A 141,633-nucleotide genomic window follows, 5' to 3' on the forward strand; every position below is an offset into this window, starting at 1 on the left:
CTTGTATAACAGCAGGAGTCCCGGCAATAATCCCTGTGGAACACCACTGGTAACAAATCTATAGAATCACAGAAGCCCTACAGTGTGAATGCAGGCCATTCAACTCAGCGAGTCCCTCCAAACAGCATCCAACCCAGTCCCAGTACCCCTACCCTATCTCTGTAACCATGCACATATCCCATGGCTAATCCACCTAGCCTACACATCCCTGGACAACATGGGTAATTTAGCAATCTACTGGCCAATCTACTTAACCTGAATATTTTTGGACTGTGGGAGGAAACCCACGCAGGCACAAGTAGAACGTGCAAACTCCACACAAACGGTCACCCAAGGGTGGTCAGAAAAACACTCTTCCATCACTACTTTCTGTCTTCTACGGTTAATCCAGTTCTGTGTCCCTCTTACCATGGATCTCATGTGACTTCACCTTTTGCATCCACCTGTCATGAGAGATCTGGTTAAAGGCCTTGCCAAAAGTCCATTGTCGACATAATCTTCTGTCCTGCCCTCAGTCACCTTTGTCACTTCCTCAAAATAATCAGATTTGAGAGTCATGATCTTCCCCAAAAAAAGCCATGCTGCGACTGCTGAGAAGTCCATATTTTTCCAAATGTGAGTAAATCCTGTCCCTAAGAATCTTCTCTAATAAATTGCCTACCACTGACATAATTATCACTGGCCTGTAATTTCCTGGATTATCCCTATTGTTTTTCTGCTTAAGAAGATCAATGTTGGCTGTTCGCCAGCCCTCTGGGACCTCTCCTGTGACTAAATAACAGAAACTGTTCCCCAGTCCTACCTATGTCATTGATATCTACAACTGGATCCTTACCTTCCCACTGCAAGTTGCTCTGCAGCCCAGTGAAGAAGTCTTGAACTCTGGCACCAGGCTTCTGGCACAATCTTCTGAATACTTGCTTTTGGATGAAGAGCTGTGTATATATTTGACTATATTGTCCCTGACTACTGATGCATTTGAATTAATTCTCTCATTTAAATGCCTTCTGTACCATTGTGCCGCAGTAAGTTCATTCATCCACCCTGCTTCTGTTTGTAAAAGCTGCATGAACTTCAAACCCAATGGACAATTGCAAGGCCTGAGGCTCTGCCACTTTTATCTTCTCACTCCCTTTATCTGCTTTGGTCTCAGTCTCAACTCCCTCTCTGACTGTGTGTAGAGTCATCTGATTTGACCCAAAGTTGTGCAACTAACTCCTAGGACAAACTGCCCAGAAACTTTCTCCTTCCATGGCGTGATACACTTTCTGCAAAATGATCTTTAGCTCAATGACTCATGGCCGGGGCCTCCAACCACAGAAAAATTACTGTCGAAATGTTTGCATTGGATCACATAGATATTCATAAGCTCCCACGTTCATATATTACTTGCTCTTTCATTTTTAATTAATAAAAGTAACATTTAATCAGTTAAAATACAATTTGTCTCATCCTCCTATGCTTATATTCTTAAGTTGTTAAAAGTTTCTACTTAGCCTCACTCAAATTCCCAGTTAAGATAAACAGGAAACACCTTCCCACTAATCTGATCAGCTGACTATTAGTAAATCTTACTACTGGAAAAAAAAGGGGGCAGCACACTGGCTCAGTGGTTAGCACTGCAGCCTCACAGCGCCAGGGACCCGGGTTCAATTCCAGCCTTGGGCAACTGTTTGTGTGGAGTTTGCATATTCTCCCCATGTCTGTGTGGGTTTCCTCCGTGTGCCCTGGTTTCCTTCCAGTCCAAAAAGATGTGCAGGCTAGGTGGATTGGCCATGCTAAATTGCCCATAGTGTTCAGAGGTGTGTGGGTTATTAGGGGGATGGGTCTGGGTGGGATACTCCAAGGAGTGGTGTGGACTTGTTGGGCTGAAGGGCCTGTTTCCACACTGTAGGGAATCTAATCTAATAGTAAAACCTTACATTTACTAACATACCTAAATTTTGAAAAGGTAAATGAGAAAAATATCACCAACCAATTGCCAAGTTTAGTGACTTTGCATTTGATTTTCCCAGAATTCCATAAATTCACTTTAAAGCAATGGCTTGAACTCTTTCATGATGTCTCCTCACGTGAGTTTCACGGTCTTTCACTAATTATCTTTAGAAGATAGCTACTTAAATGGTCAGCACCTTCTCCCTGACAGTATCAAATTCCCTCACTCACCAACTTCAAGTTCACACACTGTGCGTAGCCACAGGGAATGATGAGGTGCTCTCAGCATGCCTGGTTACTTTGTGTGCTTGGCAAAACTGCCTGTATTTAGGAGTTGAAATACTATAAAGATGATTGAGCACAGTTGGCAAGATAAAGTACTTCAACGTAGCTTCCTAGTTAACTAAGCCTTACCTGCCTCTCCAGCTTCTTTATATCTGATAAAGAATGAAAGATACTTAACGTTAACAAGAAATTTGAGCAGTGGACTGACAACACACATTCACTAAAGTCTGCCCACAGAAACGTGGGTGGACAGGTTGAGAGCCAGAGTGTTTCTTATGGAGACAACTGAAGGAAGGAAATTAGAAGCAAAATTGATGAAAATTTCTATTTTGCTTAAGAGCTAGAAGTGATACCAAAATAGTTATAAATGTGCTTACAGAGTGAACCCACAGGAGTGGACTGGACTGAACTGAATATTTCACTTATCTCATGAAAAAGCAAATGTAACTAGGACATGTATAGGTTCTCAATTGGAAACAAAACAAGTCAAAGGAGTAAGAACCAAAAGAACTGCGGATGCTGTAAATCAGGAACAAAAACAAAGTTGCTGGAAAAGCTCCACGGGTCTGGCAGCATCTGTGGAGGAAAAAACAGAGTTAATGTTTCGGGTCCGCCTTCTTCAGAACGGATGGTGGTTGGGAAAATGTCAGTTTATATGCAGAAAATAGGGAGGTGGGTGGGGTAGGGAGTAAACGATAGGATAGAGCCCAAAGAGACAGAAAAAGATGGTTGGACAGACAAAGGAGTTGATAACCATCAGGCTGGGAGGGTGAATAGTTGTTAAATGGGGACTGTTAGTAACTAACAACAGGGAGTGTGTATTGGCAGGATATGTGGTAACAAGGCCTGGTGTGTGGGGTGGCAGACTGGGGTATGGGGGAGTTTAGGCCCTAAAGTTATTGAACTCAATATTGAGTCTGGAGGGCTGTAGTCAAAGAAGTAGATCAATAGAAGCACAGGTTCAGTTAGGTAAAGTTGTGTGGTGGTGGATGGAATCTGGCTGGGCAACCAAACAAGGAAGATGTGAAAGTCGTGTGGGCCATCTTGAGCGACGATAACAGTGTAGACAATCTGGATGTCCATCATGGAAATGTATGTAATTAACTTTGCAGCCAGAGAAATTTAGTTAATATAATGAATTCTCTATGGTCATTTATCAGCCATTTCCCATCAATGGAGGTAGCAATAGAACCAAACAGGCAAGAGGGCGCCATGAGGAGCATTCTGCCTGTGTTAAGTCTGACAGAGCCTTGCAAATGATGCATTTCCGCAGCTCTCACCCATCATGTGTATCATTTCCCTTTTGAAACCAACAACTGCAGCTGCTTCTACTGCCCATTCAATAGGGACAATTTTATTACACTTAGGCAGAAGACATTTTTAGCTGACATTTTAATTTGTTCTTTAACTTTGTCTCTGAATCACAGAGCGTGAAAACTATTTTGAGTAAAAAGAAAATTGCCAGCTATTTTAATACAGTTTCAGGACAGGCTGTGAAAGTCTCTTTTCTTCTCACGCTCACTCTCAACAAATATAGTGATAGTGGCCTATTTTGCCTGTTAAGAATATTAAAAACAGCACATACTTTGACAGTGCTTTAAAACCTAGTCATTTGACTAAGAGCAACAAATCTGTTCCAGTATATCAACATTCTAATGTAGGCAAGAAAAGAAAAAATAATCAAAGAACTATGGGTGCTGAAAATCAGAAACAAAAACAGAGATTGCTGGAAAAACTCAGCAGGTCTGACAGTATCTGTGGAGAGAAACCAGAGTTAACTTTTTGGATTCAGTGACCCTTCTTCACGATTTGTTCAGTCACTGGACCTGCAATGTTAACTCGGTTTTCTGTCCACAGTACCTGCCAGACCTCGTGAGTTTTTCGAGCAATTTCTGTTCTTAATTCTCGGTTAGCTTCTTGATGTCAACTGTCCCTGACCTTCACCAGTCTTGGGAGCAGGTTAGTTCCTTTCTTCATCTGCCATTGTCACTCTCAGATTATGAGAGTCATGGGAGTCTGTACAGCAGTCTATAGTGCCAGCTTCCTTGTTTGTGGGAATTGCTATCTGCTGCTCAGTGTCTTCGCGACAGCGTAAAGCCTCACAGATGCAACTTGACGAGAGCTTTTTTTTTCATACATGGATAATTGCCCAACTTGTGCTCACAATAGGTAAAATACAACAAAAATGTATGACACTTAGAAAATGTAAACAGCAAATTAGTAAATAAACACAGCTGCCTAACTGCTTGCAGTATCTCTGCATTGGTCCCTGTGGAACATATTGTATTGAGCGCATTACAATCAGTGTCATTTTCATCGAGTCCATTTGCAGTCTATATGCACAAAGCTCACTCAAGCAGCACGTAATTGGGTCTCATTCCTTTTTTCACAGCTGTGATCCCACTCCAACTCTGACCTTAGCCCCGTAACAATGTTCAAATAAAACTCAACAGAAACTCAAAGAATAGAACCTCATCTTTCAAAAAGGCATTATACAGCCTTCAAGCTTCAATATTGATTTTGATCATTCCAGATTATCCTCATGCTCCAAATTTTTTTCCAGACAGCAGGTACTGGTTATGACCTTGCTGTTGCGATTTAAAAGGTCCACTGGATTTTATTTCATATATACCGGTCCCATTACCACTTCCTTTTGCCTTGTACCATCATACCTTTTACAATTTAACAACTCCTGTCCTCCACTAATCTCTTCCACTTTTGTTCTTTGTCTCATTTTCCCTGGAACTGCACTTCTCAATGTTAAATGTCTTCTTTCTGCTCAATCCAACTGGCAACTACCTGAAATTGTAGTGTTGCTTCGCAGTTTACACATATTCTGTTTTTATTTGAACCTGTTAAATGACTTCATCATTCAGTGATCTACGCAGAGTGTGTACTGCCTGATTCTCACAATGCAGCACTAAAGGACCGTGACACCATTGTGATGCTATCTTGCAGACTGAGACATTAAACCAAGGCCCTGTCTACCATTTCAGGTGGACACCAAAGATTCTGTGGCACAATTTTGAAGACGAGTGCAAGTTTGTTTCCTGGTGATAGTCTATTAGGACCTAGGCTCCACTCGTCTCATCTTAGTAGCTCTCAGACTTCATCCTTCCTCAAGACACTCCATAAAACTTCACTCGTTGACTGAGATTTTAACCACCTCATCCAATTTCTCCATACATGCCTCAAAATGCTCTAATGAAGCATCTTGAGATATGTAATCACATCAAGCGTTCTCTATAAATCGCTGAGTTGGACAAAAGAAAAGTAACAATCTTTTCTCCTGCTCAATTGGTATGGTTCCTTTTACACAGTTGAGCAGACTATCTTCTTCCTCTTCTCTTGCCTGCCGAAATGAGCGTCCATACTCTTTCATTCTTATTTATCCAATCGTATTCACAATGACAATTGCAATGGCTTCTCTTCCCAAACTCTCACCATTACCTCTGGCGTTCCCAAGGGCCTACGCTGGTCCCCTCCTATTTCTCATCGAAATGTTATTTCCTCTGGGACATCATTCAAAACAAACAATATTGCATGTCACATCTACACTAACAGTACCCAGCTCTACTTCACCAGGCCCCTCTTCAATATTCTCTCATCACAACATTATCAGACTGCCTGTCTGGCATCCAGCACTGGAGGAGCAGAAAGTTTCTCAAATTAAACAATGGGGAGAAACTGATGCTGCTGATCTCAGACTCTGCTACAAACTCACTTGCCTAGCTCCTGATCTCATCCTTCTCCCCGGCAAATGTCTGTAACTAAGCCAGACCATTCGCAAACTTGTTGCTATTTGACCTTGAGACAGGCTTGCCAGCCAGATTATCACTAAGAGTGGCTATTGCTTACTCCATAACATTGTCCAACTCTATTCCTGTCTCAGCTTAGCTGCTGCTGAAACCATCATCTTGCCTTCCTTACAGATAGTTATCATTTTCACTGTCTACCTGCATCATGTGTCTCTCGCCAAAAACCCTGCCATTCGAAATAACAGTGTGGAGCTGGAGGAACACAGCAGGCCAGGGAGCATAAGAGGAGCAGGAAAGTTGATGTTTCGGGTCGGGACCCTTCTTCAGAAATGGAGGAGGGGAAGCGAGCTCAGAAAAACAAAAAGAGAGAAAGGAGTGGGGCTGGAAAAGATAGGTGGGTCGTTTTATTCTTGTATTTAAATAGCTCCATGGTCTTGACTTCATCTATCATCACCTCCAGCCCCTGCACCTTTTAAGATATTGGCTCTCCTCTTATTCTGGCCTCTTCACCATCCCCTATTTTATTTGCTGCACCATCACTGTGCCTTCGCAGTCAAACACCTGTGGACATGACACTCGCCACAGAGAAAGCCATCAGAGGAGCCAAATGAGAGCTCCTCCTGATGCCATTGTAGGTAAGTGTAGCCCTAGGGATGACCGGATTGAGAAAATGGGAATTCAAGATTCAGGAAAGTATACTCCAATTTCACAGCATGCACTTTCACTGATCTTTGTGTTTTCTTCAGGCACAGCGTTGTCCCCAGTTATGCCTTCTGTAAAATTCTCAACACATATACTGAGTCAGCGTGGATCAGCAGTAAATTTGTCCATGAGGTTACACATGCATGCATCATGCATAACATACACACAGGAGCATCTGCACGCATATATTGATTGAGTGTTTGACCCATTTATCCCAGAGGCAAATAAATACTTATCTATTATTTCTGAAATATCAAAAACAAAATTTTATCTCAGATGCCAATTTAATTAAAAATGGCTATTATTTGCTCAAATGTGTTTCAGTAAGGGTTTACAAAATTTAAAACTGCAGCTCTTTTCGTAAAATCAGAAGATTTCTTCAATTATCAGACATCAGGCGTCCAAACGAAACAACATTTCCCACAGATTTTGGTATGTTCATTCGAAGAGTCACATCCTTCACTTGCGAGGCTGGTGAATGGAATGATTGATCTGGTGTGAAATCGGCAGCTTTTCCACTGATGGGCACGGCTTCTGGTGGGCAACCTGGGCAGCAGCTGGGGGAAAGTCCTTATCCCCCTATGGATGGGTGAAAACAGCACAATTAGTCTGTATTGAACGACATAAGACAAACAACAGAAGTAAAGATAACAAAGTGTGAAGCTGGATGAACACAGCAGGCCAAGCATCAGAGGAGCACAAAAGCTGACGTTTTGGGCCTAGGCCCTTCATCAGAGAGGGGGGGATGGGGAGAGGGTTCGGAAATAAATAGGGAGAGAGGGGGAGGTGGACCGAAGATGGATAGAGGAGAAGATAGGTGGAGAGGAGAGTATAGGTGGGGAGTGCTACACTTGCCCCCACACCACCTCCCTCACCCCCATCCCAGGCCCCAAGATGACTTTCCATATTAAGCAGAGGTTCCCCTGCACATTGCCAACGTAGTATACTGCAACCACCCTCCCTGGTGTGGCTTCCTCTACATTGGGGAAACCAAGTGGAGGCTTGGGGAATGCTTTGCAGAACACCTCCACTCGGTTCGCAATAAACAACTGCACCTCCCAGCCGCGAACCATTTTAACTCCCCTTCCCATTCTTTAGATGATATGTCCATCATGGGCCTCCTGCAGTGCCACAATGATGCCACCCGAAGGTTGCAGGAACAGCAACTCATATTCTGCTTGGGAACCCTGCAGCCCAATGGTATCAATGTGGACTTCACAAGCTTCAAAATCCCCCCCTCCCCCACTGCATCACAAAACCAGCCCAGCTCGTCCCCACCTCCCTAACCTGTTCTTCCTCTCACCTATCCCCTCCTCCCACCTCAAGCCGCACCTCCATTTTCCACCTATTAACCACATCCCGCCTCCTTGACCTGTCCGTCCTCCCCGGACTGACTTATCCCCTCCCCACCTATACTCTCCTCTCCACCTATCTTCTCCTCTATCCATCTTTGGCCCGCCTCCCCCTCTCTCCCTATTTATTTCAGAACCCTCTCTGAAGAAGGGTCTAGGCCCAAAACATCAGCTTTTGTGCTCCTGAGATGCTGCTTTGCCTGCTGTGTTCATCCAGCATCACACTTTGTTATCTTGGATTCTCCAGCATCTGCAGTTCCCATTATCTCGGAAAACAACAGAAGTAATCCTGGAGAAGCACAGCAAGTCTGGTAGCACCTGTGGAGTGAGTTAACGTTTTGAACCCAATATCCCAAATGAGAAGATGTGCAGGACTCCAAACATCAACTCTGTTTCTCTTTGCACAGACACTGCCAGACATATTCTGTTTCTCTAGCACTTTGTTTATATTTCAGATTTCCATCGCCTGCAATAATTTGCTTTCTTAAAAAGAAATTTATCTAATTTGGGGAAAAAGATGAACTTCATAAAGCATCTTTCATAACCTTCAGTGATTCCAAAGAATTTTACAGAAAATGAAACATGTTTTTGAAATGTAGTCACTGCTGTAATGAGAACTGGCAGCCAACCTGTTTTCAGAACTGCTGTAATGACCATATGATTCTTTTTCTTCAAGTGATATTAGTTCAGGGACAAATGTTGGTCAGGGCAGTAGGGAAAGCTCATTTGAAATAGTTCATGGGACTTGTTGACTTCTACAGATATTTTCCAATTAACTTATTCAGAGATGTAACCATACATTTCTGGAGTACGTGGGATTTGAAAATGGGCTTCCTAGCCTAGAGATAGGGGCAGTAATATTGCATCATAAGAGCTCTTTCTTTTGACTTCTATGTGAGAAGGTTAATTGGTTCTCGGTTTCACAACATAAGCTAAAGGTATGAATGTCCGTTTTCAGGAATGAAGCCTGTTTTGTCTTTCAGTTAGATCACGGTTACTCTGATTCTTAACTCAATCTGCACATCTTTGGTCAACAACCCTTAATATCCAATCTCAAACGAAAAGCCATCAACCTCAGTTTTGAAATTTCCAATCAGGGTTATCTTTAGTGCCTATTCAGGCTGGAAGGAGCTTTAGATTTCCACTATGCCCTGTGCAAAGAATTGCTTTCTGATGTCATCACTTAACAGTTCAGTGTAGGTTATCCCCTTTGTTTTAGATTCTTCCACCAAAGGGAGCAGTTTATCTCCATTAACCCCATCAAAAACGTCAACCTCCATCAATGCATCACTTCACTGGCCCTGCACTGGACTGCCTGTTTGAATTATACACTGAATTCTGGTTGAGGACTTGAATCTACAACCTTCTGAATCAGAAGAGGCAAAAGATCAACCAACTTAACCATGGTTAAATTAATTTCTCCACACAAGAGGAGAGCTTACTGGGTGCTGCTTTGTAGAAGGCATGGATGTCTCGGTTCAGCAAAAGTTCTCTGTTTATATTACAATAGTGACAACATTTCAAAACTTTAATTCACTGGCTGAAATGCATCTAATGAAACATCACAAAAAATGCAAGTTCCCCTTTTTAAAAAAAATCTTTCCATTATGTGACAGTTAAGCCCCCCCATCTTCCTTTAGCTAAATTAATTCATTTTTACAATAGGTAATTTCCCAAAAATGAGTGCGACAGCAACCATGCAATGCGGATACTCAAAGTGGTCCATAAATCCATTTGCAAGGGTTAATGGAGAAGAGAACTGCCTGAAGCGGTTTCCTGTTGTAAGTTGTTTCTGACAGATTTTCCCTAGCCTTCCCATCAACGTCAAAATGACAGATGCAAAAATCCCCATTCAGAATGAATGGGGCAAACAATTCCAGGCTGCTATTTTCAAATAAGTGACAGATAAATAACACAATCCGAACAGTAGATATATAATAATTTCAGTGACATATTTGACAGGTAACATCTCGTGGCAAAAATTAGTACTGCTGTATGAAAACAGGCACAAGCTTGGAAAATGCCCACTCGACCCTTAAATATTTTAAACCCTGAAACTATTGGTTCAGAATGCCCATCTACCTACATCCTTCTGACCAGTAGAGACAAATCGCTCAAATGGAAGCTGGTGAGAATGTTCAAACTGGAATGCCACACAGCCACTTTTTAGCCCAGAGGTCCAACCTCCCCAAGTCTTTCCCCGATTCTCATTTCTTTCAGAGTTTGTCTCGTATATGAAACCCACCTGCCCCTCCTCTGATCCTATACTCAACAAATTGTTGACCAAACTTACCATCCTCACCTCTGTTATCCATTCCCTCTCTTGAGGGGGCGTAGCCCCTGGTCTTGTGGTATTTTGTTTGAGAGGGCTGATTCAAACATGTCCTTTCAGTTTTATACATGGAACTCCTCTTCCTTGCAAACTGTAACCCAGCTCCAAACTCTGACCTCTCCAAAGTCCCTGAACTCAGTTTGTGCCCTGCTACTACACTAAAATAGCCTTATTTAAAGACACAGCTTATATATTCTGCAACTATAACATGATAAAATCTCTTCATTGGCCTTGGTCTGTCTGGCACCTTAAGCATAAGTGACCACATGCTTCTCTTCTTCAAATATCTCTCCATCACTGGCCAGCTGCATGGATCACTCATCTGATTCCATATATCCAGTGGTGGTCAAAGAATTACCTGCAATGGCTCTCTTCCCACTCTTCCAATGTTATCATCCAAGCATTTACCCGTAACACTTCCAATTTCTCATCTGGATGCTGTCCTTGGCAACGTCATCTGAAAATCCATCAGGTTCTATAGGTATACTTCCAGCTCTACCTTACCACAAATTTCCCACTGTTTACCAATTTGATATTCCTAATCCTAGCCCTATGGCATGTCAGTTGTCCAGTATCGGATGAGCAGAAATTCCTTTCAGATATTTAGAAATCAGTCCCCATCATAAACTCCGTTCACTAACCACCTAGTCACACCTTCTCCACAGAAAAGGCCTGAGGCTAAAACTGGGCATTTTTCAGCCTTGGCTTTCTAATTGACTGAGATGGCCTTCTATCTACGTATCCATAGTCAGTAACAGTGCCCTGTGCCTGCCTCAGCTCACCTGCTGTGTTGTTTTTATTACACCTAAACTGGGCCATTATATTACTCTCCTGCCTGGCCTCCCACTTCCCACCTGACAAAAACTTAAGCTCATTCAAAGTTTGCAATCAAATCCTGTTCATTCATCATCCATAAACTGGAAATAGGTTCCTGTGGGGTCTTCCGTAAGCAGAAAAGAAAATTACAGTACTTTAAATGAGTAACGTCCTACACCGGCAAATTAAAATAAAAATACTTATACATACATTTTGAAACCTATTTTAAAAGAAGGATGTAATATTGTACTCACCTACAACAGATGCACCAGCTGAGGAACTGGAAGCTTGCAGGGGAGAGGGTGGTTCTGTGGCAGGGTGGGGCTGCTGCTCATTGGATAACGGGCTCCCAGCTGCCACCTAGGGTCATCACTTACTTCTGGCTCAAAAACAAAGTTGCTGGAAAAGCTCAGAGGGTCTGGCAGCATCTGTGGAGGAGAAAACAGAGTTAACATTTCGGGTCCGGTGACCCTTCCTCAGAACTCAGTCACCGGACCCGAAATGTTAACTCTGTTTTCTCCTTCACAGATGCTGCCAGGCCTGCTGAGCTTTTCCAGCAACTTTGTTTTTGTTCCTGATTTACAGATCCACAGTTCTTTTGGTTTTTACTTACTTTTGGCTGTTTTGCGGCTGCTGCGTGGTGTTGTCTTTCACATGTATTTATAGCAGCCCTCTTGTTGGCTACCACTGCCTCCAGCATCTGCTGGGCCATAGCTTGGTGAGCCTACTCAGCTTGACCATCTGGCTCCCTCTATTGTGGCCATCATCTTGGGTGAAGATCAGGGGCTATTACAGCTAAGTTCAGTTCTGCCAGCAGCCCACAGGCCAGGGTTGAGGGGGTGGTATTGGCAGGCGAGGGAGAGAAGGGGGTCATGGTTGTTAGTAGGAGTTCCTGAGCTCCAGGAACAGCTGGTACAGACAGGTCTGTCATGTACTGGGATTGGTGGCAGCATTTCAGATTACTTTGTTGGGCAGTCTGAGGTCCCTGCTGTAGATATTGAACAGTGAGTATGGTACCTAGAGAGACTGCAAGTCAGAAGAGGAATGGTTGCATCAAAGTGGCATTAACTGTGCCAGGCACTGGAATGTACTGCATAATGAATGCCATTACAAATCTTGTGGCACTCAATAAAAATATAACAAGATTAAAGTCAAATGGGTCAGCTATAAACACTAGGCTCCTGCAGGTAAAGATTGGAATTTTTCAAATACACAAAACCACTGGAAATACAGAGAATCAGCCTGCAGGTGGAGGAGAAAAAGTATTGAAATGTTTTGGACGCGTTGAAGTGTCCACACCTGAAGCATTAACCATTCACTTTTACTCCATGTGCTAACAGCTCAGCTATACATTTAGCAACCTCAAACTTTTAAAACTGCTCTCTCTAAATATAAATCGATGTCTCACAGAAATTGAGAAAAATGGAGAAGTAAATTCTGTCTTACCCTTGCTAAAGCACCAGAGATGATGATTGGTACAGTTGGCTTAGGGCTGAAAAAGAAAAAAGGAGATTAACATGGCTTTACCAGTTGGAATTGTTATGCTTTGCTATTCAATAGAGACAAACAGAAAATTAACTTAACTTCATAATTCTGCTCAGCCTAAGGTAGCAGAAAAATCCATAAACAGCAACATTGAGAGAAAAGCATAAGACAAAACAATAATTAACATTACTGACAACTGTATCAATTTTTATTCACTATCATTTGTAAAAGCAATTTACAATTAGACTTTCTTCATTTGTTTGACCACATTCTTTGTATCACATCTTTCGAGTTCAAGTGTTTCTATATATTTTGTATTTTAACGTCAGCCCATCACTTAACAGCTCACAGGATGATCATAACTGCCTCACCTCCAGAAATGGGCAGGTTGGAGGCATATGTTGAAAAATATGTTGAGGCAAATATGTTGAAAAACTTTCTCACTTGCCCTGAAAACATCCATGCCTCGCAATTAAAATTCTGCCCACCAAGTCATTAATAAAGCGGAGTGGTTTGTTTTCATTTCAGTAGTATACTTTATCCATAAAAATATCTTTTATATACACACACATCATCACTGATGCAGTTCAGGTCTGTACAGTAGTATGAAAAGAAACAAACAAACATTGGAGTTTGAGTATCCAACAAACAAACTAAAGGCATTTCTTACTTGTACAAGATAATATTTACATATGGAGGGACAGGGGGAAGAGTAGTGGGTGGTGTCTAATAACCGAATAGACCCCCATTTAACTTCAGCAGAAATCTCTTAAATGGTGGTCTCTCCCCACTGTGCCTTGATGGTAGCTGCCCCAAGCTTCAGTGCATCCCTCAGAATGTGGTCCTGGACCTCGGAATGTGCCAGTCTGCAACACTCAAGGTCAAGGTCAACTCCTTGTTTTGGAAGGCCAACAAATTTCGGGTATACCAAAAAGCATCTTTCACCGAGTTAATGGAATCCCTACCAGACGCAGTCAATGTTTGTCTGTGCGCGACCCGGGCAACAGACTGTAGAACGCTCGCATCATAGTGTCATTTGGGATGAAACTCAACAAAAGTCACTCCATCTCTATCCAGGCTTTCTTAGCAAAGACACATTCCAGAAGGAGATGTGTGACAGTCTCTACTCCCCTGCAGCCACTTCGAAGGCAGTGTGCAGTAGCGCAGAGAGCCCGGCATACACGAAGGGTCTAACAAGTAGTGCCCTTCTCATCACCAGCCAAGCAAAGTCTTGGTGCCAGTGATCACCGGGAGTGGAATTAATTCTTGCACAGCATCTTTGCCTAGTTTATTATAAAGCTCATGTTCTCGACACAGACCACGATCAACTAGTGACCATTTTGGTGATAATCAACTAAATGGCCAGGAAATCAGAAGAACTCCCTGCAATTTGAACAGTTCCATGCAATTTTCAATATCCATCTCACCCACTGAAATTGGTTTAACCTGAGTTTAACATCCCACCCACAAGACAACAATCTCTTGATAAAGTGCTAGGTGTGACCACGTAGATGATACTCTTAAGACCACAAGAAGTTTAGGGCAAGAATTTCAGAACGCAGAGGACTGGAAACTGGATGCTCAGCCACAGCTAGTACAGTCATTAAAATTGGGGATACTCAAGAGCAATGTTGAAATTGTAGGGGATTGTAGGACTGGAAGAGACTGTGCCGTTCGGACGGACAAGGCATTATTGTCTTCAAATCTGGAGGTAACAAAGACACAGATGAGTGTTTCAGACAGCAGATAAGCAGTGGCATGGGTCAAGTTGGGTGAGGTCACTGAAGTGAAAATGGCTTACCTCAAGGCTAGCATAGATGTGTGGCTGCAAAGTCTAAGATCAAATACATCAAGGTGGTGGCAAAAAGTCTGGTTCTGCCTTATGCAATCACCAATGAGAAGGATGAACTTCATTGCTAGAAAATAGGGTTTGAAGCAGGGACCTAGGCTATGGGTTTAGTGCAGAAGAGTGGAGTTAGTCTAGGTACTAGCACAGTTATAGCAGTACAGACTCGATGAGCCAAACAGCATCTTCCATACTGTACAATTCTACAACCAAAGACATTGACCCATTTTTTGGGATCAAAGCCAAAGGGAGGGAGCTCGTTGTTGATGTCACTTGCTGCAGTTCACGAACTAGTTAATGGGATGTTCTGGCATGTTGAGGCTATAATGTCAGCAAGCACTGCACATGTGGAAGCTGAAATATTTACAATCCTTTCCTTTTAGTTTAAAAGTTGTCAAGTAATGGAAGTATAGGATTAGGGGCTTAGATTAGTTCACAGGTCGGCGCAACATCGAGGACTGAAGGGCCTGTTCGGTGCTGTATTGTTCCATGTTCTATGTTCTATTATTAAGATGAAAGGACTGCATACGTTATAAAAAGAATCATTTGGACTCCAGGGCCAGTACAAGTATCATGCAGTAATTCTCGAGTTATAGTGTAACACCATAAAACTACCTACAACTAATTCGACACCTAGTTTCAGCAAGACCTTTTTTTAAAAAAAAAAGAAAGGCCAAATCTTGGAATTATAGTTCCCATCAAATCATGATTCTAAGGGTCAAAAAACAATTTTCTGTAAAAGCACAGCAGGTCTGGCAGCATCTGTGAAGAAAAAAATTCAGAGTTAAATGTTTCAGGTCCGGTGACCCTTCCTCAGAACCGGACCCGAAACGTTAACTCTGATTTTTTCCCTTCAGAGATGCTGCCAGACCTGCTGAGCTTTTCCAGCAACTTTTAGTTCCTGATTTATAGCTTCCACAGTTCTTTTGGTTTTTATGATTCTAAGGGTACCTGGGAAAGCTCCACCCTGTGTAGAATTGAGCATTCAGTGACAGCAAAATTTTGATTTCCATGTTATTCTTTTCTCTTCATTCATAGGATGAGGGTGTTGCTGAATAGGCAGCATTTACCACCCAGCCCTAATTACCTAGAGGACAGCTTAGTGCCAACCACATTGCTTTGGGTGTGGAGGTACATGTAGGCCAGACCAGGTAAGAATGGCAGTTCCCTTTCCTAAAGGACATTTGTGAGCCAGATGGGTGTTTCTGACAATTGACAATGGATTCATGGTCATCATTAGGCTCTTAATTCCAGATACTTATTTAATTCAAATTCCACCATCTGCCGCGGCAGGATTTGAACCCAGGTTGACAGAACATTATGTTGGGGGTCTCTGTGTTAACAGTCCAGTGATGATACCACTAGGCCATTGCCTCCTCATTCTGCATATATTCCAACTGCAAAAGTTGCTGTGAATTTCAGCAATCACAGAGATTGTTGATAGTTCTGCCATCATCACACAATAAAACTGAAACCTTTCAGGTTTTTTCTCCCCCAATGTTTAGCTGGAGAAAATTGTTGTCCATGCATAACTAGATGTTGTACAGTCAATCTGAGGCAATGAAGGGGTTGTGAGGGGTGTTGCAGGGGTACAGCTTGGTGTCATCGGCATAGATGTAGAATTGTATATTTGTTTTTGGGTGATGCCATCAATGGACAGCATGTGGAGGAAAAGGAGGAGAGGGTACAAGTATAGATCCATAAGGGATGTTAGGGTTAACTCTACAGGAGGAAGAGGAGAAACTAATGGACGCTATTCTCTAGCTACAATTAGATTGGTAAGAATGGATCCAGGTGTTCCACTCCGAGCCTGGTGGACGAGAGGATCATTTACACAGCAATAAGAAAACAGGAGAGTGTGAATGGCAGTTTGACTCTCATCAGTCACATATGCTGTTACTTGTGCTTTTGATGATAGTAGTTATTTTGGTATTGCGACCAAAGTGGATAATTGATGAAAGATGCAAACACGGTGTTCTGAGAAAGGCACAAATTTGAGAAATAACAAAATGTTCATGGACTTGTAATGGCAGTTTTGAAATGGAGCAGTAAATTGCAAAGATGCAGGGATCAAGGCCAATTTTTGGGGTCTCATGAAGTCTGCATTGTTGTCTCACTTTGAAAGATGGAGGAGATAGGAAAAAAGACAGATATAGCATCATTTGCAGTGGATACTGCAGGATCCCAATAAAAGGCAATAAAATTATCATTTCTGAAACTCCTAAGGCACAGCAACATTTTTAGAATGATGGCAACTAAGGTTTGTTCTTCGTTAATGCAACATGCCTTAAATTTACTTGATGCTTAAAAATGTTAGTTATTGGGATCACTAGTAAGGCCAGTATTTATTATGCATTCTTAGTTTTCCTGACATAACAACGGTTTGCTAGGCCACTTCAGAGTGCAGTTAACATTTAATCCTTTTGATGTGTGACTGGAATCATCTCTAGGCTACACTAGGCAAGGACAGTAGGTTTCTACGTCTAAAGGATCTTAGCTGGAGGTTTGTGATAATCCAATAGCTTCACTATCACTTTAATGGCTATCAATTTCAATTCAAACTCTTACCAACTTGTGATTTGAGGATGTGAACTCATATTTAATGGATTATTAGTCCAGGACCTCCATACTACTTGTATGTACTATACTTCACTAGTACACACCTCAGCGTATTTTACACGTAATTCAACTATTCTAACTGGAAATTGGAGGGGAAAAGAAACAAGGAAGTAGCGAGATTTTTTCATCCTAGGTGGCTAATTTATCAATTATTTGGATGGACTTTTGTTTGTCATTGTTTAAAAAGCTCAGCAGACTCTTTACGAAACTAAAGAAAAATTGAGGGCATCAGGTTATACACTCTGTCGTCTATTGTAGAATTTCATGTCCTTTAGCAAATTTTGGCACTAACAGAAAACAATGAGTTGGGAGAGAAACAAAAAAAAAATCAACCATTTCCCATTTCTGTGGAACCACAAATAGTCCAGTTGAGTTAATGAGAAGAGAAAGGCAAGATGCCAATCTTGCTCGACTGAGGAAGGATTCAATAAATCTCTTTCAAAAATGAACTTTCCATCGCTTTTCCAGCTACTGCTCCCACCAGGTCCACAGCAATTGAAGCAGAACAAATGGGAAAGAATTGTCAACATCTCTTATCAGTGAAATCATTCTGAATACAAAACAAACCGACATTGAGCCCACAGGTATTTCTCTCTCTGAATCTCAACTGTCATTTATCATGTCCTCTCTTGTGACCAACTGTTCTTAGAAAGTCAATGCTCCAAGCAGCCCAGATAATTTGGTCAGGAAAACTTCAGATAATTCTAAACTAATTTTACACAGAATTTACAGCCAACAGATATGCCATAATTTGTTTAGACCAAAAAATGCAATACTCCACATGAGCCCCATCTCGTGCTGCTTCGTTTAAGCCTGTCTACATATCCTTTAATTCTCTTCCATCTGTTAACCTTGATTTCCCTTAAAGACTTCTCTGCTGTTCACCTAGTGACTCCTTATGTAACAAAAAAAACCAAAAGAACTGCGGATGCCGGAAATCTAAAACAAAAATAGAAATAGCTGGAAAATCTCAGCAGGTCTGGCAGCATCTGCGGAGAGAAATCAGAGTTAATGTTTTGGGTCCAGTGGCCCTTCTTCAGAGTCTGAAGAAGCTTCACTGAGCCTGAAATCTTAACTCTGATTTCTCTCCACCGATGCTGCCAGTGTCTATACATTAAATAAGGGCATTAGGCAGAAATGTATAGAGGGAGACAGGTCAACTGGCAGACTCAGGGAAAGAGTGTCCTACAGGCATAGCACATCACGGAGAGGCTAAATTGGTGAATAGTGGGGCTGTGCCCCTCCACATAGAAACCCAGAAACATAGAAGATAGGAGCAGGAGGAGACCATTCTGCCCTTCAGACCTGCTCTTCCATTCATCACGACCATGTCTGATCGTCCAACCAGACAGCTTAATCCTGCTTCCTCTCCATAACCTTTGACCCTATTCACCCCAAGTGCTATATCTAGCTGCCTCTTGAATACATTCAATGTTTTGGCATCAACTACTTCCTCAGGTAATGAAATACACAGAGTCACCACTCTTTGGGTGAACAAATGTCTCATCATCGCCGTCCTACATGGTCTATCCTGAATCCTCACACCGTGATCCCTGGTTCTGGACAACACCCACTATCGGGAACATCCTCCGTGTCCAGTCCTGTTAGGATTTTATAAATCTCTATGAGATTCCAAGCACCCCCCCCCCAAATTTGTCTGAACTCCAGCGAAAACAATCCTAACATAGTCACTCTGTCCTCATACATCAGATCCACCATCTTCCAAATCAGTCTAGTAAACATTCATTGCACTCCCTCGAGAGCAATAGCATGCTTCCTCAGAAAAGGAGGCCAAATCTGCACACAATATTCCAAGTGTGGCCTCACCAAGGCCAAAGTACAACTGCAACAACACAACCCTGCTCCTGTACTTGAAACCTCTTGCAATGAAGGCTGAAGGCCATTTGCCTTCTTTACCGCCTACTGCACCTGCATGCTGACCTTCAGTGACTGGTGCACAAGGACACCCAGGTCTCACTGCACACTCCCCTCTCCCAATTTCCCAATTCAGTAGTAGTAATTTGCCTTCTTCTTATTTTTGCTCCCAAAGTGAATAACCCTCTTCATTTATCCAAATTATAGTGCATCTGCCCGCTCACCCACTCGGTCCTGATCAAGCAGAAGGATCTCTGCATCCTCGTCACAGGTCACCCTCCCACCCAAGTTGACATCACCTACAAACTTTTAAATGTTCCATTTTGTTCCCATATCCAAATCATTAATATATGTTGTGAATAGCTGGGGTCTCAGCACTAAGCTCAGCACCTAGGCAGCACAGTGGTTAGCACTGCTGCCTCACAGCCCCAGGGACCTGGGTTTGAAAACAGCCTCAGGCGACTGTCTGTGTGGAGTTTGCACATTCTCCCTGTGTCAGCGTGGATTTCCTCCGGGTGCTCCAGTTTCCTTCCACAGTCCAAAGATGTTCAGGTTAGGCAGATTAGCCATGCTAAATTGCTCACAGTGGTCAGGGAGGTGTAGATTAGGTGGGTTATGGGGGATGGGTCTAGGTGGAATGCTCTAGGGTTCAGTGTGGACCTGTTGGGCCAAGGGGCCTGTTCCCATACCGTAGGGATTCTATTCTATATCTAATCCCTGTGGCACCCCACTAGTTAATATCTGCCAATTTGAAGAGGACCCATTAATTCCTTTTCTTTGTTTCCTCTCTGTCAACCAGTTTCCTATCGATTACAATACACTTTCCCCAATCCCATAAATTTTAATCTTGCACAATAATCTCTTATGTGGGACCTGTCAAACGCTTTCTGAAAGTCCAAATACACCACATCGACTGGCTCCCATTTTCAACTCTACTACTAGTTGCATCTTCAAAAGAATTCCACAAGATTTTTCAAGGATGATTTCGCTTTCATTAATCCCTGCTGATTCTGCCTGATCCTGCCACTATTTTCTAAATGCTTTGTCATAAAATCCTTGAAAATGGATTTTCTCTCTGTTTTATCTCTATCTCACTTTTTGAATATTGTAGTGACACTAGCCACCCTCCAATCTGCAGGGACTGTTCCAGAGTCTACAGAATCCTGGAAGGTGACCACCAAATTATCTACTATTTCTACAGTCAGTTTTTTTTTTAAGTACTCCAGGATGTAGCTTATCAGGCCCTAGGGTTTTATTCGCCTTGAGGCCTGTCAATTTTCCCAGCATCATTTCTCTACCAATATTGATGTCCCTCAATTCTTCCCTCGCACTAAATCTTGCATTCTCCAACATTTCTATTGTCTGATTTGTGACAGAACCAAAACATGCGTTCAGTTCCCCAGCCATTTCTTTGTCCCCTCATACACATTCCCCTGTTTCCGTCTATAGGGGACCTACACTCGTCTTTACCAATCTCTTTCTCTTCACATACCTACAGAAGCTCTTTGAGTCAGCCTTTATGGTCCCTGCAAGCTTACTTTCACACTGTATTTTCCCCTTCTTAATCAATCCCTTCGTCCTTCTTTGCTGAATTCTAAACTGTTCCCAATCCTCCGACGTATTATTTTTCTTGGCCAATCTGTATGCTTCTTCCTTGGATTGGATACTACTCTAATTTCCTTTGTAAACCATGGATTGGCCCTCTTACCCATTTTGTTTTTGTGCCAGACAGGAATAAACAATTGTTGGAGTTGTCCCAAGCGTTCCTTGAATGGTTGCTAGTGCCTATCCACTGTCATCCCTTTAAGTAACTGTCCCCAGTCTGTTAAGACCAACTCATGCCTCATATCTTCATATTTCCTTCATTACGTTTCAGCACCCTAGTCTCTGAATCAACTACCTCTTTCTCCAACTTGATAAGAAGTTCTATCATGTTATGGTCACTCATCTCCAAGGGGTCTGGCACAGCTAGATTTGCAATGATTCCCTTCTCATTATACATTACCCAGTCTAAGATGGCATGATCTCCAGTGGGTTCCTCCACGTATTGGCCAAGGAAACCATCCCGTATACATTCCAGGAATATCTCCTCCACAGCATTGGGGCTAATTTGATTTGCCCACATTGGGTGGATCCACCCTCTGGTGCTGCTGACCAATCATACTGTACTGGGGGAAGATTAGTATCAGTGTTAGATGAATTCCTATCGAGTTCAAGCAACCCTTATTTATTCACTTCTGGTCAGTGGGCTATCAATTTTGGCACCACCCACCCTCCGTAATATCAGGGTGGGTTTTGGTGGGGGAGGTTTGTGGTACAGTGGCAGTGTCCCTACTTCTGGATAAGGACACCTGGGTTCAAGTTTCACCTATTCCAAAGGAATGTCATAACATCACCTAACAGGTTGATTAAAACCATCCAACATCTCTGAACAGGTTGACTGGAAGAAATCTAAGGGTGAGCTTGGGATCAAGTAGGAAGGTAATGGGGAGAGGGAGCCTGCCTTATTTTAGCTGCTCCCCCATCAAAATAAAATACACCCAGAGTGTTCATATAAAATCCAGGATACTACTTCTGAATCCCTGGCCTGGCTTAAATCGGATACAACCTTATATCTCTGGACCCTAGATTCGGACTTCATCATAAGAAACAACATCTCTGCACTCTATCAAAATTCCTCAGTTTTAAATGAAATTGAAATGTTTTGTGTATACATTTTACTTTATTTAATTTTGAAAAAGACTGACTCTTCTCTCCCCAGCACCATGTTGCCTGGCAGTTTCCTCTTGCACTCCATCCTGGCTCAGACCATGGTGAGGGCCTGGGCAATAGCACCAGTTGGTCCCTCTGCCACCAATTTTGTTCCTCTTTGACACTTAAGTTTCCCTCCTTCCTGATCATTTAATATGTGTTGTCTAACTCATCGCAGAGTTTCAGTAAAACCCTCTGCTTTTCTGCTAAGCTTCAGCTTATTAGTCTTCCTAATGTTTTCAGGAATTACTCTACCAAAATAACATGGCTATTACAAAAAGTAGTCAATTTGCAAAACCTTCGCTTATCAGTTATTATAAAAGCCTCTGTCCCCTCCAAAAGATGTTGGCTTCCTCTCAGCACGTGAGCCATCTGCGCCACCTAGAGGTTGTTGCTGAGCGCTCACAGTCAATTTCCTATGTAGCCCACACTGCTAGGAATCAGGGTCTGTACAATTGTATGGTAAAAGCCTCACTGTGGTCATGGATATTCCCTCACTGGTTCAGTCATGTGCTCGCGTCTATATATGAGCACTGCTCCTAAATTTCCTACTAGACTTTATCTGATGTGTTCTTTTTTCTGTTGCCCCTAGTTTTGGACTTGCTTGGAAGAAATAGTAACTGTGTACCCAATTAAACTCCTTCACCACTTTAAAATAAATTAATATATTTTATAGCCAATACAATGTGGAGCTGGAAAAGCACGGACTTTCCTGCCCCTCAGCTGTTATCTGATCTGCTGTGCACCTCCAGTTCCACACTTTATCGACATATAGCCTGCATTCCTTCATTTTTATATGAATGTGGCTTCTTTAGCTATATTCACATTAGCTTCTTCCAATCTACTGGTATCATCCTAGTGTTTACAGACTCCCTTATGATAGTCAGCATCCAACACGGAGGAAGAAATGGGTAAAACTTACTCAGTTACCCCATCGGAAGATTGTAAATTTCAAAAGCAGTGGCAACAGCCTTTCAACCTTTCTTAGGCTTAAGGGTGGTGCCGGGGATCTGGAGAATTACAAATGTAACAACACCCTTGTCCAAACAAGGTTATTTTTTCTTCAAAATTCATTCACAGAATGAGGGAGTTGCTGGACATTTATTGCCCATTCCTAATTGCCCAGAGGGCAGTTCAGAGTCAACCACATTACTGTGGTCTGGAGTTACGTGTAGGCCAGACTAGGGAAGGATGGCAGATTTCCTTCCCTAAAGGACATTAGTGAACCAGACGGGTTTCTCCAACAATCGACAATGGTCATCTTTAGATTCTTAATTCCAGATATTTTACTGAATTCAAATTCCACCATCTGCCATGGTGGGATTTGAACCCGGGTCCCCAGGACATTATCTGGGTCTCTCGATTAACAGTCCAGCAATAATACCACTAGGCCATCACTTTCCCTTTGTGTGGTCAAATCCAGCAATTACAGACCAGGCAGTTTAGCTTCAGTGATGGGGAAACTTCTTGAAACAATTATTCAAGACAGAATTAACAGTCCAAGAGAGAGAAAAAAAGTAGGAAGTGCTGGCATGGATTTCTTGAGGGAAAATTTAATATTTCCTTGGAATGATTGTAGAGGTAACAGAGTGGATCGACGGTAGTGGACATGGACTGAGAAAAGTTGTTTGATGCCACTTAAACTTGTGCTAAAAGTTACAGCTTGTGTAATAAAGAGGACAGTACCAACACGGATACAAAATTGGCAGAGGACCGGAAACAAAGAGTAATAGTTAAAGGATATTTTCTGGGCTGGAGCGAGGTTTGATGTAGAATTCCTCAAGGGTTGGTTTTGGGACACCCGCCGCTTCCGATATACAATAATGATCTAACGGGCAGCACGGTGGCTCAGTGGTTAGCACTGCAGCCTCACAGCGCCAGGGACCCGGGTTCGACTCCACCCTCAGGCAACTTTCTCCCCGTGTCTGTGGGGGTTTCTTCTGCGTGCTCTGCTGTCCTCCCACAGTCCAGAGATGTGGATGTTGCATGAATTGGCCATGCTAAATTGCCCACAGGGATGTGCAGATTCAGTGGTTTATAAGGGGATGGGACTGGGTGGGATGCTCTGAGGTTTTGTGTGGACTTGTTGGGCCGAAGGGCCTGTTTCTACACTGTAGGGATTCTATGATTCTAAATCATTGTGTGCAGGAGGCAATTTCCAACTTTATGGATGGTACAAAAAAAACTTAGGGCCATTGAGGAGGACTGGGTGAAACTACAAAAAAAAGGACATTGACAAGTTGGTGAAGTGAGCTCAAAAGATGGTAGAAGATCAGTGTTCCCTCTAAAGCTGCATAACTGTGTGCACGTGCAGTTGCTCCAATATTCCTTGCATAATGATTGGTGCTTCCAAATATTACTGCCACACAGAGACCATGGAGGCACGTGTGGAAGAAAATAAACTAGAGAGAAGACTGCAGATGATATTCAATGCAGACAACTGACAGCTGACTCATTTTTAAAGAATGAATATAAAAGATTCAGTATAAAATAAAAGGCGCAACCCTGAATGATGTACAGGAGCACTAAAACCTGGGTAGATTTGTGAATGTCACCAAAAGGTGGCAGGATGAGTAGAGTGAGGAGTTACAAAGCATCCTAGGCTTTATAAACAGGGGCATAAACAACAGCAGCAAGTACATATGCTCATTAGACTTCAGCTATGCACAGTTTAAGACGGATGTAAACAAACTGCAGACAGTGCAGAACAGGTTTATGAGAATAATCCCAGAGATGAGAAACTCCAGTTATAAAAATAGATTGTCAACCTTGGGACTGTTTTCCCTGGTGAGGGCAAAGCTGACAGGAGATCTGATTGTTAAAACTATCATGAGATGGCTGGATAGAGTAGATAGAAAGAAACAGTTCCCTCTCATAAAAAGGATTGAGAACAAGAGGGTACAGATATATGGTAATGTTCAAAAAAAGCAAATGTGATCTAAGAGAAAAAAGATGGTTTTCACACAGGGAGTAGTTTGGGGCTTGAACACGGGGCTCGAACACACTGCTGAGAAGTGTGGTCCAGACAGGTTCAATTCAGAAATTTAAAAGAGCAATAGGTGACCATTTAAAAAGTAACAATACTCAGGTTCATGGGAAAAAAGACAGGAAACTGACACTACATTACAATGTTCGTTGCGAGACGCAGTACAGACACAATGTGACCAATGGTCTCCTTCTGTACCAGAGCAGTTACAGTCAGAACTTTCAAAGGTAGTATGAGGCACTGCAGAATGTTCAAAAACATCAGCTGTATATCTGTGCTGTATTTATCGGTTTCAAGTCTTTTTAAGAAAGAATTTGCATTTATAAAGTATCTTTTACCTCAGCATATGCATACTTCTTTACAGCCAATGAAGCATTTTTGAAGCCTTGTTACTGGTGTAAAGTGAATGTTGTTTATGCTGCTCATGTTATTAATTTTTACTCTTTGAATGACTGAAGGATGTAACTGTTCAAATGTTGCACGTATCAAATGTCTTCCTAGCAACCCATGATTCTCACGTCTTTTACAACTCTACATGACTGAGAAAATTTCTTAGTTATGTTTACTATGTCTGCAGTTATGCACTGTAATTTCAAAGGTTTGATGATTTTGTCAACTGGCAGACAGAAGCTGGAGAAGTTCACAACTATCTGCTGAATCCACAAAGTGATATGATTACATGCTCACCACATCCTTGGATCATTTCTCTCAATTATGCTCTGCAGTAAGTGAATCCATTTATGCTTTCTTACTTTCTCTTGGTTGGAGTGAAAACATTTCTGTGTCAAGTGTGAAATTAGAAGAAGTGCTTTGTTCTAAACTTTACATTAATTGAGATGTGACTACAGCAATAATCCAATTAATTGGCTTCAAGCATCACTGCAAATAGTACAAGATTGTATCTGCCAGCCATTAATAAATGGGTGTCTGGATTCTCGTCTGCTCAAAGTCTGCAGAGAAAAATAAGAACAAATGTGGTTTCGGTATAGCTTTGTTTTAAGGGCAACTGAAAAAGGTTAATTGAAAAATCTTTCCAAGTTAAGCAGGTGCAGTGTAGGTGTTAAGCAGAAATTTTCATTTATTCTTTGTACTTTTAAACAATATCATTATTTGTATATAGAAATGAAACTCTCAAAACCAGCAGGCAGATTACATCTTGCATTTAGGCATTATGTTTCTGTTGACATTTTTACCAAATGCAATTCAACCATTTAGTCAAAAGAAATGTGATCACTAACGTAAATTTGTTTTAAAAAAGAGACACTATTGACTGCCTCATATATTCCAAGTGCAGCATTTCATTGCAGGCAAAATTTTACACCATGTCACAAGTTTGTTGAAGTTAATGAACATTAACTGTTTGTTCTAAAATGTAGATTCCAGATGCAAGTTATGTTGAACACTTCTCATTCAATCTGTTTTTGTATATCTAGTGTGAAAGGAATTAGTTTTGTCTAGTATAGTTATGCTTCATAATGTAGCTCCTTCTACCACCTATTAAAATGTAACCGAACACCATGTAAACCTTTGCACATAAACTTTATTGTTGTCTGAGTATATTTCTGTTAATCCGGTTAGTTGATGTAGCCAGAATTCAAGAGCAAGAAACAGCTGAAGAAAATGAAGGCTGCCGTTATCTGCTAAAAGGCTAATGGAAAGAAGTATCGCAGATAATTGTGGAAGTAATGGGAAAAATTTTTTCCGTTATGTGAACAGTCAGAGCTATCAGATTACATTGGGCCAGTGAAGGCTGCTCAAGGGCAGGTTACGAAGGATTCCCTGGGTATGGTTAAAAAGTACTCTTCACTTTTGAAGATAATCCTCCACCTGGAATTTATTCACTTTAATAATTCAAAATTAAGGAGGTTGTATGTGAGTTATACAGCACAACAGAGATAACACCTCAAGTACTGTGTAGAGTATTAGTCACAGAGCTGTAGAGCATGGAAACAGATCCTTTAGTCCAACTCGTCCATGCCGACCAGATATCCCAGATTAATCTGGTCCCACTTGCCAACGTTTGGCCCATAGCTCTTTAAGCCATTCCTATTCATGTACCTACCAAATGCTTTTTAAATGTTGTTATTTTACCAGCCTCCACCAACTATTTAGCCTGTCAAAAAAAAAATAAGACGACTAACGTGAATTTGTTTTAAAAAAAAGAGAGGCCATTGACTGTCTCATATGCTCCAAGTGCAGCATTTCATTGCAGGCCTCTGGCAGTGCCTTCCATACAGGCACCACCCTCTGAGAAAAAGTTGCCGCTCTAGGTCCCTTCAAAATCGTTCCCCTCTACCCTTGAACCTATGCCCTCAAGTTCTGGACTCCCCTATCAAGGAGAGAAGACCCTGACTGTTCACTGTATCCATGTACCTTGTGATTTTATAAATTTCTATAAGGTCCCAGTCTCCAACACTCTAGGGGCAAGACCCTAACCTATTCAGCCTCTCCTCATAGCTTAAACCCTCCAATCCTGGGAACATCCTTGTAAATCTTTTCTGAACCCTTTCAAGTTTCAATACCTTTCCCATTGAAGGGAGACAAAAATTGAATACAGTATTCCAAATGCGGCCCAGGTCTCCAGAAGGTGATCCGGGTGTCTGGATTAACAGTCCAGCAATAATACCACAAGGCCATCGTCTCCCCCAGAGTTGAGTGTCTTTGGAACTGCCTTCCTCAAAAAAGGTGAAGGAAGCAGAATCTTTGAATATTTTTAAGGTTGTGTGTTAGAATCATAGATTCCCTTAAGTGTGGGAACAGGCTCTTCGGCCCAACAAGTCCACGCCGAATCTCAGCACATCCCACCCAGACCCATCCCTCCAAAGTCCACCTAATCTACACATCCCTGGGCACTATGGGCAATTTAGCATGGCCAATCCACCTAGCCTGCATATCTTTGGACCGTGGGAGGAAACCCACACAGACACAGGGACAATGTGCAAACTCTGCACAGACAGCCGTTCGAGGCTGGAATCGAACCCAGGTCCCTGGTCCCAGATAGAGAGATTCTTATTAAGCAAAGTGGTGAAGGGATACTGGGGTAGGTGCTATTCAATGTGGAACCAATGTGTTCTGGGTGATACTTAATAGGACAGGCAGAGTTTTGGATGACCGAGTTTACAAAGGGTAGAAAGTGATGCACATCAGAATAGTAAGGTCCAGAGGTATCAGATGTATGACTGAGGGTTTCAACAGCTGACTCAGAGAAGGGGTCTGGCAACATTACAGAGGTAGAAATAGGCAGTTTTAGTAATGGTTTGATCAGATGTGTGATCAAATGTTCATTTTGGGATCAAATATGATATGAGCGTTGAGAACAATCTGTTTCAGCCTCAGTTATTTGGCAAGGAGATTCCTTTAAATGCCCTTTACTGGGAAAAGCCAGTCTCTTTAACACACACACACACACACACACACACACACACACAGACACAGTTTTAAAAGGTCATGAATTGTTTGTTCTATCCACAGTAACTTCCAGACCTCTCCACAGTCATGTGGCTGAGAGGAAACCCTGGAAGGCTGAGTATAGCGATTGTGATAGGGGCCAAAAACCATGGTTGCAGTCTACCTTTATGATTTTAGATAGAATTATTGAATATATTGTTGTATAAAGGAAACAATGCTCCCTTAAAGCACCAGGGACTTGGATTCAATTCCAGCCTTGGGTGACTGTCAATGTGGAGTTTGTGCATTCTCCCAGTCTCTGTGTGGGTTTCCTCCAGGTGTTCCAGTTTCCTCCGACAATCCAGGAGTGTGCTGGCTAGTTGGATTGGCCATGCCAAATTGCCCTCAGTGTCCAGGGATGTGTAGACTAAATTGGTTAGCCATGATAAAATGCAGGATTACGGGGATAGGGTAAGTCTGGGAGGGATGTTCTTGGTGGGCCGAATGGCTGCTTTTCACAATGTAGGGATCTATGACTGAAGCAACTCCCACCTTTATATTTTGACATCACTGACCCAGATAACTTCAGGCTCACTAATTTGACTTCAGTATTGGGAAAGATGGTTGACGGCATTGGCAAGGTTACAATATATCATTGATTGGAGACAGAAGAACATATTTGTGGTACACAACATGGCTTCATGAAAAGATTATAGAACATAGAACATTACAGCACAGTACAGGCCCTTCGGCCCTCGATGTTGCGCCAACCTGTCATACCGATCTCAAGCCCATCTAACCTACACTATTCCATGTACGTCCATATGCTTGTCCAATGATGACTTAAATGTACCTAAAGTATGTTGTTCAAGTGGCCACCAGTATGGTAGATAACTAAAGCTTGCCAAATTTTTGTTTTACTGAGGCTACCAAAAAAGCATAAGAGGCTTCTCTACAAAATAAAACAAACCCGATGCTTTGACCATTAGTGTACATGCAACAAAGTACCTTGCTTTTAAATTACAATTATTCAATTAGCCACCTGGGGGCAGTCTAGGACCATCACACCAACAAAGTCGCATCATAATGCAGAGACGGATGACAGCTTCAACAGGGACTGATCCTCTCCTCGTCAGCATAACTCCAGCAGATTTCAAATTGCAAGATTGCTACTAATGAAGAGTGTATTGCAAATTGTACTTTATCTCTTTTGTATGTCACAGAACCTTCCCATCACATACTGTGGAATTTTTGTAGACAACGTACACCAAAGTGCAGCCTACTAAATTAGGCATTTTCCAACAGACAGCCAGCCCAGTGACTGCAGGCAGTGCTTCTGTATTTCCAACATTATCTGTTCTGTTCAACAACACCAGGATTGCTGTTTTAAGTCTCCACTTGTTATTCTTAGCTCATCGTCAACCAGCATTGAGCACTATGAACATCCCCAACAGGCTTACAATATTAGTCATGTCAGTGGCATTAGCAGTAACAAGGAATATGTTGAATGCCATGGCTAAGATAACCTTAGTTTACCCACAACACAATAAGTCTTTTGAGGCTTTCAGTAAAAATCAGAGGTTAAGTAGAAGTCAGTAGTAGTCAGTACGCTCGGCCCTACTTGATTTTGAGCTGGTGAGTTTTCTGCTCCAGAATACTTCAATGAAGGGAGGTCTTAGCTTAGTGCGAACGACAATGATTTCAACGAGAAATTTCATGGTATAGTCAAATCTGCTAAATAACCTTGATTAGTTATGTCAACATCCTGCACATTAAACATCAATGAAAATATGACAAAAAGCAAAATCATACATATTGTCTCCAATGTGAATTTAGTTTGGCTTGTTTGCCTTGCTTGTCTGGATTGCTTTCTGATCACTTTCTTGTGTTTAATCAGGTCCATGCCAAAGCTTGCTCTCACAGCCACACCTCCAAATCCTGCAAACATCTCCAGATCAAAACCCAATTCCAGATATTAGCATTATTTTCAGCATTTCTCAAATCATAGCTCTCACTACATCTGGAGATCCACGTTCAAGGCCACATTCTGCTCTATGAGTGCTCTTGCACACTCTAAACAGCAGAGTTGCCCAGGTCACCAGCATTTCATCCTTTGTTTCTTCCACCACTTTGACAAAAATACCTTTTCTTTTCAGGTGTCAAGGTCAAGGACCTTGCATCAGCAGACTGAAAGCCCAGACCCTTTTTCCCATCTTACTGTCCCTTCAAAACTCGTTCAGTACCACATTTTATCTCTTCTCTCTGACTCCAAAGGGATTCAGAGTAAAAACATGTTCAACCATCCTGCATTCTACTAACACTGCCTAATTGGGCTCATCTTATTTGCCTGTTACTGTTTAACAGAACATATTCCTTCCTATGCTTAGGCTATATTTTCCACTTGGTCCAGCCTCTTCCAACCTGAATCCAATGTTCTCTGATGTTATTCAGGTTGTCTCTCCTTACCCAAATATCAGCTGTGCTGACAAAGTCGGTACAGTTTCTGCTCTCACTGCGAGCTGCAAAAAACTGTGTCTCAAATCTACAGCCCAAATCTCTTCTTCAAATGGTCTTTGCTCCAACTCTTCCTGCCTTTTCCCAGCATCTCTATCTTCAAATCACCATGCTCAAAGACGCTGGCACTGAGAGGTATTCTGATTACACATCCTTCACACCATATTATTTGCAAGGATTCTAGTCCCTCAGTCTCACTTGTTGTGATGCTGTAACCTCGCACTCAAGTGCTTCCAATATACCACTCGTTTTCCTCAACTGAAGATTCCTCCAGAAACAAAGTTGAGACAACTCTCAAGTGACTTTCCCATTGCTGTTGCTTCTTTCTCTTTCCTCCCAGATTTACTATGGGGTTCCTGGAGTCCTCTATGTCCATCCCACTAACCTCTGCATGTAACAGATTACGTGCCACCTGCACAATGACGCTACCTCATCCTTTCAATATTTTCAAGCAGGACATCACAAACTGTGGGTCACAACCCCAGCAGCGGCTGCCCAGTTGTAATTTTGGGGTTGCAAGCTCAGAGGTAGCACTAGCTGAGCTCCGAATGAGTGTTGAAAGCTGTGTGGACCATTTTCATCATCAGGGTATGGTCTAGCTGGCTGAAACACGAGGCTCAACTGCACCGTTGTAAAACCCTGTGGAGAATGAGGTTTTTTTTAAATAAACCCTGTGGAGAACACACAGGCTCCCTGCCCGACCTTAGTCTCGCAGGTCCCTGACCCTGCACCTGCTCTTCACCCCCTGTCACAAGTCTCTTCCCAGCACCCCGCCAACCCCCACCTCTACTTTCACAGGTATCTCACCACCAGCCCACGTCCCATTCCATTCCCACAGATCTAGGATCACAACTATTGCAATGAACCAAAGAGGAGTTAAGGCTCACAATGGGATAAAGGTTGTGAAGGATGGTACTGTAAAGATTATTTCCTCAACGACACCCGTTCCACTCTTCCATTACCTCGACAACTTGCTCTCTTTCCCATGACAGTATAGAAGACAGAAGACTCATTCATTCACCTCTGCCCTTACCATGGTCTACGATCAGGCAAAATAATGATTTGTTTATATTTATTTGATTTGTACACAGTATTCCCTTCACACTTCTCAGCCTCATTTGCACTGGGGAGGCCAAATGCAGATTTGGTAGCTGCTTTGTGGAATACCTGCCTTCAGTCCACTATTACCACCCAAATTTTTGGATTGCTTGCATTCTCTTTAATGCTCAGCTCCCACTTTTGCCTTGTTTTCCACCACCAACACTATTCTATTGATAAAAGATCAAAATAATGTCAATACCAGAAACCTAACTAAAATCAAAATGGTGGAAATTTTCAGTGGGTGCAACATCATCTGTGGAATGGAACAAGACATTTCAGGTTGTAAGGTCTGTTTATTTATCTTTCTCCATTAGATCTCAAGCCATTGAAAAGCCTTTCTCTCCCCAGATGCTGCCAGACCTAAAAGAGTATTGCCAGCATTTACTGTTTAGCATGGGCACAAAGAACAGAAACTTATATTTCAATTAGGTACCTTACACATTCCAGACTCAACATGAAGTTTAGTAACTTCAGATCAACCACAGCTCCCATTGTTTTAGATTGGGGAACAAGTCTGCTCCTCTGATGCTGCCTGGCTGCTGTGCTCATCCAGCTCCACACGTTGTTATCTCAGACTCCAGCATCAGTAGTTCCTACTATCTGATATTTTTCTGTTGCCATTTTCGGTTCCTCTACACAACTTATTTCTTCACTTGTGCCACTACCATCTATGTTTACCTTGCACTGCCATCTCTTTTGTAATTTAAATCAGGCTATCCTTTCATCCATCGCAGAACTTGCTTAGGTCTTTCCACGGCACTGCACTTGCCTTAAAACAAATTACATTCGTAATGTTGAAAAGATCGAAACGTTAATTCTGGATGGAATGTTATGCCGCTCCTGGGAGCTGGAAGCAAGTTGGAGAGGGAGGCTTAACTTGGGTGGAGTTCCCACAGTTGGAATTCAGCTCAGCAGCTGCACTGGAGTTTGAGATGAAGGGCATAGCCATTGTCCAAAGCGAGGATAGTGGAAAAGCTGAAACTAAAATCATTGAATCCGTTTGCCCAGCATGGCATCAGCATGGTTTCCTAGCCTCGAGGTGATTCAAAGCCCAACACAGACTGGAGGCAAAGTACCAGCGTAGACTGGATTGGAAGGGCTGTTACTCTAAACTTCTTATTTTTCTATTTTTTAAAAAAATTTACCCCTACGATCTGTAATGCTGGACTTCAGTTCCTCATTTTTCTAATTTTTTTCATAAGAACTTGAACTGAAAAATCTGGACGTAGGTACCTTTTAGATAAGTTGGCATCGTTAAGTGGTGATTTGTAAACTTTTCACCATACTCACTTGAGCACATGTGTAATGAAGCTAATTCAAACAGATCAATCCATGTCATTTGATCATATTCATTACATTAAGCATATGATAGATTGGGACAAGTGAATGCTGGACTTTGACTGGCTACAGTGCAGCAGAGAACCATGTGGCCATTTCCTGTTAAGCCCCTGTAAGAAAGTAATAGGCATGGGTTGGAGATGGGGGAGGCAGTGGCAATACGAGGTTGACTGCTTTTCCCAATGTGTAGGGTATGAATACTTGTCTGGGTGACCTTGACACATGCGATAGGGTTAGGGTTAGAGTTAGGGTGTCAGAATCTCCAACCCTGAGAAGTAACAATGGGGGCGAAGATCTCCCTGATCACCTCCACCACAGGATTAACCACATTCTTCACCCATGTACATAACGATCTCAGAACTGTGTAGTTGCATGAGAAAAGCTATCCAATATCACATCCACCTCCAAGAAAATATGTTACTTACTTCCATACCCAGCACCCACCTTAACTTACATTACAGATTAAAACCCCACACCCTGCCTCTTTATACTTACTGTTTGACCTGGTGAGTACTTCCAGCATTTACATTATGCAAAGCTCTAACAGGCCAATAAGGCAAAAAAAATTGAAGCAATGCAATGGATGATACTGAATTAACAACACAAGCTCAAAACAGACCCAAGAATAACAACACAGAAAGATCAACTTGACTGTTCTGACAGTGTAGCAAGAAAGCAGATAAACCTAGCGAAATGGAATGATTTTAAACCAGATTAGAATAGACTTATTACAAGTCTTTCCTTCTACAGAAGCTGCCTTTCACACTGTAATGGTCTGAATTGACAGTCAAAACTAAAAGGTCTCAATAAAACCACAGTAGCAGCTGATTTCTCTAACTTTCAATGAGAACCTCATTAATCAGCAGATGTCAGATCCAGAAGCATCCTCATGATTTGTGTTCCCAGCTACTTTTATCTTCCGAAAGTTTTTAGAACTAAAACAGGGTCAGAATGGATATCATTTTCTGTAAGCTTGCTTCACAAGTTAAGTCAGCTACTGAGGTGTTGAAATACCCACTGTTTGTCATCGTCATTTTGCCTCCCAAGATAATGCAGTCAACATAATCTGATACAAACCATACCCTTGATTGAATGAAATAAGAATGAATTACAAAGACAGAGGGTGGAGGAACATCAATGCACAGAAAGTTGGGTGAAAACTAAAATATGTTGTTCAATGCAGATTTCCAGAAAATGCCGCACAAAAACATATCTTACGCTCCTCAGTGCCAATACTAGAGATTGGAGTGGCTTTCAATTTTATGAGAAATGGAAATTATTTGACTTAAAAAAAACACTTAGAAGCCCAACTAGATGGACGCTATCATCCCCTTAGTCATATTTCACAACAATAATGAAGCTGCTGACTAATCATGGCATTCAGCCTCTTACCAGTCTGCCTCCAGCAGACCCAGGGAGGAGGTAAGGAAAATGCCACTGACGGAAAAGTTTAGATAATGCAGTTTCTTCTAGCCATCTAGGCACTTATAATAATGTCACATCTTAAATTACTCATAGGTCAGTGTACCAAACTATAATTTTCTAAACAAATTCCAATAACGGTTTGATATCAAACCTCAAAAGCATACCGCTACCATGTCGCATAACCTTGTTCTACAAATTTACATGTGCATTATACATGTGACTCATCTACAGATATTCATGGGCATGCATCACAAGACTCAGGTGGTGCCTGACTTAACCAGATAGCAAGCTTTGCAGTTGGTGAAAAAGTACCTTGAAGTATGATTTAAATTTAACATCTGAACTGAATTAATTCGGTGCCCTTGTAATTCACTCTCAGTAAATTAGGGTTTAACGTAAAAGTCTGGCTTTTTAAACACCTTATCACAGCTAAATAATGGAAAACACTTGAGTGAATTATCTTGGAAATTATGCAGCAAACCGAATTTTAACTAAAGTTAAATTTCCATACATTATACCATAATAAATTTCATCAATTTTGAGGAATAAGTTAGAGATACATAGTATCTAGTGTTGGTTTTGAGAGTTGCACACATCCAGAAGGGTACACTCACATTTTTCAACTGTGGTGAATAGCAACAGGATAGCAGCCTTGCATTTCATTGAATCATAGAATCTCTACAATGTGGAAAACAGGCCATTTGGCCCAAAAAGTTCACACCACCTTCCAAACAGCATCTCACCCAGAACCATTCCCGTATCCCTGAATTTCCCATGTCTAAGCCACCTCACCTAAATATCCCTGGGCACTATAGACAATTTAGCATGGCCAATCCACCTACCCTGCACATATTTAGACTATGAGGAAACCAGAGCATCCAGAGGAAACCCATGCAAACAGGTGGAGAATGCGCCAACTCCACACAGACAGTGGCCAGAGGCTGGAATTGAACCCAGGTCCCTGGTGCTGTGAGGCAGCAGTGCTAACCACTGAGCCACTGTGCTGCCCTGTAAGTACCGTGTGCTGACCAACTGCACCACTAGAGCAGCATTTTGCTGAAGCAGAACTGCATTAACTTTGTTCTATGAATGACTGATACGAAATGTGGACTTCTGCAGAGACTGAAATAGGAATTGGAGGATTAGACAGCATCCAGTGTCACCTCTGCTTCCAGCAGCATGACAATTTGCAAACCGATATCCAAAAGTATAAAAACACAGGATCAGCAATGAAGTCTTGGAATGCATGGTCTGCCCACTTATGTCTTTATATTCACTGTCAACGTGGCCCAGTGGGATGCGTTGTCTCTTTTGAATCAGTAAGTTATAGGTAATATTTCATAAGACTTCAGCACAAATGTGAAGACCAGCATTCCAGGGCACTGTTGCACTGGTTGGTAGTGTCATCTTTTGAAAGTAACATTAAACCAAGAGCACCTCTATTTTCTCAGGGTTAGGTAAAGTTTTTTGGCATTCATCTGAGGACAAGTAGGACAGGGAGTTACTACTTGCGTCTAACCAATATTTATCCCATAAAATCTCAAAAACAGAATATTTTGTCATCATTACATTGTTAGCTGTGGAAGTTTGCTGTATAAAAAATTGGCTGCTTCATTTCTTAAGCAACAGTGTTTCATGCTAGTCTGCTTTTGGCTATTCATATCAGGAGGCGATATGCTGTAATGGTATGTGATGCTCCAAATTGACAACACTTTAAAAACTACTTAAATTGCTGTAAAGCTCTTCGTGCCATCACTGGTGATAAAGGACACCATCTAAGTGCAAGGTTATTTTTCACTTTATGCCTAGGCCTCTGCTTGGAAATGAGATCAATAAGGCCCAATCTAACCACTTATCTAGGCTGAGGATCAAATTAAATTTACAGGAATATGGAAGCTCTCGAAAAAAATAACTGAGCACTGGAACAGCTCTGACACACAAAGCATATGTTGACATACATGTAGGAAAGGTAAAGGACTGGTATCTTAATTCCTGTCATCCTACAAGTGGCAACCATGCCTTCAAGTACTAGGCCCCAAACTACTGAAATTGCCACCTAAAAAAAATCCTTCCTCTCCACTGCTTCATTGTAATCTGCTGCTTTGATCGAGCTTAGATCCCTCCTTCGTTGACTTGTCATCCTTTTCTGTTTAGACTACACTTCCAAAAAAGCGGCTTGAGAGATCCTTAGATTTAAGGAGCTGCCATACAAGTGCAAATTATTATTGTAATTTCCTGCTGGGTCAACAAAAGGGTGTAGACTAAATTTTTGATACTTCTGCTGCCAATTTTTTCCTGAGATGTTTGTTTTTGCTTCTGGATCTTTTACCTCTACACCGACAGCCAATGTCAACAGCTGTCATGCTGTATGATGTTAACCATAGGCAATATACTTATTTGACTGAGACATTAAACCAAGATTAAGCCTGTGCTCACAGGTACGCTTAAAAGATCCAATGGTTCTCCTTTGAAGAACAGTAGGATTCTCAGACTCTTCGCCTTGATCATACAGTATTTTCTCTTCAAATAACATCTCTAAAATGGGTTATCTAGTCGCCTGATTAGATACAGGGCTTGGTTTGACATTTGACGCAAATGACAGCACCTCTGACAACACTGCAATCACATGGGATTGTCAGTTTAGTCTTTATGCACAGAACAGGACATTTACAGGTTGCAGGAGCCAGCTCCTATTGGTTAAGATTATTTTACCATCAGTTGAAACAATTGCTACATCACTCAATTGCTCCCTAGACCCACACGCTGATCATTAATAAAGCTAGAAGACCAAAGGTCCCTATTTCTACATTGGAGACAGTTTTCCTTTGCCTGTTTTATATTGACACAGGTGTTCATTTGCATTGAGTTAAAAACTTTAACTGAAACAATCCAAATCCTTTCTGACAGATAGGTACAAGACTTGCATACAAAATATTACAGAGACAAACTCAGGATGTTTTCCCTCCAATGCGTACCCATTATGTAATGGTTGATCAGCAACAACTTGCATTTGTAAAATACCTAAAAAGGAGTAAACATCCTAAGACAAAGTGTAGAATCACAGCAAGTTTGAAAGGAACAAAAAAAAAATCACTTTGGCTACAATCTTTTACATGTACGTGAGAAATAAAATTTCATGCAATTGTTTATTCTGCCAGCAGTGTTCTGTTAATAGTTTTGTTTCCAGGGAACAACAGAGGACTGGGCATGAGATGGGGAGCTGGCTAATTAGCCAAAATATCTCAGGTGAGGACTGCTTAGGTGGAAACAACAACTGAGCAGACATTTGTAACCAGCAGATGCAGCTAAAGACCCAATGAACAAAATCGGTAACAAAATAAAAGAGACTGGTTGGAACTGGAATTACACCTTTCCATGATGGAAGCATGGATCAGATGAATGGACAAATTGTTGAGATGATTATCAATCACAGCAATTTTCCATGTTTCCAATGTTTGATATACTGTGTCTGAAATGCTACAATGCAGTCAACTCAGTTTCCAGTCGGTACCGTCTGCAATGTTTGAATGCGACTGGTGGAAAGCCCTATTAACACTTTGTCTTTTATTAAGAGTGAACCAACCACTCATAGCGAGAGATTGAGAAAAGTTCCAACATAACCAACTATTCCAAATAATTAGACTCAGGGGATGCAGAAGACATGACAAGAAAAAAAACAGCAATGTTCCCCACTTCACCTTTTGACATCATGGCCAATGAACATCATATCAAACAAGCCATCAAGAAACAACATGATATTGATCTTACTTCTCTCTCCCTCTCTAAAAAACGCCCTTAAAATCTATCACATTGACCAAGCTTCTACGTTCTTGCTTTTTTTTAAAATCATCTTCTTGGGTAGCTCAGTGTCAAATTTTGTTTAATAAAAGTTCCTATGAAGCAACGTGGGATATTAAAAGATGTACATAAATACAAGCCATTTTCGCCATCTCTTAAATTAATACCCTTATCAAACTGAATGGTGGAAAAAGACTAAATGTCTATGTTGCAGAGATAGTAGGAACTGCTGATCCTGGAGAATCTGAGATAACAAGGTGTACAGCTGGATTAACACAGCAGGCCAAGCAGCATCAGGGGAGCAGGAAAGCTGATGTTTCAGACCAGAAACATCAGCTTTCCTGCTCAGCCTGCTGTGTTCATCTAGCTCGATGACAACAAAATGTGAGGCTGGATGAACACAGCAGGCCAAGCAGCATCTCAGGAGCACAAAAGCTGATGTTTGGGGCCTAGACCCTTCATCAGAGACCCTTCATCTAGCTCTATGCCTTGTTATCTCTAATGTCTATGTTACTCTTGGGTACTGACCATCCCCAATGATGCAACCTGTATCAAGAGAAACATATTGCAGCAACATGTTAAAACACAATAAAAATCATGTGGATGATAGGACCAAATGATTCAAAATGCAACAGTTGACAACTTGCCTGCGTGGGGCATCTTGCAGTGTGCCAAGTTGGAATATATTCATAAATCAGCTTGAAAAGTATTTATGCTATACATTCCTGGACGTAGGAGTGAATGAAGATAGGCCGAGAATGAGGAGGTATCCGAAACCTTGGTGAACAATTGAACCAACACTCTATTTCCTTAGCTAATGAAATTTAAGAATGGTGACAGAATCAGTGGAAAACAGGAAAAAAAGAACTGGGGTGAATTGAAGTATAATGAGGTACTGGGAGAGCAAGAAATGTGCTCAAGGGAAAAAAAAAATCAAAATGAACACTCTAAGAAAACAACCCTAGGAACAATTTACTGGGTGCAGAAGTGAGACTGCACAGTTTTTAAATATTCCCTTCAATGGCCGAGTGACATTACAGGAACATTAATCTAGTCATTTGAATGGTCAGTAGCCTTCTGCTGTGACTGTTTTATTAACAGCGCAAAAGCATCAATATCTTGAAAGTGACCAGGATGTAGAGAGTAGGCGTTTGTATTTCAGACTCTCAACTTGATAAAAACAAATTGTTAAAAAGTGGAGGTTGACCTCCCGCAGATAACTAAAACTGAACACCCAGAAAGGCTCGCCTTGCCCTATAATAATGTTAAAAGTGTAAAAAGTGGCATAACCCACCTCTCACCCCGAATCTGTTATAAAGAAGTTTTAAATGAAGTGCACTCCTAACATTCACTCTATAATCAACAAATAACGATTTACTTATCTAAACCTAACAGTGAACAAATTAACTGAACTATTAACAAATCAAACAATTCCCCTCTAACTACTAAACATTCCCAAATAAAACAAAATTGTAATGGTGTGCTGTTCCAATAAATGTATGTCCCAATTTATATGAACCAAAACAAAAATAGAAAACTGGAACTTATTCCCTTGAAAATTATATCAGGGTACATCTTCCAGAATGTTCCATGTCTTCTCTGTTGATCTTCCATCAAGAACAGTTCTCCTCCAAATTCGTGTGCCAGGGAGATTTAGCTAAGAGTGTCGTGGTACCTTTATTTAGATGATGTTTTCTCTAAAAGCTGAGAGAAAGCTGATCCCTTGTCAAACAGCAGTCAGTTCTCTGCCAATTTTGCAAATGTCTTTTTTTTTTAAAATACCCTTAATGACATATCAATTCCTTAGAATAGGATTGATCTTATGTTATCGAAACCTTCAAATTTAAATTTAATTGGGTTTTAGTCTAAGTGTCTGGTTTAAATTAATTGGCTAAATTCAAATTAGTATTGTTATTAAGACAACAAATCAAAACTGTTGCCTAGATTGCTAACCACAGTCTTTTGATACAAATGTTTCAATTCGGGGCTGTATGTGCAGCTGCAAGCTGTTGCCTGCAGATGTTTTTTTTTAAAATCTCTATGCCTAGAGAAAGCACATCATCTTTTAAAAGGGACCATGCACTCTTCCTCCCTATCATTCTGCAAGCATCAAATCACAAGTACTCAAACCAACTTCACAGCAAAATCACTGAAGAAACTGGTGGGAATTCAGAACTCAGCACTGCAAATAAATAATTGTATTCACATTGAATTGAATCAGAGACATTAGTCCAGAACTTAGTAGGAAATTCAAAGCACCGAAAAAAAACTCCTTCTAAATAGAAGGCCAAAGTAATTAACATGATAAATTCCTGGAGCAAGAGGGTAGGGAAATTAAATTGTCAGAATACGTAGCTTCACTTTGCAGACTGTGGCAAAGTTAAACGCAGCTCAAATTCTAGATTTTAACATTTATCTCATGACAATCATTGCACTAAGATAAAATGTTTTGTCAACTTATGCAACATTTGCTTCTTCTTCCTGTTATCCCATGATATCAGGTCCATTTGAGTCTTTGTCCACAGATTTTACATCTGAATTCCAAGGAGTCTTCTCAATGATTGCCTGTTTCAATGTTCATCTGTTGAAGTTACCCGCCTATAGCTGGACCTAGAGTGGCTTTCTTATTCTCGTGTAACTAACCATGTAAAATCAGAATATTTGGCAGTTTGCACCATTGTAAAATAAAAATGATCAATTCCCCAAATTGTCTGAAATGGCTACAACTTCAAATTATTTATATTAAAAAAAGCTGTTTTATTCATTTGTGGGACGTGGGCATTGCTGGCTGGTCAGTATTTATTACACGTCCCTAGTTGCCCTTGAGAAGGTGGTGGTCTGCCTTCTTGAACTGCTGCAGTCCCCCTGCCAAGGGTTGGCCCACAATGCCATTGGACAGGGAATTCCAGGATTTTGACCCTGTGACAGTGAAGGAACGGTGATATACTTCCAAGTCAAGTGGTGACTAGGTTGGAGGGAAACTTGAAGGTGGTGGTGTTCCCATATATCAGCTGCCCTTGACCTTCTAGGTAGAAGTGGTCATGGGTTTGGAAGGTACTGTCTCAGGATCTTTGGTGAAATATTGCAGTGTACCTTGAAGATATACACACTGCTGCTACTGAGCGTTGGTGGTGGAAGGAGTGGATGCTTGTGGATGTAGTGCCAATCTAGCAGGCTGCTTTGTCCTTGACTTGCTGGGGCCATATTCATCCAGGGAGTATTCTATCAACTCTTGACTTGTGCCTGGTAAATGGTTGACAGGCTTTGGGATGTCAGGAGCTGAGTTATTTGCTGTAGCATTCCGAGCTTCTGGCTGCTCTTGTAGCCACTGTGTGTATATGCTAAGTCCAGTAAGGTTTCTGTTCAATGATAACTGCTGGAATGTGGATAGTGGGGGATTCAGTGAATAGTAGCACCTTTGAAAGAGGCATTGGTTAGATTGTCCCTTATTGGGGATGCTCATAGCCTGGCATTTACGTGGTGTGAATGTTACTTGCCACTTGTCATCTCAAGCCTGGATATTGCCCATGCCATGTAGCACTTGGATATGGACTGCTTCATTATCTGAACAGCACTGAACACTTGTGACCTTATTTTAGCTTTGTCTCAAATAGGCAAAGCACAAAGCAGAATTACGACATAACAAAACAGGGCCAATTTTCTCCAACAATCAAAAGCATTTTCATTTGTATGATTTGCTAACCATCGACACCAGAAATTATGAAAATCAGAACTGCTGGCTGGAAAATAGTACTCTCATTTTTCAAGTCAACCAGCAGCAAAGAAAACCCTTTAGAGATAAAGCAGTCTGCATATGTAGGATTTCAGTAAAACTGCAAGGACAGTGGAATGGGAGAAAGGGACAGAAGGGTCTAATGGACCTAATTTTCTTTTATTCATTTGTGATATATGGGCATTGCTGGCTGGTCAGCACTTATTGCCTGTCTCCAGTTGCTCATATTGGAGATGGTCATTGCTGGCATTTGTGGGGCATGAATATTAATTGCTATGTGTAAGCCCATCCTGGATATTGTCCAGATCTTGTTGCATTTTAAACATGAACTGCTTCAGTTTCCGAGGAACTGAGTATGGTGCTGAACATTGTGCAATCATCAGCAAACATACCCATTTCTGACCTTATGATGGAAGGTAGGTCATGGATGGAACAGCTGAAGGTTGCGGGACCTAGACACTGCCCTGAGGAATACCTGCACAAATGTCCTGGAGCTGAGATGATTTGTCTGCAATAACCACAACCATTTTCCTATATGCGCCAGGTCTGACTCCATCCAGTGGAGTGTTTCCTCTGGTTGGAGTCAACATCAGTGCCAGGTCTAAGTTTGCCAGGCTTCCTCCAAGTCACACTCAGTTGAATGTGGTGGTGACATCATGGGCTGCCACTGCCAACCCACCTCTGGAATTCAGCTGTTTTGTCAGAGTTTGAACCAACGCTGTAATGAGGACGGGAGCCAAGTGGCCCTTGCGGAACACAGACTGGGCGTCACCGAACAGATTGTTGTTCAGCAGGTGCTGCTTCATTGCACTGTTGATGACATCCTCCATTACTTTACTAATAGTCAAAAGCAGGCTGATGTAGTAATTGGCCAGGGTGGACTTGTCCTTTGTATGCACAGGAAACACCTGGTTATTTTCCATATGGTTGAGTAGATATCAATGTAACAGCTTGGCTAGGGGAGCATAAACTTCTGGGGCATTGTATTCAGAACTACTGTTGGAATGCTGTCAGGGCACATAGCCTTTGTAGTATCCAGTGTCTCCAACTACTTCTTGATATCACGTGGAGTGAAATAAATTGGCTGAAGGCTGGTATCTGTGATACTGGGGACCACTGGAGGAGGCAGAAATCATCCACTCAGCATTTCTGGCTGAAGATTGCTCCGATTGGTACAGCCATATCTTTTGCACTGTTGTGCTGGGCTCTCCCATAATTGAGGAAGGGATAGCTGTGGATCTCCTCCTTCAGTTAGTTGTTTAATTGACCACCACAATGACTGCATGTGGCAGGACTGCAGAACTTGGATCTGAACCACTGGTTGTGGGAACACTTAGCTCTCACCGTTATTTGCTACTTATGCTGTTTGGCGTGCAAGTAGTCCCGTTTGGTAGCTTTACTAGGTTAACACTTTTTTTTTTAGGTATGCCTGGTGCTGCTCCTAGCTTGCCTTCCTGTGCTCTCTACTGAACCAAGGTTGGCCCCCAGCTTGATGGTAATGGCTAACTGGGAAACATGCAGGGCCATGAGGTTGCAGATTGTATTGGATATGATTCACCTGCTGTTGATGGTCCATAGCACCTCACGGATACCCGGTCTTAAACTGCTCAAATCTGTTTGACCCTGGCTTGACCCTGCATTTAGCACAGTGACAGTGCCTTACAACATGATGGAGGGTATTCTCAATGTGAAGGCAGGACTTCGTCTCCATGAGGACTGCATAGTGGTCACCCTTATTGCTGCTGTCCATGGACAGATGCATCTGCAGCCGGCAGATTAATAAGCATCAGGTCAAGTATGTTTCACTGTTTTGGTGGTTCCCTCACATCCTGCCACAGACCCAGTCTAACAGCAATGGCCTTTAGGACTTGACCAGCTCGATCAGCAGTGCTGCTGCTGAGCCACTCTTGGTGGTAGGCATTGCAATCCCCCACCCAGGGCTCATTTGCACCCTTGCCACTCTCAGTGCTTCCTCCAAGTGTTGTTCAATATGGAGGACCACTGATTCGTCAGTCGAGGGTGGGTTATATTGTTAATCAGCAAGAGGCTTCCTTGCCCAGGTTTAACCTGAAGCCACGAGACTTCATGGGGCTCCAAGTCACTGTTGAAGATTCTCAGGGCAACTCCCTCCGAACTGTATACCACAGTGCCGCCACTTCTGCTGGGTCTGTCCTGCCGGTGGGCCAGGACGTATCTTGGAATGATGATGGCAGCATCTCAGTTATAGTCTGTCAGGTATGATACCATAAATATAACTGTCACACTGTTGTTTGACGAGCCTGAGAGTTCTACAGCTCTCCCAATTTTGACACTAGGCCCCAGCTGTCAGTAAGCAGGTCTTTTGCAGGGTCAAGAAGGCAGTTTCTGCTGATGTCTTTTTGAGTGCGTAGGTCAATGCTAGGTTGTTCATCTGGTTTAATTTTTTTGTGGTTGTGGGTCAGGAGCACATACACACCAGACCAGGTGAGGATGGCAGGTTTCCTTCCCTGACCCTGATGTAAAAAGTGAGTTTTTTGCTTTAGTTTTAAGAAGTCACAAGAATTTGGAAAGAAAGATTTTCAACATTTTTTTTGAGACAATTCAGGGATAAGTGCAACAGCTTTTTTTTCCTAATGACGTAAAGTTTAAACATAAAATGAGCCCATGGTAGCAACTTGAATTTGGAAGGCAAAGATTGCTGATGAACCAAGAATGAATACAGATCTCTCAAGGGCTTAAGTTAGAAAACCACGGATACAGCAACTTGATTTCCATATGATCAGTGTATATTTTCATATTGAGCTGTCATATATGCAGACTTGAAACAGGAAGATGGTAGCAGATGCATGGAGAGATAAATAATACATTAGCTACTAAAGCAAGGTTTAGGAATGCAATTTGACCTTTCTCTGGGGGAAACTTTAAAGGACTGAACATAAATGAATCTCATGCTGCAATTTTCTAAATGAAGGTGGTTAAATGCCCAATCATGCCATCAATCCATGCTAGATTTACATCTGAACACTACTAATCCATCTCTGCACCTAAAGCAGTGCAGTTTAATCTAAACCTTGTACTACCTTGGTAGTAGCCTGCAGTAACACATGTTACAGTCAAATGAAAAACTTGAAATCAGTGGTTTGGACAAGTTCAAAGACGACCCATTTCTATTCTGGTGCTGTTGCGTTATCAGCAAAGTGTACTTGTAGGCATAGTCGTGAAATTAAAGACATGTTTGAACTGTAGTCTTACTTTCCAGATAGATTAGGGTACAAGTAATTGCTCCTTGTGCCACTGTAGTCACCAGCCTGCTGTATAGACAGTGTACAATAGGCTGCAGTTAGTCCCAACAATTAGCTGTGCAGGACATTAAGGAAAATGAGGATTAGGTTAAAAAAAAAAAGGTGCAAGAAAAGTGAAAGACAAAGACATAGCGAGCAAGAGGCAGCACCAACAGCAGAGGCAGTTGTAAAAAAAAATGCATTTGTATAGTGCCTTCATGAACTCAGAACATTTCAAAGTGCTTTGCAGCTATCAAAGATTTTTGAAACATAGTGGTTTAATCTAGTAAATCTGTGTAACTAAAGTTCAACAACAATAATGAGCTTATCTGTTCTATCACTGTTGGCTGAGTGGGAAACAACCTACATTTCTGAAAAATAGTGCAACAGAGCATTTTACACTAACCAAGATGACAGACAGAGCTTTGGTTTAAATATCCAATACAAAAAGTTAACACTGTCAGCAACACAACATTTGCTCAGTATTGCACTGGTCCAAATATGTTCTAATATAGACCAGCACTTAAACCCACAATATTCTGGCTCAATGTGCATCACTGGTTATTTATTCTAAGCAAATAGCAGAGTAAGATCCATCCTTTGGCTGTGTGTTGTACGATGTCAGGCAGAAGGTATGTGATATACCTTTAAGAAACATGCTCGCATCATCATTACCATATCATCGCATCTGACCTACTGGTATAAAAGGTCTCTGATTCCATCTTTCAGGGCCCTCTTGAAACATGACATGCTGAGGGAAACCTGCTACAATACATCTGAATTGATTAACTCAAGCTCAGACACACAATTGCCTCTGATTGCAATATACATATGTAGACACTCATGCTGTAATAAAAGATCATTGAATTCTTTAACATGATGTGACCCACATTTCATTTGTATGTTCCACATATATCAAACCATGATAGTTGAAGATCATTATCTATCACATGATATCACATCACTGTTAATTTGCCTGCATTTCTGAGGTTATGTACCATAAGCTTTGCATGAATAAAACAACGCTGCTGTTAAAAATCCAGAACATTACTCATTCAAGTAATTGAAATAAATGCTAAAAATCTCAAGAGCTGTAACAACACACTAAGATAAAATTGCTGCAGAGATACGTCCCTAAAAGCCCAGCATTTCTATGCCCAACTCACTTTAGAGCATTTCAGTGTCAAGATGATATACCTCAGGAAAGTAGTGCCGAGAGTTGGAGTATTATATTTGCATCGAGTGAAGTGCCTACAGTGTTTCAGTAATGGATCAAAAAAAGACTAATTAATGTATTTGGTATTATTTACATTGAGGTCTCTTTGCCAGAATTACAAGTATGCACTGGAGCCAAGTGATCTACATCAAATAGGAACATAACAACTGGTATTTATTTAGCACCTGTAAGCCACCTGAAGTGCTTCACAGGAGCCTAAATTAGGCAGTAACTAACATGATGACAAAACAGGATATATTAGGACAAATAGCCAAATGGTAGCACTGAAGAAGCATCTTAAAAGGTCACGAAGTGCAGAGACGATGGGAGTACATGGAGAGCTGAAGGCGTGGTGGCCAGTGGTGGAAAGGTGGCATGTGCATGTGTGTATGAGAGATACAGTGTGTGCGTGACACAGAGAGACAGAGAGACAGAGAGACAGAGAGACAGAGAGACAGAGAGACAGAGAGACAGAGAGACAGAGAGACAGAGAGACAGAGAGACAGAGAGACAGAGAGACAGAGAGACAGAGAGACAGAGAGACAGAGAGACAGAGAGACAGAGAGACAGAGAGACAGAGAGACAAGATTACAGAATGAAAGCACTAGGTATGTGACAGAACACTTACGAAAGAATTTTGGATTAGTTCAGATCACTTAGGGTTGAAAATGGGAGGTCAGTTAAGAAGCAAAGGCAACAATCAATTCCAATTGTAGGTCTTCAAGCATGGACCAAATTAGTTGCATTTATTTGGACAATAAAAATTCTACAGCAGAATAATTACATTGAATTATTTATTCAATAAGTAATAAAGATTTTATAGAAAGATGCTGGGGTAACTGAAGGTCTGCTTCATCGTTCACCGTTTCTCCTTTACATACTTGCCTCTATCGAAACCAAATGACGTTTGAGTCAATTGTTAAGACCACTACACTGCAAAAAAAAATCAATTATGTAACCAGTTGGGTGTTCATAGTTTCACAGCCTTGCATAAATAGCACCTAGTCAGCACTGAATACTTACTGTGACTTGCATTTTAACATCATTTGGTTTGATGCCATCTGCCTAAGAACAGCTGCACAATGTCTCAATTTAAAACATCTAATTAGCTTTTTATGATTATTTTCTTCTGGTTTAAGAAGGTTTAATTTTGACTGCAAATTATCTATTTACTCAATGGCCTTCTCTTTTAGCCTCAGCGCACAACTCCTGCGTTTAAAATATGTAAAATAAAAACGATTTAAGATCCTTTACTTGATCAATTTAAGAAATAAGACAATTAAAGTGATTATGATAATGCTGAACCATATTCTGAGAGCCATCTATTTTTTATGCAAACATCTATTTGAAGCTTTATTTAAAAAAAATCAGTCATATGCTAAAGCAATTTTTTCCAGATTCACAACTATTGAATAAATCACTAAATTGGCTGTTAAATAAAATAGATGTATTGGATTTTTTAAAACATTGTTTAACGAGCCAGGATTTCATAAGTGAAGCTTTTTTTCTAAAAATGCATATGTAAATACCAATTTATAATTATCACTGCTGCAGTGAGACCTCCAGCCTAAGTCAGAATGCTCATACGTCTATAATAATTATCATAGTCATGGTTGTAACTGTTAATCAAAAATATTTTGATTTAAAGACAATAGCTGACATCCTTATTTACCTTCCAGTTTGTTAAAGGATGCATGCAAATACTGTATGAGCAGAATGAAGTTGTGTGGATTATTTGCCTTTCTAGGTGCATGACTAGAAAGAGGAAGGCAGGTAACATTTACTTGCTATTGATATAAGGAGGGCTCATATACTCAATCTATAATTTGATTAAATTCCTATTTTCTTATAAAATATTATTCCTTTCATGTTATGAATTAATGACTTACATTTATATAGCACCTTTAAGTAAAAAGACTTACATTTATATTTCTGTTCTCATAATCACTAGATATCTTAAAGCACTTTACAACCTATGAAAAAAATCCCTTTGAAGTACAGTCACTGTTGTAATGTAGGAAGCATGACAGCCAAGTTACACAAAGCAATTTCCAGAGCCAGCAATATGAAAATGACCAGATAATTGTAACTTTGATTAAACAGCTGGAATAACTTCTCAACTCTTTTTAAAAACAAAAGCATTGTGGGATATTTTATTAAGTCCTCAGTGGCTAGATGGGGCCTCAGTTTAGCTTCTCATACAAAAGATGTCGAATTATATTCCTGTGAAATGTTTAGGGACCTAATAAGAGAAAGAGTAACATCCCAAAAGGAGAAGAAATTAGGACAAAGTCCAAAAGATGTGTCAAAATCTCACACATTTTCATTTCAAATTACAGTAATAGGGTGCTGGGGGTGCAAAGCAACATCGTGCCTAGTGTCCATTTATTTTCATCCATTTGCTCAGTGGAGATCTGGAATTCACATCTGATAACAGGGGCACAGCCTACAACAGCAGATTTCTTGTCTTGTCATGCAGCACACAAACTTATAATCAAATTTTAATTTGTTTATTTTAATTTTTTTTAAAAGAGAACTCAAATTTCAGGACAGGATTGCACAGCTTCAAGGATAAACAGAACATGGGAAAAAAATTGGGTCGTCTGTTGCAGTTAGGTCTCACTTATTCTGCTTATCCAGTAAATCAGGTTAAAAACATATCCCAGGACAATGCAGACCTGAAGACTCCCTTGGTTCAGTGAAAGCCAAAAATCAAACCCGTGATCACGAACAGATAGAATTAGAGGGCTGCGTGGGACCAGCAAAATGATAAAGCTACATTTTGCTGTTATTTTTGTTACATATACTTAGCAATCATTAACTTTCTACAGAAGAGAATAAAAGGGAGAAGAATGATAGCAAGGACACTAAAGCAAGTTGAATTTAACAATATGTGTAAAAACGAAAATCACAATTTCACCGAGGGCTCTTATCAGCTGCACCAAGTCACCTCTACATATGCAAGAATGAATTACACCAGTTTTGAGCTCCTTGTGATCAGCACAAGTTTTTTTTAATTAAATGAATTTTGATGACTGGAAAATTGAGAGCTATGTTGGGGCACACTGACCTTGTGTCCAATTGTTTAATCTGGCATTTAGGAAAGCAAGGTTCTCTGCCCATGCCAGTAACTCATGAGGTTTGCTCTTTAATTTTAGTATGTCAGACATGTTTAGTGTCAAATGCTAACAGAAAATGAGTTGGAAATTTTCTGCAATGGAAATCAAGAAAATAAAATGTTGCATTGGAAATAGAGAAGACTTGACTTTAAAAACCAAAGATAACGGGTCAGAATCTGCTCATGTTGTAACAAAATTAAATAAGAACCAGAGATATGGGACGGGAACAAGTGTGTTCTCTTGGGATCCTTCATGTTGGGAAACAGGGCTCTTGTAGTGGCACTGCTGATCATCACAGAATCCCTATAGTGTGGAAGCAGGCCATTCAGCCCATCGAGCCCGCACCAACCCTCCGAACAGCTTCCCACCCATACCCATTCCCCTACCCTATCCCTGCACCCCTACATTTCCCATGGCTAACCCACCCAGTCTACACATCCCTGGACACTATGGGCAATTTACCAAGGCCAAGTGTGTGTGCGCATGCACCCGGCAGATATGCACAATGACACAGGAAGAATGTGCAAACTGAACACAGACAGACAGACAGACAGACAGACAATCACGTGAGGTTGCAATTGAACTTGTGGCCCTGGTGCTGCAAGGCAGCAGTGCTACCCACTGAGCCAAGAAACTTGAGTTCGCGTCTCATCTGCAAAACAGGTATGTGATGACATCACCGGAAAGGCTATTGCAAAATGCATTTTTTAAAAAAACAATCTATAAATACTCGCTCATTTAAAATTAGCATTGCAGAAAAAGAACAGTGCAGTGAAGACTGGAAATCCAAGTGTTCCATGCCCAAGTTTATTTGATGCAAAGTGATGTGGCAAACATGGAACCTGATGGGAAGACCAAATGAAAAACATGGTTTGTTTTCAGTGCCTCTAACAATCATGCTTTAAATCCAGAAAGTCAGGTCCCATTTGGTTTTGGAGAAACATAGAGATTACCTTTTTTAAGATTCTCATGTGCACCTGCTACACTATCAATCTAAAAATGCCCATGGCAACCATTCATCATACAACAACGTAGTGACAGTGTCTATTAATGATGCCCAGAAGCAAAGAACAGAACTGTGCACAGAACAGTGATGATGACTTTAAAGCACAAAAGTAGCCCAACTGGATGAAAGGGGTACAAATTGCAATTAGAAGGATATTTCACAACAAAATAGTCTATTTACCTTAAAACATGTAATCACTTTTTCGCTTGGCTCCTGGAATATTCTGTAAAGGTGGCAGTTAAGCATCTTACTTTTTGTTACTACCATTATTACTTTAACCTTCTCACTGGGAAGCACCCCAGAAACAGAGATACCAATAGATGTCACTGATATTCTGCTTTCCTCAGCTTCAGATTAGGAATTTATGGTGTTGTGGAAATATCATGTCAATTCCTCAAAAAGCAAAATATCATGGATGTTAGAAATCTGAAACAAAAAAGGGAAGACACTGGGGAATCTCTGGTGTCTATAAATAAACTGGAGAAATAAACAGCTCTGAAAAAAAAGTTACACGAGTTATATTGGACTCAAAATGTTATCTGTTCCTTCCCCCACAGAAGCTGCCAGACCCGTGAAGTTTCCCCAGCATTTTCTATGTATGATGCCAATTTTTCACTGTTCTAACCACAGCGCATATCGTCAATTTACTTCTAACATTCTTGATGCAAACACAAAATAAAATCTATGTACATACTCCCTTCATTCTGCTTCTTCCATTTTACATGGGGTTGCAACAATGCTGGTTTATTGTCCCTCCCCCCTTCCTGGTGTTAGTCACTTATTCTTCTATTAATCCTGCTGTATTTAAGGTCTTACCACCATTTCTTTCTCTATCTTCAGCTCTCCTCTTCCTTCCTGGCAGTCTTAAGTCACTTATTCAGCTCACCACATCCCTCTCTCTTTCCTCCATTCCAATCTCCTCTTGACTACTTTCTTCAATGCTCCCATAATCTTCACTGACCTCTTGATGGGTGTCTCCTGATTTTGTCCTTTCTTATAAGTCTATTTTTCATCTCAGCATCCACAAATCATTAGTATGCAGTCATTGTTCCTCTTTTCTTGATACTGCCCAAGTTCTTGCACTATATAACAAAGCTTGATTCAACTTACTTTTGATTTCAGTGATGAGGAGGTGCAGCGGTGTCATGGTAAAATAATTGGACTAATAATCCAGAAACTCAGACTAATGTTCTCGGGCTATGACTTTGAATCCCACCAGGGCAGGCTAGTAGCAACCACGTAATCATTGTTGACAGTCATAAAAAAATCTGATTCACTAATATCCTTTTGGAAGAAAAGGACTGTTATTCTAAACTCTTTATTTCTTCATTTTTATGATTTATTCCTATGATCAGTAATGTGGACCTTTTATTTCTTTATCTTTCAATTCTTTTTTCCCTTAAAAAGTCATACATAAGAATATGTACCAAGGTATCTTTGTACCTATGACAGTGCTGTAACTGACAACTTATAAACTTTTCACTGTACTCATTTGAGTACGTGACAATAAGCATACTTCCAATTCTAATTCTTTAACCTCATGGCTACCCAATATCCCACACACTTTCACTGCCATCAAGCCAAGAGATCAATCCTAGTTCAATGAATAGTGTAGGAGTATGTGCCAGGAGCAGTACCAGGCATTCCAAAAAAATGAAGTGTCAATTAGTGAAGTTATAACACAGGGCTACTTGCAAGCAAAACCGCAAAAAGCATGTAATAGATGGGGCTACATTAGTGGATCAAATCTATGATTTGTGCTCCTGTTGCATCAGGCATCAAACCTGGTGGACAATAAAGCAACTTACTAGAGATGGAAGTTCCACAAATCTCTCACCTCACTGATGGGCAAGTCCAGTACATTAGTGTAGTGTAAAAAATTAAGGCTGAAGTAGTTGCATCTATCTTCAGCCACAGCATCAAGTGAATGATCAATGTCAACCTTCTCCTCAGGTTCCCAGCATCTCACATACTAGTAAGAACCAAAAAGAACTATGGATGCTGTAAATCAGGAACAAAAGCACAAAGTTGCTGAAAAAGCTCAGCAGTTCTGGCAGCATCTGTGGAGGAGAAAACTGAGTTAACGTTTTCAGGTCTGGTGACCGTTCCTAAGAACGCAGAACCCAGTTCTGAGGAAGGGTCACCGGACCCTAAACATTAACTCTGTTTTCTCCTCCACAGATACTGCTAGACCTGCTGAGTTTTTCCAGTAATTTTGTTTTTGTCACACATTACTAGTCTTCAGCTAATTCAAATCTGGTATGATCCCAGCTGATGTTACCACCAAGCAAGTCAAAACTCAAACAGGAACTGGGTGACAGATCATACTGTAATTTATTTTGGTTTTAAGAAAAAGAGGTCTCTCACTGAAATATTAGCATGTAGTATGACAAATTTTGCTGCTTCTATTATAAAACTGAAGCTTATTAACAAAAGAAATGAAGATAAAGTAGAACAACCACATAAATGTGACAGTCAAGGCGGCACAACAATGCCTTTTCTTCCTCAGGTGGCTCAGGAAATTTGCCATGTCTGTAAGATCCCTCACCAACTTCTATAAATGCACCATTGAAAACATACTGTCCAGGTGCATAACAGTCTGGTAAGGCAAATGCTCTGCCCAGGACTATAAGAAACTACAGAAGGTGGTGTGCACAGCCCAGACCATCACAGAAGCCAACTTTCCATGGACTCTATTTATATGGCTCACTGCCATGGAAAGGTGGCCAACATCATCAAAAGACCCAACTCACCCCTGTAATGATCTCCTACAATCTCTTCCGTCAGGCAGAAGATACAGAAGGCTGAACACACACACCAGCAGGTTCTGGAACAGCTTCTTCCCAGCCATTGTCAGACTGTGGAATGGACTGTAGCTTCAAATAATCTAACCTCAATGTTACCTATATGCCTCTAAGTCTTTTTGATCTGTACATCCCTTGCTTGCTGTGATCTGCCTGTACCACTCATAAACAAAGCTTTTCACTGTGTTTCGGTACACGTGACAAATCAAAATCAAGCCAAACCATCTACTTATAATACCAACACAAAGATGTTTAAACAAACAATGAAAATATAATCCCTTTAATCCCAAAGCATTGTCTTAAATTGAAAAGAAACAGAATAGCTTTTATATTGTACCTAGTATAGTATCCAAAACACTAGTCTCACAGTACTCACACCAGAATCCTTGTATCGAGCATTGCAGTAGGTGTAAGTCATTTGTGACTTCAAATTTTAGAATAGAACTGCAGAACATGCCCTCCTGCAGTCATCACACACCTGCTTAAATGAATTCGGCTTTAGGTAACATCTTCAGAGTTATACCTCAACATGCCTGGTCTAGGACTAAATCTAACTTTTCATTCTCAAATATCCTAGATCACTATATATCTTTCCCTTCTCCAGGTTACTTGCCCATACAGCCACTAATTCCAAGGACTTCACAGGGCCACCCCACTCAAAAATAAAAACTGAAACCCAAAAGTCTCCTTTTCTAAGCTGTGGGTGTTGTTATGGACTAGATCAAATCCCATCAAAATATATCTAAACCCTCACTTTTTATCTTATTTACAGGCAAGAGTAAGGTGTTGCATTCCAGATGTGACTCGATTGGTCACACTGCTAGGGTTTAAGCAAAACACACTTTATTCTTACATTGTATTTTAAATACAAATCAAAAGGAAGAAAGAATTCTGTTGGAAAACCTAATGGAATAATAGATCATTATATTATAGTTATTATAACAACTATTAAACAGTAATTTTTCCAATATGGTAACATCTCATAAACACACCCCTGACAAAATGCAAATGCAGTAAAATAGATTGTCTCAAATGCAATATTTCTCCAGTCTAGTAGAAAAGAACAGCGAGATAAAATTCTGGTGGAGAGAAGGGTATGGCAGCTTCCACAACCAACTTCAAAAGCCCAACAATTGATGAAAGCTAAACTAAAACCCTGGATCTGTGGGAACCACCCATGATTGCCATGTCTGTAAGATCCCTCACCAACTTCTATAAATGCACCATTGAAAACATACTGTCCAGGTGCATAACAGTCTGGTAAGGCAAATGCTCTGCCCAGGACTATAAGAAACTACAGAAGGTGGTGTGCACAGCTGCTCTTATTGTTCCACATTGAAAAGAGAATCCAGGGCATCACAAACTGTTTACCTTATTGGCTTGGAGGATGCAGCTTGTCACCCATGGTTCAAAACCTCTTTTTAAAAAAAATACAGAGCAAAATACACCTCCTAAAGCCATAGTATTGTCACAATGTTTCCCTTAAGCTTCAAAAAAGTTCCAGAAGTGCCTAATAAAGACTGCAACCCCATAATTTACCTTGCTGGGTCATAAAACAACATAAAAACAAACACAAGTCCATTGGGGGGGTACACAATCCCATTCACTCGAAATTCAGGCCTCAGAAACTGTTTTAAAAGACATGAACCGGGCTACGGAAAGGCTTACAAGTTAATTATTAACTTCAGACACAAAGTAAACTCACTAATTACTAATTCAAAAACTAGAAACCTAAAAACTTACAATAAATAATATTAGAAAAAATATAAATCCTGCAGTATACAATACAATTGACTCAATGTGATATCCAGAAACAGCTGAAGACACTGGATTCTGTAAAATCTATGAACCCTGACAAGATATTAGTTTTAATACGATGACTTGTGCTTCAAAAATAGCAACGCCTCTAACTAAGTGTTTCAAGTCCAGCTACAACTTTGGAATCTACCCAATAATTTGGAAAATTGCCTTTTGGGTCTTGTCTTCAAAATGCTGAAGAACTCAAACATGGCTAATTAACATCCTATCAGTCTACTGACAGGTCTCACTGCATTAGCATATTGGAAATCAAACCTGACCTATTCCCAAAGTTGTCACAACAGTTTAAAGATTTTATTAAAGCATGCAATGCCCTCAACTTCATTGTTTCTCTAGACCAGGCTTAAAGAAAGCACAGACCATGCTTCTGTACTTAGCAAATATTACTAAGTATCACAAGTAAATTGATTCCAGCTGCAAGTCAACAACAATGAACAGATTTCATGTAACTCGAACCCGTTATAAAACTCCCCACATATACACAGATCGAGAATAAAAATATTGGTGTTATAGACAAAGGGAAAACCTAGAAAGACACTTCAGCCTCTCTTAAGCCAGATGCTCTTTGCTTCCTAGTACTTGTCTACTTCAACCTCTCTTCTCCAAGTATTTATCATTTCCTTGCAGCAGTCACAGATGACTATTGCTTTTAACTGGTAACTAAGAAATTTTGCAATTTGCAATTTATCTCTTAGTTATCAGTTAAAAGCAATAGCAACAATAACTGGTGATGAAATTAAACTAGCTTTCTTCAGGTTTTAAGTATTCCTTTTACTGCAGAGAGACAGAGGGAGAGCCAGATACACTTCGCTGTCCAGGGGAGCAAAAGCTTCTGACAATATCGCTTACACCCACAAGCTGTTCAGCTCCTGAGAAGCAAATCACATAGTTGTTGGCAGGCTGATGTCTTTGGTCATTGACAACTGGTCACCACTCGACAAATCAGCTACTTGTTGGCCATCAAATTTCACTTTGTATACATTTCCTAGTGCTAGCATCTACAACTAACCACAGCAACTGGTTGAACACTGCAGCAGTGTAAACACAACTTACAATGCATTTTGGCTAAGTTTCTTTTACAAAGTCCTAGTTTTTAAAATAATTCAAAAATTCTTTCCCTATTTCAATCCACAAAAGTACAAAAGTAAAAAGACAGTCTTTATATTATGTTTGATCAAAGTGATGGAATGTGTTCTTCTGAGTGTTATCAAGCAGCAAGGGTTTGACAATGATTTGCTCACTGGCATTCAGTTTGCATTTCATTCGGGTCACTCATCTCCTGATCGCATTGTAGCCTTCATCTAAACATAGACAAAACAGCTGAACTTGAGAGGAGAGACGAGAGTCCTTGACATTGAGGCAACATTTGACTAAGAATTGCATCAAGGAACCTGAGCAAAATTGAACTTTCTGCTGATTGAAGTCACGCATGAAACAAATGAAGATGGTTGTGGTCATTGGGGGTCAGTCATCTCAGTCCCAATACATGACTGCAGAATTGCTTGGGGTAATATCCTAGGTCCAATCATCTTCAACTGCTACATCAATGATTTTCCTCTAATCTAAATCATCAGCCCTTGACATTTAATGTCGTTGCTATTGCTGAATCCTCCATCATCAATATCCTAGGGGTTATGGCTTATCAGAAACTGACTGGACCAGCCACATAAGTATTGGGCTACAACAACAACTCAGGAAGTAGGAACTCTGCAGCAAATAACTCACCTCCTGTCTTCTCAAAGCATATCCACCAAGCAAACACACAAGTAGGGGTATTATGGAATACTCCGTACATGCCTGAATGAATGCTGCTCCAACAGCACTGAAGAAGATAGGCACTATCTGAAATGAAGCATGCCTTCACCATCAACATAATGGTAGCACGACGTACCATATACAAGACACACTGCGATAACCCATTGAGTCTCGTATGACATCTTCCAAACACACAACTCCAACCATCTCGAAAAATAAGTGCTGAGATGCACAGAAACAATAGCAACTGCAAGTTCCCCTCCAAAGCCACACACCATCCTGTCTCGAAGCTATACTTGCTGTTCTGTTCTCCTTGTTGGCACCATATCCTTGTACGCCCTTCCTCCCATCACTTGTGGGTGGTTCCTGAGCCCAAAGGACAGCAGCGATTCAAGAAGGCAGGCCACCACTACCTTCTCAAGACAATTCATTATGGGAGATAAATGCTGGCCTAACCAGCGATACCCACATCTTATGAAATAATGAAAACAAACTTTTCCATCACATAGCACCTCACTGCACTTCCAATTTTGCCAGACCTAGCCAATTCATTGGCTGATATAACAAGGTGTACAGCTGGAGGAAGACAGCAGGCCAAGCAGCATCAGAGGAGCAGGAAAGCTGACGTTTCGGGTCTAGGCCCTTCTTCAGAAATGAAAGGTCTAGACCTGAAACGTCAGCCTTCCTGCTTCTCTGATGCTGCTTGGCCTGCTGTGTTCATCCAGCTCTACACCTTGTTATATCAGATTCTCTAGCAATTGGCAGTTCCTACTATCTGTAACAATTAACTGGCTTACTTAGTTTTCAAACTTCCGTCTTCTACATCTACTGACCACAGGTACATGAGACTACTCACTTTCCCCAAGTCTACATCAACAATCTTCTCCCTTCTCCCCATCCACTTGCCAGGGTTCAAATGGTCTTTGGGACTACCATTAGCATTTGCTTCTTTGACAGCTTTTCTCTAGTTCTCAGAATAGGGTTCGGTACTGATTACTGGTACAATCCAACTTTGAAGCTCTCATTGTTCCACACTGCTTCTTACCATTGTCTGGTACCTATTGTAAATGCCCAGTTATAGTCACAGTCATACTTATTTCTCAGGGCTCCATGAATTCTAGTACCTCTTCAGGTACTTGGTCATAAACCTTCTCTTGATGATAATCTACATGAGAAAACATTGTGAGGGCATTTTTAGCATCATTTCTCCAGCGCTGCTTCTTCCAGATGTGAACTGAGCCAACATTCAAAGATTTCTAATTTTCCTCAGTCCTGGACCTATGACATTGCCCCATATTCTGAAGATGCACGGTAGGATCTTAATTATTTAGTAGCTTTTACAAACCACTGTTTTACTTTGTATTGGATACTCATGAAAATGCTTTGTCTCCATGCCCTGAGGATTTTATCTTGTAATCATTAAACAATTGAGGAGCCTGTTCAGGACCCAGGTCCCACATTAACCAAGACAGAGCCATACTTCTGCAGGAATTTCATCTGGTCCTGTTGCTTGGCCATTTTAATTCTTGTCAGTGTTGTTCTGGTTTATTCCAGATCAACGTTCGTTTATTTTCTTGGTATGTAGCTATCTCTTTTGCCTTTGTTCTAGGGTGTTGTTCATTCACTGAAGTATTGGCCCTACTCTTTGCTTTCATCCACTTTCATGAAGGTTATCCCATTCTTGATTCTACGCACATTCTAAAATATACATTTGGCTATAGACTTCCTCATACTATTAAAAATACAATTTAACTGGCGAGGAAAAGACTAATATTTTTATTACCATTTAATCCTTAAATCACAGGTGGTATTAACTAAGGCCAAAACACTGCCTATATGATAATTTACCTGTATGAAAGGGAATTCTCAAACTGTGGTCTGAGCAATTGCAATCATGAGCTCTGGGGTAGTTGCAAAGCAAAGATTTACATGGGGCAGTCTTCTGTTCAGATGCAATCCCTTTTAAGTGTGTGAGATTTTTATTTTGAAGTCTTTGAGCCTGGCCAAATCCCATGAGTTCTGAGCACGATCACTGGCACCAACAGACTAAACAGTATAAAGGTGCCTCAGTTATTTGGCATGCCGCTATCCCACTATCAGAACTGCCACTATACTCAAAAGCTCTTACACCAGCATCTACCAAGTGTGCAGCAATGAAACAGGGTCACAGCAGAAAAAAAAAGTTTGAGAAGCATTGCTTTAAGAGCCTGATTCCTGTGTGATATTTTGCTCAAGATGAATTGGCTTTCTGTCTGTGGTTTTTACAAAATCAAACATATCTCTCAACATATCAAAACATCGTTTCCTGTTTCAATTAGTCACGATTTTGAAAAGAAAACTCTCCATAATCCCTGAAGATTCTGCACAGGTAGCTGGTGTTCCAACAATAACTGCATGTAAATCTCTCAAGAAGAAAACACAAATGGAAGTCTTAAAGTTGTAACAGTATGAAATTTAAGTATCCTTCTGAGAAGACATTAAAGATGACAAACACAGAGCAGCAGTTTGGAGAATTACGTGGTGATCAGCAATGTAAATTGTGAAGTCACACGGCAGTTCTTCTTAGAATCTGTGCTCACTTGAGACTGCATTTGTCACACGAAAGCACCCCCTCCTCCAAATATGGTGAAGCATTAGTAAACAAAAATGTAATGGGCAGTACCTCAGTCAGATTGCTGAGAGTTGAAGTGCTGTACCAGAAACATGACTAAAAAAAAAATTGAGGCTGCCACTCTGGTGCACTGACAGCTGCCCACTTTCCAGGAGAGACTAAATCAACCGTTTGTCTGTCCTTCCAAGTGGATGCAAAAGATCCCCTTGGGACAATGACAAAGAAAAAACACAGGGACTTCTCCTCAGTATGGTGGACACTATTAATTCCTCAACCAAAAGTCACCAAAACAAATGAGATGGTTGTTATCACTTTGCTCTCTGCAGCATCTAGCTGTGCTGATTTTACAAAATGGGAATGAGAGCAAGCCCTGACATGTATGGCAAATTCAGGGTGTGTGCGCATTCAGTTGCTGTTAACAGGCAAACCTCACTTTTTACAAAAATCCTACCCAAAATACGGTGTACGAAACTAAATTACCACACCGTGTTATCAACATACCTGACTTCACTGGTTTTTGCGATTAGTAGTGCACCAAATTGTAATATTTTTCGGTGAGGTTTTTTGGAGAGTTCTACACCATGAGGTCTAGCAAGATTTCTCATTGTAGCTTACCAAACTTGCTTCAACAACTAATGCTCTGCCCTTACACCATCCCTCACATCTCCTTCTAGCCCCATCATACTACATGTCGCTCCCAGATAGCTTGCCACTCTGTTTATATTGGCTGAAAACCCAGCATTCCCCTGGTATCCATGCCACAGTTAAAAAGCTGCATAGCACCTAGAGGAGTATTGGGATGCTGAAGCTGCCCTACTCATATTCACTCAGAAAATGTCAAAGATGCAGATGATGATGCCACAATTCCGAGACAAAGTCCTGGAGATTTTGGTGGAGACAGTAGTGCAAAGGAGAGGTCTCAGAGGACCAGCAATAGAGGCCACAACACTAGATCCTGGCAACATGAGCCAAAGTCACCACCAAGGTCAGGGTGGTCTCCACAGTGCAGAGGAAAGATTATAACTCGCTCGCTTCTTTTGGTCCATTCTCCCCAACAATATCCAACACCACCAACCCTGCATGGCCTTTGTGCTGCCTCCTCACTCTCACAGAACTCACTACATTTTGACTAGCTACACCAATACATATCACCCACTTTCACCTCACTCAATCACACCCTTTCTCACACTCCTGGAGAAGGCAGCCCACAATAGGGCAGATACAGCCCATATGGGCGGAAGGGTGCCTGATATTTCTGTTCCAGCACCACCCTGAGGAACTCCTGCAGAGTGTGTTCTGGGCCCAACCATCTTCAGCTACTTTATCACTAACCTTCCCTCCATCATAAGTGGGATGTTCACTGATGAACAAAATGCTCAATAGCAATTGCAACTCCTCAGACACTGAAGCAGTCCATGCTCAAATGCAACAAGATTTGGACGATATCCAGGCTTAGGCTGACAAGTGGCAAGTAACATTCGTACAACACAAATGCCAAGCAATGACCATCTCCAGAAAAGGGAAAAATCTAACCACCTGCCCTTGAGGTTCAATGGTGTTTCCTTCACTGAATCCCCCACTATCAACATCCTGGGGGTATCACTGACCAGAAACTCAACTGGACTTGCTACGTAATCACCGTGGTTACAGAGCAGGTCAGAGGCTACAAATACTGCAAGTAACTCTGCTCATGACTCTCCAAAGTCTGCCCATCAACTAAAAGACACAAATCTGGGTGTGATAGAATTCACCTCATTTTGCCTGGTTGGCTGCAATTCCAAAAACACTCAAGAAGCTTGACACCATACAAGACAAAGCAGCCAGCATGATTGGCACCACATCTACAAACACCCACTCCCTCCACAGGTAGACTGAAGCAGCATTGTGTACTATCTACAAAGGTGCACTACAGAAATTCAAAGATCCTTAGGTAGCACCTTTCCATGACCACCTCCATCAAGAAAGACAAGGCCAGCAGAAACATCGAAACACCACTAAGGCCCCTCCAAACCATTCATTAACCTTATTTGGAAGTGTATTGCTGTTCCTTCACTGTCGCTGAGTCGAAATCCTAGAACGCTCTCCCTAAGGGCATTGTGGGTCAAGCCACGGCACGTGGACTGCAGTGGTCCAAGGAGGCATCTCACCACCACCTTCTCAAGGACAACTAGGAATAGGCAATAAATGCTGGCCAGCCAGCGATGCGCGTGTTCCACAAATGAATAAAAAAAATTTAACTCCTGAGCGCATATGAGAAGAGAATCCTGACCTTTGGTAGTGTTGCCAAGGCATCTACGACCCCAAACCAACAAAGTACCATTGTTCATTCCATCAAACTCTCACGTAACCTTATTATCAGTGCCATTTATTGCATACCACTTGTAACCAATGGCCACAGTAAGGACCGAGTGATGGCGTCAGAGACTTTATGCACATGCACAGGGAGGAACAGGAGCTTGTGGAACGCAATGGTCTTTGTAGTCTGCAGGAAGCTGCAAGGGTCATCAGGCTGCATCCATGGACACATTGGCAACTGCCTGGGCAACCTGGTCCAGCACCGTCCATTGCCTCAGCCAATGACTGTCAGGGCCAAAGGCATGCAGACAGGATATCTTGGGTGCACTCCACGGACCCCTTCTCACACACAGACAGGGTAGTGCCAAGAGGCACCCAGTTGAAGGAGGAATTAGACACCAGCTCCTCAGAAGCATTTTTCAGGACACTCCAGAGGTGCCTGAAACTTCCATGTGTTTACTCCCACGACCCTTGCAAGTTGAAGCTGAAGAAAATCCACTTGTCTCAGGCACAAAAGCTCCTCAGCATGCCTGGGTCATCCAACCATCTCCGAACTTGGGACATCACTAGTGAGTGGGGAAAAAAAACTGTAATGACCAATTGAGGGCACTTTGGTGGCACAAGTGACAGTGCTCTGCGTAAAGAAGTATTACATTTGTATAGATAAAATTGGTTAAGTCTCTAAATAGCCCCAAATGGCACTGTGATGCATCACGATGCCAAAGTTTATGTCACGCAGTATCATAGTTGGTGGTCCCTTGCAAATGAGGATGACTCTCTTCCACTCTCAGGGTGAGTCCATAGGTGGCTGTACTGTCGGATGCAGTTCCACAGGCTGCTACATTTAGGGCAGAAGGTGGTTACCAGAAGGGATGGATAGGGCATTGGTTTTGCAGAACGCTTCTTACACTGTTTACGCCTGGCTCCCACATTTCCTCCCAACAGCAAATCTCGAGATGCTCAATGCCTTCCCAGATACCCCTCCGCTGCTTTGGATTGTCTTGGACTAGTGATTCCCAGGTGTCTGTGTGAATGCCGAACTTTACCAGCGAGGCCTTGAGGGTATCCCTGCCTCTGTCTGCTTGGGGCTTGCCTGCTGTTTTGGAGCTGGGAGGAGAGGATCTATCTGGGGAGTCTCGCGTCTGTCATGTGAACAACATGCCCAGCCCATTGTAGCCAAAGAAGGGTGATCTGAGACTCAGTACTGGGCATGTTGGCCTGGTCAAGGAGGCAAGGACTCCCTTAACAAGAACGCCTTGACTGGACAACTGAGCACGACCAATCACGACAGATATCAGGGACCACTCTTGATTTATTGATCCAGAGTCTCCTGATCGAAAGATGCCTCCACGTTCATCAATGGTGACTGTTGCCCTAAGACTTTGAGACATGGCTGCTTGCTTGCTGCACATCATGTGTTTGCCGCACGTGCTACGGGTATGATACTGACATTATACACGGTCACACGTTATGATGTAAAGTTCCCACCGCCCCCCCACTGCCTTATCTGATGAGCAAGACACACTGATTAGTCATGTGACTATTGACACAGCAAGGCAAGACAAGGCACAGTGGGTGTGAGCATGCAGGTAAATGCTAAGTGAAGACCAAATAAGTAGATCTTAGGTGCAACAAAAACAGAAATTGCTGGAGAACATCAGCAGACCTGGCAAGATCTGTGGACAGAAAGCAAGCCTCTGAAGTAGGGTCACTGGGCTGGAAATGTTAACTCTGTTTTCTGCCCACTGATGCTGCCAGGACTGCTGAGCTTCTTCAGCAAATTTTTTTTCATACCTTCAGCATCCACCATTGTTTGTTTTAGCTGTGAGTTACAGCTTTGTTCAATTAGTGAGTTCGGTGGCTGTCTATGTGCACAAGGTGCCCTTGCAGCAGCCTTTCAATGCTAGATGCTGACACATCCTGCAATGCAAATCTGTGCTTCCCAGGTATCCTGCATGTGGATCCAAGGGACATTAAGAAACTCCTCTGTTGAAGTGTACAGACTCTGTGCTCGTACTTGTTGACTGTTTTGGACGTTATCCACCCCCTGTGGTTGTTTCACTGGTGAACCTAACATGTTTACTTCTTCAGTCATGCTATTTCAGGACTGCTGCTTACTTAGCATGATTACTGTCACTGGTACTGAATATTCTTCCTTTAAAAATGAAGAATTGAAGTGTTCCTCTTGAACTTGTGTTGATTCATCATCTGATTCAAAATCTGCCAGAACAATTTGTCTGACAGGCTGTGTCTAAATAAATTCAATTAAAGATTCAATGAATTCATAGAGTATGCTGCTCATTATTCTTCTCATCATTCGCATTATCTCAAAATTTACTGATTTTTGACATTTGAATTTCTTCAGCTTTGACAAGATTTCTAGCAAACTTGCAGTTTTGGATTCCACAATAAGTTGTGAGATCTTCAAAATCTTTGGAGATTCCACCTCTCCTCAGGCTATTACAGCACTGACTGGGTTCTACTCCTGGTTGTACCAATGTGCCTTGATGCAAAGGAATCTGGAATTAAATCAATCTATAATCACTACGTCATTAACAAGTGTGAAATGATATCAGTGCTCAAAGTATTCATTCCCAGGCAACTCACTGCAGGCTGGGTTGGCCATCCTTTTATACAATGCCAAGGAATGGTGATGCATATTTTGTGTCTTTTGTTTCTGGCATTTTTGCCTCGCTGGCCACTGTCTCTTCTCAATTCCATGAAAAAAAATTATTTCATCATTAGAGTTAATCTCTAATAGATTCTGCCTTCTTTCTGGGCTTTACCATGAGTCTAGGATTGCTCATTAACAAGGGACAGATATTTGTTGAACAAATATTTCCTTAGCCTGTGGTGCTACAAGTGGGTGGCCCTTGACCAGATGTTGCATGACTTGCATCTCTGAGCAGGTGTGGTTTAACACTGCCTTTTGACATGTTCACTGTTGATGTAGCTAGTTGGAACTTCTTTTGCCATTTGAATAAGGTCAAAGTTAAGGAACACATTCATGTTGACGAGTTACAATTATTGACTGTGAAGTACATATATATTTTACACCATTCTTACTCTTTTACACCATTAGCATTGTATATTGTTTGCAGCATGCATTTAATTTTGAGCTCTACACCTCCTGGAACATGTAATTTCAATAGGCTGCAACCTCTGTTTAGTCACTCAAGGTCATAGAATATAGTAACACCTGGCCCAGTATCAAGCTCAAAATTAATCAAAAGTCCATTGGCCCAAAATGTTTCTTCCCAAAACAAGTTTTTTTTTCCCCCCAATTTATTTTCCTTAGGAATGAATGGTCCTGCTCTACTTTTGAGAGAGTAGCCATTTGACATCCTGTTGCATTATAACTGACAAAAATCTGTACATCTTCCAAAAATGACATAGCATTCTTTTTAATAGCTGGGCACTGCTTGTGCCAGAGAAGATTTCATGTTCCACAGTACTACAGTGACTCGTAGCATTTGTCGTCCAGCCTACTCTGTGTGCTGACTTGTGTCATCTCTTTAGGGTTTCTATGTTTTATAAACTGAATGGATTTGGCAGAGATCCTGTAATAAGGCTAATCTCCTCTCAGGATTTCTGCTTCCAATTTCATCCAAATGCCTCTCTAATGTCAACTCTTCTATGGACTGTAACAAATCTGACAAAAGATTCATCAACACTTCTAAAAATTCTTTCAAGTACAAATTCTGACTTGAAAGCTCCCCATAGTCATTTTTTTTTCTTTGAATTCATGTTTTCTATGAATTAATTATTTATAGATTCTCCTAGATGCTGAACACTTAAAATTCTTGATCGAGCAATATTTATGTGTTCTCCGATTAACAGAATTATCAAAAGTATTTGTGTTTTTCTGCTTGGCGAGTTTCAAAGTCATCAGCTGTGTTCTGAATTGAATGTGTTAATTTGTTCAGTTACTGATTTGGTGTCTAGACTGTAAGCAATTCTTATCTTAGAAACTGCTTTCTCCAAGATGTTGAATTGTATTCTATTTGGCTCATCACTGAAATTTATTCTTCCTTTACTTTTATTTGCTCATTGATTAGGCCAGCATTCACTGCTGTTGAACTCAGTAACTTGGCAGCCTATTCCAGAAGACATTTAAAAAGAGTTAGCAACTTTAACAACTAGACTCACATGTAGCCCAGACCAAGTAAGGATAGCAGATTTCCCTCCTTTAATGGTCATCACGAACTAGATGAGCATTTTCAACAATTGACAGTGATTACACAGTTGCTATCAGGTTAGCTTTTGAATCCAGGTTTTTTTTAAAAATTGAATTCAAATTACATCACCTGTTGTCGTGGGATTCAAACTCATGCCGATCGTCCTTTAAGCTGACACTCTAGATACTAGTCCAGTGATATTAACACTGTGCCACTGTCTTCCCCGGCAATATTAGCTCTCCTGCCATTTTGCTCTACTGGGATTATATATTTTTCTTACCTTAAGGCTTTGCAGATCTGCAGTGTATCAATGCTGCTGTATTCACGTTGCTTTAGAGGCTTCTTATCCTGCAATATATCAACACTACTTTGTTCCCTTTGCCTGAAAGGCTGGAAAACCACCTGGATGGCAAAGATGTGCAATGCATACTTTCCTTGTGGGAAAAAACAACACTGCTTCCTTATAATGTTTACATGAGGAGCTCCTGATTTTTATTGCTAAAAAACGAGGCTTCTTTCCTTCCCAAGAGTAAAATGCTGACACCTTCTTGCCTTTTGTGGCACACTTCCCATCCTTGTGCCTGCGTTTATCGAATAAATCCCGCTTCCTGCGGGTAGAAAGACAGTTTGCCGAACAACCCAGCCTTCCCTCTATGATTCCCACTGCGCCCAGGGCTTCTATTAAACGCTGCTATCCTACACTTTTAATAAAGATTTGTATTTACTTCAATGACTTCTCCAAATGATACCTGGGCTTATGAATTCTTCCTGTCTTTACTGCAGCATCACTTATGGATTTCCTGCACTTACTGTGGCTGCAAAAGTCTCCTTGCTTTCTTCTTCTACTAGACACTGCTTACACTGCTGAATTGCCTCTTTAACCCTACTAATTCTGTCATTGCAACATTTTTTTGCTTAAATTACTTCTGTGCCCCTTGATTTCCCCTGAATACAACTATGTCTTTTGGTGCATGTCCACTAAACAGTGTCAAACCTCAAATGAGCTGCAAGCACTTCTTTTTTAAACTTCAGCCTTTTTAAACATATAGCTGCATCATTTGTTTCAAGCTTCTATCCTTTCCACTCCGCAAGGATTCCTAAATTTATTCACAGAGCCCTCAACGTCCGTTCACACTCTATAACTGAACATGTAATTGTCACAGTTGGTATATTTCATCAGTATCAGATGCCAAGTGCAACAAATGTACCAATTCCACATAGCTTCTAGCTCACACTTGCTTCTGTCATTCTCTTACCCTGTCTGAAATGCATTCCCCCCCCACCTTGACTGCTGTTTCTGTCCTGTGGAACATTGCCCTGCATTTGCCTGCTGCAAGCTGTCTGCCCGAGATCCTCCTGAAGTTGAAACTGGAAATTTCTCTATGGTTCACCAGAATTCACTCTTTAATTCAATCAAATGCCAATTCACACTGCTACCCTAACATGTTTATGATCATGAAATGTCAACCACTGCCAATACAGTTGGGTAGATAGCAGCCAACATTCCCTTTACTGACTGGGATCTGCTTGCAGGCACGAATGAAGTTACAAAGCAAAGCTGTTCCCCATGTTGTGTTAGGAAACTCTACATGTGATTTCTGCTTGAAGGATTCTGTTAGGGGTTTATTTCAAAAGATGGAATTCAAACACCAGGGTTTGGGGACGAGCCTTTGGGCTACCTCAGTAAGGGAGAGAGGGGAAAAAGGAAGGCAAGTAAATCAAAATAAATCTTACTGTTTCAGGTTTATGGGGTGAAAATAAAAGGCAATCATTTGAAAATCACCCATCCCCTCTTTCTGCTTAACATAATGGATGGTATGTGCAAAACTAGAGTTCCAACACCACAGTTTTGAATTGGATTGCGGAGTTATTTCAGAGGCCAGTGCCCTGTCACCAAGGCACCCTTTATTTATGTGGAAAGTCGTTCACACTGATTCAACTTCCTCAGAATCAGCTCTCAGGACAGAACCTCTGACACCCCTGGTTATATCTGTCAGCCAGAGCTACCTGACTGAACCAGATTAAACAGCTCCAATCAGGGAACTCATTCTACAAGAACAGAAAATGCTGGAAATCACAGCGGGCCAAGCAGCACACTCAGACAGACGGCAAACTAATATTTTGAGACCAGAGACATGAAGATTGGTGGGGTAGCATTTATGCAATAAAGGTGGGTGGGATGGAGGGGAGCAGAGGTAACCGTACTGCAGGTCAAGTGATCGAAATGTGAAAATGGCAGAACAATGGTGTGTCTAAACGGCCAAGCCGGAAAGAACACGCAGTCCCACTGGAATGGGAGACAGTGAGGAGAGATGACATGGTGACACAAAATGTAACAGCTAAAGCTGAAAGAAAAGGAATCTGAAGGCGCTGAACTCAGTAATAAGTGCACAAGGTTATAAGTGTCTAGTCTGAAGAGATTTTTTTTCCCCCTCTATTCATTTGTGGGATGTGGGCATTGTTGGCTGGCCAGCATTTCTTGCCCATCCCTAGTTGCGCTTGAGAGGGTGGGGATGACCTGACTTCTTGAACTGCTGCAGTTCTCCTGCTGTGGGTTGACCCACAATGCTATGAGGAAGGGAACTCCAGGATTTTGACCCAGCAACAGTGAAAGAACGGTGATATATTTCCAAGTCAGGATGGTCAGTAGCTTAGAGGGGAACTTAAAGGTGGTGGTGTTCCCATATGGCTGATGCCCTTGTCCTTGTAGATGGAAGTTGCCTTGGGTATGGAAGGTGCTGTCTGAGGATCTTTGGTGAATTTCTGTAGTGCATCATGTAGATAGTACACACTGCTGCTACTGAGCATCAGTAGCGGAGGGAGTGGATGCTCGTGGATGTAGGACCAATCAAGCAGACTGCTTTGTCCCGGATTGAGAGCAGACTGACACAGCGGTAATTAGCCGGGTTGGATTTGTCCTGCTTTTTGGTGTACAGGACATAGATGGGCACTTTTCCACATTGTCAGGTAGGTACAGAGTGTTGTAAGTGTACTGGAACAGTTTGGCTAGGAGAGCAGCAAGTTCTGGAGCACAAGACTTCAGTACCAATGCTGTGTGTTGATCCTCTATTTTGCACTGTTATTCACTTGAACTTTGAGACATGCAGAAGACAGGGAAGTGGGCATGCGAACAGGATGCTGTGCTAAAGTGACCGGCTACAGGAAGGTCAGGGTCATGCTTACTGTTCTTTACGTCCACCTGGTTGACTTTGTCACAATCACTATACTAATTGCTTCTTGAAATATGTAAGCTTTAAAACATTTAAAGGCTGAGTTAATTTTGACTTACTGTTCATGGAATGGATAATTTTTAAGGATAATTCCAGGTGTGATTTTTGAACAATGTAACATGACAATCAAATGTCTACCTTCTCTACCTGTATTTGCCCAAATCCTTTTCTGGAACTTGGACGCCATTAGCAAGACCAGCATTTGTTGTCCATCATCAAATGCCTTTGAGAAGTTTGAATAGCTGCAGTCAAGCTGATACAGGCTCAGACTCATTACAGTTAGGAAGGCAGCTCCAGGATCATCTTCAGCAAAAGAATGGCAAAATGGTTCTAAGCCAGGATAAATATCTGACACGAGGGCAACTAGCAGGGGATGGTGCTCCCTTTTGGAGGTGATCAGTTGCCTGAATGGCTGGTTTGCAAAACAGAGTGGCGCCAATAGCCCAGGTTCAGTTACCACTAAGGTCCTGCTGTTCGTTTGAGGCATGGTAACCCTCAGGTTAAACTCATCACTAGTCCATAATCAATGCTGAGGATTCCCAGGTCAGCTCCCTTTCAAATGTGCATATCCAACCATATCTAGTGAATCGATGTTGCAGGAATGACAGTGATGACACTGTGTAGGGCACTGAAAGATACAGCAAGCATAGCTATGTCTGGTTGTTGCTTGATCTGTCTGAGAGATAGCTCTTCCAGTTTTAGCACAAGCCCTCAGAGTAAAACTTCACAGTTGTCAGGGTCATTGTTTGTTTTTCCCTGCTAAGATCATTACCAGTTTTACTCTTTTTGACTTTTGACTACAAACTTGATGCTGAGTGACAACTAATAAATCAACCACGTTGTTGTGGGTCTGAAGTCACATGTAGGCCAGAGAGGGTACAGACAACATGAATGAACCAGAAAGATTTTAAGTGGCAATGACAGTAATTATTGGCCATGAAAATAGTCTTTTGAATTGAGATGTTTACTAATTTACTTACACAGGAAGTGGGAGCAACAGCAGGCCATTTGGTTCTTCAAGCCAGCTCCACTTTCAAGATCATGACTAGTGATATGACAATTGATCTGGTTTATAACTTCACTGCACCACTAACATCTCAACCTATCCTTAAGAGATATTTATTTGCCTTTGCTTCACTAACAGTTGGATTTTCATATTAGCAGCTTTGAAGCAAAAGGATGCTACATTTGGCTGCCGAGCTATGGGATGGTTGAGACTATAACAGTGACAGGACAATGCATGAGAAAAACATCAAATCATGCAATTTTACATAGTTGCAGTGCAAAAGCAGGCCATTCTGGCCAGATCAATTTCTCATACCATCTCCAAGCGCAACATTGTACTGAAAGTGCTCATAGTAGTATTCCGGTGATAGCTTTTGTTCTTTAGTCTACAGCATAACTTGTTCTGATCTGTCATTCCATGCTGGATTGTCCCCCTTCATTACAATTGGAGTTTTCTCCAAAACTAACATGGAAGCAAAAAGTATGGACCAGCCTTGCTTAAATTATTGGTATTATTGTTGTTTGTTCATGCTTAACAGACGTTCTGCACAGAATTATTGCACAATGCTATTGTCCTTCACTCAAGTTGTTAAATGCTGCTCCATCTTAACTATTTGAGCAACTTAGTGCCAAATACCAACCCATGAGAAACCTGCAACGTACTTTTCCAAAAGCATGGAATATAGCAGTTCATTCACATGATTGACCCCTGCATCAGTTAGCACAAGCAAAATCTCCAAATTAGGCTTATCTGTGCAACATATTTTCACGTGCACATCAACGGAATTTAATTTCTTCTGTACCTTTCTGTTCTTAGTCTCAATGCAAATGTTGGTTTGATTGAAGCCTGCTTCACAGATGTCAAAAATCTTGCCCCTCACTGACTACATTTTCCATCATTTTGGCTCACTACAACTTGGTCTCTCTCCCTGCTCCTTTGATATTGTCCCCATTTTTCCAGCAGCAACTTATGCCAACCTTTTCACCTCTTCAACCTAATGTCAAAACCCTCATTCTGCCTTCTGTCACCTCTGGATTCAATTATTCTAACAATACCCTGGTAAGTCTGCCATCTTTCACTTTCTATAAACTTCAAGTCTTATGAAGTTCTGCAGCTGGTATCCTGATGTCCTCACTGATGTACAATGGAAGTTTCTCACTGTCACCCGTTTAAAATACACACAGCTGTGGTTAAGTATCTTGGTCCATATGATCACATTTTTGCAGGTGACTTCAGTTCTACTAATCCCTTAAATTCTCCATTCTCTAAACTTTGACCTTTTGCCACTTCTGCCAACCCCACTCCTGAGACTCAACGGAAGCTGCTGTGCCTTCAGCCATCTAGGGCCTACACTCTTTAAAGTCCTCAAAACTGCACTTTGTCTCTAACTCCATCACAGCCCTCATGAAGCTGCCTAACTTAGACAAAATCTTTGCCACTTCCTTTAATCCCTCTAGCTTTGGCTCAGCTGCCATTTTTAGCCAATGATTTCTCCATCATGAGTAACGAGACTCTAGTTTTACATCAAGGGCCCATTATGAGTAAACAGTTGATCTTATTGATCACGGTCATCATTCTCAATTGGAGATCAAGACCATTACAAACAGGCCTGAGAGCAAATTCAAGCCAGCTCCATGGCTGAATCAGGTAATGGTTTATTTGTATTTCCACCTTCAAACTATACTCTTCAATAAGAGTTTTAGCTGGACAAGTCTAACACTCACTCCGGAAGCTCTTATTGTCCTAGCACCCAACATCTTTTAAAAGGAATGTAAATTCTATATCGTTTACCTGTGCTTCCAAATTTCCTTCCTGTTATAGGGTATCTGTTTTAGCTAAATGTTGCGTATAGCTGCTCCTGTCAGGATATTTGTTGATATTTTCTTATGCTCATCTGTCTTGCTCCATTCCCATGCAACAACTCTAGCTCAAATGCAACCACTCTGACGTTCATTATCCAACCACACCTGGTTTCGGCTGATCTGCACTGTCATCTAAGCGAGGTCTCTGTAGCTTTACATCTCTAGTAAAACAACTGATATAATGACTATTTTCCAGGATGTTACTTTAAAGAGTTATTGTTTGCCCTTGTAATTTCAATAATCTCTTCATTTGCCTTACAGTCTGCATATGGATTTGGGGCAAGCATTTTAGCATTCACATTTCAAAAGTCCTCTATTCTGTGCCCTACATCTTTACGTAATGTCCAGGCTGCTGAGACATACATGAAAATGGATAGAATGTAGCATATAAGAGAGTCTTTTCTCCTTGCTACAAGTTTGATTTTCCTTATTGATAACACATCTTTCATCCTCACAATATTACTTCAGGCTAATTTATATCCTACTTCTGCATCACACCTTCCATTTGGTAACATCATTTCTCCTATACAGGCAATCCTATTTACTTGTTCCAATGTGCTAGCATCCACTTCAACCACCACTCTAGTCTTTTTCTAATGTAATCCTTCTAACCTCTGTTGCTGTTGTCATAGTCATCTTTTACTGCTCAGACTCAATGCACATTCTAAACGTGGACTTTTTTGATTTATGATACTCTTTGCTTCTGAGCCTTGTGCTGTCAGGATGCAGCAAGTTTATTATTTTCTTGCTTTCAATTTTTATCCCTGGAAGTACACCTCATTCTCTGAATGTGTGCTGTGGGCACATTTGATAACAGTACACATCCTTGTTACACTTCTCTCTTCACTTGAAATGAATCAGAATAACCCCTTCCAGCTTCATATTTGCTATGTGGTTCCATTATAGACTCTAAATCTTTTTTTTAAAACTGTTAATGTCACATGTCATCAACACATCCAACTTCTGGTGATAAACATGACCAAAACGCATTTATGTTGTGTATGAAGAAAGGCTCAATGTTCTAGTTGACTTTAGTCGGTTTAAAAATTTCTTAGATTAAGTAGCCCCTCTATCACCCCAGTCTCTGCAGACAGCATTTCACCAATTTATACTTCAAAATATGCCATAATTTCTTCTCTGTGATTTTGAAAATCACTTGAATGAGTGGAGTCTTCAAGATTAAATGTTTTAAAGTGAATACCCTTCATTGCTTTAAGTCTGTAGGTGACAATAAATATTGAAAGCCTCAGACTACATGGAATGCATCTTCAGTGTGCACTTGATCACAAGTTTCCATCATATCTTCTGTTTTTTCAAGGGCTTTTAAGCTGTTCTGTTGTTACCTCATCTATGCTTGAAACTGAATATTAGAAAAGCTCCAAAGTTTTTTAACCTCTGATATAATCTTTGGTCTATTATTTGCCTCTGTATCTGAAAGTTTTCCTTAATTTGGATCATGGTACAATTCACTTATAAAATCTGTCCTCTTTTTGCCACTGCATCCCTTTCAAAAAATATTTCATTACATTTGTTTTACTACCCTTCTGCCAAATATTTCATCTTGGAGCATATTTTTGTGATTTTGTTTTCTTGTTCCAACATTTCTTCACACATCTCGTTAAACCATTTCCCTTTACCTTGTTTACATTTTTATTTTCAAAGGCATGCACTTTTCTATTAATTCCCTTTTCAATCGATGCTAGAATCTCATCAGTCCGTCATTCATTAGGCAGAACTTTTCAATGCCCACCCAGAGCTTCGCAGAGGAACAGAACTGGGTGGGGGAGCAAAAATCCTGCTTAAAGCTTTGCTAACAAGTTCCCAGAATCTTTCAGGCTGCTTGGTTTTCCTGACCTTTGTCACTGGGAATCAGCTTTGCATTTATTAGCATATCATGAATAGCTTACCTGCTGGAATTGTTCATGATAGGCATGATTGCTGCCAAACCAAAATGACATTCTATCTATCACACATTAAGTAATGCGGCACATGATATTTCAATGCTGGCGAGATGTTAGGTAAATAGGCTAAACAACCCAAAGAATGGAGAATAATATGAAAACAGCATAGCCCTCTTGGCTATTTGCAACAAAATAATGACCACATGCAACTTGTCCATGTTTGTAAAGTGCACAAGCTTGTTCAAGATTAGATGCTGTCCTGCAATTAGGTGACACTTGCCGTATAATCTGGAGTCTGTAAAGAAATTCACTAACCACCAATTTAGGATTGTCAGCTGGGCTCACAGCATGGCACACTTACCTGTGCACGAAACTACATATAGTAGCTTTCTATTCTTTGGAGTCAGAAATAACATGTACACGTACCATGTCTGTTTCAACTCAACAAAACAGGTAACAGTCCCTGACTGGAGTTAACCTGCCTGCTTTTAAACTTAAAAGGCTTGACAGTTAACTGTCAAATCAATATTAACTAGTACATTTTCCATGGCAATTCCTATACCAATCAGCATGCTCTCTCATACAGTTTAAATTGTTTTTCTCTGGAGTTGGTATTCTCAGGAACTGTCCGGATAGGTGCAATTGTTTTGCACAAATATGAAACCTCTCCATGTTTATCAACTCAAGTAAAATCTCAGTCAAGATAAAGTGTGAAGCTGGACGAACACAGCAGGCCAAGCAGCATCTCAGGAGCACAAAAACTGACGGTTTGGGCCTAGACGCTTCATCAGAGAGGGGGATGGGGAGGGGGTTCTGGAATAAATAGGGAGAGAGGGGGAGGCGGACCGAAGATGGAGAGAAAAGAAGATAGGTGGAGGACAGTATAGGTGGGGAGGTAGGGAGGGGATAGGTCAGTCCAGGGAAGACAGACAGGTCAAGGAGGCGGGATGAGGTTCGTAGGTAGGAAGTGGAGGTGCGGCTTGAGGTGGGAGGAAGGGATGGGTGAGAGGAAGAACAGGTTCGGGAGGCGGGGACGAGCTGGGCTGGTTTTGGGATGCAGTGGGGGGAAGGGGAGATTTAGAAGCTGCTGAAGTCCACATTGATACCATTGGGCTGCAGGTTTCCCAAACGGAATAGGAGTTGCTGTTCCTGCAACCTTCAGGTGGCATCATTGTGGCACTGCAGGTGGCCCATGATGGACATGTCATCTAAGGAATGGGAGGGGGTGTTAAAATGGTTTGCGACTGGGAGGTGCAGTTGTTTATTGCAACCCAAGCGGAGGTGTTCTGCAAAGCGGTCCCCAAGCCTCTGCTTGGTTTCCCCAATGTAGAGGAAGCCATACCGGGTACAGTGGATACAGTATACCACATTGGCAGATGTGCAGGTGAACATCTGCTTAATATGGAAAGTCATCTTGGGGGCTGGGATGGGGGTGAGGGAGGAGGTGTGGGAGCAAGTGTAGCACTTCCTGCGGTTGCTGGGGAAGGTGCCAGGTGTGGTGGGGTTGGAGGGGAGTGTGGAGCAGACAAGGGAGTCACGGAGAGAGTGGTCTCTCCGGAAGGCGGACAAGGGTGGGGATGGAAAAATGTCTTGGGTGGTGGGGTCGGATTGTAGATGGCGGAAGTGTCGGAGGATGATGCGTTGTATCCGGAGGTTGGTGGGGTGGTATGCGAGAATGAGGGGGATCCTCTTAGGGTGGTTCTTGCTGGGGTGGGGTGTGAGGGATGTGTTGCAGGAGACGTGGTCAAGGACATTCTCGACCACTGCAGGGGGAAGTTGTGGTCCTTGAACAGCGTGGACATCTGGGGTGTGCGGGAGTGGAATGCCTCATCCTGGGAGCAGATGCGGCGGAGGCGGAGGAATTGGGAGTCGGGGATGGAATTTTTGCAGGAGGGTGGGTGAGTGGAGGTGTATTCTAGATAGCTGTGGGAGTCGGTGGGCTTGAAATGGACATCAGTGTCTAGCTGGTTCCCTGAGATGGAGACTGAGAGGTCCAGGAAGGTGAGGGATGTGCTGGAGGTGGCCCAGGTGAACTTGAGGTTGGTGTGGAAGGTGTTGGTGAAGTGGATGAACTGTTCGAGCTCCTCTGGGGAGCAAGAGGCGGCGCCGACACAGTCATCAATGTAACAGAGGAAGAGGAGGGGTTTGGGGCCTGTGTAGGTGCGGAAGAGGGACTGTTCCACGTAACGTACAAAGAGGCAGGCATAGTTGGGGCCCATGCGGGTACCCATGGCCACCCCCTTTGTCTGTAGGAAGTGGGAGGAAGCGAAAGAGAAGTTGTTGAGGATGAGGACGAGTTTCAGTCATACAGTGCAAAGAATGGAAATCTGGCCAAGGCAGACACACAGGGCTGAACTCAAAAAGGAGTTTCAACTCAAAAGGGCACCTTTTGCGGTTATGTCCTTGTCCCATGTAATCCTCTAGTGAAAACTTCAAGGTGCATAAGCTGTAGTTCCTTTCACAGTGTATGTGAACCCTGCCAGATGTGAGAAAAGTACCATCATAGTGATGCAGTAATGTTTACTCATATGTGTAATGAGGTGACAGACAATGACTACATGAGGCATTTGACGGAGGTGTTTGGCACCAATTCTCCGAAGACAGAATCCTCTACAGCGGTTATCTTACAATGCTAAGTCATACTCATAGCAGCATGAAGCATAATCAATAGTACATGCCCTGGCAAAGCACAACAGACCACACATCTTCTTGTGAGCCAGGATCTCTTGAGCCATCTTTGCGCACTGACCTCAACAGCCACCTAGCTCCCCGTTACCAACTATAGGGAAAAAGAACATACTGTCTCTTCTGGACAGCCTTCAGGAGAACTTCAAGCGAGACATTGCTGAAGTGTGATACTACTTTTGTTACTCTTATAGATAAGATCTCCAGGATGGGTGGGGGTGATGAGCAGAGGGTGAGGGACACTCCAGGTTTGCAGAGAGTGAAGTGTTGTCTGCTTTCTTTTTAAGTAGCCTGTAATGTCCTGCTGGGCTTTAAAAATGTAGTTAACAAGCCTTCCCAATCGAAAAAGTCTTCACATTTCATTTCTTATCAAAAGGTTCTCTTTCTTTGAAGAGAACAGACTCAGAAGCTGACCACTCATGAGTTTAGGTGCATTCCATCATGGTTTTGTTTGCTTCATTAAGCAAGGGATTCTCCTGCTCCATCACTTTTTATAACAAAAATCAGTCTTCTGTATCTCCTATTCCTTGGAGGCAGTTCTTCGACTAACAGTGGGGCCTGTACTGTGCAAAGTCCCACAGACTTCACAGGAAACTAGATGTATTGCCTAATTACTCTCCTTCGATATGTCACACACCTTTCTGGCCTTTACGTTCTCAGCAAGTGCCCTATGAGCTTGGTAAGAACTTCAGTCCTGTTCACTGTTGCCAGATTTAGTGCACATTAGAAGAGGTGATAACCGCACACAAGTGAAGAAGTTGATAGTCTCTCAGTTCTGCATGGCTGTCGAATTCGGATCCTAAGACATGACCTCTGATGTGCACAACTAGCTACTTGGGAGTCATCAGTAAGAGCTGGAGAGTTGAGAGTCAATGGCCTCCTCTGCCCACACCTTCTTTTTGACATGGGTGTGCAGCTTTGCAGAGAATCAAGGATACTGTAGCACTAGACTTCAAAAACATCACTTGTTGCCAACTTGGGTATATAATACCTGAGGAAGACTCCCCTTGAAACAGCCTCTCTTATTATCCTGATGCAGCAAACTTATTATTCCATGTATATCTGGTAGATTTAAGTATTTCTTCCGACACCCTTCCTCCCACTTTCCTCAACAAAGTCGTTGTAGCTTCAACTAAAATGCGGTATGGCCATTCTGTGCATATAAATTAATCTTTCCCTTTTATTTTGCCCAGTCAAGCCCTTGTGATCCATCAATCTTGTGCTTCTAATTTAGTGTAGTTAATTAGCTTTCTCTAAGAATTTATAATCTGCACAACCCTCAGCCAAACTATAATACACATGGTCGCTTTAAATCCCTTCAGTAAAAAACACTCTTTTGCCATCACTATTGTAAAGTGTAATGGGACTCATTTAGAGCAATGTAATCTTAGATGTGTAACTGTCAAATCACAGACCAGAACTAAAACTACTTTAATTGTACTTCTGGATGACTCCATATGATAATGCATCACATTTACCCTTTTATAAATTGTACAGCTACTATTTATCTATGCGTCAAGAACTGCTCAAATCCCCAAGCCTTAGTTACCCTGCTTAAAATCTGTGTTCATTTAGCCAAAATATAAAACTGAATTATTAATTATATCTCCAATTCTTCACCCACTGCCAAATCTATAATCAGAATTAATTTTGACATCCTTTTACAGTTAGTTCATTTTATTCCATTGTTCTTCCTACAGTTAAATTCAATCCATATGCTGCTGCTTCTTTTAACATCACATTTCTTTTTAAGGAAAATCACAGAATAGATCTATTGTCAACAACGCTTTGAAATTTCAACAACATGTGAAGTGTCTTAAAAAAATCTCAAAGTACAATGCTGGTGTTAACAATGGGTTCTGTTCAATTAATATTTTCAATTTTACAAGCATTCACCCAAAGATGCAACACACCACAGCACATGCGTACTCTCAGGATGACCTTAATTGTGCAACTATCTTCCTTCTCCAAGGGAGTCAAGAGTACACAATCTGTGGCTGGAACAATTCACACCCTTTCTCAGCGATTTAAAACATCAAGTTTCCTTTCCTGGTGAATAAAAATAAGTCAATCCGATGAAGCCTTATTGATTTAAGAGGTTTTTAGCTAAATATTCCATACACTCACTTGAAAGTGGCAGCATCCAGTGTTAAGTTCCGCGTTGATAGAAACCTAAATATAATAAGTGCTTCAAGTGCAACAAAAATTTCTACATTTTATTTCGTCAACATTTTCCAAAGATATAACTCTAATACCATGTGCACATTATCCACATATTTACTGCTGTCAAAAGAACTGGTTTCATCTTTAAGCTAGATGTTTTTTTCTTATCAATAATAGTTCCTTCCAGCTTTAAGAACTTCATTCTTCTCCTACCTATGCATCCAGCTTCAGTAGTTATAGTTCCTTACATCCTTTGGTCAATATGCTCCACTCACTCTCAGTCTTTAGTTTCATAGTCAGAGTATTCCCGCAGAGAGAAGCCCTTCAGCCCACACTGTCCATACCAGTCTGTCAAGTACTTGTCTAGTCTAACCCCACTTCTCAGCTCTTTCCCTGTTGCCTCATACATTATGGCATTTCAAATACTATATTCATCCAAATACTTACTAAATGGTGCAGTGGTTCCCACCTCCACCCACCTTTCAGACAGTGAGGTTTCAAGGACCTACAGTCTCTGGGTGAAACAATTCCTCAGCTCCCCTCTAAATCTTACCTTAAATCTATGCTCCATGGTTACGGACCCCTCTTAAGGAGAGAGTGTCTTCCTATTTATGCTCCTCAATTTTGTCGGTTCAATAAAGTCTCACCTCAGCCTTTTCTGCTCCAAAGAAAAACATCCTAAGCTATTTGGTCTCTCTTCATTGCTGAAAGTCTCCATTCCAGGCTACATCTTCATGAATCTCCTCAAAAATCACCTCCTTTCTATAATGTAGCAATAACAACTGCACACAGTACTCCAGCTGGGTCTTAACTAGTGTCTTAACCATTGTAACCTTCTTGCTCTTATAGTCAACGCTTCAGTTAATAATGGCAAGTATCCTATATGTCTCCCTAACCATGTTATCTGCCTACCCTGTTGCCTTCAAGGATCCATGGACATGCACACCAGGGTCCCTTTAATCTTCAGTACTTCCCAACGTCCTACTATTCATCACGTACTCCCTTACAGCTCACACTTCTTAGGATTAAACTCCATCAGCCAATATTCTGCCCATTCAACCAGCTCATCTATACAGTTTTCCTTTTCACTACTTTCTATACTGCAACTTTGAATGTCATCTATGAGCCAACTGTTCAAGCCTCCTACGTTGGTGATTAGATCGTTAATATACCATCAAGCAGCAAGGCACTCAGTGCTGAACCCTGCAGACACTATTGGACGCACGGTTCCAGTCACAAAAACAACTTTTAACCAGCACATTTTGTCTCCTGTCACTAAGCCAAATTTGGATCCAATTTGCCAAACTGCCCTGGAGTCCATGAGCTCTTTCCTTCCCATGTGAGCCATTTCAAGAATCTGAAAGAAGTCTATGTGAGCTATAATCACATTACCCTCATCTACATAGCTAGTTATTTCCTTGAAAAAGGAAAATTAAGTTTGTTAGACATGATTTCCCTAACTAAGCAACGGTATTCTTGATTTATCGTTGCCTCTCCAACTGGTGATTAATTCTGCCCCTCAATTCTTTCCAAAAGTTTTCATATCTGTGATGCTAGATTCACAGGCCTACAGCATGCTGGTTTATCTATACCACCCTTCTTGAAAAAGGTGCCAAGTGCCACATTAGATGCCTCCCACCTGTGTTTTCACTTTTCCTGTGATCAGAGAGGATTCAAAAATTAATGTCAGGATTGTTACAATCTCCTCACTCACTTCTCACAGCAGCCTGAAATGCATCTCATCTGGATCTGGGGGCTTATCCACTCACAGGCTAACTAAAACCACTATGCCTCCTTCCTCTCACTACTAACTTGTTCACATATAGCACACAGCCCCTCCCAGATTTCTATACCTACATCATACTTCTCTATGCTGAATACAGATGCAAGGTACTCACTCAAAATCTCATTCAAATTCCAGCTCCACACAGATGGTCACTTTCCTCCCTAGTGGGCCTCAATTTTTCTGTAATTGGCTTCCGAATATAGTTTGGATTTTTCTTTATTTTATCTGTCAATGTTTTTTTTTTTACACGCTCTGACTTCACTCTCCTAATTTAAGCAATCCTTTGCACTTTCTACACATCTTTAGAGCTTTGGTACCTACCATAGTTACACTTTATTTTAAAAAAATCCCCCTACAATCTAATTCAGTGCATTCCCTGATATCCAAGGTTCCCTGGCTTGTTGACTCATTCAAGAGGAACGAGGAAGAGGTATGTTAGTCTTGCACTCTCTCAAAGTCTTTCTGAAAAACTCTCCCTGCTCTGGTGTAGATTTTCCTATAAGTAACTGCTTCCAGTCTTCTTTGGCCGTGCTTCTTTACTTCATATCTATCTTTGTCTTTTCCATAACTCAGTAAGATTTAAAATAGTTATGGTCACTATCACCACTAATAACTAAAATTATGTTCAGCACCACCCCTTCTCTTCCAGGGCTTCCTACAGACTTGCCTAAAAAGCTCTCCTGGACACATTTTAAGAATTCTGTGAAATCTAAGCCTTTCATTCTTTCTATACCAGTTAATACTGGGAACGTTGAAATGCCCTAGTCCCTATTATTTTATACCCCCAAGTTGCTTATATATCTGCCCTTATCTCTCTTGGGCTATTGGGTGTCGTATGTGCACTCTCAATAATGATTGTCCACTCTTTACTGTTAAGTTCTATCCATACGGTGCCAATATTATCCCTCCTTAATTTAGCAAGTGACTCCTCGATCAATATTGTGACAGCTCTTCCTTTATATACCTTTCTCCATCTCACTTAAAGATCTCATAACCCTTTCCCTGTTACTAGCCAAAATCTTAGAGATTTGAACAGTGAGGTCCAGGCTACTATTTGCAAGCAGCCCAGGAGAAAAAAAAAGCACACAGAATTTTAAATTTAAATAGCGTTGTTTTCAATTTGTTTGAATATCCAAAGATTAGTTACATAATTATTACATATAGGGAAGAAGGATTATGACCGAGTAGGGTTGCTGATAGAAGAGGTCTTATGATGAAACTTCAAGAGACTCAGCCAGAGTAATATTTCTACTTTATTGACTAGAGCTGGCTTCATCTAACATGAGATTAAAGACCTTTATGGGCTTATTGCCCATCACGAATTGTCCTGGAGATGCAGTATAATTTTAAATAATATCTACACATTTTATTCTCAGCGCAGCCATTTCAGATGGGCGGAATGCTCATTACAAAGTGATGATAATCTAAAAAGCATTGCCTATGAAATCGATGGAAGCATTTCAACAACATTCAGAAAGGAACTGAATAAATACTTTAAAAGGAAAAATTTATAGGGCTATGGATAAGGGGCAACATAGTTGGACTTAACGATAGTTCTTTCAATAGCTAGTACAAGTAGCATTGGCTGAAAGGTTGTATCATTCTATGATTCGACAGCAGGTTTCAGCATTTGTTAAATTAGTAATGGATGATAAAGAGATGGCAGACAAATTGAACTGATATTTTGTATTGATCTTTGCTTCAGGATACATGAAATAGCTGTAAAACAAGAATTGAAGGAAGGGAGGAACTCAAGAAAATATCAAAGGATGCGTCATAACCTATCTCTCTGCCTTTGAAGACTGTTATGCTTTATTGTGAGGGTAATAGCACATAAGCGTAGGAAGGTTACACTTCAGTTAGACAGGGCATTGGTCAGACCACATCTGGAGCAATGCTTACGGCACCAGTCACCATAATTACAGAAGGATGTTAATCTTTTAGCAGCTATTCTGAGAAGGTTTATTAGATCAGCACCTGAAATGAGCAGATTGCCCAATAAGGAAAGGCTAGACAGTCTAGGCCTGTACCCTCTGGAGTTTAGAAGTCGGAGGTGACAAAATTAAACATAAGAGACCTTCTGAGGTCGGAGTGTCTTTGGAATTCCTTTCCTCTAAAAGGCAATGGATGCAGAATCTAAATTTTTTTTTCCCCCCCACAGAGGTAGAGAGATTCTTGGCCACTAAGTAAACGATTGTCACAGACAGTAGAGTTAAAAATCAGATCAGCCATAATCTTATTGAATGGTGGAAAAGGCTCTAAGGACTGAATGACACTTCTTCCTATGTTTGTAGGTTTCCTGGCTCGGTACTCTAGAATAGGAAGTAACGTATTTTGCTGAGGAACCTCAATATCGCTAAGAGTTAGGTCAATTCCATGAGACTTTCAGCACTCACATTTATTTTTAAAATAACCAAAATCCAAACAAAAAAGGTTATAGAATGGATTTAGCAAGCGGAGGAAGTTTTAATTTCATCTGGTAAGATTAAACAGATTTCCCATGTTTGATTTTACCTTGACAACACAACTGAAGGCAAGGCCAACTGAAGGCAAGGCAAACAAAAATTATAGCTGATCAATGCACTGAGTACTGATTCACCATACCCCTTCAAGACTGAAATAGTGATTGACTTTTGAATGGTACAGAGATCACATTATACAAAAAAGGTACGTTAAGGCTCAGTTCGCAACAAACAACTACACCTCCCAGTCGCGAGTCATTTTAACTACCCCCACCCCACCACTCCTCGGATGACATGTCCATCCTGGGCCTCCTGCATTGCCACAATGACGCCACCTGAAAGATGTAGGAGCGGCATCTCATTTTTCTTGGAAACCCTGCAGCCCAAGGGTATCAATGTGGAATTCACAAGCTTCAAAATCTCCCCTCCCCCTACTGCATTCCAAAACCAGCCCAGCTAGTCACCACCTCCCTAACCATTCCTCCCACCTCAAGCCCCACCACCATCTCCTACCCACTAACCTCATCCCACCTCCTTGACCGGTCCTTCCTCCCTGGACCGACCTATCCGCTCCCTAACTCCCCACCTACATTCACCTTCACTGGCTCTAACCCTGCCTCTTTGACCTGTCTGTCTCCTCTCATCCTATCTTCTCCTTAATCCATCTTCGATCCGCCTTCCCCTCTCTCCCTATTTATTTCAGAATCCCCTTCCCCTCCCCCATTTCTGAAGAAGGGTCTCACCTGAAACGTCAGCTTTCCTGCTCGTCCTGCTGTGTTCATCCAGCTTCACACCGTGTTATCTCTTGTAACCACGGTCTCCTCAGTTGGTTTTCTTTGTTAAAATCACCTAAAAGGAGTTGTGAGGAATTGACCACAATTGTTTCCTCAGTGGTTTGGGAGTTTTCTCTTTTATTCTGTCTCTAAAGAGGTTGCTGGATGCATGGAGTTAGAAAGTGACTGGATGCTTTGCCTTGATGCTATAGGGTTGGAGAGGCTAGATTGACACACTGGCTTTAGCACCTAGTCAATTCCATTTATTCATAGTGCCACAACAGGGGTTTAGAATATTTCTGAAATGAGTTATACCCTTGTTGCCCCTTTATGAACAAAAACCTGTAGTACCCAGGCTTGATGCACATCCACAAGTGAGACCAGAGCAAGCTAGACAGTGCAAAAAGTCTTTTCATGTTGCCAAATTTTCTTAATTGTGGCATTATCACCTATACACTAATCCCAAGCTAAATCAACTGCAGCAAGTTAAGACATTAAGACATTACATCAACTCCAGCCCTTCTTTTTACAGCACATTTATCACTTGTTCCACTCGGAGATAAGACAGTCTCACCTGTTGCTTTCCCAGTCTTCACTCTCCTTATCTTTCTCTGCTGAAGCGTGGGTCACAGGGCCTTGATGTTTCTTCACAATTCGCATACCACCTGCTTTGACTAAAGACACAGCAGACAAATAAGAAAGCAAATAAAGGCAGGCAGCAAGAGAGAGAGAGAGAGAGAGAGAGAGAGAGAGGACAACAGGTAGGAAAAGGTTGGGGGAGGATGTTTGGATGGGCAGGTGGGGCAGGTAGTGGGACTTAAAAGAAAATGAATAATAACATTTTACAAACTGCAGTCAAATTGGATGTTAAAATCATAAAATGAAATAATTTACTCCTGAAAAATATCAGTAATTCCTTGTTTTGTGTGGCTGAGTGCACAAGGTGCAGTTTATACTTTCGAGGCATGAGCTTTCCCAGAAGTACCAATTCTGCATTTACCTAGTCACCCACATCTCTGGTGGTATATGGATTCTTCTCAAGACATGAAACTAAACATCTTCCTGAATTGGCAAAGTTAAATTTTGCTGCATTAATGCACCCACTCATGGGAAAACTGGATTAGAGTTGGAGATGATCTAATGAGTCTGGCTTTATAGGGAGTAGTGGGAGGGAGTGTAGGTAAACAGTAGAACGAAGTGGAAGAAAACAGCGCTTGAAGAGAAAAATAAATAACTTGCTTTTATAGTGCACTGTCGATGATTGCAGGGCACTCCAAAGTGCTTTACAGCTTTTAACATAATTTTGAACTCCAATCAACATTGTAATGTACTTGGAAAAGGACAGCAAGCTTCCTGAATAGATTTCAGCATTTTCCCAACGACTGATATCAGACTAACTCAGCTGTAGCTGCCCATTTCTTCTTCCTCTTTCAAATCTGCTGCGACAATGGCAGAAATTTTGGAAAATTATAGTCCGTATACCCATTACGGCTGAACTTATTTCTTTCAGCACCTTGGATACTAGCCATCAGGTCCTGGGAATTTGTTAGATTTTAGTCCCAGGTTTCTCATACTTTCTCTCTTATATTGGTTACCTTATTTTTCTCACTCTTCAGTACCAAGTTATCTTATGTTCCCACCATTTCTTCAATTTACATTCTGATTTCTCCCCTCTCTGCCTCTAAAAGGTACTAATCAATGTTCACTCTAGCCTTTTTACATGCTTACAAAAGCTCTGACTGTTTTGTTTTAAATTTTCCTGGCTAGTTTACTCTAATTCTATTTTTGTTATCGTTATAGTCATCTTTTTAGTGGCATTTTCCTTAAAATTCCCAGACTTGCTACTATTCTTTACAATGTTACAAGTCTCTTCTTTAAATCTAATACTATCCTTAACTTAATGAGTAAGCCAATGAATATGATTTTCTTGCTGAGTTGTTGCTTAATAGAATGTGCATTTGAACAGTTTGAATTGCTTCTTTGGAAGTGTTTCCTACTATTTACAGCCAAACCCGTTAAGTCTGTCTCCCAAGACAACGTGAGCCATTTCTCTTAATAATCACGTAACTAGTTCAAGATTCTTGTTTGTGACTGGAATGTGTTGCTTTCAAATTTAACATGGAATTCAATTATATCGTGGCCCCCAGCCCTAGTGGATTGTTCACCAAAGTTACTACTTGTTGTTGCCCCTTTATTTAAATACTAGATCTCCTGTTGATTTCACAGTATATTGTTCCAAGGAAATTGTCTCAAAAACATTCTACAAACTCCTCTAAGATCAACTTTTCCAATTTAATTGGTCTAGCCTACAAGAAGATTAAAGACTCCCACAATTATTGCATTCATTTTGTTACATATTCCGTCAATTTCTTGTTTAATACTCTTAATGGTATGATACTTGTAGGGGCCTGTAAACTACATTCACTCATGTTTTTGATTTTTACAATTCCTAATCTCCATCTATTCTTATTCCACTTCACGATCTTATGAGCCACGATCTTTCACTATTAATGCCGATCTTCCGCCTTTTCCTGTCTTCTACTTTGCCATTCTGTATTTTCAAATTATTTTGTATGCTGGGATATTTGTTCCCCAAGCATTCATGTCTTGGTAATGGCAATTGCATCTATGCGGTCTGACCTGCTGTACTTTTCCAGTCTCACACCTATATCGTGGGCTGAAGGGCCTGTTCTGTGCTGTACTGTTCTATGTTCTATAGACTCTAATTTCCAGCATCTGCAGTCCTTGTTGTCTCCACCTCTTTTTGTGCCACTACTTCAATTTATCATATTGTAAATTCTGTGTGATTCAGAGAGGACTTTTCATTTTGTTTTTAAAAAACTATTCCCTGCAAGAAACTGATCAGTTGAAGAATAGTTGCTGGCAAATTCTGTCCCTTGGTGTCTCACTTTTTTATTCTCAGCTGTATCTTGACCTTTTTTCCCCTTTGGATTTCTAAACTCCCCATTATTCAAGCCCTTCCCATTCGAGCGCACTCAGGGGTATAGCTCAATTCTTTGTAAAACAGATGGAAAACACAGGAAAGATCTAGACCCAAAATGTCAGCTTTCCTGCTCCTCTGATGCCGCTTGGCCTGCTGTGTTGATCCAGCTCTAAGCCTTCTTAAAATCACAGGTGTACAAGTCACGTGGAATGGCATTTGGCATACAGACAGACCGAGGGAGAGGAGGGAGGGAACATAAAACAACATTGGTGCCCTCTGATTTGTTACATGCTTTAATCTGCCTACGCAACGTTTATTTTCCAACTTTAAAAAGGACAAGTTACAATGGTGTTTTGATAACAGATAAATTAATTATATATCAAGTTTCGCAGCACTGGTACGGTCTAACTTTCAAGTGTGAAACTATACAACTGACTTTAGGGGTCACAACAGGTTTAACCAGTGCGCATTTCTGATATCCAATAGGAAACAGAATTATACATCTATTAAATGGTGATTCAGGTATTAAATTTAACAAAAAAGCCAATTCATTTCTTTTGAAAATATAACCTAAGAAACTAAAAAATAAAACTATTACCATGTAACCACAAAAGTGTCAAGGCCTTCCATTATGGAAGTGAAAAATTTTGTCCTCTGCTGACAGAATACTTATTGAACAAGTGCAAGTGCCCCTTTTATAATCAGTTGCCTTTTACCAAGGCAAAAATTATATTCTAATCCTGCCTTTCAGATGAAAGTCACTTGTGGGCTGAATATTAAACTGCTTTCAAGCCAATTATGTAATCGTTCCTCACATCATCCTTGGAGATTGTGAAGACAGTATAGAAACACTTCTGTCTATGTGCAGATTAAAATAGGAAACCAAACAGCACCAACACACAACCAAGGTCAATTAGTTAATTGGAATTGGGATTTTATAGTTTACAATAACATCAAGGTCAAAATACATGATAACTTTCCTGGGTTTTTAGAAGTTACCAAACTGCCAAAATCAACTTAAATTCTGATTAAAAGAAATGCAACACCATTTTTCTCTCTCAAATACCAACTAACCTGTCTACTTTCCAACATTTTTTGATATTTCATCGATCATACCTGTGCTGGCTGTTTGAAAGTGAATTGTGCTTAGACTCACATGCCCGCTTTTTTAAGTCCACAACCTTGCAAGTTCCTCATCACGGACCTGCCTGACTCCTTTCTTAAATTATTTATAGAATTAGATTCCAACATCTTTCAGATCATGGTAAGTCAGAATTTTAAAAATAACAAACAAACATACATTCTCATTTTGCTGCCAGATCTTTTGCCAATGAACTAAAATCTCTGACCTCTGGTTACTGATCTGCTCACCACAGAGAATACTTATCTATTTATCTAAACATCTCAGCATTTTAGAAATCTTCAAAAGAACACCTTTTAAAATCTCTGCTCCAAGGAGAACAGTCTGAATGTTTTCAATCCCTCCTCATAACTGAAGTTTACTAGAGAACGGACTGTCTCTATATCATTTCATGGTGCTGAATTTAGTTTACCCCACTCCAGTTGAGGTCTAACCAGCGAATTATGAAGCTCTAATGATTAACTGAGTTCTATAAGTAGAAACAGAATATAAACACAAATAATCCATGTTTGTTTTATTTTTCAGGATATATAATACCAAGGTCCCACTGCTCATTTACACTGTATAAACTGGTGCATGCCATATGTTTGCGAACTGTAGCAAGTTCTCTTCCCAAGCTACTCCTCTGAATGTAAACATTTATTTCTGCACATTATGAATTCCAGCTATCACAGTATGTCAGCCTGAACTTTACAGTTATGACATTGCCAACCTCAGTCCACCTACAAACTCTAGAATGCTGCCCATCATGTCAGAGATCAGATTGTTCATATAAATTGCCAAGTAAATGCAATCGAAAACTGATCAGTAGAGGACATATTTTCAAATTACCTTCTAGTCCTAAAACCATCTACCTACCACCAGCCTTCTTGTTATTCAGCAATCTTATATTCACATCATCATTTTCCTTCCATGGTTTCCATTTTCTTTGTAAGCCTATGTGGTACTTTGCTATGTGACTTCTGCAAGTACATGTATAAAATAGCTCGCACACTGACCGACACTGTTTCACTTTAGTGACACTTGGCCTCAATCATTCCAGGTATTAAGTGCTTGGGCAAAATCAACCTACAATTTACAACCAGAAAAATTAAAAGTCCATGGTTTAACAAAAAAAATCAAAAAGTGGTCACTTGCTACAGCACATCCAAAAGTTCAAACAGGCTCAAACTTATAGCACAGAAGGACATTGAGTCCACTGGGTCTGTGCCAGCTTTTCAGAAAAGCTGTTCAATTTGTCCCACTTCCCCAAAAATTTATCTCCTTTAAGTATTTATCCAATTAGGTTGGTGCTACATTGTGAAAAAAGGTACATTTGACTAACTATTAGATCCAGTGTACAGCTTCAGCTGCCAAGAGGGAATACCTAGCGGACATGATGAGCAAATGGCTGCCATCTATGCAGTTAGAGGATACTTCACAAATCTAAGAACATGAATGACACTAGCAGCCATGCAAATTTTTCATTCAAGTGACTCTGTATTACCTCATACTATATTTCCTACTACTAGTTTCATTGTGCATTGAAGTCACGTCCCTTCAAGTAAACATTTACTGTTTGGGCACACCAGAACTGACAGTGTGGTAAAAGATCAATAAAAACTACAAACATAATGATTCTCTCTGCCACTGGGGAAAGTTAACTTGCGAACGTGTGCATCTGCAGGTCAACCAACTCCAAACATCTCTTGGGAGCTGTTTTCAAACAAAATGATTTCTTTCAAGGTCTCGCGTCTGATTGTCACAGCAATCATCACTCATTGCAAACAGGATTCTGGTGGAAACTTTCTGAAGTGCCAGTGTGCATGAATATGAGAAGCTGAGATTGAAGATTTAGATGCAGCTGTTCTAAGACCAGGGAGGTATGAGTGCTGTTCAAGTGTTCCAGAGATGTGTAAAATAGTAGAATCATCTAACAGGTTAAAATGCTCACTTGTCACAAAAAGTAGCTTCCAAACCACTGTTTATGGCACAAACACACAACCGAGGCAAACGATACAAGCTACATCATCAAATCACTCAGTCCGGTGGTAGAAAATTTAACCCAATGAGAAGGAGATTTACAGCCAACACAAATGCAAAGATGACATAACTTTAAATAGTCTGTGTCACAAAGAGAAGAATGACATTAAAAATGAGAAAAAAGGAAGTTAAACTCATTTCACCAAGCTCAACGCTGCTTTTCTTGAAAGTACATCATGGTCTGTGAATCTACAGGCAATGGCCTTCCAGCTCCAACTAAGCCATCCTTCAACATAGCACACTTTACTGAACGACATCATATTTGAACACAGCCATCCAATGCAAATAGGGTAGTCAGAGCAGGAGTTGACTGACAGTCTGGAACAGGAGCCTAAGTCCTAGCTGATGTTTCCCTTCCCCACTCGAGGCAAAAAGGACTGACTATGCTTTCACACTGCCAGAGTGTATAGTATCTCTGACATCAGACATTTATTGTGTAAAAAGGTTTTTACTCATCTCCTCTGGTTCTTTTGCCAATCACTTTAAACAGGCGTCTTCTGGTTCTTAACTCGTTAAACAACCGGGGGAAAAAGAAAAGCTCTTCTATCGATTCTGCCTGCAACCTTCAGGGTTTGATCACTTTTCTAGGGCCACAGATTCACCGGTCTATTCTTTAATTACCTTCTATCCATTTAATTTATTTTACTTAGAAACACGAATGTTCTCTGCACCCCCTTCAATGCCTTTAAATGCTTAAAATTCTTGCGACAACTCAACACAATATTTCAGGGGAATCTAAACCAGTATTTCAAAATGGTTCACCATAATTTTCTTGCTTATATGTTCTTCTCAATTCATAAGTTAATTTTAGTCAACTTGATTCATCATGCTGTGACACAATGCAGGAGGGGCTTGAACGTGGAGCTTTGGGCCAGTGGTAGAGACACTACCATTGCATCATAGCAGCCCTTCACCTTCATTTATAAAGCCTTGGATCCTGTATGCCTTATTAACTGTTTCTTCAACCATTACTGCCATCTTCAGTGATTTGTGCATCTATATTCCAGGTTGACTCTTTAGAATTACAGCCTTCACATTCTATTGTCTTTTTTGTTCTGCATTTTGTGACGTAAACACCTCAGTTCTCTGCATTAACATTTCATCTCCCAAATGTCTGCCCATTCCAATGGCCTGTCGATGTACCCTTGAGGTTAAACATGCCTCCTCACAGATCACAATACTTTGAAGTATCGCATTATCTGCAAAGCTTTGCAATACATTCTGCAAACCGAGTTTAACTCAGTAACATTAATCAAAATCTTTTCAAACTTTCCACCTGGAAAGCAGCAACAAGGAGTGGGCTCTACAAAATGAAGGTGTCCTCTCTCCAGCTTCAATTTCATAAAATCTTATAAAGTCTAATTAACCGTTGAGGGAAAGCCCACTACAGGGTGAGGTGTGGCAACAGCTACTGCTGAAAGGGTCTCAAACACTGTCTGGAATATTGGCTCCCCGCCTGGTAATAGGAGGTTACCTCAGGCAATTACCTGGCTCCATCACCTGTAATGAGGTAAAGCGAACTAAGAACTTCACAGGAATGTTATCAAACAAACTTGAGATGAAAATAGAACAAAGGGCAGGTGTACCAAACTAAAGGTGTAATGAGGCAATTCAAAAAGGAGAGACAGATACAGAGGACAGAGGTTTAGGGAGGCAATTCAGAATTTAAAGCCCAAGCTAACAATTCATAAAGTGATTAAAAGTCAGGGGTGTAACGAAGTGTACAGTTTTCAGAAGTGGTAGGACTGCAAAGACCTCTGAGGATGCCAAGATTGGAGAAAGGTTTGGAGGTTGGGCAGGTCAATGGCCATGAATGAATAAATTATTCGGTATGACAGGTCAGCACAACATCGAGGGCCAAAGGGCCTGTACTGTGCTGTAATGTTCTATGTTCTATTCTATAGAGTAATCCATCCTAACTGCTAACTCCACTAACCTCTCAAAAACTACCAGTCTGGTGAATTTTGTGCAGCACTTACATTACTTTACTTTTCATAACTAGTTTATTTTCAGGAACCATACATACTTCTAAAATCATTACTTATGAAACACTAAACTTTGTACCAGATACATTCAAAATCTCAAACACCCAAAACATCCATAGACACCAAGGGTTCCAGCATTGTGCCAGCTTATACTTCCATAAAAATCATAACATATAGGAGTAGAATTGCACCATTTGGCCCACCGAGTCTGTTCTGCCATTCAATTACAGTTGATATATTTCTCAACCCCATTCTACCTTCTCCCTGTAACCTGCACTTTTTAAAAGAAAATTATAATCAATATTTAGGCCAGCATATATTACCCATCCCTAATTGGTTTTCAACATATAGCTTTTTACTGACAGATGGATTTTAAACCTCCCACTAACAAAACATATTCCGAAATATCCAAGATCAGGATTTTAATTAATATCTTTAAAGAGCAGGTGTGAACAAGTTATCAGAGCAATGTGGCAACCTCTGATCACTGTTTCTTATCGGTGGCCTTTTAAGGTATCACTCTGGAACAGACATTTCTGAAGCCTTTGGACAGGAACGAGAGCGAAATCTTACTCTCATTGCAACAGAACCACTTTAAGTCTTTTTTCGGAATTGAAATCTCAGTCACCACTACACTCAAAAGCTTAAACACAGCCGAAATCCACTGATCTGTACGATTGCATCACTTCGACTTTCTCTTCCTTACTTAGGTGAACTTTGCAGCCAATATTCCAGATAGAGGGTAAACAAAGTGATTATATGATGCCTTAAACTGCCCGTCCTGACATTCACGGGTTAAATACGTACCGGCAGGAAGGTGCCCAGCTTTGGTTTCCACTTTCGCCTTGGGAGGTGATGACATGCTTGCCCCTCAGATACTTTCACTCACCCTCTGCTACAAAGTGACAACGTGGCTACTGGTAAACAGCAGCTCGCTACAGCATCCGAGCATGCGCACATCCCAATTCCTCCTTGCCCCAAGTCCATCCATCCGTGTCATCACGCGCTGGGAAGGAAAGGGCTAAGGGAACGTATGCCGTCACCGCGCAGTCGCAGTGTGGGATCATGACGTCAGGGTATTTGGGAGGACACAACGTGGGAATGCAGGGTGCCATTGTGATGTCATTCGCAGGCCACCCACTCGTAGAAGCTGCTGAAACACGAGAGTCCAATCACATTGGAAGGGCAGGCGCTTGGTTTGAACCGGGAGGTGTCGTCAGTAATCTACACCCCGGGTCATCTCAGGTGTTTGCTTTGGAATGGTCGGGGTTGAGACTCCTCAGTATTAAAACGCACTCTGAAATCCCTAGCATAAGAATTTTGAGTAATACTTTCCAAAGTAAATAACAGCAAATTATTTAGAGTGATGGATTAATGGTTTGGGGTGAACTCTTCTGCAGCGCAGAACAAAGAGCATTCTGCAAGAGCAACTTGACATTTCTCATTTCCAACAGCCTTGTGTATTTTTCGTCTGTGTTGAGGTTTCACTTTCATCAAGGCCATGGTGGAAGCTGCCCCACCATAAACACAGATAGTGCACTCTAATCTTCACTGTTTTTATGCCTACAAATAATTTTTCCTTAAGTTGTGTTTTATTTGTATTCATTCATAGGATGTTGGCATTGCCAGCGTTTATTGTGCATCGCTAGTTGCCCTTGAAAAGTGTTCAAATTTCCTTCTTGGATCGCTGCTGTCCATTTGGTAGAGTGAGTTTTGAGAATTTGACCCACTGACACTGAAGGGATGGTGATATATTTTGAAGTCAATGGTAAATAGCTTGAAGGAGAACTTGCAGGTGGTGGTATCTGCTTTCCTTGACCTTCTAGATTGGTCATGGTTGTGGGTTTATAAGGTGCCAACGTGCTGAATTTTGGCACTTCATCTTTTAGATGGTACATACTGCTGTTAGTGTCATGTTGGAGGAATGAATAGCACCACATCCAAAAACAATCAAGTGGGCTACTTTGTCCTGGATGGTGTTGTTGGAGACGTACTTATGCAGGCAAGTGACAAATGCGTTAAAATTGGTGCCTTCAGGTCCTCAATCCTTCTGCCAATTGGAATAGTTTCTCCCTATCAACAATGTCTAGATTCTATATGATGTTGAATGTTTCTGTATATATATTTGTTAAACTAGATTATGAACCATCCTGATGTGTTCAATAATCAAAAGAAGTACAGGTGTTGATCTCATCTGACCTCCCTTCACCCACATCTTTAGGTTGCATTTCCATTATGTCACAGCAATAATAAGATGATGTTTGATATCATGTATTTGGAAGGAAATATTTATAGGGCTTCGGAGAAGAGATGGTGAAACTGTGTCAACTTGAATAGCTAATTCAAAGAGTTAGCACTGGTACCTTGGAACAATGGCCATTTTCTATGCTGCATGATTATCAGAATCAATTCCCTGACCTTCACGTAGCCAGGATACCATGCTTCCACTATTGTTGTCAGTTGTCCCGTTCATATACATAATCATAGATGATCCTGCTCATCCCAGGGCTCAGAAACGCATTGATCCTGCAGCATTTATAATAACATGGAATTGTCTCTTAAATGTTGACAATCAAAACTATGGAGTAGCTTTCTAGAAAAAGAGTTGTAATTGTGAAATTAGTGGCTGATTCCTGAGGTTTGGAATTCTCTCCCTAAACCTGTGCTCCTCACCATGTCCACTTTAAAGATGCAAACCTTTAACCAAGCTTTTGGTCACCTTTCATAATATTTCAAATATCATTCTCAATCCCGAAGAAAAACCATTGGACTTGAACTAATGACTCTGCTTCTCTCTCTGCAAATAATGCCAGACCTGCTGAGCTCTCCAACACTTTCTGCATTTTTTTTCAGATTTCCAGCATCTGCAGTGTTTTGCTTTTATTTTATGGGTTTCTTTTTGACATTGTGCTAGTTTTTGTTTGATTATCTTACGTTGAATGCCTAGTGATGTTTCGTTATGTTGAAGATACAAAATGCATTTAAGTTGTTGATGCAGAGGCAATGCGAATATTTTAAAGATAATAATCTAGATGATTGAAGGAAAGCAGTGTGGGTACAAGGACTCGGATTGCTGCTCATTCAGAAGGTTTCTGTTTTGTAATTTCTGGGTAATTCTATATCACATGAAAGTGATGATCTAAAGTTGTGATGTATTGTAATTATTTTCTCATGGCAGTCACTTGGAGATGTTCCAATTACAGTGTAGCAAGTTTACATAAGCAATTTCCATTATAGGCATTTATAATGCAAGAAGTTATCTGAAAGAGACGGCACTTATAAGGTTATTAATGTTGCAAACGTAAGCTGCACAATGGCACCTATTCAACAACTTGAAAAATTACCCAGGTATATCCTGTACACAAAAAGCATGACAAATCCGACCCAGTCATTCGTCATCCTTTACTTTCAATCATCAGTAACATGAAGGGTTGTCACCATTGCTGTTATGTGACACTCAACAATAAACTGCTCACTGCTGCTTATTGTGGATTCTGCCAGGACTTCTCAGTTCCCTACATAATTACAGCCTTGGTCCCAAGTAGTCAAAAGAGCAGAACTGTGAGTTGAGGTCAAAGTGACTGCCCTTGACATCAAGATAGCATATGATCAAATACAGCATCAAGGAAAACCAAAGTCAATGAGAATTGGAGTGTAAAGACCACTTTATGTTTTGGATTGTGGACTAAAACATAGAACAGTACAGCAACCCTAACGTCATTTTGAACTAAGCCCATCTGCCTGCACATAGTCCATACACCTCCACTCTACCTGTTCATGTGTTTTTTTCAGTGCCTGTTAAACTTCACTATCGTATCTGCTTCTACCACCTCCACTTGGTTGCACGTTTCTGGTATCTACCTTCCTCTGCGTAAAGAAAAAACTTACCCCGGACATCTCCCTTAAACCTTTCCCTCCTCACTTTAAATGTTTGTCCCCTAATTTTTGATATTTCCACCCTGGGAAAAAAAAGACTCCAGCTATCCAATGCTTCTCATAATTTTATATACTTCGATCAGTTCGCACCTCAGCCTCTGAAGCTCTACTGAACACAATCCAACATTGTCCAAGCTCTCCTTATAGCTAATACACTCCAATCCAAGCAACATCCAGTAAATGGAGGTAGCAAGGGCTGCAGATGCTGGAAGTCAGAGCCAATAAAATGTGGAGCTAGAGAAGCACAGTAGATCAGAGAGGATCAGAGGAACAGGAAAACTGATATTTTGGATTGGGACCGCTCATCAGGACTGAAACCTGAAATGCTGCCCTGCTGTGCTCCCCCAGCTCCACATTTTATTGACTCCAACATCCCAGTAAACCTCTTTTACACCCTCTCCAAAGCGTCCACATCCTTCCTGTAGTGTGGTGACCAGAACTGCACACAATACTCCAAATGTGGCCCGACTAAAGTCGTATTCAGCTGCAACATGACTGGCCAACTTTTAAACTCAGTGCCCTGACTGATAAAGGCAAGCATGCTATACACCTTCCTTCCCACCTTATCCACATAGTTGCCACTTTCAGACAGTGAAAGATTGGAAAAGATACTGCATTAACCCAAGAAACTGTGTGATGAGGTGTTTGCAGTTTTAAAAGCAAACTACTGATGCCCAGTGAGGGAGAACATAGAACATGGAGCAATTCATCGCAGAGTCCAGACAAATTGGCACCTCCTGTTTGCATTTGGAGCAAATCTGCCCAGAGACAGTCTTTGGATTTGATTTTCAGCTGTTGTGAACTCAGGAGAGCTCAGCACAATACTTGTGTTCTTGTTGGACTGGCAGTTGTTGAAGAAACCCTGTGGGAGTGAGGGAATTAAAACAGAAGAGGACAGAATCCCCAGAAGCCTGCAGCATCAACATCTCCCTTAATTCCTTTACTCTAAAAAGTTTACCTTTCCAACTCAACATCAAAAAGGTACATTCACAGTTGTGAAAAGTAAGAACACTAGAGCCCACTGGAAAAGCCCCTGGGTCCAACAAAGCAACAAGTAAACAGCAGACTGATCATCACTGTGCAAGTAGTATTGAAACACCATAGAAGAAAGGAAAAGGACTGTGTAACGAATCCATCTAGTTTTATAATTTTGATTGGTGATATGGGACTATGTTGCTCTGATAATTTTCTTCCCCCGTTTAGTGTTTGTCTGGTTTTCTTTCCATGTGTGTTTTGGAATGAGTTCTGAAAGGTTATGTAGATTAGCAATTAATTTTGTCAAAAACTGGTCGATTACAACAAATAGTAATTTTCTTGTTAATGGAAAGATCTAGCGTACATTTGTTTTTTGGCCTGAATTAGACAGTTTGATTCTGAGGAAGGGTTGCCGTACCGGAAATGTTGACTCTGATTTTCTCTTCATGGATGCTGCCAGACCTGCTGAGCTTTTCCAGCAACTTCTGTTTTTGTACAGTTTGGTAGAATTGGGCAAATCAGATTCTTTGTCAAATTTTCAGTCGTTACAACTCTGGAAGCAGTGGGGTTTGACTTCCAATGTACTATTCTCAGTAAATCATGACAAGGGGAAACCTCTGTACTTGTTGCAGTCATACTTAACAGAAAGGAGGTTGTTGTGATATTTGAAGGTCAATTATCTCCGTTTGAAGACAACAATTCAGGAGTTCCTCAGGGTGATGTCCTAGACTCTTGAAGCATGCATTACGAAACCCCCTGTTGCTTACTGCTTATTGTTACCACCCTGTCTGGTGAGTGAATACTCCTCTCCACTGAACACCATTTGGAGAAAACATTGAGTGTGGCAAGGCTATAGAATGTACTCTTCATTGGGGATTCAGTCCTACCCTATCATCACGAGGAACTCAATAGCTTCATTACAGACTGAACTGATGATCCCAAAGGACAAAACTGCTAAACTGGGTCTGAGGCAATTGATGAATGAAGGAAAAATCTACTTTGTCCTTGCCACTTACCTGTCCCAGATGCTGTTCATGACACCATCAGTAGGAATGACAACTGCACAGTCTAGTGGTCTGTGGAGGTGGAGTTGTAATAATTGTAACAAGGTTGTCCAGGTGGACCTGATAGAACATGAGTTCCCTGATTGGACCAGATTAGCAGTCCCAATCAGGGAGTCCTGGCTGACAAATGGAAAGAGGAGAGTTGGCTCTGAGGGAGCTGAACTAGTGTCAAGGACTTCCCACGTGTAAATAGAGGGTGACTTGGTGATGGGATACTGATCTCTGTGAGGTTATTTCAGAAGTTCTGTCGTCATGTTGACGATACTGTCTGTTGTGTTGTGAGGTGTTACCATCGTGCTAAATGAGACAGACTTTGACCAAATCAAGCAACTGAAATCTTTGCATCCGTGAGGTGCTGTGAGCCATTAGGAGCAGCAGAGTTGTATCCAGCTACAATCTGCAATTTCATGGGATTGAGTGATACCCACAGCCTGCAGATGAATAGAAAGAGCTCCTTTAGGCCTGAAACACTTTTCATTCAGTACCTTTGTTCATTCCCAAGATTATTGCTGCAAAATTTATGAATGTGCTTGCAGTTGCCTAATCCCTAAAGTCTGGGATCCATTTTCTAAACCTTTCCACCTCGTTTTCCTCCTTTTAAAGCGATAAGAAATCTGAATAGGAGTGGACTGTTCAGCCCTTCGAGCCTGCTCCACCATTCAACAGGATCGTGGCTAATCCAGCATTCCTCACATCCTGTGTTTTGCCTGTTCCCCTTGACCAAACTTTCTTCTGTCCAACTGTATATTTCTTTATTTCACTCAATGTCTCACTTTGTTTTGTAAATTCTATGAAGCATTTTATTATGATAAAGCAATTTTCCATTTTATTATGGTAATTGCACTTTTAAATGTCTTGTTAAATATAAATACAGTTATTTTGCAATCCAATTAGAGCAGCTAACTTCCTCTCCTGAAATAAAATTACATTCTGACAATCTGTTTTCCTTGTTCATTGTTGTTCCACAATGATTGACATGGAAGTGCCAGATCATTTAATGTACCAAATCTGTAAATTTTCCCTATTGCCCACTAAACATAGATGCTAGGTTTTTGAGATTAATGAATAAGGACTCCCAAATCCTGTGTTCTGAAGTTTTCTGCAGGCTTTCTCGATTTAAATAACACTTGGCTCCTCAATTCTTCCTGCCAAAGCGCATAGCCTCACATTTCCTCACGTTACATTGCACCTACAAAGTTTTTGATCAGTCACTTACATTGTGTATATTTGTCTGCGGACTCTTTGTGTCATCCTAACCACTTGTCTCCCTATCTACTGTCTGCAAACTCGGCTAAGCAGTTTACGTTCCACATGCTAGCCATTAATATATAATGCAAATAAATCTGGCCCCAGTACTGATCCCTATGATGCACTGTGAGTTATAGATTATCTTGTTGAAAATGCCCCCCTTATCCCAACTGTCTGTCTTCTATTAGTTAATCAATTTCTACCGATGCTAATGTACTACCTCCAATATCATGCGTTCTAACTAAGTTGCATGAGGTGTGGTAGCATGTCAAATGCCTTCTAAAAATCCAAATATATTATATCCATTGCTTCCCCTTTATGTATCGTCTTCAAAGAATTCTCAGAAATTTGTTGGGCCCGATTTTCCCTTAAAAAGTCACACTGACTGTGCTTGATTGTATTATGTATTTCTAAATGTTCTGCATCTTTTATAATAGACTCTAACATTTTTCCAGGAGCAATCATGAAAGTAACTGATCTAATGTCACCTACGTTTTGTCTCCTTTTCTTTTTAAATAAAGGTGGGCAGGAGGAAAATTATGGTGGGGTAACCTTATTGGTATGGGATGGAATAACTATGATAGCAAGAAATGATCTTGAATGGGAAAATATAGAATTCATATGGTTGGAGATGAGAAAGCAAATGGGAAAGATGACACTGGTGGGTGTAATCTATAGGTCTCCTATGTGGTGAGACAGAAAAAACATCAAGGGCATATGATAAAGGCAGTACATTAGTCATGGGTGATTTAGATCTTCATGTAGATTGGGATAGATTGGCAGAGGAAGTCATGAGGAAGAATTTATGGAGTTTATTCAAGACAGTTTCCTTGAACATTATGTTGTGATCCAACCAGGCTATTTTGAATCTGGTACTGTGTGATGAGGCTGGTTTAATAAATGATGTCAAGGTTAAAAGATCCACTCAAAAACAGTGACCATTACATGGCAGAATTTAGCATTCAGTTTGAGAGGGAGGAGCTGTGCCAAGCTTAAATAAGTGTTTTCTTTACTGGACTTCAATGGTTAAGTCACAAGGGAAGATTACACAAAATAGGCCTGTGTTCTCTCGAATTTAGAAGGTTAAAGGTGATCTGATTGAAGTCTTCTGAGATATTAACAGGAAAAGACAGAATGGATAAAGATCAACTATTTCTAATGGTTTCGATTTTGGAACTAAGGGGTATGGTCTGAGAATTAGGATTGAAGTATTCAAGAGAGATGTTAAGAAGCATTTCTATTGGCAAATGAACTTTCTTCCACAAATGGGTAGTTAATGCTAGATAAATTGTTAATTTTAAATCTGAGACGATAAGTTTTTGTTGAGCAAAAGTATTAAGGGATACAGGCCAAAGGCAGATATTTGGAGTTAGGCCACAGATTAGCCATGACCCCCCACCCCACAAATGAATAGCGCACAGGCTTGAGGGGCTGAAAGGCCTGCTACTGTTTCTATGTTACTATAAGGGTAATGACAAAGGAATGAGGGCAGAACTGGCTGAAATGGACCTGGAAAGATGTACAGCGGCAAAGAAGATTGAGGAACAATGACAGACGTTTAAGAAAATAGTTTATTGCTCACAGTAAAGATATATTCTGGTGAAGAAAGAGGATTCACGAAAAGAAATAAGCTAACCATGGTTGACTGGAGAAGTTAAGTTTAGCATCAAATTCAAAGAAAAAACATGCATTGTGGCAAAGATTAGTAACAGAACCAGAGGAGTGGGGAACCTTGATATATCAACAAAAGACAACCAAAAAATAATAAAGGGGGATAAGATAAACTTTGAGGATAAACTTTTGAATAATTTTGAAATGGACAGCAAAACCTTTTTTGCATATGTAAAAAGGAACAGAAAAGTCAAAGCGAACTTTGGCCCTTTAGAAATAATTTTGGGGATTTAATAAAAGAGAACCAGGAAATAGCACAGGAGTTGAATAAGTACTTTGTGTTTCTCTTAGAATACACCAATAACATTCCAAAATTAGTAAATATTCAAGGGGCTAAAGGTGGAGAGGAAATTCTTTACAATAACTGAGAAAAATTGATAGGGACACTAATGGGGCTAAAGACCGATAAATGCCCTGGAGCTGATAGGTCCCAAGGATGTAGCTGCAGAGATTGTGGGACCACTGGTAGTCATCTTCGGGGACTCCTCTGATTCTGAAACAGTCCCAGAGGACTGGGAAATTGCCATATGTAACAGAATTAATGTTCCCTAATTTATAATAGCCAGCTCATGCTTTACACTGTTGTAATTACTTTTATTCGGATTCAAGATCCTTGTCTCAGAATCAACTACATCATTCTTCATCTGAATGAAGAATTCATTCATATTACAGTTACTCATTCCCAAGGGACCTTGCAGAACTAGATTGCCAATAATTTGTTTGTTTTACACAACACCCAGACTATGATGGCCTGTTCTCTCGTTGGTTCCTCAATGTATTGATGCAGAAAACCATCTGCTACACACTCTAAGAATTCATCCTCTACAGTATTGTTACTGATTTGATTTCCCCAATCTATTTGCAGATTGCAGCTGCACCCATAATTACAGCTGTACCTTTATTGTTTGCATCTCTAATTTCTTGGTTAATGCCTTTCCCAACATTAGCAATGCAGTTTAGGTGACTTTATACAATTGACTATGCTTTCTGCCCCTTGTGTTTCTGAGCTGTACCCATATACATTGCACTTTGCAAGAGCTAATATTTATCCTCATTATTGCATTAATGTCCTCTTTAGCCAGAATGTGACACAACCTCCTCTTCTTCTTTCTTTCCTTCCTAAAAACTTAATGCACCTGGTTATTCAGTTCGCATCCCTGATCACCCTGCAGTCTCCGTAATCCTAAATAAACCATACCCTTTTATATCTAGATAACATAGGTGTGGAGCTGGAGGAACACAGCAGGCCAGGCAGCATCAGAGGAGCAGGAAAGCTGATGTGTCAGGTCGGGACTCTTCTTCAGAAATGTCAGCTTTCCTGCTCTTCTGATGCTGACTGGGCTGCTGTGTTCCTCCAGCTCCACACTATGTTATCGCTGACTCCAGCATTGGCAGTTCTTACTATCTCTGACAATGGTAGAGCATGGGATTTGGGAGCAGGTGAGCACAGTGGCAGAGAGTCTGAGGTGCAAGAGAGAAATTGGTGGAATGTACACTGGCAGAATGGGCCTTCATATTGACCTTCTCCCTACAGCTCTGGGCATTCCTGAGATTGCACTAACCTGACTGGCATGGTGTGGTAACGCAGTTGCCCACTGCTGGTCCCAGAGGAAGAGCAAGCAGGGCAACAATCTCTCCTTGTTTGCTGTGTCCAAGGAAAATGTCAGGAATGGGGCAGGGCAGATTCAGACTGACAGTTCTTGTCAAGTGCCCTGCAGACTTTTAAAGATGGGTACAAGATGTCGGTCTTTCTGTAGATATCCAGTGATTGGCGAGTTGTTATTGAAATGGCACATAGTAACATGGAATAGAATCAGACATGAGAAACAACTTGGAGGTGGAGTAGGTAGTTAGCAAGCTGCATTGATAAGAAATGTTGAGCAAGCTTTTGGAGTTTCATGGCAAAAATCCCTCTAAAAAACAGGATGGAACTCACGTAGACAAAACTATGATTAGTTTCCTGTCTTTCTGTTGTTTTCTATCAAATGGGATAACTTCTCACTTTCATTACATTCTATCAGCTGTGTCTTGACTATTCACTTTGTGTAAGTGTTCTTGAAGTCTTCTGCATGTTTCTGAAAATTTATATTCGGACTGAGTTTTATCTCATTAGCAAGCTTGGAATTATTATATTTGGTTTCCACAGCTAAGTCATTTGTATAAATTGTGAACAGCTGCGTTCAGCACTGACCCTTGTGAAACTATCCTCGTAATAAGCTGGCATTCTGAACTTAACCTGTTTATTTCTACACTCTGACTTTTCTCTGTCAACCAATTCTCAGTCTATGCTAGTATTTCCCACATGCTCTACTTTTTTACTAATCTCCTGTAACTTTATCAAAAGCTTTCTGAAAATCCAAATGTGCCACATCTGCTAGTTCCCTTTCTTGTGACTTAAAGTATATTTTAATATCATTTACTTTAATAAGTTTGAATTTTGTAGTAGTTGCATGTGACATTTGGTCTGTGTGTGCACGCGAGGGGGTTTAATTATTAACTTGTAAGACTTGTGAAGCCATGGTCTGTTGAAAGAAAAGCAGAGAAAGAGGTATTGTGAGAGGAGGTTAATGGGAATTTGTTTACATTGGGAGAGTATTTGCAAGCAAACAAAGTAAACAGTACTACACAGCAAACTTTAATTAGAAGGATCTGAACTATGGGGTTGTTTTGGCTTCAGGGAGACACTCAAAGCTTGAGGAAAACTTCTTTTGTGGAGAGAGTCTTTTCGAAGATTCTGTGAAACTAAATTTAAAAGTCTTGATTTGTTAAAAAAATCTGAAGTGTATCTGCTGCACCATACTACAGTGTGGAGTGGTGTAAAGTCTAGAAATATGGAATCCCTACAGTGTGGAAGCAGGCCATTTGGCCATGTCAAGTTCACACTGACCCTCTGAAGACCATCCCACCCAGACCCATTGCCTTACCATGTCTCTGTAACTCTCCATTTCTATTGCTAATCCATCTAACCTACACATCCCTGAACACTGTGGACAATTTAGCATGGCCAATCTGCTTAACCTGCACATCTTTGGACTGTGGAAGAAAACCGGTGTAGCCAGAAGAAACCCACGCAGACACAGGGAGAATGTGCAAACTCTACACACAGGGTCACCCGAGCGTGTAATAAAATGCAGGTCGCTGGCGTAGAGAGGAACCTGCTAACCACTAAGCCACCATGCCACCATGCCACCTTGTAACTTGATGCTTAAGTGCCTGAAGAATCAAGTGATACTCTGCATTAATGGAAGCTGCATGTTTTGAACACTGCCAATGTAAAATTTAGAATCAGTCGTTATAGAAAAGATAACTAATACTATTTTACATCAGAACCTTGATTAACATGAGAACAACAGCAGTATTTAGGTCTGATAACACCTTAGCTTGAAATTAAGAACAAGAATGATCACTGTACTAATTTACAATCTGCGTTTGGTAAGGCTAAGTTTACAGACCATGTCGCAAGGTGTCACCGAATCACTTTCAGTGATAAATCTTTCCTTTGAGTGATGTGTGTAGAGAACCTGTTTCCACAGGCTATACTTTTGCTGCAGCATTTATCTCTCTCCACAATGGTCCAGTTTGATCTCTGGGCTATGTTTCTATTGATCAGTTGCCCATGGTCAATTTCTTCCTTCTGTTTCATCTCCCTGACATTTAGTTAACCTCGTAACTGCTGGTGCCTGTGGTACATCATTTCTCTTGCTTCTTCTCTGACCTTCAAACTTCACACTATGAATTAAGTTTTCAAGGACATTTTACATTCTCCTCTGCTAACTTTAATTTCACAGAGTAAACTTTCTGAAACATTTGAATATAAAAATATTTTGTAATCTTACATTGTTAATTTTTTTCTGATCTTTCAAATTCCTTATAAACCCTTCCTTTTTGACAAACTGTAAATACTTGGTGCTACTATGGCAATTCCACTTCAAATAATCTGACCAATTATTTATGAACAAAAACAAAATTGCTGGGAAGTCTCAGCAGTCTGGCTGCATCTGTGAAGAGAAATCAGAGTTAACATTTCAGGTCCAGTGACCCACCTTCAGAACTGCTGCAATCCTGAAGAAGGGTCACTGGACCTGAAACGTTAACTCTGATTTCTCTCCACAGATGCTGCCAGACCTGCTGAGATATTCCAGCAATTTCTGTTTTTGTTTCGGATTCATCCGCGGTTGTTTCTCATATAACCATTTGTGAATTTCAACGATTTTTCAAAATATCAAGTAGAGAAGATTCAAACAAAAACTATGATGACCAGATTGTTAGAGATAACAAGGTGTAGAGCTGGATGAACACAGCAGGCCAAGCAGCATCAGAGCAGCAAGAAAGCTGATGTTTCGGGCCTAGATCCTTCTTCAAACTGAAACATCAGCTTTCCTCCTCTTCTGATGCTGCTTGGCCAGCTGTGTTCATCCAATTCTACACCTTTATATCACAGATTCTCCAGCATTTGCAGTTCCTACTATCTCATGACCAGATTATAACAGGTCTTGGAAAGCATTGATTCTAAATAATTTAATTCCACTTTTCAAAAAATCTCTCAGTGCACAATAAGCAGCAGGTAATGAGATGTAGAGGAAATCTTCTCTTGGTGCCCCACAATTCAAGAACAAAAAAAAATAAACTTTCCTGTATTTTGAATGCACCTGCTTGGCACCGGGTTTCAGTATCATCTGTATTCTGGCAAGACATAATAAGTATCACCCTTTAACTTTATAATTTCCACTTCAATCGCAGATTTTAGATGTTGGACAGTTTGCAGTGGACTGCAGCCTTACATTTGACACATAAGCTGTTTCATTCCAGAGAATCGTGTACAAGATTTAGGTTGGCACTTCTGTAGCATATGTGCAAAGGACTAAGCAACTAGGCCCAACATAGAATTGGACACTAAATTAGAAAGCTTTTGCAAACAATGCATGATGGAATGCAAAGAGGCCAAGGTCAAAAGCCGACAGGGATCAGCCCAGACCCATTTGCATATTGAACAGAAATGCTCAACATTGTCAATGAGAAAGCTGTTATGACTCAAAACTCATTAAGAGGCACTCAGCTAGAACAGCAGGGAGAGATATTAGTTTGTATGTTCCCAGTTTCGGCTGGACATCTTGTGGCACAGGGATTGGGTACACCTGGGAATACCTGAACTAACCTCATTGGGTGCTGTGACCCCTGCCTTGTGTTTCCATTGACTAAAGCCAAAAGAACATTCCAGAAAGGCATGGGGGTGGTGGAATAAGAAGGGACACCCAGTGGCTGTTCCCTGAGTGAAGACTCGGCCAGCGAAGACTCTATGCAAGACTCACTTTCATATTCAGTAGACCCTGAGTGCACCCATTGACAGAGTCCAGTGAATTGAATCTAGCAGGCCTAGCAAGTTCACCTGAGCAAGTCGTATATGTGTTTTTTGGACAGTCAGCCTGGCTTGGGGAAAAGTTAACTGAATTTGCTGATTAGAACAAAGAACAAAAGAACAATACAGCACAGAAACAGGCCCTTTGGCCCTCCAGGTCTGTGCTGACACATTTTGCCCTTCGGTACTAAAACTGTCTTTATTTACAGGATCCATATCCCTCGATTCCTCTCCTATTCTTGTATTTGCTCAGGTGCTTCTTGAATGCTGTTATTGTGAACACTTCTACCACCTCCTCAGGCAGCGCATTCCAGGCGCTCACCACCCTTTTGTGTAAAAAATTTGCCTTGCACAACTTTTTTAAACTTCTTTCCTCGAAACTTGAACCTGTGTCCCCTAGTAATTGACTCCTCCATCCTGGGGAAAAAGCCTTGTATTTTCCACTCTATCCACACCATTTATAATCTTATCAACTTTTATCAGACTGCCCTTTGACCTCCTGCATTTCAGTGAAAACAAACCCAGTCTATACAACCTTTCTTCATTTCTAAAAGCCCCCATACCAGGCGACGTCCTGGTAAACCTTTTAAAAACTCTCTCCAAAACATACACATCCTTCTGGAAATGTGGTAACCAAAGCTATACGCAATATTACAAGTGTGGCCTAACTAAAGTTCTACAAAGCTGCAGCATAACTTGTCTGTCTTTATATTCAGTGCTTCTTCCAATGAAGGCAAGCGTGCCATAGACCTTTATTACTACCTTATCTACCTGAGCTGCCACCTTCAGTGAGCTGTGGACCTGCACGCCCAGATCCCTCTGCATATCCATACTCCTCAAGGTACTGCCATTCGCTGTATATATAATTTATACTTGTACTTGACTTTCTAAAATGCATCACCTCACATTTGTTCAGATTAGAGCTCCATCTGCCATTTTTCGACCTCCAACTGATCTATATCCTGCTGTGTCCTTTGCCAATCCTCCTCTCTATCCACAACTCCACCAATCTTGTATTGTCTGCAAGTTTACTGATTAAACCAGCCATGTTTTCCTCCAAAGCATGTATTTAGACCAAGAACAGCAGAGATCTCTGCATTGATCCCCGTGGAGCACCACCAGACACAACCCTCCATTCTGAAAACCATCGTTACCCTCTGTCTCCCATGACTGAGTTAGTTCTGTATCCATTTTGCCAGCCCACCCCAACGCCATGGCGCTTCACATTTTGTACCCGCCTGCCATGAGGGATCTTGTCAAAGGCTTTACTGCAGTCCATGTAGACAACAGCAGCCACTTTTCTCTTATTAATCGTCCTTGTTACCTTCTCAAAAAACACCATCAAATTAGTGAGGCACGACCTCCCCCACACAAAGCCTTGCTGTCTATTGCTAAGACGTCCATTTGTTTCTAAATGTGTACAGATCTTATCATTGAGAATCTTTTCCAATAATTTCCCTACCACTGACATGAGGCTCACAGGCCTGTAATTACCAGGATTATCCCTGCTACCCTTCTTAAACAATGGGACAGGACTAGCTATTATCCAGTCCTCTGGGACCTGACCTGTGGCCTAAGAGGATACAAGGATGTCTGTCAATGCTCCAGCAATTTGTCCTCTTGCCACCCACAATATTCTGGGATGGATCCCATTAGGACCTAGGGACTTACCTACCTTAATACTTTTTAAGATGCACAACACCTCTTCCATTTTCATAGCAACTTGGCTTAGAAACTCAACGTCCCTTCCCCGACATTGTCCTCCACCAATTACCACTCTTTGGTGAAGACTGACACAAAGCATTCACTGAGGACCTCACCTATCCCTTGGGTTGCATACATAGATTCCCTTCTTTGTCCTTGAGTGGACCAACCCTTTCCCTGGCTACACACTCGATTTTTATATGTGTATGAAAAGCCATGGAATTCTCCTTAACCCTGTTGCTAATGGCTTTTCATGACCCTTTTTAGTTCTTCTAATTCCTTGTTTAAGTTCTTTCCTACTTTCCTTACATGCTTCAAGGGCTTCATAAGTTCTCATCTTCCTAGACTTCCCTTCTCTTTCTGACCAAGGTCATAACGTAACATAACATTCGCTTAACTTGCCGTACCTATCTTCATTCTAGCAAGAATGTGCCACTCCTGAACTCTTAAGAACTGCTGTTTAGATACTCTCACCCTCAAATTACCCTCAAAGAGTGGCTTCCAATCAACATTCTCCAGTTCCTGCTTAATATTATTGTAGTTTGCCTTCCTCCAAGTTAATGCCTTCAGCTGACGACTGCTGCTATCCCTATCCAGGAGTATCTTAAAGGTCACAGTACTGTAGTTTCTTTAACTTACAACTGTTTTAATAAAAGTAGGCTTGAACTGCAGCCCTTTGTCTCATACAGTATGTATACCTGGGTAAATGTGTTTTATGAGCAATAAATTGGTTGATTGCCTGTATAAAATATTTCACAGCAACACTTCTACACTTCAGCTTCCTGAGAACAGATGTTAGCATCACTGCAGCCTGGTCTTTGTTGATTCTGAGTTGGCTGGCTGTTCACACCATACTTGCCTGAAGTCAGTCAGGCCTGCGGTCCAGTATCTGATGTCAAGCAGGCCTAAGGCCCAATATTGAGTGTAAATCAGGCCTGAAGCCCAATATTGGGTGTGAAGGATGACATTTTGGATTTAATCATTTACATGCAGTCCCTGTGAGCCCAAGAATGCCACACCTACATTTCTCCCTCCATTTATTTAATAGACTGTCTGTTTGAAGGAACCTGAACAGGGCATGTTAGTCTCTGAAACTGTGTTTTGGTTTTTTATGCTGTTTCTGATGTGCAGATAACCACGCTGGCAATGCCTTGATTTGAGAATTTTCATTTTTTTTCAAATGCCTTCATGGCCCTTTCATCCTGATTGCTGTGGCTTTAATCAGCTCCATTTCCTTTAGATATCTCTATCCTCTTCTAAGGCTGATCTCTTTTGGATTCTTCATTTCAAATGTTCCAACATGGATGGCTGGGCCTTCAACAGACTAGGCCTGAGCCCTAGAATTTTCTCCTCAAACCTCTCTATCTCTATTTTCTCCACCTTTAGGATCTTGTTTGAATCTAATTCTTTTGCTTTTGGTCATCTGTCCTAATGAGATAAATTTTATTTGAGAAACCGCCTATGGAGCAGATTTGGGCACTAATACTACATTTAACATGCTGTATAAATGCAAGTTGTCATCACCAGGTTAGTTGTTTCCACAGATAAACCCCTTTAATTCGCAAGCTAACCTAAGCATGAGAATGTTTAGCTTGAATTCTGTTTGATGTTTCATTTCTTGGTCATGTTGCAAATCTGGAAGCGCTGCCCACTTCAGAGCATGCAACAACTGCCAAAAACAAACTCCAAAAGCATACTGTAATATTTCCATAACTCTGATGAAGCATACATAAGGCAAAAATCACTTCGCTCATGCGCCAGTCCTTTATAGCTGTACTTTGCAAGAGGTATGGATTGTTAAATGAGCCTGTGTGACCCAAATCTGTTCTGCTGTTTCTGATGCTTGCAAGGCTCACTGGTGTGAACCCCTTTGTAAGACGATGTGCTGCAGTGTGAATGTTACACTTATCAACTTAGTTTGGGTCTAGGCCCGAAATGTAAGCTTTCCTGCTCCTCTGATGCTGCTTGGCCTGCTGTGTTCATCCAGCTCTACACCTTGTTATCTTAGTTTGAGCAGTCTGAGATGCTTTTTTTCTCTAGAAGAACTGAAAAGTGACCTTTTGGAGGTATTCAAGATTATGAAAGGGTTTAATAGAACACATGAGAAAAAAAGTTTCCTCTTTTGGACAAGTACAAAATTAGGTATCATGATTATAAACTAGTAAAAAAATGAATTCGGCAGTGACTTCCTGAGCTGGAAAGTAGTTAGAGTTTGGAACTCACAGCCATGTGGAGAAGCTGAGGTGAGTAGTACAATGCATTTAAGATAAACTTAAAGAATACATGGGGAGAAAGGAATAGAAAAAAGATGTTGTGGCATAAAATGAAAAAGAGACGCGAGGAGGCTTGTGTGAAGAGTAAACACTGTCATGGATTTATTGGGCCAAATTACCTGTTCCTGCACTGCAAACACTTTACAATACACAACAAAGCAGATTATATGGTCATTATCACATTGCTATCTGGGAGACCTTGCTGTGTACAAATTGCTAGTCATTTGCTGTCTACATTACAACAATGAGTACATTTAAAAAGAAGCACTGCATAGGCTGAAGAGTAGCTTGGAATATCGTGAGCTGGTGAAAAATGCTGTATAGATCAAAGTTCTTCCTTCCATGAAGAAGAGTTTGTGACCTGATGCTGCAAAATGTTGTCATTTTTGTGAAAGGAAGACTGTAACCTTAATGTGAGTTAGAAACCTGCATCATTAACCATTATCTTTTTCCCATACCTTTAACCCTGCCTGTTGTATCCTTTAAAGAAAAATCAGAGTTAACATTTCAGTTATTCAGAGGAAGGGTAACCGGACCTGAAATGTTAACTCTGATTTTTCTACACAGATGCTGTCAGATCTGCTGAGCTGTTCCAGAAACTTCTGTTTTTTTTCTGATTTGCAGCATCTGTAGCTCTTTTGGTTTCTATTGTATCCTTTGTTTGGTTTAGGATTTGATAACTGTAGACACGGTTATAAGCAATTGCACCATCTCTGACAGAATTAACTTAAAGTTATATTTTGTACTTTGTAAGAACATTTTATTTCAAATAGGAGCAAACTGTAATATTAACCTGACTGCCAGTAAATCTCTGATAGTGTTGTGCTCTGTAGGTTCAATTAAGAGAATAGTTTAGTCTATGTTTATTGATTTAGTGCATTTGTATTAAACATGAACTCTTGTTAGATTAATCACTTGCCATCCATTAAAAGGTAGGTGCAGTGATTGTAAAAAAGTCAGCCAGGTGGACCTCATAGAATATGAGTTCCCTGATTGGGCTGTTAATCTGGTCCAATCAGGGAGCCCTGGCTGACAGGTATAAACAAGAGTGTTAGAGGTACTGTTCACTCTGAGAGCTGGCTCTGAGGAAGCTGGATCAGTGTCAAAGACTTTCCATGTGTAAATAAAGTGTCTTGGTGACAGGATACCAGCCTTTGTGGAGTGATTTCAGTGGGGATGAGAGAAAATGACACTCCTGAAGAAATTTTCTTGTGACGGTCATCTTTGAGTTGGGGTAAGTATCTCTGTGTCATGCTATTATTTGGGAAATTTGACTTGTTCAATCCTACTATGGAAGACCTGACCCAGCATGTGGAAAGAATGTATTATTACTTTACAGGCAAATGACTGTGGGGCAGATGAAAAGCAACAAGTAATTCTGATGACAGCTTGTGGACCTGTAGCTTGTTCATTTATTAGGAGCCTTACTTTCCCTCCAGCACCAGATACTAAAACCTTTCAAGAGTTGATGGATTTAGTTAAGGAGTATTATGACTGATGCCTCTTCTAGTTCTGAGATACTATCAGTTTAACGCAGCAATCTGAGAACCAGGAAATTCAGTATTGAGAATTTGGACAATGTTAAGACAACTGGCAGAGACATGTGTAACTGGTAATGAAATGCAGAGAGACCATTTGGTATGTGGGATTAATAAAGTGATCATGCAAAAGCGCCTAATAGCTGAAAGCCTTCAAACAGGCACCACAACTAGTTTTCCCATTGGAAAATGGGACAGGTGGACCATAAGACTTGCGGGGTATTCTGATGGAAGTGGACTTCCTTGCCAGTCTGACTGAGCTTATGAAACACTACTTGAGTGAAGGCAATTGCAGAGCCTCACTCAGGACAAATGCTGAACAGAGGGACTGTAGGTCAACCCATAGCAAAACCCCAAACAAAGCCAAGCCTCAGCCAAACAGTTAAAGTTGTCTTCAGGATTCAAGCCAGCAAGCCATTGTAGATGCTGCCTGCATGTGGACCCAAAACAGCAAAGGTATCCCACTAGACTTATATGGAGGAAGAGAATTCATAGGCCAGGTGCCATTCTCCTTCGGAGCAAAACTAAAGGCAAAAATCAGAAGTTTGGAAAGCACAGGAATCAGCAAACCAGTCCAGTGTGTGAAATGACAGCAGTGGTCATACCAATTCTGAAGCTCAGTGGATCAGTTTGCCTTTGTGGGGATTTTGAACACATGCTAAACCGCTTTTCGCAACAGGGTAAATACCCAATCCCTCGCATGAAGGATTTACATGCAAAGCTGGCAGGGGGAGGGGGGAGGTGCTGTCATTTACAAAGCTGGATGTGAGCCATGTGTACCTGCGATAGCTGTTAAATGAGGATTTCTAGAAGTATGCCACAATCAATACTCTTAAGGGTTTGTACCAATACACAAGACTGCCATTTGGGGTATCATCAGCCCGTGCAATTTTTTTGCAGATGATGGGGAACATTTTACAAAGTCTACCCCCAGGTCACCATTCATCTGGATGATGTGCTAACAATAAAGAAGATCAATAAGCAGCACTTGGAGATCTTGGACAAGGTTGTTACACATTTCTTCCAGGCTGCTGCATGCCTTAGAAGAGAAAAATATGTGTTCCATGCATCCCAAGTGACCTACTTCAACTACAGAGTTGACAAGGTTGGGCAGCACAGTGGCTCAATCGTTAGCACTGCTGCCTCTCAGCACCAGGGACCTAGGTTCAATTCCAGCCTTGGGTGACCGTCTGTGAGGAGTTTACACGTTCTCCCTCTGTCTCTGTGGGTTTTCTCCAGGTGTTCTAGTTTCTTCCCACAGTACAAAGAAGGTTAGGTGGATTGGCCATGGGATATGCAAAGATAGGGTCTGGGTGGGATGCTCTTAGGAGAAATGGTGTAGACTCACTGGGCTGAATGGCCTGCTTCCACATTGTAGGCAGTCTGTGAAGACTGGGGTACCCTCATTGGAAGATAAGTGAAGTCAATCAAAGGTGTCCTGGCTCCCAGGTCTGTGCCGGAGCTTGGGTCTTTCCTTGGGCCGGTGCTCTATTGTGGAAAGTTCATATGTAGTCTGGCTCCATCCTGGCAAATGTGCTGATGCTGTGGCTTTAAGATGTTTGGTTTTCCTTTTTTTTTGAGGTTGTAGGGCAGAGGTGATAACCAGTCTACTAAAGCCACTAACGCAAACAGCTTAAGAGGCATTGGGTTTTTGTAAACAGTTGAAACATTGGAGGTGGCCTGGCTGGGTGTGGCCAGCTCTCTCAATCCAGGCTTTCTAGTCTTTTTTTGAGTTTTTACATTTAGCTTTGAGCAGTTGCTGCTGTGGGTTCGAAGAGGTAGAAGGTATATTTTCCCACTCTTGGTTATAGCTGGAAACTGGGGTTTCTCTCTGCCTCTGGGTTACCTGTGAGACAAATCTAATTTTCTTTTTTGCCAAAGGATTTTTTAATGGGATGTTACTATATTGTACCAGTTAATTAGTAATAGTTACTGTATCTATCTGTTAGGTTTCCAATAGAGTTAAGTTATTCTAACTTCTTTCTTTTTGGTTGTATTTTAAGTACAGTGTTTAAATAAATTGTTTTTGCTTAACGTCTAATAGTTTGACTGGTCGCAATGCCTCTGGATCAAGATACTTTACATTACCTTAAAATTATTTTAAGGAGATACTGTGGTCTGGTCCACACATACCTTTGCACTGACTCTCTTTTTTTTTATAAAAACCCTTGGAAATGGTTGTGTAGCCAAGCCATAGCTTTCAGGGAAGTGAAGAAACAGCTAAAATCCTCTAAAGGTGATGGCACACTACGACCCCCAAGTGAGATCTGAAAATGACACGCAATGCCTTCTCTTACACCTTAACCTGATGAAGGAGCAATGCTCCAAAAAAGTTTTGATTTCAAATAAACCTGGCGCACTATAACCTGGGGTGTCGTGTGACTTCTGACTTTGTCCACCCCAAGCCAACACTGGTACCTCCACATCATTGCATTGGAATAGTAATTGTTCATAGGTGGCCCAATGGAGAGGAACGCCCAATAGCATACGCATCGAGACCGTTGGCTAATGTAGAGCATACGTATGCTCAGATAGAAAAGGAAAAGGAAGGTTTGGTGGCCATATTTGAGGTCAGGAAGTTCCCCTATTATCTTTACAGAAATTTGTAATAATAAGAGACCACATCCCCCTCCTAGGTCTATTTACAGAGGACAAGTCAGTGTCACCCATAACTTGAGGCCAAATTCAGCGATGGGCTGTAATGGTAAGTGCATATAATTACAGGTTGGAACACCGTCCTGGAGGCCAAGTAGCAAACTACTTGAGTTGAGCTGCCTCCCACTGGTAAATATATTCCCAATGGCACTGCCATTGAAGGGTCTGTAATGGTTTTAAATTTTCTGGACACATTTCCAGTCACAGCTGACAATATCAGACTTTGAATGCAAGAATTTCTGATCTGGTCCTGGAAAAGTTGAAACAGCTGGTAGTGATAGGGGAAACCAAAGGGCCATCATAACCAGAGTTGAAAACCCAGAGAGACCAGGTCCCAGTAGAGGTCAGCATATTATTATGGGGAGCAAGAGTGATTCTCCTGAGCAAACATTGCTGCCGGATACTGGCTGAATTCCACTGGGGTCATCACAGGGCTTTCAACATAAAGTTGTTGACGAGATGTGTTTATATGTCTGGTGGCCAGGCCTGGATGTAGACATAGTTGCATTGGTGCAACACGGCCAATAAGGACAAATTATCGGGAGTGGGCCCATCTCATTTGTGGGAATGGCTGGGTAACCCTGGACTCAGTTGTTCATTGGCTATGCAGGTTATTTCAAAGACTCAATGTCCTTAATCATTGTGGATGCCCATTCAAAGTGGCTGGATGGCATAGAGTTCATTCATCAAACACGGGGACGATGGTAGAAAAACTGCATTTATCTTTTTGCAATACATGGACTTCCGGAAGTGTTGGTCATGGGCCATTATTTACCAGCAGGGAATTTGAGAATTTCCTAAAGTTGAATTGCACTTGTTATTGTAAGGACAGCTCCATACCATCCAATGGTCTCGCAGAAAGAGCAGTCCAACCTCTGAAGGCAGGCTTAAAGAAACAGCCTACAGCTTCACTAGATACCAAACTGTCTCTGTTCCTATTTGATTATAGAACTACCCCTCATGCAACCACAGGGATAGCTCCAGCAGACTTGCTAAGTGGGAGAAGACTCCACACCAGGTTAAATCTGATTTCCTGCTCCTGGGGAGGTGGGGGTAGGGGGCAAGATGAAACGCACCAGGACCTCCAATGCTGGACACAAGACTCCACCAAATGAAAGAGCAGTTCACTTCAGGGGATGAAGTTTGATGCAGGAACGACGAGCATGGCCCTGCATGGATAAGAGGCACGGTTGAAGTGAGGTTAGGTCCAATGACGTCTAACGTTCAGATAGGTACAATGATCCTGAACAAGCACAAAATGGATCATTTGAAAGCTACAATGGTGTGGGAGCAAAAAGTGCCCAGCTTCTCAACAGCCTTTCTGACTGTTCCAGAACCTGTGGGTCCTCCCTTTCTGTCAGTCTTTGAAGATATCTGAGATGGACACAACAGATGTCGCTGCTTACACACCTTTGCCTCCTGTAGAGGAAAATGAATTTCTTCTATAGATGCTCTAGGGACAAGAGGCAAACTGTGTTACATGCCATGGGTATCAGAGACAGAGTTGGAAGAACCTGACCCAGTTCTAAAATGCCCCAGGAGAAGCTACAAAAAGCAAACTGGCCTATGTCTTTGGACTCCGAGGGGGAGGGATGTAATGATTGTGATGAGGTCAGCTAAATGGACCTCAGAATATGTGTTCTCTGATAGGGGTTATTAATCTAGTCCAATCAGGGAGCCCTGGCTGACAGGTATAAATAGGAGTGTTAGAGGTTTTGTTCTCTCAGAGCTGGCTCTGAGTAAGCTGGATCCATATCAGGGACTTTCCCATGACTTGCTGATGGGATCTTGGCCTCTTGTGTCGAATAATTTCAGTGGTTATAAAGTTATGTATAAATTGATTTTTATTCTAGTTTGAGGAAGACATATTCCAAGATGAGATCCTCTGTGTGCAGTGAAATTGTTAAATGCCATATGTTTGAAAAATCAGAAAGGCACAGCACAGAAGGAGGCTATTTAGACCATAGCATCCATGCTTTTTTTTAAACAAATGATTCAGTTAGCTTCATTGCCTTAATTTATCTCCATAGGCCTAGATTGATTTTTTTTTCCCCACCATCATCAATAATGTTATGGACCGGACCAGACCAGACTCCTCAGAATATTGAAAGAAGCTCGCCTATACCCTAATGTTTTCTTAGTAGATGTTAAGTGCTGTGTTCCACATGCAATGTGACTGGTCAAACTACTCAATGTAATGCAAAAACACAATTTATTTAAACACTGTGTAGTGAAATACAAACAAAAGAAAGAAGGCTTTAGAATAACAACTCTTGTAAAACCCAACAGAGTAATGGATAGAGTAACTACTACTAGTTAACTGTTCCAGTATAGTAACGTGCTGTAAAAACACCTTTTTGGTAAAAAGGCTAATTCCGAAACCGATTCTCTCACACAGTTCTCAAATTTAGGAGGGAAAAGACATCAAGAAAATTCAGAGTAGCAGCTAGGAGACATTTACTGAAGCTTCCAACTCATGCCGAGACCTTAACCGCTTCAGCTGCTACCGAGAAACCGAAGCCCAGAAATCCTGATCTGAGAGAGCTGGCCACACCCATTCAGGCTGTTTTTTTTTTAAAAAAATCCAGTGGTTCTGGTAAACAGTTTGGTGCCTTTGCCTTACAAATACTCTTTAAAAACAAAACCAGGACAAAATAGCTTAAAATCATACATCCTCACAGTAACAACAATGTACATTTATTTAGTGCAATTAACGTAATGAAACATCCCAAAGTGGTTCAGAAGAACATTTTGAAGCAACATATATGTCATTTGTTTAACAGCACAGGGCTATTGATGTATTTTAGATGGCTGCTCACGTAATAACTTAGAGGTCTACTTGTGCGCATCACCTGTAGGGGGCTTGCGCATTTGTGTACTTTAGAAGAACACTGCTCACTCAACAACCTCTCAAATTCTTTGGTCAGTTCCCTTAGACCTTAGCTTAACCTCTGATTACTGACAGTTCTGCAAATAGAAACAAGTTCTCTTTATTTACTGCTTTTGAAGACTGCATAGTTTTCAACACCTTTAGTATATCACTTTAATATTTGGATTCAAGATGTGAGGATGGTACAGAAGGCATTCTCAAAGGCTCCTGTTGCAGCTACTGGAACTGCAAGGGACACATTCACCATTCATTACTTGAAATGTCACTGCCTGTGATGTTGCACACATCTTTTTGTTCCAGCAGTGTAGTGGTCAGTAAAATTACTACCATGTGTTTCCCTGACTGCAAAGTGCATTTGCTCATCAAATTGTGTGGTCTTCTGAAGAAGACTATATCCAATGGTGGACAGAAGAAATACCTGCATCTGGTCATCATCCTGCCTCGCACCCTGTCAGGGCAGTGATTAGTTCAGGGAATAGAGGACTGATGTGACTACGGGTGGAATGGGTGCTATCTTCCAATTCCAAACTGATAATGATCTACTACTAGTGTAGTAACAGAATCACAGAACTACTTAGGGGTGAAGGAAGCCATTCAGGCTATTATTCCTGTACTGGTTCTACAACCTCAGGTCAATTTCTTTCATTCTATGCTACATACTTCCTAAATACTTAATGTTTAATTCAGCTTTTTGTCACATCACCTTACTTTATTTGCACATCACTTTAAATCTATGACATCTTATTTTTTTTCTTTAACGAGTGAGAACACTTCTCCTGAGATAGGAAGAATGGTCGATGCTGGAGTCAGAGACATCACAGTGTGGGGCTGGAGGAACACAGCAGGCCAGGCATCATCAGAGAAGCAGGAAGGTTGACGTTTCGGGTCGGGACCCTTCTTCTGAGATGTTCTGAAGAAGGGTCCCAACCCAAAAACGTCAACTTTCCCACTCATCTAATGCTGCCTGGCCTGCTGTTTCTCCAGCTCCATGCTGTGTTATCCCCATCTCCTCTGTCAAGCCTTCTCATGATTTTGAAAATGTCCATCATATCTTCTGTCAGCCTTCTTCTCTCCAAGGAGAACGATCCCACCATCCTCAATATATTCTCATCACTGAAGTTTCTTATTCCTGTAAAATTCTTGTAAATGGCTCCGGCTGTCTCTTTAATACATATCTTTCCTATGGATGTGAGTTTGCTTGCTGAGCTGGAAGGTTAGTTTTTCAGACGTTTTGTCACCTTCTTGTTTTATTTGAAAAAATATACTTTATTCATAAGATGTACAAAAAAAAAACACATTTATACACCTACCCAGTCATGCAAGCCGCTTCGGGTTACCCGGCGGGTACGTACACCAACTAAAGGGAAAAAAAACAAAGAAGAATAAAAAACAAAGCAAAAAAAATACCCCGGCAGTCGTCACCCCACACAGTCCCCATTGCCCCCCGACCAGTTGGGGAAGGTGCCAGCTGGGCCCAGTTACCAGATAGGGCCCTTTTTTCCATTCTGGACGAGGGGTTTCATACCGTGGTCTTTCCCCACCGCGCCTTGGCGGCGGCTGCCCCAAGCTTTAGCGCGTCCCTCAGCACATAGTCCTGGACCTTGAAGTGCGCCAGTCCGCAACATTCGGTCGGGATCAGTTCTTTCAGCTGGCAGACCAGCAAGTGAGCGTCCTTCACCGCATTGATGGTCCTCCAGGCGCAGTTGATGTTGGTCTCGGTGTGCGTCCCGGAAAACAGCCCGTAGAGCACGAAGTCACGCGTCACGGAGCTGCTCGGGACGAACCTCGACAAATACCACTGCATCCCCCTCCAGACCTCCTGCGCATAGGCACACTCCAGAAGGAGGTGATCGACAGTCGCGTCCCCCCCGCAGCCACCTCGAGGGCAGCGTGCGGTGGCGCAGAGATTCCGGGCATGCATAAAGGATCTCACTGGCAGAGCCCCTCTCACCGCCAGCCAAGCAATGTCCTTGTGCTTGTTTGAAAGTTCTGGCGATGAGGCATTCTGCCAAATGACTTTGGCAGTCTGCGTGGGGAACCACATGACGGGACCCACCCTCTCCTTTTCCCCAAAGGGTCTCGAGGATACTACGTGCTGACCACTGCCTGACGGCCTTGTGGTCAAAGGTGTTTCCTTTCAAAAATTTCTCCACGAAGGACAGGTGGTACGGGATGGTCCAACTACTTGGAGCGTTTCGCGGCAACAAGGCCAGGCCCATCCTTCGCAACACCGGGGACAGGTAGAACCTCAGTAAGTAGTGACACTTGGTGTTTGCGTACTGAGGATCTACGCACAGCTTGATGCAGCCGCACACAAAGGTAGCCATCAGGACGAGGGTGGCGTTCGGTACGCCCTTTCCCCCCATTTTCTAGGTCTTTGTACATGGTGTCCCTGCGGGCCCGGTCCATCCTCGACCCCCAAATGAAGTGGAAGATGGCCCGGGTGACCGCAGCGGCGCAGGTCCAGGGAATAGGCCAGGCCTGCGCCACATACAACAGTACCGAAAGCCCCTCGCACCTGACAACGAGGTTCTTACCCACGATGGAGAGGGACTGGAGCGTCCACCTGCCCAGCTTCTGCTTCAATTTGGTGATACCCTCCTCCCAAGTCTTAGTGCACACCCAGCTCCACCAAACCAAACAACCAGCACCTTCAGGTAGTCTGTCCTGATGGTGAAGGGGATGAAGGAGCAGTCGTCCCAGTTCCCGAAGAACATGAACTTGCTCTTACCCCGATTGACTTTGGCACCCGAGGCCAGTTCAAACTGGCCACAGATGTCCAACAGTCTACTCACCGACCAACAATCGGTGCAGAAGACGGCGACATCGTCCATGTACAGGGAGGTCTTGACCTGAAGGCCTCCGCTGCCTGGGATAGTCACGCCCTTCAGGCTCATGTCCTTCCTGATGGACGCGGCGAAGTGCTCCACGCAGCCCACGAACAAGGCAGGAGAGAGAGGGCAGCCCTGCCTGACGGGAAAACTGTCCGATTCCCACCCGTTGATCGAGACTGCGCTAACGATGTTGGTGTAGAGCAGCCGGACCCAATTGCGGATGCCCTCCCCGAACCCCAATTTGGAGAGGACGTCCCTCATGTAAGCATGAGAGACCCTGTCGAAGGCCTTCTCCTGGTCCAGGCTGACGAGGCAGGTGTCCACCCGCCTGTCCTGTCCGTAGGCGATCGTATCCCTGATGAGCGCGAGGCTCTCAGTGATCTTCCTGCCCGGCACAGCACAGGTTTGGTCAGGGTGAATCACTGACTCCAGGACAGACCTGACCCGGTTGGCTATGGCCTTAGCCAGGATTTTGTAGTCCACGTTCAATAGTGAAATGGGACGCCAATTCTTAATTTCTTCCCTCTCCCCCTTCCTCTTGTAAATGAGGGTGATGATGCCCTTTCTCATGGACTTGCACATTTCCCCTGCCCGAAGCGCACTATCGTACACCTCTAGCAGGTCCTGGCCGACCACGTCCCACAGAGCAGAATACAGCCCGACCGGTAAGCCGTCGCTCCCGGGAGTCCTATTCCTCTCCAAGGACTTGAGGGCTCTGGTCAGCTCGTCCAGGGATATCGGCCGGTCCAGCCACTCCCTCGTGCCGTCATCTAAGACCTCCGTGATAGACGACAGGAACGACTTGGAGGCCGTGCTGTCTGTGGGCTTCATGTCGTACAGTCCGACATAGAAGGATCTGCTGATCCTCAAAATGTCGGGCCGAGACGACGTCACCGAGCCGTCGTCCTCCTTCAGCCGGCTAAGCACAGAGCTCTCTTTGTGCACCTTCTGAAAGAAGAAACGCGAGCACGTCTTGTCCTGCTCCACGGAGCGGACCCTGGACCGGAAGATTATCCTGGAGGCCTCCGCGGCGAAGAGTGAGGCTTGCTGGCCCCTCACCTCGCGGAGGTCCTCCGTGACATCAACCCCCATCAACTGCAGAAGGAGCAGGTTCTGCACCCTTTTCTGGAGTCGCAACAGCATTCCCCACCTCTCTCTCGCCTTCCAAACACCCTTGAGGACAAAGAACCTCTTGATGTTCTCCTTCACCGTCTCCCACGAGTCGCCCGGAGACTGAAAGAGGGGTTTCACGGTTCTCCAACCGGCGTACTCCCTCTTAAGCTCCTCGACGTTCTCTGGGGTCAACAGAGTCGTGTTGAGCTTCCACGTCCCCTTGCCGGCCGGCTGGTCGTCCTGTAAGTAACAGTCGGCCAACAGGAGGCAGTGGTCAGAGAAGAACACCGGCTCGACGCCGGTGGCCCTGACCGAGAACGCCCGGTGACACAAACAGGAAGTCTATCCTTGAGCGAATAGACCCGTCCGGCCGCGACCAGGTGTACCTCCGCTGCGCTCCGTCTGCAGGGGTGCTGAAGACGTCTAGCAGCTTGGCGTCCTTCACCATGCCCATCAGGAATCTGGACGTGACGTCCAATTGACTCCCCCCACCCGCTGTCCCCGCGCCGGATCTTCCATCTGCATCGATGATGCAGTTGAAGTCTCCGCCCAGGATGATCGGCCTGGACGTAGCCAGCAGGGGTGGAAGCCACTGCAGGACGGCCAACCACTCACTCCGTACCGCTGGGGCGTACATTAGCCTCAGGGGAGCGTTCCTGTAGGTGACGTCAGCCACTAGGAGGCGCCCCCCCCCCCACCACCTCCTGAACTTGAGAGATGGTGAAGTCGCGCCCCTGCAGCAGAATAGCCAGGCCCGAGGAGCGACAGTCGTTACTCCCCCGACCAGATCGAAGGCCCACAGGTCCAGGCGCCGGACCATTTCCCGTACCTGCTGAGGTGTGGTATCCCGCACTCCTGCAGAAACAGGAGGTCTGCCTTGACGGTGGTCAGGTAGGCCAACGTGGGCACACATCTTGCGGTGGACTTGACACTGCTCACATTAATGCTCGCAACTCGTACCCCCATTGTGGGCAGTGACCGCGGTACCCTCCCCAAGTCCAAGGTCCAGCCCCTCCATCTGTCCCTTCATGCCCATTGCTCAGGCTAACTGCTGGACGCTCTCCGGGCTGAGGAAACCGTCCGTGCTGCCTTCTTGGTGGCATTCCCCCGTCGGGGGTACGGAGGCAGGAGAGTCCGGCTCTGGGTCAGGCTGGGGACGCGCTGTTTCCTCCTTCCCACCTGGAAGTTCCAGGGGGCCCTCCAGTGTCCCAGCGGCACGCGACTGGGTGTTGGAGGGAGCCTCAGGATGCCTCCCGTCACCTGGAAGCAGGGTGCTGCTTTCCTTCTCCCTTGAGATCTTTAACTTCTGCTTCGAGCGGGCCCTCTCCGAATCCCCCTCGTCAGAAGAGCTCTTATAGCCCCCCTGTAGCTGCCTCTTCCCGCCAGATGGTTGTGGTTCCTAGGCCCGCCGACACACCTTCCTCCTCGCTTTCCGGACCGTCGTCCACTCCCCTGGGTCACCTGTCGCTGCATCCATCGACTCCTGGTTGTCGGGGGGGGGAACCGGAGCCTGCAGGGGTGCTTTGCTGGCCTCGGGTCCATCCTGCGGGGCTGGGCCCTCCTGCACGACCTGGCCCTCCTGCACATTAGTGGGGTCCTTGCTGGGCCCTGGTGCCTTCCTCTCCTCCGGTGGGGCTGGCTCCGCATTGCCCCTGCCAGCGAACTGGGTGTAGGTGGTCCCCCGCTGTGGGCATGCCCTATAGAGGTGGCCCACTCCCCGCAAAGGTTGCAGTTTTTTTCTTTTGGGCATTCCATTGCAAGGTGTCCCTTCTCCCTGCAGATGGGTGGCTTTGCAGTCGGCCGCCATGTGACCTGACCTACCACAGGCGTGGCAGCCGATCGCGAAGCTGGACGGTGGGTGTACGACGTTCCCGTCCGCGCCCATCCTCAGCGTCACCTTGACCTGCCTCTTACTGGTCCAGATGCCAAAGGGGTCCATGATGTCAGTTAGGTCCCCTTCCACCTTCACGTACCTTCCAAGGAAGGTCAGGACATCAGCTGCTGGCACATGCGGGTTGTACATGTGTACAGTCACCATACGGCTCCTCTGCGCTGGCATCACAAACAGCGGGACAGTGGTCAATACAGAGAGGTGGTCCTCACCTCCTTTCTCCTTGAAAACCTCCAGCAAGAGATCGCAAAGCTTGGCACTCCTGAAGGTCACGTCGTAAAAACCTCCTCCGGGGAAATCCTGCAGGCAGTAAATGTCCGCAGCAGCGAACCCGCAACAGTCCAACAGGACCCTCTTCACGAAGAAGGTGCGGTCCACAGGTGCACCTTCATCCACCTTCTTCACGGAAACACAGATGGTGTTCCGGACTCCCTGACCTGGGGCAGGAGCACTTGCCGCAGCCATCGTTGCAGGTTGGCTGCTCCCCTGAACCAGCGTTAGGCCGAAGCCAGCACTAAGATCCACCAGTTGCAAGGGTGCACAGCCAACCCGACGTCTTCCTTTCACCTCCAACCCAGTGCTCTCCTCCTCTCGGTCCACAAGAGAGTGGGTCGTTATTTTTGTTCCAGATGTAAGCTGGTTCACTGAGCTTGAAGGTTTGTTCCCAGATGTTTTGTCACCATTCCAGGTAACATCAACAGAGAGCCTCCGAAAAAGTGGTGGTGTTATGTCCCACTTTCTATTTATCTGGTTAGGTTTCCCTAGGTTGGTGATGTCATTTCCTGTGTTGATGATGTCATTTCCTGTTCTTTTTCTCAGGGGATGGTAGATTGGCTCCAAATCAATCCACCTCTATAGGGCATGCCCACAGCGGGGGACCACCTACGCCCAAGTCGCTGGCAGGGGCAATGCGGGGCCAGCCCCCCGGAGGAGAGGAAGGCACCAGGGCACAGCAAGGACCCCACTAATGTGCAGGAGGGCCCAGCCCCGCAGGATGGGCCCGAGGCCAGCAAAGCGCCCCTGCAGGCTCCGCTCCCCCCACCCCCCGACAACCCGGAGTCGATGGATGCAGCGACAGGCGACCCAGGGGAGTGGACGACGGTTCGGAAAGCGATGAGGAAGGTGCGTCGATGGGCCCAGGAACCGCAACCATCAGGTGGGAAGAGGAAGCTACACGGGGGCTATAAGAGCTCCTCTGACGAGGGGGATTTGGAGAGGGCCCGCCCGAAGCAGAAGTTAAAGATCTCAAGGGAGAAGGAAAGCAGCACGCTTCCAGGTGACGGGAGGCGTCCTGAGGCTCCCTCCGACACCCAGTCACATGCCGCTGGGGCACTGGAGGACCCCTGGAACTTCCAGGCGGGAAGGAGGAAATAGCGCATCCCCAGCCTGACCCAGAGCCGGACTCTCCTGCCTCCATACCCCCGATGGGGGGATGCCACCCGGAAGGCAGCACGGACGGTTTCCTGAGCCCCGAGAGCGTCCAGCAGTTAGCCCGAGCAATGGGCATGAAGGGACAGATAGAGGGGCTGGACCTTGGACTTGGGGGGGAACTGCGGTCACTGCCCACAATGGGGGTACGAGTTGCGAGCATTAATGTGCGCAGCGTCAAGTCCACCGCAAGATGTGTGTCCACGTTGGCCTACCTGACCACTGTCAGGGCTGACCTCCTGTTTCTGCAGGAGTGCAGGATACCGCACCTCAGCAGGTATGGGAAATGGTCCGGCGCCTGGACCTGTGGGCCTTCGATCTGGTCGGGGGGTGACGACTGTCGCTCCTTGGGCCTGGCTATTCTGCTGCGGGGGCGCGACTTCACCATCTCTCAAGTTCAGGAGGTGGTGGGGGGGGGGGGCGCCTCCTAGTGGCTGACGTCACCTACAGGAACGCTCCCCTGAGGCTAATCAACGTGTACGCCCCAGCGGTACGGAGTGAGCGGTTGGCCATCCTGCAGCGGCTTCCACCCCTGCTGGCTACGTCCAGGCCGGGCATCCTGGGCGGAGACTTCAACTGCATCATTGACGCAGATGGAAGATCCGGCGCAGGGACAGCGGGTGGGGGCAGTCAATTGGACGTCACGTCCAGATTCCTGATGGGCACGGTGAAGGACGCCAAGCTGCTAGACGTCTTCAGCACCCCTGCAGACGGAGCGCAGCGGAGGTACACCTGGTCGCGGCCGGACGGGTCTATTCGCTCAAGGATAGACTTCCTGTTTGTGTCACCGGGCGTTCTCGGTCAGGGCCACCGGCGTCGAGCCGGTGTTCTTCTCTGACCACTGCCTCCTGTTGGCCGACTGTCACTTACAGGACGACCAGCTGGCCGGTAAGGGGACGTGGAAGCTCAACACGACTCTGTTGACCCCAGAGAACGTCGAGGAGCTTAAGAGGGAGTACGCCGGTTGGAGAACCGTGAAACCCCTCTTTCAGTCTCCAGGCGACTGGTGGGAGACGGTGAAGGAGAACATCAAGAGGTTCTTTGTCCTCAAGGGTGTTTGGAAGGCGAGAGAGAGGCAGGGAAAGCTGTTGTGACTCCAGAAAAGGGTGCAGAACCTGCTCCTTCTGCAGTTGATGAGGGTCGATATCACGGAGGACCTCCGCGAGGTGAGGGGCCAGCAAGCCTGGCTCTTCGCCGCAGAGGACTCCAGGATGATCTTCTGGTCCAGGGTCTGCTCCGTGGAGCAGGACGAGACGTGCTCGCGTTTCTTCTTTCAGAAGGTGCACAAAGAGAGCTCTGTGCTTAGCCGGCTGAAGGAGGACGACGGCTCGGTGACGTCGTCTCGGCCCGACATTTTGAGGATCAGCAGATCCTTCTATGCCGGACTGTACGACACGAAGCCCATGGACAGCACGGCCTCCAAGTCGTTCCTGTCGTCTATCACGGAGGTCTTAGACAACGGCACGAGGGAGTGGCTGGACCGGCCGATATCCCTGGACGAGCTGACCAGAGCCCTCAAGTCCTTGGAGAGGAATAGGACTCCCGGGAGCGACGGCTTACCGGTCGGGCTGTATTCTGCTCTGTGGGACGTGGTCGGCCAGGACCTGCTAGAGGTGTACGATAGTGCGCTTCGGGCAGGGGAAATGTGCAAGTCCATGAGGAAGGGCAACATCACCCTCATTTACAAAAGGAAGGGGGAGAGGGAAGAAATTAAGAATTGGTGTCCCATTTCACTATTGAACGTGGACTACAAAATCCTGGCTAAGGCCATAGCCAACCGGGTCAGGTCTGTCCTGGAGTCAGTGATTCACCCTGACCAAACCTGTGCTGTGCCGGGCAGGAAGATCACTGAGAGCCTCGCGCTCATCAGGGATATGATCGCCTATGTACAGGACAGGCGGGTGGACACCTGCCTCGTCAGCCTGGACCAGGAGAAGGCCTTCGACAGGGTCTCTCATGCTTACATGAGGCATGTCCTCTCCAAATTGGGGTTCGGGGAGGGCATCCGCAATTGGATCCGGCTGCTCTACACCAACATCGTTAGCGCAGTCTCGATCAACGGGTGGGAATCGGACAGTTTTCCCGTCAGGCAGGGCTGCCCTCTCTCTCCTGCCTTGTTCGTGTGCTGTGTGGAGCCCTTCGCCGCGTCCATCAGGAAGGATGTGAGCCTGAAGGGCGTGACTATCCCAGGCAGCGGAGGCCTTCAGGTCAAGACCTCCCTGTACATGGACGATGTCGCCGTCTTCTGCACCGATCGTCGGTCGGTGAGTAGACTGTTGGACATCTGTGGCCAGTTTGAACTGGCCTCGGGTGCCAAAGTCAATCGGGGTAAGAGTTAGGTCACGTTCTTCGGGAACTGGGATGACTGCTCCTTCATCCCCTTCACCGTCTGGACAGACCACCTGAAGGTGCTGGGTAAAATAGTATCAGAGATAATGGGAACTGCAGATGCTGGAGAATCCAAGATAATAAAATGTGAGGCTGGATGAACACAGCAGGCCAAGCAGCATCTCAGGAGCACAAATGCTGACGTTTCGGGCCTAGATCCTTCATCTGATGAAGGGTCTAGGCCCGAAACGTCAGCTTTTGTGCTCCTGAGATGCTGCTTGGCCTGCTGTGTTCATCCAGCCTCACATTTTATTATCTTTGAAGGTGCTGGGTGTTTGGTTTGGTAGAGCTGGGGCGTGCACTAAGACTTGGGAGGAGCGTATCACCAAATTGAAGCAGAAGCTGGGCAGGTGGACGCTCCAGTCCCTCTCCATCGCGGGTAAGAACCTGGTTGTCAGGTGCGAGAGGCTTTCGGTACTGTTGTATGTGGCGCAGGCCTGGCCTATTCCCTGGGCCTGCGCTGCTGCGGTCACCCGGGCCATCTTCCACTTCATTTGGGGGTCAAGGATGGACCGGGTCCGCAGGGACACCATGTACAAAGACCTGGAAAATGGGGGAAAGGGCGTACCGAACGCCACCCTCGCCCTGACGGCTACCTTTGTGTGTGGCTGCACCAAGCTGTGCGTAGATCCTCAGTGCGCAAACACCAAGTGTCACTACTTACTGAGGTTCTACCTGTCCCCGGTGTTGCGAAGGATGTGCCTGGCCTCGTTGCCGCGAAAAGCTCCAAGTAGTTGGACCGTTCCGTACCACCTGTCCTTCGTGGAGAAATTTTTGAAAGGAAACACCTTTGACCACAAGGCCGTCAGGCAGTGGTCAGCATGTAGTATCCTTGAGACCCTTTGGGGAAAAGGAGAGGGTGGATCCCGTCGTGTGGTTCCCCACGCAGACTGCCAAAGTCGTTTGGCAGAATGCCTCATCGCCAGAACTTTCAAACAAGCACAAGGACATTGCTTGGCTGGCGGTGAGAGGGGCTCTGCCAGTGAGATCCTTTATGCATGCCTGGAATCTCTGCGCCACCGCACGCTGCCCTCAAGGTGGCTGCGGGCTGGACGAGGCTGTCGATCACCTCCTTCTGGAGTGTGCCTATGCGCAGGAGGTCTGGAGGTGGATGCAGTGGCATTTGTCGAGGTTTGTCCCGAGCAGCTCCGTGACGCGGTGCTCCGTGCTCTACGGGCTGTTTCCCGGGACGCACACCGAAGCCAACATCAACTGCGCCTGGAGGACCATCAATGCAGTGAAAGACGCTCGTTGGTTTGCCCGCAACTTGCTGGTCTGCCCGCTGAAAGAACTGATCCCGACCGAATGTTGCGGACTGGCGCACTCCAAGGTCCAGGACTACGTATTGAGGGACGCGCTAAAGCTTGGGGCAGCCGCCGCATCCAGAATAGGAAAAAGGGCCCTATCTGGTAACTGGGCCCAGCTGGCGCCTTCCCCAACTGGTCAGGGGGCCAACTGGGACTTTACTGGGTGACGACTGCCGGGGTATTTTTTTCGCTTTGTTTTTTTTTCTGTGTTTTTTTTTCCTTTAGTTGGTGTACGTACCCCCTGGGTAACCCGGAGCGGCTTGCATGAATGGGTAGGTGTATAAATATGTTTTTTTTCTTGTACATCTTATGAATAAAGTATATTTTTTTCAAATTAAAAAAAGAAGTGACGAAACGTCTGAAAACTAACCTTCCAGCTCAGCGAGCAAACTCACATCCAGAACCTCAACCTGAGCTACAAATCTTCTCAAAACTTGTTCATATCTTTCCTATATTGTTGCACCCACAACTGCATAATACTCCACCTGAGATGTAACAAGTGTCTTGTGCATGTTGAACATTACTGCCATGCCCTTGTTCTCTATATCCCTATTAATAAAGCTGAGAACACTGGAAGCTTTATTAACTGATCTCTCAACCTGTTTTACCAACTTCATTGATCTGTGCATGTGCACCCAGGACCCCCTGCTCGTGCATACCATTGAGAATTGTACCCTATTTTACAGTGTTGTTCAAACAAAGTGCAACACTTAATACTACTTTGCATTGAACCTCATCTGTCACCTATACTTCAACTTATTCCTGCCCTTTTTGGAGTTCCACACTGTCCTCCATACAATTTACAATTTTTCCAAGATAATTGTCATCTGCAGACTTTGAAATTATTCCCTGCACATCAACGTGCAAATCATGAATGATATATCAGAAAAAAATTCCAATATCGCCCTTGGGAAACTCCACTACAAACTTTCTCCAGCCTGAAAAAATATCTGTGGACCACGTCATTGTTTTCTTAGCTAATTTTGTATCCATGTCGCTACTGTGCCTTTTACATCATGACTTTTAATTTTTTTCACAGGTCTGTTTTGTGGCACTGTATCAACCACCTTCTGAAAATCATTGACAGTATTGTTGTAAATACAACTTTAAATACGGGCAGCACGGTGGCTCAGTCGTTAGCACTGCTGCCTCACAATGCCAGGGTCTCGAGTTTGATTCCATCCTCAGGCGACTGTCTGTGTGGAGCTTGCACATTCTCCCCGTGTCTGTGTGGGTTTCTTCCGCGTGCTCCGGTTTCCTCCCACAGTCCAAAGATGTGCAGGCTAGATGGATTGGCCGTGCTAAATTGTCTGTGGTGTTTTAGGGATGTGTAGATTAGGTGGGTTATAGTGGGGTGGGACTGCGTGGGATGCTTTGAGGTTTGGTGTGGACTTGTTGGGCTGAAGGGCCTGTTCCCACACTGTAGGGATTCTATGATTCATTACCCTCCCTAACACTTTCTGTTATCTCTTCAAAAAACTCCAGCAAGTTAGTTATACACAATTTCGCCTTTAGAATTCTATGTTGACTGTCAATCATCCCCCACTTTTTCCATGTGATGAGTAATTCATATATTGACAAGTAATTGTTTCTCAGAAGAGATACACTTTTACTAGAAACTCGAGACAAGGGAAATGATCTTTATGTCTCAATACAAAAAGGGAACAAGCGACATTCAGAATGTTGGTCTATATCTCAAGGGGGCTGAAATGGAAGGTGGAAATTGTTATGCTTCAAGTTGTCTGCTATTCTGGGCAGCAAACCTGGGGAAGGATATAATGACCTGAGAGGAATAAAATCACAAGATATGTTTACATAGGGCTAGGTGCTTGTCAGAACTAAGAAATTGATGACAAACAAGGAACAAGAAATATAACCACAGTTGTCTGTAGATTTCACATAGAATGCTAAAATATGAATACACAGCAAAGATTCCAGGAGAGAAAAGAAGAATGATTACAGGGTGTGTAAGAAATGATTTACATGCAGACACATATATTGCATTGCTAACTAACAGATTATATGGGGATCATCTGTGATTAAACTGGATTGTGGATTTGAATGATCAGAATGTCAGGTGACATTCATTTGCCACAATAAATCTGCAGAGCTCTGTAAACAGCTTTAAATACTAATATGATTTGATCCTTTACATGTGTTTAAATTGACATCTGCCCTGTAGTGTGATAAAGTATTGCTAGACTCCTTTCATAAATCTTACAATGATCTATTTTCAAATGAAGATCAGAATCATAATTCCCAAATCAACCAGCTATCCATCTGCTCCTTGCCAGCCTCATTTGAAAGCAGGATTACTGATGCAGCAGAACAATACAGTAAATGTTAAGTGATGATGGAAAGGCAATATCAGTAATCCCAGTAGATGGAAGTTGTGGGGGTGGTGTGATTCTGCAGTCAGATGCCGAGACGATGAAAGGATGGCCTCTGGGACCGAGTGTGGATGGACAGAGGCTGGTGAAACAGAAGCCAGCCCCTCAGGCTGCTAAATTTTACCTGGCAACTTTGTGTTGTTGTGGGCAGTCCTAAAGCCAAAACATCTGTAAGGGCCTCAGTTAGCCTGAGGTTAACTCTCCTAACCCTTACCCTATTGCTGGTAAAACTCCAGAGGCAGTGAGCAGGTGATGGACATAATGTTCCTTGCTTTTCGCTAGACTTTACAATCTATCCTGTCACCTACTAACCCACTCCTTTGGTTCCTGAGAATGGCGGGGCAGAAATTCTAACCTCTGCATCTATGCTTCCAAACCTTTCATAACATTAAGGACATATTAGGTAATTTTTCAGCCTTCGCTTTTCATAAAATATGTATCCTGCTCAGAGGCAGACAACTATAGAGTTATACAGCATGGAAATGCCCTTCGGTCCAACAAGTCCACGCTGGGCATAATCTGAAACTAAGCTAGTCCCACCTGTTTGCTTCTGGCCTATATCCCTCCAAACCTTTCCTATTCATCTACTTATCTAAGTGTATTTTAAACATTGTAACTGTACCTGCGTCCACTATTTCTTCAGGAAGTTCATTCCACACATGAACTACACTCTGTGTAAAAACATTACCCATTATGTCTTTTTAAAAAATTCTTTCCTCTTACCTTAAAAATTTGGCCCCTTGTCATGAAATCCCTACCTTAGGAAAAAGACACCTACCATTAACACTATCTATGCCTGTCATGTTTTTTTTTAAACCTCATTAAGGTGCACTCAACCCCCTATGCTCCAGTGAAAAGTCCCACTTCTAAATGTTGAAGCTCAATTTGCTAAATTCATTAAGTGTATTAATGTCTTTATAATTTGTTGCTGCCCTCCTTATTTGGCCAATTCCTCTCAATTTGGTGCTGTTCAAGATGGTGGCACCAGCATAGTAGGGTAGTTTTTGGGCTCCTGAGCCTGTCCACTCCAGGCCAACCTATCCTTCTCTCTCTCTCTCTCTCTCTCTCTCTCTTTCCTCTTTTTTTTTCATTCTTTCTTCATCTTCGAGGCTGGAGCGGTGTCAGTGGGGCATCTTTTGAAATCCAAGAGTTCCTTTTAAACATTCCACCTTTCCTCTTGAGCAGGATCTACACATGTTTTTTGTCCAAAAGGAGTGAGCCTCCTGACTTCCCTAACCGCAGCGATTTACTACTTATGGGACACGGCCTTAGATGTGACACATGCCTACTTTTGTTGGGGGGGCCCAGATAATTCAGCCCACAATTTCAAAGGTGGCATGGATTGAGATTCCTGGTGGCAGTGGAGGTATGTAGAGCAGGGTTTCCTGGCAGCAGTAGGCCTGGAACCTGGATTTTTGGTGATGGCAGTGCCCAGAACAGGGACTCCCGGCTGCAATAGGCCTGGTGCCTGGATTCTTGGTCATGGCAGTGCTGGGAGCAGGGATTCCAGGATATACTAGGCCTGGAGCCTGGATTCTTGGTGGCGGGGCAGCGGCTGCGGCAGCGGCAGTGCCTGGAGCAGGGGCTCCTTAAGGACAAAAACACCTTGCAGAGACCTCGCAGCAGCCCTGGATCTGTGCTTGAGACCCCATTTGAACAGAAGATGAACTCTATTGAAGTAATTTCCTTTTAATCTTCTGGCACTTCGTTGCAGTGACAAAACACCTTTCACTGTATCTCCCCAGGTATATGTGACAATAAAATTGTTTATTTATTCATTCAACTTTGAAATTGTGGCTGAATTATCAGGGACCCCACACAATGGTAGGCACGTGTCAGTTCGAGGCAGTGGTTACACATGTAATAATCGCTGGAATCAGGAGTCTCTTGGCAAAAGACTTGTTTGGGTCTCTCTCAAGGGGAAAGGTGGAATATTTAAAGGGTCTCATGGATTTCTAAAGCTGCCAGTTTCTAAACAGCAAAGAGAAGGCAAGCAAATAATGGGGTGTTAGCATGGCTACCCCAGAGCAAGACCCCTACTTCATAAGAGGGCCTGCAGGTCCAAAGAGGATGGTCTTGGCCCAAAATGTTGACCTCCCTGCTGTTTGGATGCTGACTGACCTGCTGTGCTTTTCCAGCTCCACATTTATTGACTCTAGCTTCCAGCATCTGCAGTCCTTTCTGTCTCCAAAGCTGTATAAGTGGTTGAGTGTGAGTGCTCAGTACTTTGGATTTGAGCAGAGTTGGACCCACCTGCTGTTGCAGGCACAGAAGGAAGGGGGTGCAATGCCAATGACAATTGGGTGGTTACCTGTCCAAAATGAAGACTTAGGCTGACAATGGGGGTCACAGCACTTGGATTTTGGGTTCAGTGGCAATAAGGGGCAACATCTTTTGCAATGCCACAACAATCAGCACTTCAACAGGGCATGGAAAATTTAAAAAAAGTAAGAAGGACATGAAGTCCAAAGCTTCAAGCCATAACTGTGAGTCTCTCTAAAGAGAGAGAGAGAGAGAGATCTACAATGCCTCATCGGCTCTGAATAATTATGGATTCTCTCTCCCTTTTGCCACTTCAATGAATTCAATGAGGTTGCCTTTTTGGAATCCACTTGGACTGTTCTTTATAATATTCTGTTCTATTATTAACCTATATTTCTCTTCCAGTGAAGAATCCTATAATTTGTCATTTCAATTATATCCTACTGACAAATCTATAATTTCCTAGGCATGTTCTATTTCCTTTCTTAAATATATATCTCATCACCTATCAATTACTGGTGAGGGGTAAATGTTGGCCACGACAATGGAAATCACCCTCTCCCTCTTCTCTGAAATAGCGCCATGGAGGTTTTTCCATCCACCAGAGAGGGACGAACATATTATCCAAAAAATGGTTCATTGACAGAGCAATATTTCCACAGAAATGCATTGAAGTGTCAGCATTGGCTCTGTGCTATAGACTCCTGAGTGGGATCTGAACCCACTGCTGTTTTTGGCTGTGGGATACAGAGCAATGGCACCTGATGGTTGGGGTAGTTTGCTGTCACCAGCAGAGTCATATTAACAAGAAGCTCTTCTCTTAAACAAGATGTTGTTTATTGCAAACAGCGATCAGATGCAAGTTATATGAATAAAGATTATTGCTAAGATTATGAGGATCTCTATGGATATATTTCATCATTCGACCAGATCCTAAGATGTCCTGCCTTATCAGAAAGGCTTTGATGGGGATTAGATTGAATGGAATCTCCAAGGTTAGCCCTTTCAAAATCATCATTTTACATAACACCTACAACATGAACCAAGGCTGACCCTGAGAACTGCTTCCAAACATCTCACAGACTTTAGAAATTAACTGTTTGATATGAAGTTAAGAGCTTCTGCACTTGTAGGCATTCTGTATTTTCAATTATTAGACTATTTAGAGGCTTTAATTCACGCATGGAATTCAATGAATTTGTTGTCAGTCAATCCTTATTATATGTTACAGTCAATTAATGCTGGGCTCCAGTCAGGCTTTTCAATGGGAACATCACCAGGAAAAGAAAATGATCACTATCGGAGATTTGAAAACAAGGTACACTTCTCAAAAGTTTAGACTTGACTGACATCAATGGAAACAGCAATTGGAAACGACGTACAGGGAGCCGCCAACTCACTGTCAGCTATTTCACACTATTGCATAATGTCAACATCTGTTTGTGTGCCAGTATTTTGAAAACTCCCAAACTCTCAGAGCTGCACAGATCTATGTGATACATGATGTTGTTGAAATGGCCAAGGACAGAACCTTCCCAGCTTGTGATTGACAAGGGCCATGGTGATAAAGATTTTTAAAATCCCAAGATCCCGGTATTGGGTGCACAGAAAACCCATTTTTCAAACCAATTGTTAAAAGGCGAAATGAGATTCTTGCCAGCCGGTGGCAAAACATATATTTGCATGTGTTAGCAACTATTATCGTTTCATTATTAGTTAATCTGGTGTCATTAATCCGCGGTTTCCCACTCTCCAATATCCTGGACAGAAATTATCGGGTCATATTTCCTGAAATCAAAGCCCAAGCAGTTACCTTGCTGCTGCACCTCTGGACTTCAATCTTGGACACTAGGAGTCAACATCTCAGGGCAGGCTCCATGGGTACTAACTGCACACAATCCAATTTGAATGTCACATGTATCAAGATACCGTGAAAAGTATTGTATTGTGTGCTAACCTGACAAATCATACACTACATAGTTATGTCAAGGTAATAGAACAGATTACAGAATATAATGTTACAGCTATAGCAAAAGTGCAGAGAAAGATCATAATAATATTGGAGAGGTTCATTCATAAGTCTGATAACGGCAGGGAAGAAGCTGTCCTTAACTCTGTCGCTACATTTTTTTCAAACGTTTGTATCTTCTGCCCGATGGAAGAGATTATACTTGGGGTGGGAGGGGTCCTTGATTATGTTGGCCGCTTTCCTGAGGCAGCAGGAAGCGTCGACTGAGTCAACGGAAGGAAGGCTGGTTTTCACGATGGCTTGGGCTGCACACACAACTCTCTGTAATTTCTTCCAATCTTAGGCCGAGCAGTTACCATACCGAGTTGTGATGCATCCGGACGGGATGCTTTCTATGGTGCATCTATTTAAAAAAAATTGGTAAGCGTCATGGTGGACATGCCAAATTAACTTGGCCTTCTGAGGCATTGGTGCGATTTCCTGACTGTAGCATCAACATGGATGGGCCAGAACAGATTGTTGGTGATACTTACTCCTATGAACTTGAAGCTCTCAACCATTGATACAGGGTCAAAAATCACACAACACCAGGCCATAGTCTGACAGGTTTACTTGAAACCACTATCTTTCAGAGCTCTCCTCCTTCCTCAGGTTTAGTGTAGAAGAGGAGGTAAACTGACTCAGAATTTATAAGCAGAAAGGCAACAACTCTTAAAAATGGTTCACTGACCGCATCCTGTTGAATTTTTAAAGTTAGAAAGGAGCCGCAGATTTCTATTGATTAAAATGCAAATCCCAGAATTTCTTTCAAGTCATTGGCCCAAGATAATTAAAGGTTTTATCAATGTATACAAGATGTGACATCTCAGGTCAGACAATGTATTTTAGTTGTGAGGCCTTGTTTAGAATCTGTCTGTGTTTTAACCTGGAGTCAGGCTGGTTTTATGTTTTTTGAACAAAATAGGAAGTATCTGCAAGTACACAAACATCTTAGATTTACTCCTGTGTGTATGTATGTGAGAGATGGTGTGTGTGTGTGTGTGTGTGTGTGTAGAGAGAGTGTATAGTGTGGTGGGGTCATCTGTAGTGTGACATGAACTCAAGATTTCTTCCCCGTCGTATACTTGAAGTCTGCACTGGAGGATGCTTACCTGAATATCCTTGACCGCTGAAGTGTTCTGTCACTGGGAGGGAACAGCCCTATCTGGTGATTGTTGCGCGGTGTCCATTGATCTGCTGTCACAGTGTCTGCATGGCCTCGCCAATATACCATGCCTCAGGGCATCCTTGCCTGCAGCGTATGAGGTAGACAACGTTAGCCGAGTCACGTGAGTATCTGCCGTGCTCTGGTGGGTGTGTTCCCACATGTGATGGTAGCGTCCATGTCAATGATCTGACATGTCTTGCAAAGGTTGCCACGGCAGGGTTGTGAGGTGTTGTTGTTGACGTCCTGAAGGCTGGGTAGTTTGCTGCAAACAATGGTCTGTTTAAGGTTCGGCATTTGTTTGAAGGTAAGAAGTAGAGGCGTAGGGAACATCGTGGCAAGGTGCTCATCATCGATAATGTGTTCTGCAAACAACATGGCATAGTTTCTCCACTGCCAGGGAAATACTGGATGAAGAATACCCTGTCGGTCATATCCCAGTGTCTTTTGACATTGGGGGAACACCTCAGTGGTCAAAGGCATTCAGCATCCGATCTTTGGGTAACTGTCCTCCCAAGTAGACTTTGAGATACACAACAACACAAAGTCACTGAGCAGAGGCTAAAAGCCAAGTTCTGTACCCATGAGGATGGCCTCAAACATGATCTTGGGTTCATGTCACACTACTGGTGACCTCAATGCACTATTTTCCCTCTCTGTCTCTCTCTCACACATGAACACTCACTCAGGCCTTCTCTCACACACACACTCTCTCACATACACACACATACACATGCACACTGTTACACACATACAGTCCCTCACTCTATCTCAAGCACACACACACACTCACGCACACACATTCTCTCTTGCTCTCACAAACACTTCTCTTTCTCACACACACAAATGCAAACAAATATAAATCTATGAGGTGAATTATTTCATCCAAGATGTTTGTGTATTTGTAGATTCGTTCTGTTTTGTTTAAAAATATAAATCCAGGCTGACTCCAGGTTAAAACAGACAGATTGTAAACAAGGCTTCACACCTAAAATATATTGTTTAACCTGCGATGTCACCTGTTTTATATATTGATAAAACCTTTAATTATCTCAGAGCAATGACTTGAAAGAAATTTTGGGATTTGCATTGTAATCAATAGAAACCTGTGTCTCCTTTCTAACAGATTAAAGACTCAACAGGAGGCAGTCAATGAGCCATTTTTAGGGTTGTTATCTTTCTGCTTATAAATTCTGTGTTGGTATGCATCCACTTCCGCACTACACGTGAGGAAGGAGCAGTGCTCCAAAAGCTAGTGGTTTCAAATAAACCTGTTGGACTATAACCTGGTGTTGTGTGATTTTTGACCTTGTCTAACCCCCGTCTGACACCAACATCATGGGGACCATTGATACAGATAGGGATGTGGCTTCCATTCCGCTTCCTGAAGTCGATGACCAGCTCCTTCATTCTGCTGATATTGGCGGAGAGATTGGTGTCTTTTCACCATGCCACTAAACTGTCTGTTTCTTTCCTCTACTCTGTCTCATCATTGTTTGTTTGAGATCTGACCCGCTGGTGTCATCAGCAAATTTGTAAATGGATTTAAAGCTGAATTTGGCCACACAGTCGTGTATATAAGGAGTAGAGAGGATGAGTGGCTGTTGAGAATTATTGGTAGAGGAGGTGTCATCACCTATTTTTACTGATTTCGGTCCATGCGTCAGAAAGTCAAGGATCCAATTACAGAATGGGGAACTGAGACCTAAGTCTCTGAGTTTAGAGGTGAGTTTGTTTGAAATAGGGTGTTGAAGGTAGAACAGTAGTTAATAAGCAGGATCCTGACACATGCATCCTTGTTATCCAGATGTTCCATGGATGAGTGTAGGGTCAGGGAGATGGCAGTTGCAGGGATGGAGAGCAGAGTCCTAAGTCTCAGAATTTGGAGATGAAAGTTGGAATTAGGGTGTTGAAAGCAGACCTAAATTCAATAAATAGGAGTATGATGCAGGTATCCTTATCCAGATATTCCATAGGGCCAGGGAGATGGCAGCTGCCATAGACCTATTGGGATGGTAGGCAAATTGTAGTTGATCAAGGCAATCTGGGAGGTAGAATTGGCATGTGTCAATTACATGGTGTTTGCCCTATAACAGCATCAACATGGCACATCTCCAACCCATGCCCAGTACAATTCTGGGCTTCAACGCTGCACTTTGGAGCTTATTAGCATTGGAATATTTCTGTAAGTGTACATAGTGTGCAGGGTCAGAGCCCCACATGGAATGGATGAGGCTACATTTCAGGCTGTTCACTCACTCTGTTAGTGCTCATACACATTGTACCTACTTTGATGCTCATAGTGTCCGTGTCTTGCCTTGCCTTTTAGCATTTTGCCCTCTCAGTCACACCATAATGTTCCACAATACCTGCTATTGCCTGATGTTTAGCGCAGACACAAAGCAGGCAGCTTGTTATGGTCATCAGCAATCATGGGGTTAAGGGGATGCAACATTGTTGTACAGCATCATGCGATGCCAAACTCACTCCTACAGCATGCGCTAGCAGCTAATGCAGAAAATAGGCTGCATGTGTGTATCAATCAAACAGCCATTTCTTAAAGTCTAAGGATAGAGCTACTGCCAGCCCGGAGATCCCCATGCAATAGGTCAAGGGCATCATTCAATCTCAATCAAGACACTTATACGTAGTCAGTTGACCACTTGGGACAGACATGGTCGGGCGGTCTGCTTCAATCCAGTCTGAGGAATGGGCCACAGTTAGTTTCATGTAAACAGTCCAAAGATTCGCAGTAAGTCAGTCTGGGAGCTGCACACAACCAGTTAGGAGTCTGGTCAGTCATCAGTTGGAATTGTCCATTGAAGTCAGTCTTTGGGTGGGCCATGGACTGTCCTGGGGATCAGCTGAATGAGTAAAGGGGGAATGTTGCCTGGGGATAGTGCTATGTTAGGGAATTTGAGAAACCCAATCCTGGGGATTGGAGGCAGCAAACAGGGAACAAGGGTGGTGAAAGAACACAACTTTGTATATAAGTGTGGGAGATGACAGTATGGGGTAGTGACTGCAGGAGGAGTTTTATTGGCAGTCACCACCATTGTGATCCCGCTGCAGATGTTGTGGATTACTGCGGTGAGTATGGCTAAACCAGAGGACTTGGATTCAGAGGGTAATTGATAAAAGCTGCTTATGTAATTCCAGGTGATGTTTCCTTGTGCCCTGCACAAACTGCATTGCCTTCCACATTCAATCAACTCCTAAATGCAAACTGCAAATGAAAAATAGCTGCAAATACACCTAGAGTGCACTGAATCGGTGTGTATTTTCTTTCTCAACATGCAGGCTCCACGCATAAGTGATCGAGTCCCTTCTAGTGGTGATTGCATCAATCAAGCGCTTTTACAGTAGTTTGGCGTCATCTGTAATCATATCATTGTGCAGTTGAAATGTGTGCATTGTCTGATGGTGTGAGGTGTAGATGCTGGTCACAAGCAATCTTCTCCATGCCATTGGTCATTGTAGAATGAAAGCAGTCATCTTTGTGAAGCAGACGTAATTACAGGTGACCTTAAAAGCAGCATTTGCAGGCCTAAAACTCAAAGATACTGCCATAGCTCATAGGCTGCACAGGACACAACTGATTCCTCTCAGTTTCAACTGCACGTATTCTGGAACATGCTCTTACGTACAATATGCTCTTTCTTGGGTGATGTGGGTCTCAGTTGTCATGCAGCACTTATCATCTCCTAATGTCTCTCATTGACATTTCTGATGCTGCAGTCATGAGAATGTGCTCCTGTGTCAAAGGTCAAGGCAAATGCATCCCATTGTCCTCCTTGTCAAATGCTGTGTGTTACTGTATGAAGGAGAACACTAAACTGTCACTAGCGAGTGATGTGGATGCTGAATGTTCACAATATTAAGGATTTAAAAGGCACCTGGATGAGCACATGAATAGGAAGGGTTTAAGAGGGATAAGAGCCAAACGCTGTTAAATGGTACTAGATTAAGTTAGGATATCTGGTTGGCATGGATGAATTTCACCAAAAGGGCTAATTCCAAGCTGTGCAACTCCATGACTCTATCTGTTATGTCTCATATATTCTCCACAAAGGTTTACCACAAGGGCGACAGGTCAATCTAGCCACAGCAAGGGTTATTATCACTGCTGCAATGCAACGAAGGTGCAGAGAAAGGGAGGAACAATTGTGTCTGCAAGCCCAGGGCTAGCAGCAACACTCAGCAGATGCTGAGCAGCCTCCTCACCATAAGGACACAGGTGAAGGTCCACTCAGGAGGTACAGGAGGCCTATAAATCTTTACCTTGATGCCATTTTCTCTGGTTGAGAGAGATGCTAGTGTTGCTGCAGGCAAAGGACATCCCAGAACATTGTCACAGAACAATCCCAGGTGCCAAAGGGAGAGCTGTGACATGGAGGAGTGTTGGGAATCATTGTCTCGTGGCTGCCAAGTTCACAGCTGTGCTAAACTTTAGTGCATCTAGCTCCTTCCAAGAATCCTCTGGGGAGCTGTGTGGGATCCCTCACCCTTTACCCACAAATGTATCCGGGCTGCAACTGAAGCAATTTCTGCTTCACCTCATGAGGTCACTCACTGTTGCAGTTTCTCACAACAGCTTCTCACAGGGGCAGGTGATTGACTGTATAAATGTTGCACTGTGAGAGCCATATCATTGCTCATTTAGGTTCCTCAACAGAAAAATGGTTCAATTCTATCAACATGTAAGTCAACTGTGATTAGCAACAGCACATCCCAGATGTTTACTTCTTGAACCTGGTAGCTGCCTATATCCTTCAGAAGTCTCATGTTCCTGCTGTGTTTCAAGGGCCAGATGCCTTCTAAGCATGGTGATGGAGATGGATGAAGGATTACCTTCTGAGAACATGGCTGCTGATTCCATTACTCAACCCCTGACTGAGGCCATATGGTGTTACAACACAGCATATTCTTTGACCAGGCCATTGTGGAGATGACAATAAGCTGCCTTGAAGGCGGAGTTCCCCTGCATGGATCAGGTGGGAGAGATCTTGGACGAAGTGTACCATGAAATCCCAGCATGCTATGCTCTGCAAAACTGGAGCAGGAAACAAGGAGATGTGATGGAAGCTTAAAAAAAAAGTTGAGAGAGTAAGAGGAGGAGGACATTGAGCAGGAGGGTCATCATCTTCTGCAGGGTACACAGCCGCAAATACAGGCACTGCAAACCAGACAGCACTTAACACCCAGGTCTAGTCAATGAGAATTGGTTGCAGTCATCATTCAATGACTGTAAAATTGCTGGTGCTATAAAGACACTTCTGTTTTGGTACAGAGAGGCAACTTCAGCTTCTGTTTTTCATTTACTCGCTTCTTTAAAGTGAATGTTTTGAAATATTTTTCTAGCCCACACTGAAGAATGACAAGTTGCTAGGCTACCCTGGTCATTAGGGATACCGTTGCTTAAACAACAACAGATGAATGAATGTACAATTTGCATGTGCAATGCAGTGTCTGTCATG

The 141,633-nt window shown here is 42.5% G+C and overlaps 1 protein-coding gene across 1 annotated transcript; it reads right to left on the reverse strand.

Moving 5' to 3' along the window:
- Positions 1-6,945: 6,945 nt before the first annotated feature.
- dap (death-associated protein) lies at positions 6,946-93,084 on the reverse strand. Its single transcript, XM_048549730.2, has 4 exons — positions 92,868-93,084; positions 84,543-84,642; positions 12,627-12,672; positions 6,946-7,259 (listed from the first exon to the last, which is right to left on the reverse strand). Exons 1-4 carry the CDS (start codon positions 92,920-92,922, stop codon positions 7,140-7,142), a joined length of 321 nt encoding a protein of 106 aa, XP_048405687.1. The 5' UTR covers positions 92,923-93,084; the 3' UTR covers positions 6,946-7,139.
- Positions 93,085-141,633: the final 48,549 nt, after the last annotated feature.

This window comes from Stegostoma tigrinum, chromosome 2 (assembly GCF_030684315.1).
Source record: "Stegostoma tigrinum isolate sSteTig4 chromosome 2, sSteTig4.hap1, whole genome shotgun sequence".
In the NCBI taxonomy this organism is placed as follows: Eukaryota; Metazoa; Chordata; class Chondrichthyes; order Orectolobiformes; family Stegostomatidae; genus Stegostoma; species Stegostoma tigrinum.

What these genes read in the sequence shown, in the direction of transcription:
- dap (XM_048549730.2), bottom strand. Translation starts at nt 92,922, where the DNA reads ATGTCATCACCTCCCAAGGCGAAAGTGGAAACCAAAGCTGGGCACCTT. An exon ending in GAAGACTGGGAAAGCAACAG is followed by an intron (nt 12,673 to 84,542) that starts GTGAGACTGTCT and finishes TTTCTTTTTCAG; the next exon opens with CCCTAAGCCAACTGTACCAA. An exon ending in TCTCTGGTGCTTTAGCAAGG is followed by an intron (nt 7,260 to 12,626) that starts GTAAGACAGAAT and finishes ACCCATCCATAG; the next exon opens with GGGGATAAGGACTTTCCCCC.